The sequence below is a fragment of the Drosophila suzukii genome, assembly GCF_043229965.1.
Source record: "Drosophila suzukii chromosome 2 unlocalized genomic scaffold, CBGP_Dsuzu_IsoJpt1.0 scf_2c, whole genome shotgun sequence".
Classification (NCBI taxonomy): Eukaryota; Metazoa; Arthropoda; class Insecta; order Diptera; family Drosophilidae; genus Drosophila; species Drosophila suzukii.
Genome location: NW_027255896.1, coordinates 31687131 through 31831309, shown reverse-complemented (window position 1 = coordinate 31831309; position 144179 = coordinate 31687131). Strand labels below are relative to the sequence as shown.

The 144179-nt window shown below is 40.0% G+C and overlaps 5 protein-coding genes and 2 long non-coding RNA genes across 12 annotated transcripts; 3 read left to right on the top strand and 4 right to left on the bottom strand.

Annotated features, from left to right (window-relative positions):
- Positions 1–7877: 7877 nt before the first annotated feature.
- LOC139354412 (NADPH--cytochrome P450 reductase-like) lies at positions 7878–16635 on the bottom strand. Its single transcript, XM_070998641.1, has 4 exons — positions 16480–16635; positions 16207–16300; positions 8579–9227; positions 7878–8515 (listed from the first exon to the last, which is right to left on the bottom strand). Exons 1-3 carry the CDS (start codon positions 16633–16635, stop codon positions 8668–8670), a joined length of 810 nt encoding a protein of 269 aa, XP_070854742.1. The 3' UTR covers positions 7878–8515; positions 8579–8667.
- Positions 16636–21533: 4898 nt separating this feature from the next.
- Positions 21534–22743, bottom strand: LOC139354072 (NADPH--cytochrome P450 reductase-like). Its single transcript, XM_070998314.1, has 2 exons — positions 22086–22743; positions 21534–22022 (listed from the first exon to the last, which is right to left on the bottom strand). Exons 1-2 carry the CDS (start codon positions 22508–22510, stop codon positions 21878–21880), a joined length of 570 nt encoding a protein of 189 aa, XP_070854415.1. The 5' UTR covers positions 22511–22743; the 3' UTR covers positions 21534–21877.
- A 17064-nt stretch (positions 22744–39807) lies between these two features.
- Cpr (Cytochrome P450 reductase) lies at positions 39808–111358 on the bottom strand. Its single transcript, XM_070998293.1, has 6 exons — positions 111171–111358; positions 103574–103916; positions 58688–58812; positions 58028–58629; positions 40387–41035; positions 39808–40323 (listed from the first exon to the last, which is right to left on the bottom strand). Exons 1-6 carry the CDS (start codon positions 111341–111343, stop codon positions 40179–40181), a joined length of 2037 nt encoding a protein of 678 aa, XP_070854394.1. The 5' UTR covers positions 111344–111358; the 3' UTR covers positions 39808–40178.
- On the top strand, positions 96598–98760 carry LOC139354053 (uncharacterized). The gene is made up of 3 exons (XR_011605156.1): positions 96598–96801; positions 98342–98548; positions 98611–98760. It is a non-coding gene; the product is annotated as an uncharacterized lncRNA (long non-coding RNA).
- A 19054-nt stretch (positions 111359–130412) lies between the features above and the next one.
- On the top strand, positions 130413–139482 carry LOC118878762 (uncharacterized). 4 transcript variants are annotated; one of them, XM_070998290.1, is made up of 6 exons: positions 133370–133504; positions 133566–133623; positions 133686–134007; positions 134158–135792; positions 135840–137475; positions 137529–139482. In XM_070998290.1, the coding sequence occupies exons 1-3, from the start codon at positions 133432–133434 to the stop codon at positions 133915–133917; spliced, it is 363 nt and encodes a 120-aa protein (XP_070854391.1). In that variant the 5' UTR covers positions 133370–133431; the 3' UTR covers positions 133918–134007; positions 134158–135792; positions 135840–137475; positions 137529–139482. The 4 variants fall into 4 exon arrangements, with proteins under 4 accessions (XP_070854389.1, XP_070854388.1, XP_070854391.1 ...); XM_070998289.1 differs by having other exon boundaries at positions 133686–134011; XM_070998288.1 differs by lacking the exons at positions 134158–135792; positions 135840–137475; positions 137529–139482 and adding an exon at positions 130413–133222 and having other exon boundaries at positions 133277–133623; positions 133686–133777.
- An 834-nt stretch (positions 139483–140316) lies between these two features.
- Positions 140317–142149, top strand: LOC139354050 (uncharacterized). Of its 3 annotated transcripts, XR_011605154.1 has the most exons (5): positions 140319–140556; positions 140624–140867; positions 140929–140986; positions 141049–141370; positions 141521–142149. XR_011605154.1 is itself a non-coding variant. In XM_070998291.1 (4 exons), exons 1-4 carry the CDS (start codon positions 140446–140448, stop codon positions 141278–141280), a joined length of 645 nt encoding a protein of 214 aa, XP_070854392.1. In that variant the 5' UTR covers positions 140319–140445; the 3' UTR covers positions 141281–141473. The 3 variants fall into 3 exon arrangements, 2 of the variants coding, with proteins under 2 accessions (XP_070854393.1, XP_070854392.1); XM_070998291.1 differs by lacking the exon at positions 141521–142149 and having other exon boundaries at positions 141049–141473; XM_070998292.1 differs by lacking the exon at positions 141521–142149 and having other exon boundaries at positions 140317–140585; positions 140640–140986; positions 141049–141473.
- Positions 141006–141642, bottom strand: LOC139354051 (uncharacterized). Its single transcript, XR_011605155.1, has 2 exons — positions 141508–141642; positions 141006–141450 (listed from the first exon to the last, which is right to left on the bottom strand). It is a non-coding gene; the product is annotated as an uncharacterized lncRNA (long non-coding RNA).
- Positions 142150–144179: the final 2030 nt, after the last annotated feature.

Genomic DNA, 144179 nt, shown 5'->3' with positions numbered 1-144179 from the left:
GACTTACTTCTGGCACGACCAACAATTCAACAAAAAATCTTCAATATACTGCTTCGCTTTCGATTTTTTAAAGTTGCCCTTTGTGGAGATATATGCAAGATGTACCGTTGCGTGCGTGTTTCGTACCCGGATTATTTTTAGCAATGAATCGTTTGGAGAGAGAGCTCCACGGAAGAGTTGAGTGCTTTTAAATTGAACACGGTGACTTATGGGACCAAGCCAGCTGCCTTCTTGGTTATAAGGGCCATGCATCAACTCTCTTACGATGAGGAGGAATCATTTCCTATTGGAGCCAAAATTGTTCGTAGAGATTTCTATGTGGATGATTTAATATCTGGTGGGGACTCAGTTGAGGAGGTGAGAGAAATTCGTCGTCAGGTGAAGGAACTACTGTCGCGAGGCCATTTTCCAATCCGCAAATTGTGTTCTAATGAGTCAGCAGCCCTGGAAGGGGAGTCTGAATGCGACAAGGAGCAGCTAATCAAATTTAACGATGGATCGGATGTCGCCAAGGCATTGGGACTAGTCTGGGATCCATCTTCTGATCAACTCCTATTTAATTTTTCTCAACTACCAACCAATCAACGACCCACTAAGCGGGTTGCATTGTCAACGATTGCCAAATTTTATGATCCACTCGGTTTAATAACTCCAATTATCACAAAATCGAAGATTTTTCTGCAATCTCTATGGATTGGGATGACTTACAGTTATTGGGATGACTTACAGTTATCGGTCGTACAGAACTTAAAATTTCCACGATTCGTACTGCAACCAAAAGCTTCCGTTGAGTTGCATGGCTTCTGCGATGCTAGCATGTCAGCTTATGGAGCGTGTCTATACTTGCGATCGGAAACCAATGGAGAATCGAAAGTCCATCTGCTCTGTGCCAAGTCAAGGGTAGCTCCATTGAAGGCCTTAACAATTCCAAGATTAGAACTTTCCGCAGCGCTTTTATTGGCTGAGCTAATCGTAAACGCCAAGGAAGCCATAGATTTCGATTGCACCTTTCATTGCTGGCCGGATTCGTCTATTGTGTTGGCGTGGATTCGGCAAACTCCGAGGGAAATTAATGTTTTCGTATCAAACAGAATCGCGAAATTTCAAGAGATGACGAAAGACATGACTTGGCATCACGTTCCTACAAACTTGAATCCAGCAGACGTCGTATCGCGAGGATGTACCCCGAGAAAATTGTTGGAACATTCCCTTTGGGCTAACGGGCCTCCATTCCTTCTGCAAAGCTCGTCGAATTGGCCGTCCCTGCTAGACTCAGTAAAGGATCTTCCAGAGCGCCGTTCTGTGGCTCTAATTGGTTCCGTTTGCATAGACAGAGGATCGCAGGCGCTGCTTGCCGCATTACGGCAAAGGTACTGGCCGATTGGAGGCCGCAAGTTCGTCGCCAGCGTTATCAACAAATGCGTTCGATGTTTCCGAATGAAGCCTGTTACTTGGGAGCACGTCATGGATAGCCTGCCAGCAAATAGAGTGCAGCCCAATGCAGCTTTTCATACCACAGGAGTGGACTATTGTGGGCCATTCTATAATAAGGCAGAGCCCAGAAATAAGGCACCCAACAAGTGTTATATCGCCGTCCTTGTCTGCTTTTCCACGAAGGCTGCTCATTTGGAAGATTCATCAGCCTTAGAGGCAGTCCGCGTACCATTTGGAGCGACAATGCTTCAAACTTTGTCGGTGCAAAGAGCGAGCTTGCCGAGCTGAAAGAGCTCATTTTGAGCGAGCAGCACACAGCATCGATATCTTCCGTCTGTTTAGCTGATGGGATCGATTGGAAGTTCATCCCTCCGCGTGCCCCGCACTTCGGTGGTTTATGGGAGGCTGCTGTGTAGTCAGCTAAATTTCACTTCTACAGAGTCATCGGTGCATCCATCTTAGCCATCGATGAATTAAGAACTCTTGCATATGAGATTTCTACTATTCTTAACTCTCGTCCAATTCAGAAAATGCTGAAAGTCTTGAGGTGCTAGCACCGGCGCATTTCCTGAAGGGTTCCAGCTACACTAAGTTTCCTGAACCTGACATTACTCATCTTCGCGAAGGCCGTCTCAGCAGATGGCAGCGGGTGACCCAGATGCAAAAACATTTCTGGAAAAGGTGGAGCAGCGAGTATTTGTCCCTCCTTCAAGAGAGGAGCAAGTGGCGGGTCAAAACGTCTAACGTCAAGGTTGGAAGCATAGTTTTGCTGAAGGAGGACAACGTTCCACCCTTGAGATGGCAGCTTGGGTGCATCCAGGAAGTCATACCCGGCGGGGACGGAGTCATCCGAGTAGCTATGGTCCGTACAGCTAGTCTGATCAAGAGAGCCGTCGCCAAACTAGCCGTTCTGCCCATCGATTCCGAGATTGTTGGAACCTTACCTCTTCCAACGGGTTGAGTATGTTCGGAGCAGATCGCCAGCGCCTAGTCATGCGCGCATAGGTGTAAGACGGCACCTGCAGCGCTCTCTGCTTATCTTTGTCGCCTTCTTTCTTATACCACTAAAGCTGTCGCTTATCTATTCAGCAACTACTTTGTAAGCCTGCAAATGTCTATATGAAGTTCTTGGAGCCGAGCTTTTACACAGTCCGTCTGCCGCTCCGAATAAACGGTATACATTTTAATATAGCCTATTCGTGCGTTATTAATTATAACTATAAGGGTGGCATATTTGTTGTCTTCCCCATTAACAATAATCAAATAGTAATTTTTGTAATAATTTACTTACATTATTGTTGTTTTTAGGCTGAGTGCTTCCTTTGTCTAAACGCAATACTCCAACAAGATGCTAGTGGGAGTAAACATTGCCTTAATAGACACTTTGAGCTCCAGCCTAAGTTTATAGAAATCTCCCATAAAAAGTTGCTCACTCTGAAGCTTCTTTGTGGCAGCGTAGACCGGCTCCAATATATCAACAATATTTTTCATTGCTTTACAGTCCGATGAGTCCAGATTTATACGTATATTCTTTTTATGCTCACAAAATTGTTTAAAAAGCAAACGAGTGGCTATATTAACTTCTGGTTGGGGACACCCTTTGCGATAGTCATTAACCTATTAATATACGTGTAACAACAAAATGAGTGTACTTATTCATAAAAACATACCTATATTTAGGTGGGCTCAATCACTTTGTGACAGCCAAGCCGCTTTTAAGAGGACTTTGCTTCTCATAGAGAATCGCTGAAGTGAACAGCTAATCGGCATAAGCAAACCATATCCGAAAGGAAGACAAGCAAATTCAGTTGCACCGACAAAAAATACAAATCAACGAAAAACTAAATACAATTGGAACGCCAGCATGTGGAATGTTTTCAGCGCCAAACGATTGTTTTATTGCTATAAGCAAATTGATCAAGGATGAACAAGGACCATTGTGGGCCAACAGTGAAGCCAATAATGAACGTTTTGGTGCAACAGGTCTTGCCAAGAAGGGCATAAGCTGGAATATAATAATTTCTTTAAAAAAAAGGATAGCAATATTTATTTTCAAGATGAGTTCAGAGTAGAGCTGTAAAACCATTGACGATAACATCGTTAATATCAATTAATTCCGGTCAACATCGGGAATATACAATTTCTGGAGTCCATTTTACGACATTTTTTAGAGCGCCAGGCAATACGAAGCCCATTTAAAGCGAAAGCATGATTGGGCAGCAGCAAAAATGACCGCCACGGACGTTCAGCTCATTGGTATCGTTGAAAACGGGGGCTTTCTTATGAAATGTTTGAATCCAAAGTAAAAGTCGATATCAGATTCGGGACATTTATCTGCAGGTTGATTTTTTTTCTGTTTAATAACAACAGACGGATAAACATCGAAAGCGAACACAAGTTATTTGACCCTAACTTGTCACTTTAAAATTGATTTTGCACTAAAGTCCGTTCGATTGTCCACAATGCCACTGCTGGATAAGAAAAATCACAATGCACATTGTATTGTAGCAAATTTGGAAGTAAAGAGTAGAACATTTTGCAAAAAATAATTGCCATTGTGACAGACAACGCGGCTACAATGTTAAAGGTCGGCAAAAAACGCCATTTGGGATGATTCACACATACCATTAATCTTGTAGTTAAAGATGTTTTTTCGTTTTCGTTCGCTCAGTGCAGACGAAATATAAGTGCAAAGTGATATATGTATGCGAGTTGCTAAAAATGTTTGTCGATGTCACCCATCTAGTGTCTGGCGACAAAAAGGTAACCGTTTCCCTAATATACCAGTGGCCTGCGGATTATTTTCTGGACGAAATGCAACCAAAATACATAGTCCACATATGATTATTAATGAATGCCAATCCAAAATAAAGAGTAAAAAAAAGAGTAAAAGTGTACTGATCCTTGGATCCTTCGTAATAAAGTAATAAATAAAAAAAATATTCAAAAATACAAAATAAAATAATATTTGCAGACTCAACTATCGTATTTTTCGAATTTGCCCTAGCGTCGTCTACGGAATCGGAAAGAATGATTAGGAAGGCTGTCCAGATCCATTTTAAAAGGAGCTCTTTAAGCCAAAACATTTAAACACACTGCTGATGCTCAACAAAAAAGAGTGGCTTCTGGAGTATATCAATTATTTTGTTTCCTATGTATAACCAATTATTACCAACCAAAGAATGATAAACTCTTTTGTTGTTTCATTTTCTTTTGTTTTTAATAAACATTAATGTTATAAAACTACAAACATCTTAGCTGTTTTTTAATTATATAAATACTTTTTTAAATACTTTAAAACAAGCAATATTATTGTATCTTACGTTAAAAAAAAAATAAAAAAAAATGTTTGGCTCGATAGTATCGATGGTTTCAGATGGTTTTAACTACGCTTGCCTATATGGAAATCCTATCCTTGGTCAATTTGCTTATAGCAATGAAACATTCCACATGCTTAGCGTTCAAATTGTTTTTAGCTTTGCGTTGTTTAGCATTTCTAACGGAGCAACTGAATTTCCACGTCCTCTTCTCTCTCCTCTCAGCTGTTCGCTTCAACGGTTATTTATGTGAACAAGAATCCGCTTAAAATTTCAACAGCGATTTTAAGCGACTGTGTATAACAGAAGTGTAACTAGAAACATTGACTTAACCGATAGATACTTCTGGTGTTTTTTCTGGAATTTAAAAATCGCTAAATCAGTGAACCAAATTGTATCTACAAAGTCTAATTTTGATTATACAATAGATCTGTAGTAAAAATTCGATCGGGCATTCGCTTAATTTTGTCAGCTCCTTGCAGCCAATTTAGTGCTGTAAACAAACAAAAACAACAAAAGAATTATGAGTGTCTAAATTAGTCCTTTGCGAACAAAAAATAACGCTAATAAAGACAAAACTATATGATAGCATTAAAAAAAAACTCTAAGGCTTTATTAATACGTCACAACCGAAAACGACAAAATTAAAATCATTTACATGCTTGTTGAGCTTCAAAATATATTGTGTCTGACTTTACGGCAAAACACACTGTTTCTGACCGAAGTAGACACTTGTGGGTCACGCCGCGTGACAAAAGGGACCTTTGATGGCAGGACGATGATCGTGTCGCAGCAATGGTAATGATGGTTACTGCGATGCCAGACCACAGGCGATGCAAGAACTGCGCAAGGTTGAGCTAACGGAGGTTAGCTGCTAGTTGAGATAGTGTAGTATTAAGAAGTCTGTTCCCGAAGGTAGGAAGCAGAACCCCGGAGTTATAAGTTGCGTGGAAAACTGATTTATTCTTAAATATATACATGTTTATATACTACTTGGGACACGAAAGTTTAGCGTAATGAAAAAACACGAGTAGTTGGCTCGGCTGACACTAAAGAATGTGTTGACCGCTTGGGGGGTGAATGTAATGTCGTGTCACACAGTGAGTTTGTGAGAGGTTGAGTCACGCATTGACATTATGTTAGGTTGTCAAAAAAGTCCTGCGGTATTTTTATTGAATTTTCAATTGTTCATAAAATAGGTTAAAATAATGCGATTCAAGTCAAATATGCGCCGTTTTGTTTGATGATACGATCGCAACGAGGCGCCAACTTCATAATGACCCTCTTATAGAGGCTCGCTTCCCTATTGGCCAAAAACTCGGAGAGCCAATTTTCACAGGACTCTCTTGTGGCCAACTTCAGACTACCAAGCGCGTTCGCCATGGACAGAAACAGGTGGTAATCACTTGGTGCGAGATCCGGACTATACAATGGATGCAAAAGAACCTCCCATCCGAGCTCCCGGAGCTTCTGGCGCGTCACCAAAGATGTGTGTGACCTGGCGTTGTCCTGGTGGAAGACAATTCGGCCTCTGTTGATCTGCAGGAGTGATGCCCTTAAGCGGTCCAGTTGTTGACAGTACAGGTCCGAATTGAGCGTTTGGCCATAGGGGAGCAGCTTATAGTGGATGATTCCCTGCCAATCCTACCAAACACACAGAAGAACTTTCCTGGCCGTCAATCTAGGTTTAGTCACCGTCTGGGCCGCTTCACCGCTTTTCGACCACGACCGTTTGCGCCTTACGTTGTCGTAAGTATCTCACTTTTATTCGGCAGTCACCATACGCTTCAAAAACGGGACGATTTTGTTGCGATTCAGAAGTGATTCGCATGCGTCGATACGGTCAAAAATTTTTGTTTGCGTTAATTCGTGTGGCACCCATACATCGAGCTTCTTAGTGATTTCAAGCTTCTTCAAATGGTTTTTTTTACACCAGAACGAAAACGTTGAAACCAACGTTGTGCGGTGGAAATGGAAACGGCTTCAGATGCATTTTTGCCTTTATCGTAGTAGTACTGTAAAATATACCGTACTTTCACTTTATTTTGCTCCATGTTTTCGACGCTATAACTCACGAACGACTAAAAAGAAACAACAATCAATCAAATCGCGTAAAAAGAGATTTCCAAAAAGGTATAGCCCGATGCGACGAATAAAACAAGAACTACGCGATTGCAGCGACAGCTAGCGAAAATACCGCGCGGCTTTTTTGACGGCCCAATATATAACATGCTGATCAGTACTTCTCATCTGCAGTTGTGCAACTGGGTGCCTGGTGCCATTGCTATTGCTTGATTTGTTGGGTGCTGGCTGGTCTTGTTAAGTAACAATGCTATCAAACACACACTATCTATCGCCGCCTATGTTATACCTACTTAGAAGTTAATTTTAAAAGCTTCGAACACTAATATCAGTTCCTTAAAGTTTTTATACCCGTTACTCGTAGAGTAAAAGGGTATACTAGATTTGTCGGAAAGTATGTAACAGGCAGAAGGAAGCGTTTCCGACCCCAAAAAGTATATATATTCTTGATCAGGATCACCGTCTGTCCGTCTGTCTGTCCGGATGAACGCTGAGATCTCGGAAACTATGGGAGCTAGGCTATTGAGATTTGGCGTGCAGATTTCAGCAGAGTGCCACGCCCACAAACCGCCCAAAACTGTGGCTCCTACAGTTTTCATGCTAGAATAAAAATTTTAACTGAAAGGTATTGTTCTCATCAATACCTATCGATTGACCCAAAAAAAAGTTTGCCACGCCCACTTTAACGCCTACAAGCCGCCCAAACCTGTGACGCCCACAATTTTTATGCTAGATACAAAATTTTAGCTGAAACGTATTGGTCTCGTCAATACCTATCGATTGATGAAAATTTGCCACGCCCACTTTAACGCCCATTACGCTAAAATCTCTACCGCCGGTAGGTGGCGCATTTTAATCTCGCTTTGCTGCTTGCATATCTCCATTTCCCTTTGGTCCCTTTAGCTGAGTAACGGGTATCTGATAGTCGAGGTACTCGACTATAGCGTTCTTCCTTGTTTGAGTTATAAAGTTTAGTGTTAACGTTAAAATGCTAAAGAGGCCATGCCTTATTATCCAAACAAATCCCAGTAAATGTCAAATATATTTGTTTCTTTCAAAGCCTCAAAAGAATTCTTTAATGTATGACCCAAACAATGCAGTGTCTAGTCCAATATTATTTCGCCTATTGATTAACATTTTGTAGATAGTTATTGATCAAACTTCGCTTTGTGGGTTATCCAGCCATAAGAAACTTCAACGATATTTTTTATTTATAAAAGTGTCATTTTTAAAATTGCACATGTTGTTTTTGTGTTGCATTCACCAAAAGGATACAAACTAAAATGCTCTTAAGATGGACTCAATCTAATCTGCACTTGTACAAAGCTACTTAAATCGATAACTTGTTACTTTGCTCATTTCGTTTCTTAGATTCGGTCTTAGTTTGTCCCTCTAAACAGAGTCATTTAAAATATGTATATTTAATCATTCCTCATTAGTTTGTTGAACTGCAGAAAGAAGTTCCCAAACCAAAAATTACGCTTACATTTTATAATGAATTAGAAAACTACGAGTTTCGATTGGCCTTTGGATCAGATTAGCTCCAGACATCGGCCGAGTAGCGCTTCTGAGCCTCCATCTTCTTGATATACTGCACGGCGTCAACCTCGCTCATGTTTCCTTTAGTGGACAGAATCTTCATTAAAATGTTTCTTACGTCCACCGCCATGTTCTTCGCATCACTGTATAGGAAGATAAAATAATAATGTACTTTATGGATCCATCTCTGCCTTAAAATAACCTACCCGCATATGTAGAAGTGCCCTTTGCTCTCGCCAATTACGTTCCATATTAAATCTGCATCCTGTTCAAGCAGGTGCTGTACATAAACCTTCTATGACTGGTCACGTGAAAAGGCGGCCCTCAAGTTAAGTGTACCCTTCTTAACCCACTCCTCCAACTCGGCTTCGTAGATGTAGTCCTCGCTGCGCTTACGACAGCCAAAGTAAAGGATCGACTCGCCCACGCTCTTGCCCTCATCGCGCAGGTGCTGTCGTTCCTGAATGAAACCGCGAAAGGGGGCCAAACCCGTTCCCGGTCCCACCATTATGATAGGCGTCTCAGGCTTCGTAGGTAGACGGAACTGCGACTTGCGAATAAATATTGGCACCTTTACTTTCTCGCCGCTCTGGGGTTGCTTATTCCTCAAATAAGTAGTGGCCACTCCCATATTGGTACGTCCTGTTGGACTCTTATATTCTACTAGGACGGCTGTAATATGCACATCTGTGGGATGTACTTTAGCAGATGAGGAGATGGAATAGTAACGGGGCTGTAACCGGGGAAGCAGTTCGCAGACGTGGTCTATGGGAGGGCGGCAGGACTTGACATCTTCCAGAATGTGGATAACGTTGCGGCACGCGTCTTGGATCCAGCTTTGATACCTTTCTTTCCCTGCGGAATGTAAGTTTGTTTTACAGAAATAATAATATACAAGATAGGAAGCTAACTTCGGCAAGCCGAAGTTTCTCTATCCCTGCAGAACGCTATATAACGGTCCTTGTATTATTATTTTTACATTAATTATTAGACAGTTCCTATGGCAGCTATATGATAAAATCGTCAGATTTTTTAAAAATGGTATTCGAAGTTCTGAAGTATTAAAAGAATGATACTTCCAAGAGTTTAAGTTAATATGTCAAAAATACTTATTTTATATTATAATTTTTTTAAAATATTTTTTGGATCTTTCTTATGGGAGCTATAGGACATAGTTGTCCAATCCGAATTAAGACTTTTGTTGAGCGACTAGTTTGCGTAGAAACAGACAGACGGACGGGCAGACGGACAAGGCTAGATCGACTCGTCCAGTGTTGCTGATCAAGAATATATATGCTTTATGGGGTCGGAAACGTCCCCTTCACTGCGGTGCAAACATCTGACTGAAATCATTATAACCTCTGCAAGGGAATAACAAGAGGGAACGCTATAATCAATGCCATCGACTTAGGTAAGTTAGACTTGGGTGTGAGTTTTAAAAATGTTTCTATTATATTTACAATAAAACTCAGGCAATAATCATTAGTGAGGAGTAGAAACAAATATAATCCATCTATAACGATTACTTGTAAGTGTGAATTTATAGAACTGAAAATAGTACTCTAAAAGCCATTGCAGCCATTGTATTATGAGTGTGAATATTTTTGTTCTTGTTGGTTTGTCCATGTAGTTTTAAATTTATATAAAAAAATAATTTATTTTAACGCTAAGTCCTTTTTTTGTATTTAAATTTAAAAATGGAATTTTTTTTCAGGAATTTTGATCATATAACATTTGCGAAATATGCGAGAAATTTGTAGTCGTTTCCCAAACCAAGTTAAAGATGAATATCATCCTCTCTTAGCTCAAACTTGATAAATGCCAAAAAATGCAATACCACAACAGCAGACTCATCAGGCCAAACTACCGTGGCGGTATTATCACAAGACAAGAAACCAATAACCCTAATGTCAAAAAGCCATAGTATGGGCTTTATTTATATAAAATAGTTGGCTTAGTTATGCAAACGGACAATCAATCTTTATCAATCATAATTTCGAATAAAAATTCAAATGTAGAAATAAAAATATGGTATTCATTCATAGAAAGTTTTAAACAAAAAAAAATATATAAGCCCTGGACAAGAAATGTTTTAGCCGATGCATTATATCGAACAAAGATAACTAATATAACAAACAGTACTTTGGAAAAAACACAACAGTCAAACCTAGATCAAGGCACACAGCATTCCGCTTAAAGTAGTTTTGAAAATGCAAAACAGTGAGTTTAAACAACTGTTATTAACAAGCGGAAGGTGTACAATACATCAGTCACTGTAAGTTTTTTTTCAGGAAAATACATATAATCGAATATGACAGAACAGAACATTAAGTAGCTATATTAAGAGACTATCTTCCACCTTACGCAACGGTAGGAATTTTTGTACTGTTTGTGTCCAACCGAAGTATACACTGCTTAGTCACGCCGTGGGACAAGGGGACGCTTTGATGGCAGAACGATGATCGCGACACGTCGATGGTTACTGCGATGGCGGACCACAGGCGATGCGGGAAGCGCTGAGGTTGAGCTAACGGAGGTTAGTTGCGTTGAGAACTGATTTATTCTTGAATATATACCTGTTTACATACCACTTGGATAACACGGAAGTTTAGTGTAAGCAATAGTGAAATGAGTTGTATTGTAGAGTAGGTCAGTGAATTTCGATTATGCTAACAGTTTGCGCTGAGGCTCGGCTGACACTGCAGAACGAGCTGACCGACAGATACGGCATTGCCGTGGAGACTGAAATTGTCCCCTTTTAGAAAGTATTCATATGGCATGTTTATGGTATGTAGAATTTCTACAACAACGCTTAGATGTGTCTTGGTTAAATTTAAAAATGTCATCAAAACTTCAGAAATCCTGTAGTGGAGATAATCAGAATTTTTCTCGTTAATTATCTTGCAGTTTGTTTTTCAGCAAACTGCAAAGAACCATTACTTGTGGTTGATCTTCGTTCTGATGAATCAGTTTCTGTTTGTGCCTAACCGAAGTAGACACTTCTGGGTTACACCGCGGGACAAGGGGTAACGAGCACTTATCGCTGGCACGGGGACGCTTTGCTGGCAGGACGATCGCGTCGCGGCAATGGCGATGCCGGACCTCAGGCGATGCGGAACTGCGCTGAGGTTGAGCTAAAGTAGGTTAGCTGCTAGTGGAGATAGTGAACTACGAGCCCTATTCCCAAAGGTAGAAAGCTGAACCGCGGGGTTATGAGATGCGTTGATAACTGATTTATTCATCATTTGATAAATGCGTATATACTACTTGGAAGTACTACACGGGTGCTGGTCATGTTGAGTACCCTTGGGTACGAACATTTTCCCCCCATTGAGGGGTACCTTCAATTAAGGCGTGATGTCGGTCAGCCCTTGGCCGAATTGTATAGAAAGCACCTAACAAATCATTGAGTTTCATGTCCCGTGGGGACTGAAATTGTGCCCTCGTAGAACTTGATCATTTGGCACGTCTATGGTATGTGGACCTTCTGCAACAAAACTTAGATATTTCTTGGTTAAATTAAGAAATGTTGAACAAAAATCAGGCTTCTTGTAGGTTTTAAGTTTGTGAGAAGTCGGTTCTGTATTAATTGGTTTTTCTCTTGTAGTATAAAGTTCAGTCAGCTGCAATGAACTATTATCTTCAGGCTCCTTTATTTTGTTATCCATCAATGCTAAGTTCGTTAACTTAATCCTTTCTTCATCGAGTGAAATCTCATTTTGCCGTTTGCTATCTTCTATATGAAATTGATTTTTATTCAATAGATTTATATCTTTCGTTGGCTCATCAGCAGCGTTCGGTCCTGCAAGATCATCTGCGACTTCTACCAAAATAGGGTTGATTTCCGTATCAGATGAAATTTCTTTATTAAGAAACCCTGTGACTATATAACCAAGCCTTGTCCCTTGTGCCAAAGGTTTATTAGGTCTTATTTCAAGAAGTTCACCGGGTATTACACGAGAATATACCTCAACCCCTAACCGAACATATCCTCTGGGATTGTCGTAGACTGTGGTGGTTCCTATGCCGCACACTGGATTGCTTGATGTTCCTTTATTTAACATTAAATGATGCCGTTGATGGGAGACTCGACAAGTGGCCAGTAATCCACAGCTTTCAACATTATGAGCTGTAGACAAGCAATTTGTTCATTTGGGATCCATTTCCTGAAACCGGCTTCACGCCGATGACAGTTTTTTTCGTTGTGCACTTATTGATTTCGGACTGTTGTAGGTTTTGCGTCTATCGTCTCAAGCATGCAACGTCAGTACACCCCCTTCGATTTCCGTTGCTGAGTCCGCTGAATTTTCCAGTAGGGTCTGTTGGTCTACCTTTCTTCTAATAAAAAACAAAAGATTGGATCCCATGATTTTGTGTTGATATCGAGGTTGTTGAGGGTGCTTAAGCACCCTCGTCCGTACTGCAATTTGTAGCTGTTTTGGAGACACGATAACCGAGGATTTCTCCTATTGCGGCAAACACTAATAACTTGCCATTTTGGTACCTCGTTTTTAGTCGGTGCCAGGTGTCGTCGTATCAGCCTTGTGAGAAGTCTATCAAAATGTTCCTTGCAGAATACGCAGCTTCTGACTGGCTGAGAATGGTTATATACGCAGCTTCTGACTGGCTGAGAATGGTTTATTATTTACTAATACCACAAATTAGTTCAAACCGGGGCCAATCTATATAATCGCCATCAAATTGAGGAGTACTGATTGGAGAAATAGATTGAGGCTCATTGGAAGAAGCAAGAATATATTATATTCTTCCGATGAGGTCTGAAATCGACTTACTTCTTACTTCGGGAGCGTCTTCTCATCATGGGCCTGTCTCAATAGTTCCCATTGGACTTTCAGGTGTCATTGTGATGCTGGGGTAATAGTTGGCGCATTTGAAGCCAGAATTAGAGATGATTCTAATTCATTGCATCGTCTACGTAATTGTCGAATAACCATGTCGATCGATTATGCCGTCTCTTGACTTGCTTGACTAACGGGTCCTTTGAGTTGTTATGGATTCGACGAGGAACCTTTAAAGGGCCGCTTGCTGACGCTATGTTGTCTTGTCTTACTGATATTTTTCTACCAGCTGTTAGTCTTGAGGCATACTCATCTCCATTGGGTAATGCAGCTGACTGGACTTCTTCATCTATATCACAAAATTGCTTCCAGAGATCGTTCAACTGGCTTAGCTTACCGAATTAATAATAATAATTCTTGCCATAATTCTTTATGATTTGTACTTTTAGCTCTAATTGTCGATTGTTTAAATTGATTCTTGTGTGACTGGTTTCCTCTATGAATGACGTTGACATAATGTGTGAAATTTTAAATTCGTGTTTGGGAAATGAGCCTGTGAAGCCTGATAAAGACGATGCTTGGTATCCTGTAAAGTAGGATAAGCTCTGGTTCCCAACTTGGGTGATCGATCCTGTGAAGATTGAAAAAGCTGTGTATCTTGTGAAGCTAGATGACGCTGTGTGTTCTGATGAAGCTGGATAAGCCATGATTCCCAACTTGGGTTTTCGATCCTGTGAAGCTGGATTGAGCTGCGAATCGAATGAAGCTGGATGAGCTATGATTCCCATCTAGGGCGAGGCTAGATGAAGCTGTTTATCCTGTGAAGCTGGTGTGGCGGGCGAAGTACTTGATATATTATTTACTTTATTTTTATATGTATGATCAATGAACATTGTTTATACATATATATATACATACACATACATATTTAAATGTCTACATATATGTTTAAACTCAACATTTGGTTGACAACGGCCTGCATAGCGGCCAGTTTAAAATTATGACTATGCATTCCCACTAACAAATCGTGACAGCCGTCTCCGGGCATTTATATGTGTAAGTGAATATGCTAACGCTGCATTTACTTCGCCCACTGCTCAAATCTAACAGCTAAGAATATTTTGCGATTGAATAAAATCTCTCTCTAACTAACTAAATCTCTCTGGCGGCAAATTATGCTTTGTTTATTACAGGGCGACCGTGACAGTACACGTAAAATCAGCCTGCAGTTGTAATAAATATATAAATTCGCAAAGCAAAACTGAAAATGTTTATTATTAATTGAAGTACATTTTTATTTAATGTTTCTTTTTATTTATTTATTGAATCTTCTTTTTAATGACACTAACAACAAGTGGATAAAATCTTAAAAACAAATATAAACTAACTAATAGTCATGTATACTGACAGTGTAAACTGGGTCTTGCAACGAGCTAAAAGTTTTTATAACACTGGGCGTTAAGCACGGTGAAATCAGACCGAGCACTCAAGTATCGGGAAAAGGCAGCTTGTTAACCTGAAGCTCTAATCTTTTTGTAGAGTCTAGACTTTACATTTTTAAGTCGTGCCAGCTCTTTGTTAAACCACGGAGGTTGGTTTGAAATTTTAGGATATAAACTTCGTTTAATATGTTATAAAATATATTAACCGCTTCATTTATATTAGTACTTAAGTACAGATTGGACCAATCCGGGCAAGCTATGAGGCTATTAACGAGTGCAAAGTTCGCTCTACGAAAGCAGGGGACGCGTTTAGCTAACTTTTCAGATAGTTCATACACTTTTGTACCCGTGTCAATAGTCAGCTCTAGCGTTGGGTGATAAGGGTCTTCTGGTAAAGTAATTGCAGGGGTTCTAGCTATGCAGACACAATCTGGACTTTGTACTTTAAGCTCATTTTGGTTATCTAATTGTTGATTGTGAAAATAGGTTCTTATGTGACTGGTTTCCTCTATGAATGACGTTGACATAATGTGTGAAATTTTAAATTCGTGTTTGGGAAATGAGCCTGTGAAGCCTGATAAAGCTGTGAGTCCTGTAAGGCTGGACGATGCTTGGTATCCTGTGAAGTAGGATAAGCTCTGGTTCCCAACTTGGGTGATCGATCCTGTGAAGATGGAAAAAGCTGTGTATCCTGTGAAGCTAGATGACGCTGTGTATTCTGATGAAGCTGGATAAGCCATGATTTTCGATCCTGTGAAGCTGGATTAAGCTGCGAATCGTATGAAGCTGGATGAGTTTGGACGAGGCTAGATGAAGCTGTTTATCCTGTGAAGCTGGTGTGGCGGGCGAAGTACTTGATATATTATTTACTTTATTATTATATGTATGATCAATGAACATTGTTTATATAAATCTACATACACATACATATTTAAATGTCTATATATATGTTTAAACTCAACATTTGGTTGACAACGAGTTTAAAATTATGACTATGCAGTCCCACGGTGCTGGCTGGTTCTTTCCCACTAACACATCGAGCCAGCCGGCATTTATATGTGTAAGTGAATATGCTAACGCTGCATTTACTTCGCCCACTGCTCAATTCTAACAGCTAAGAATAATTTGCGATTGAACAAAATCTCTCTCTAACTAACTAAACTGGTGGCAAATTTTGACTTTGTTTATTACATGGCGACCGTGACAGTACAAGTAAAATTAGCCTGCAGTTGTAATAAATATATAAATTCACAAAGCAAAACTGAAAATGTTTATTATTAATTGGAATACATTTTTATTTATTGTTTCTTTTTCTTTATTTATTGTATCTTCTTTTTAATGAGAATAACAATAAGAGGATAAAATCTTAAAAACAAATATAAACTAACTAATAGTCACGTATACTGACATTAGACTAAATCGCCCTGATAATAATTTCCGGGGTGGTAGATCGTTTCAAAGTAGACGGCTTCTGTTCGAGACCCGTTCGGGTGCAGTGTAAGTTTCTTATGGTAAGCCGTTTTTTGCTTTGATATTTCTTGATTAATCGGCGGTATGCGAAAATTCCTTTTGATGTTTTTGTTCCGAATATACCATGGTGCCCCAGGGATTGTGACCATTGCTGCGTTCCCCAAAGCTGGGAGCCGTAAGTCCACTTGGGCTTAAGAGTGGAATTGAAGAGCAGAACCTTGAAGTCCAGACACAGGGGTGATCGAGAAATTATAATTCAGTGTAATATGCTTCGCATTGCAGTCTTCTCCTGATATAAAGCGATCTCCGAGTGAATTGTAGAAGTTCCAGAATTTCCCTTTCGTTATTGTAAAGTGCGGTGGGCATTGTTTCCTGATTATAATTATATAGATGTACCTCGCAAATAATTTGTTGTTGTTGTTCGATCCGGTTCCTCACTAAGATTTCGGTACCACCGTGCACTTTACCATCCGGATGATCTAAGCAATTCGAAGTGTATCCTCTTACTTGGAAGTTGTATTTACTTGTAAGATGCGTTTCTGCCAACAGCATTACGTCTGCGTGGTTTTTAATGAAAAATTAAGTTTTTTCAAGTTTTTTCCGTGAATTGCCGTTGGCATTCCACATTAATATTCGAAGGCAAGACAACGATTGTTTTGATTGTTGGGATGCGGGCATCTTTATAAGAATGTTTTGATTTTGCATAAAGTTTTGCATTGTTGTTTTCACGAAGAACATAAAGTCTATCATACTTTGTTGTAAGGTTAACTACACTGCTTCGATAATGTTTGGTATTTGTCTTATTGCTTGCTGAAAGGATATTATATTCGGTTCGCAATCGAGCTTACGGGATGAACTTCGGATTTATTAGTCGTGTTTTCAGGGCTCCGGCGTATGTCATTCCACATTTGTGTTAAGGGGGCCAAATGATGATCTGGCTGTTTTCCAAAAAGGAAAAAGGTCAGGTGTGGTTTGAGCTTGCACGTGTTCATTCTATCGGTTGTATTGTTTTTTTTAGTGCTCTGATCTCTGGCTCCGATTCGACCTAAACGAGTTGATACGGTTTTTATTTCTGTTGATTATATTTATAATATTTTTGGCGAAAAAGCCTTTTTCTTTCAAAGCCTGTTTCGTTTAATGCCTATACTATCTCAGTGGTGGGTACGTCAGGCCCAGGCCAGGGCGTATACAACGAGTCCGTCTCATAAAGGAGCAGGCCCGGATCATCGAGGGGCAGTTACAAGAACGGCTCAAAGAGCTAAATATGTTACTCCATCGGGAGAAGAGCGGAAAAAGAAGTTAGTTTACCACTGATTATGTTGTAGCACTTGCAACGCGTTTACGCGGTGTGCGCTAATTAAGATCATTATTCACATTCATACTAACCCACAACTTTTGGTGTAAAATAAATCCCAGTAAATCTATTGTAACTTGTCGTTTGCGATGATGTAGACTGAGAAATGTGCATTTTTTAATTAACCAGCCTCATCCACATATATACATATTATATAAGTCGTCTGCACATAATCCCATAATAATTGTACCCGTTACTCGTACAGTAAAGGGGTATACTAGATTCGTTGGAAGGGATGTAACAGGTAGAAGTAAGGGTTTCCGACACCATAAGGTATATACGAGCGCAGACCGATAAGTACTTAGCCTCACCGCCCGATGGCGTCACTATCGCAAGAGAAATTTACTATCGTGTAGTACATTCTCGTAGACGGCTACTGTCGAAGTTTCAGCCGAATCGGACTCGTAGTTTTGTTTTGACTTCGTGTAGAATCGGACGTGTCCGCGGATTTTAGAAAAATGGAGAAAGAGCAATATCGGTCTGTGATTCGATTCTTGTTTTTGGAAGGGAAATCGCGCAGCGAAATCAAAGAGCGCTTGGATGCTGTGTACGGTGACTCTTCTCCTTCGATGGCGACCGTCAAAAATTGATTTAACGAGTTTCAACGTGGTCGCACGTCGGTTTTTGATGATCCACTTTTCCAAAATCTTGCCACGCCCACTCTAACGTCCATAACGCTAAAATCTGTCTGCCGCCCACGTAACCAAATATAGAGATCGTGGAAAGGTAGCGCATTTCAATCTCGCTTTGCTGCTTGCATATCTCCATCTCCCTTTGGTCCCATTAGCTAAGTAACGGGTATCTGATAGTCGAGGTACTCGATTATAGCGTTCTTACTTGATTTTAATTATTATACCCGTTACTCGTAGAGTAAAAGGGTATACTAGATTCGTCGGAAAGTATGTAACAGGCAGAAGGAAGCGTTTCCGACCCCATAAAGTATATATATTCTTGATCAGGATCACTAGCCGAGTCGATCTAGCCATGTCCGTCTGTCCGTCTGACCGTCTGTCCGTCTCTCTGTCCGTCCGGATGAACGCTGAAATCTCGGAGACTATAAGAGCTAGGCTATTTAGATTTGGCGTGCAGATTCCTGAGCTTCTTACGCAGCGCAAGTTTGTTTCAACGAAGTGCCACGCCCACTCTAACGCCCACTAACCGCCCAAAACTGTGGCTCCTACATTTTTGATGCTAGAATAAAAATTTTAACTGAAATGTATTGTTCTCATCAATACCTATAGATTGACCCAAAAAAAAGTTTGCCACGCCCTCTTTAACGCCCACAAACCGCCCGAACCGCCCAAACCTGTGACGCCCACAATTGTCATGCTAGATAACAAATTTTAACTGAAATGTATTGGCCTCGTCAATACCTATCGATTGATCAAAAAAAAGTTTGCCACGCCCACTCTAACGCCCATATCGCTTAAATCTGTCTACCGCCGGTAGGTGGCGCATTTTAACCTCGCTTTGCTGCTTTCCCTTTCGTTCCTTTAGCTGAGTAACGGGTATCTGATAGTCGAGGTACTCGACTATAGCGTTCTTCCTTGTTTTTATTTATATTATATCGAAAAAAAAAAAATTAAAAATGGGTTGGTGGATCTCTGAAGAGGCCGAAATGAAGAAAGTACGGCCAACACACCCCTTTTGAACTCAATGCAATTGATCAATTATATTAGCAACAGTTCCTAGTGTGCAAGTCGTTTCCGTGATTGATAGCCAAGTAATAGGAAAAATTGTAAAATTAATTGAATAACAGATGATTCCAAAGACATGGGGATTCCAAGATGGGGACTATATTTTGCAATGCCGTCATGTACTGAGATTCTGTTCCAACAAAAATATTTAAGAAAAGTCCAATAACACCAGTTAATAAAAAAAAATTTATGAAATACGCCTTCAAGGAAACCTTTGTTTTTCGGTAAGGTACATCTTTCTGATTAAGAAAAGGCACTTAAAATTATTTCTATGGTACCAACTTTTTTTAAAGTGTTAAAAACGTTTTTCGCACTTTTTTATTTTCTAACTTGAGTTCTGATAAACTGAATTCGGTCATCAAAGACTCATTATACCCGTTACTCGTAGAGTAAAAGGGTATACTAGATTCGTCGGAAAGTATGTAACAGGCAGAAGGAAGCGTTTCCGACCCCACAAAGTATATATATTCTTGATCAGGATCACTAGCCGAGTCGATGTAGCCATGTCCGTCTGTCCGGATGAACGCTGAGATTTCTGAGCTTTTTACGCAGCGCAAGCTTGTTTCAGCAGAGTGCCTCGCCCACTCTAACGCCCACAAACCGCCCAAAACTGAGGCTCCTACAGATTTGATGCTAGAATGAAAATTTTAACTGAAATGTATTGTTCTTATCAATACCAATCGATTGACCTAAAAAAAGTTTGCCACGCCTACTGTGACGCCCACAATTTTTATCCAAGATAAAAAATTTTAACTGAAATGTATTGGTCTCGTCAATACCTATCGATTGATCAAAAAAAAAATTTGCCACGCCCACTCTAATAACGCTTAAATCTGTATACCGCCGGTAGGTGGCGCATTTTAATCTCGCTTTGCTGCTTACATATCTCTATTTAGCTGAGTAACGGGTATCTGATAGTCGAGGTACTCGACTATAGCGTTCTTCCTTGTTTTTAATTTTTAATCACGACAATCCGTTGGTAAATCGATTTTTAACAGACTTTTTAACGTATATATCCAAGTTCAGTAACCGGGAGCAGCGGCCGTTAAACATTATTTTAAATTTTGAGTGTTGGGGAACGTAAAAATTTGGTGTAAGTTGTTATGCATAACGTCAGTTAACTTTATATTTCCTTGCTAAAAATATATGAAAATGATTTTCTCGTAACTGCAGTCGCATACTTTTTAGCTTGCCCAGCACTAATTTCAAGGAATATGACGATATACATAACAACTTGCACAAAATGGTTACGTTTCCCAACACTGAAAATTTAAAATAATGTTTAACGGCCGCTGCTCCCGAATACTGAACTTGGGTATATACTCGTACGTTTAAAAATCTGTAAAATATCGACTTACCAACGGATTAATGGCGCATATTCTCCGTTAAGGTTAAGCCTTCAAGAAAACAACATAAAACTAATTTCGGTTTTTAGACGTGTATTTTTATAGAAGCCATTTATGCCTGAGTTCTTGCATATTTTCCAACTTTTTCAACTTTGACGAAGTGTAGCTTCGAAACTAATGAATGGAACTCAATGATGAGTATATGAAAGTTAAAGGGCATTCTATTGCCTGTAAAAAAGGCTTTGATTCGATTATTCGGTTTATCAGAACTCGAGTTAGAAAATAAAAAAGTTCAAACAACGTTTTTTACACTTTAAAAAAATGTTAAGTGCCCTTTTCTTAATCAGGGAGATGTACCTTACCGGAAAACAAAGATTTCCTTGAAGGCGTTTTTCACCAATTTTATTTTGTAAACTGGGGTAATATAAGCGACATAATTGAAAATGTCGCCAGACATCGGTTTTTTTGTATTCTTAGCTATACCGCGGAGCCTGTTGGTGATGAAACAGAAGTTTGTATATAGAAGTATTGCCACGCCCTCTTTAACGCCCACAAGCCGCCCAAACCTGTGACGCCCACAATTTTTATGCTAGATACAAAATTTTAGCTGAAACGTATTGGTCTCGTCAATACCTATCGATTGATGAAAATTTGCCACGCCCACTTTAACGCCCATTACGCTAAAATCTCTACCGCCGGTAGGTGGCGCATTTTAATCTCGCTTTGCTGCTTGCATATCTCCATTTCCCTTTGGTCCCTTTAGCTGAGTAACGGGTATCTGATAGTCGATGTACTCGACTATAGCGTTCTTCCTTGTTTGAGTTATAAAGTTTAGTGTTAACGTTCAAATGCTAAAGAGGCCATGCCTTCTTATCCAAACAAATCCCAGTAAATGTCAAATATATTTGTTTCTTTCAAAGCCTCAAAAGAATTCTTTAATGTATGACCCAAACAATGCAGTGTCTAGTCCAATATTATTTCGCCTATTGATTAACATTTTGTAGATAGTTATTGATCAAACTTCGCTTTGTGGGTTATCCAACCATAAGAAACTTCAATGATATTTTTTATTTATAAAAGTGTCATTTTTAAAATTGCACATGTTGTTTTTGTGTTGCATTCACCAAAAGGATACAAACTAAAATGCTCTTAAGATGGACTCAATCTAATCTGCACTTGTACAAAGCTACTTAAATCGATAACTTGTTACTTTGCTCATTTCGTTTCTTAGATTCGGTCTTAGTTTGTCCCTCTAAACAGAGTCATTTAAAATATGTATATTTAATCATTCCTCATTAGTTTGTTGAACTGCAGAAAGAAGTTCCCAAACCAAAAATTACGCTTACATTTTATAATGAATTAGAAAACTACGAGTTTCGATTGGCCTTTGGATCAGATTAGCTCCAGACATCGGCCGAGTAGCGCTTCTGAGCCTCCATCTTCTTGATATACTGCACGGCGTCAACCTCGCTTATGTTTCCTTTAGTGGACAGAATCTTCATTAAAATGTTTCTTACGTCCACCGCCATGTTCTTCGCATCACTGTATAGGAAGATAAAATAATAATGTACTTTATGGATCCATCTCTGCCTTAAAATAACCTACCCGCATATGTAGAAGTGCCCTTTGCTCTCGCCAATTACGTTCCATATTAAATCTGCATCCTGTTCAAGCAGGTGCTGTACATAAACCTTCTTTGACTGGTCACGTGAAAGGGCGGCCCTCAAGTTAAGTGTACCCTTCTTAACCCACACCTCCAACTCGGCTTCGTAGATGTAGTCCTCGCTGCGCTTACGACAGCCAAAGTAAAGGATCGACTCGCCCACGCTCTTGCCCTCATCGCGCAGGTGCTGTCGTTCCTGAATGAAACCGCGAAAGGGGGCCAAACCCGTTCCCGGTCCCACCATTATGATAGGCGTCTCAGGCTTCGTAGGTAGACGGAACTGCGACTTGCGAATAAATATTGGCACCTTTACTTTCTCGCCGCTCTGGGGTTGCTTATTCCTCAAATAAGTAGTGGCCACTCCCATATTGGTACGTCCTGTTGAAGTCTTATATTCTACTAGGACGGCTGTAACATGCACATCTGTGGGATGTACTTTAGCAGATGAGGAGATGGAATAGTAACGGGGCTGTAACCGGGGAAGCAGTTCGCAGACGTGGTCTATGGGAGGGCGGCAGGACTTGACATCTTCCAGAATGTGGATAACGTTGCGGCACGCGTCTTGGATCCAGCTTTGATACCTTTCTTTCCCTGCGGAATGTAAGTTTGTTTTACAGAAATAATAATATACAAGATAGGAAGCTAACTTCGGCAAGCCGAAGTTTCTCTATCCCTGCAGAACGCTATATAACGGTCCTTGTATTATTATTTTTACATTAATTATTAGACAGTTCCTATGGCAGCTATATGATAAAATCGTCAGATTTTTTAAAAATGGTATTCGAAGTTCTGAAGTATTAAAAGAATGATACTTCCAAGAGTTTAAGTTAATATGTCAAAAATACTTATTTTATATTATAATTTTTTTTAAATATTTTTTGGATCTTTCTTATGGGAGCTATAGGACATAGTTGTCCAATCCGAATTAAGACTTTTGTTGAGCGACTAGTTTGCGTAGAAACAGACAGACGGACGGGCAGACGGACAAGGCTAGATCGACTCGTCCAGTGATGCTGATCAAGAATATATATGCTTTATGGGGTCGGAAACGTCCCCTTCACTGCGGTGCAAACATCTGACTGAAATCATTATAACCTCTGCAAGGGAATAACAAGAGGGAACGCTATAATCAATGCCATCGACTTAGGTAAGTTAGACTTGGGTGTGAGTTTTAAAAATGTTTCTATTATATTTACAATAAAACTCAGGCAATAATCATTAGTGAGGAGTAGAAACAAATATAATCCATCTATAACGATTACTTGTAAGTGTGAATTTATAGAACTGAAAATAGTACTCTAAAAGCCATTGCAGCCATTGTATTATGAGTTTGAATATTTTTGTTCTTGTTGGTTTGTCCATGTAGTTTTAAATTTATATAAAAAAATAAATTATTTTAACGCGAAGTCCTTTTTTTGTATTTAAATTTAAAAATGGAATTTTTTTTCAGGAATTTTGATCATATAACATTTGCGAAATATGCGAGAAATTTGTAGTCGTTTCCCAAACCAAGTTAAAGATGAATATCATCCTCTCTTAGCTCAAACTTGATAAATGCCAAAAAGTGCAATACCACAACAGCAGACTCATCAGGCCAAACTACCGTGGCGGTATTATCACAAGACAAGAAACCAATAACCCTAATGTCAAAAAGCCATAGTACGGGCTTTATTTATATAAAATAGTTGGCTTAGTTATGCAAACGGACAATCAATCTTTATCAATCATAATTTCGAATAAAAATTCAAATGTAGAAATAAAAATATGGTATTCATTCATAGAAAGTTTTAAACAAAAAAAAATATATAAGCCCTGGACAAGAAATGTTTTAGCCGATGCATTATATCGAACAAAGATAACTAATATAACAAACAGTAATTTGGAAAAAACACAACAGTCAAACCTAGATCAAGGCACACAGCATTCCGCTTAAAGTAGTTTTGAAAATGCAAAACAGTGAGTTTAAACAACTGTTATTAACAAGCGGAAGGTGTACAATACATCAGTCACTGTAAGTTTTTTTTCAGGAAAATACATATAATCGAATATGACAGAACAGAACATTAAGTAGCTATATTAAGAGACTATCTTCCACCTTACGCAACGGTAGGAATTTTTGTACTGTTTGTGTCCAACCGAAGTATACACTGCTTAGTCACGCCGTGGGACAAGGGGACGCTTTGATGGCAGAACGATGATCGCGACACGTCGATGGTTACTGCGATGGCGGACCACAGGCGATGCGGGAAGCGCTGAGGTTGAGCTAACGGAGGTTAGTTGCGTTGAGAACTGATTTATTCTTGAATATATACCTGTTTACATACCACTTGGATAACACGGAAGTTTAGTGTAAGCAATAGTGAAATGAGTTGTATTGTAGAGTAGGTCAGTGAATTTCGATTATGCTAACAGTTTGCGCTGGGGCTCGGCTGACACTGCAGAACGAGGACAATTTCAGTCTCCACGGCAATGCCGTATCTGTCGGTCAGAGCTGACCGACAGATACGGCATTGCCGTGGAGACTGAAATTGTCCCCTATTAGAAAGTATTCATATGGCATGTAGAATTCCTGCAACAACGCTTAGATGTGTCTTGGTTAAATTTAAAAATGTCATCAAAACTTCACAAATCCTGTAGTGGAGATAATCAGAATTTTTCTCGTTAATTATCTTGCAGTTTGTTTTTCAGCAAACTGCAAAGAACCATTACTTGTGGTTGATCTTCGTTCTGATGAATCAGTTTCTGTTTGTGCCTAACCGAAGTAGACACTTCTGGGTTACACCGCGGGCAAGGGGTAATGAGCACTTATCGCTGGCACGGGGACGCTTTGCTGGCAGGACGATCGCGTCGCGGCAATGGCGATGCCGGACCTCAGGCGATGCGGAACTGCGCTGAGGTTGAGCTAAATTAGGTTAGCTGCTAGTGGAGATAGTGAACTACGAGCCCTATTCCCAAAGGTAGAAAGCTGAACCGCAGGGTTATGAGATGCGTTGATAACTGATTTATTCATCATTTGATAAATGCGTATATACTACTTGGAAGTACTACACGGGTGCTGGTCATGTTGAGCACCCTTGGGTACGAACATTCTCCCCCCATTGAGGGGTACCTTCAATTAAGGCGTGATGTCGGTCAGCCCTTGGCCGAATTGTATAGAAAGCACCTAACAAATCATTGAGTTTCATGTCCCGTGGGGACTGAAATTGTGCCCTCGTAGAACTTGATCATTTGGCACGTCTATGGTATGTGGACCTTCTGCAACAAATCTTAGATATTTCTTGGTTAAATTAAGAAATGTTGAACAAAAATCAGGCTTCTTGTAGGTTTTAAGTTTGTGAGAAGTCGGTTCTGTATTAATTGGTTTTACTCTTGTAGTATAAAGTTCAGTCAGCTGCAATGAACTATTATCTTCAGGCTCCTTTATTTTGTTATCCATCAATGCTAAGTTCGTTAACTTAATCCTTTCTTCATCGAGTGAAATCTCATTCTGCCGTTTGCTATTTTGATCATATAACATTTGCGAAATATGCGAGAAATTTGTAGTCGTTTCCCAAACCAAGTTAAAGATGAATATCATCCTCTCTTAGCTCAAACTTGATAAATGCCAAAAAGTGCAATACCACAACAGCAGACTCATCAGGCCAAACTACCGTGGCGGTATTATCACAAGACAAGAAACCAATAACCCTAATGTCAAAAAGCCATAGTATGGGCTTTATTTATATAAAATAGTTGGCTTAGTTATGCAAACGGACAATCAATCTTTATCAATCATAATTTCGAATAAAAATTCAAATGTAGAAATAAAAATATGGTATTCATTCATAGAAAGTTTTAAACAAAAAAAAATATATAAGCCCTGGACAAGAAATGTTTTAGCCGATGCATTATATCGAACAAAGATAACTAATATAACAAACAGTAATTTGGAAAAAACACAACAGTCAAACCTAGATCAAGGCACACAGCATTCCGCTTAAAGTAGTTTTGAAAATGCAAAACAGTGAGTTTAAACAACTGTTATTAACAAGCGGAAGGTGTACAATACATCAGTCACTGTAAGTTTTTTTTCAGGAAAATACATATAATCGAATATGACAGAACAGAACATTAAGTAGCTATATTAAGAGACTATCTTCCACCTTACGCAACGGTAGGAATTTTTGTACTGTTTGTGTCCAACCGAAGTATACACTGCTTAGTCACGCCGTGGGACAAGGGGACGCTTTGATGGCAGAACGATGATCGCGACACGTCGATGGTTACTGCGATGGCGGACCACAGGCGATGCGGGAAGCGCTGAGGTTGAGCTAACGGAGGTTAGTTGCGTTGAGAACTGATTTATTCTTGAATATATACCTGTTTACATACCACTTGGATAACACGGAAGTTTAGTGTAAGCAATAGTGAAATGAGTTGTATTGTAGAGTAGGTCAGTGAATTTCGATTATGCTAACAGTTTGCGCTGGGGCTCGGCTGACACTGCAGAACGAGGACAATTTCAGTCTCCACGGCAATGCCGTATCTGTCGGTCAGATACGGCATTGCCGTGGAGACTGAAATTGTCCCCTATTAGAAAGTATTCATATGGCATGTTTATGGTATGTAGAATTCCTGCAACAACGCTTAGATGTGTCTTGGTTAAATTTAAAAATGTCATCAAAACTTCACAAATCCTGTAGTGGAGATAATCAGAATTTTTCTCGTTAATTATCTTGCAGTTTGTTTTTCAGCAAACTGCAAAGAACCATTACTTGTGGTTGATCTTCGTTCTGATGAATCAGTTTCTGTTTGTGCCTAACCGAAGTAGACACTTCTGGGTTACACCGCGGGACAAGGGGTAATGAGCACTTATCGCTGGCACGGGGACGCTTTGCTGGCAGGACGATCGCGTCGCGGCAATGGCGATGCCGGACCTCAGGCGATGCGGAACTGCGCTGAGGTTGAGCTAAATTAGGTTAGCTGCTAGTGGAGATAGTGAACTACGAGCCCTATTCCCAAAGGTAGAAAGCTGAACCGCGGGGTTATGAGATGCGTTGATAACTGATTTATTCATCATTTGATAAATGCGTATATACTACTTGGAAGTACTACACGGGTGCTGGTCATGTTGAGCACCCTTGGGTACGAACATTCTCCCCCCATTGAGGGGTACCTTCAATTAAGGCGTGATGTCGGTCAGCCCTTGGCCGAATTGTATAGAAAGCACCTAACAAATCATTGAGTTTCATGTCCCGTGGGGACTGAAATTGTGCCCTCGTAGAACTTGATCATTTGGCACGTCAAGATATTTCTTGGTTAAATTAAGAAATGTTGAACAAAAATCAGGCTTCTTGTAGGTTTTAAGTTTGTGAGAAGTCGGTTCTGTATTAATTGGTTTTACTCTTGTAGTATAAAGTTCAGTCAGCTGCAATGAACTATTATCTTCAGGCTCCTTTATTTTGTTATCCATCAATGCTAAGTTCGTTAACTTAATCCTTTCTTCATCGAGTGAAATCTCATTCTGCCGTTTGCTATCTTCTATATGAAATTGATTTTTATTCAATAGATTTATATCTTTCGTTGGCTCATCAGCAGCGTTCGGTCCTGCAAGATCATCTGCGACTTCTACCAAAATAGGGTTGATTTCCGTATCAGATGAAATTTCTTTATTAAGAAACCCTGTGACTATATAACCAAGCCTTGTCCCTTGTGCCAAAGGTTTATTAGGTCTTATTTCAAGAAGTTCACCGGGTATTACACGAGAATATACCTCAACCCCTAACCGAACATATCCTCTGGGATTGTCGTAGACTGTGGTGGTTCCTATGCCGCACACTGGATTGCTTGATGGTCCTTTATTTAACATTAAATGATGCCGTTGATGGGAGACTCGACAAGTGGCCAGTAATCCACAGCTTTCAACATTATGAGCTGTAGACAAGCAATTTGTTCATTTGGGATCCATTTCCTGAAACCAGCTTCACGCCGATGACAGTTTTTTTCGTTGTGCACTTATTGATTTCGGACTGTTGTAGGTTTTGCGTCTATCGTCTCAAGCATGCAACGTCAGTACACCCCCTTCGATTTCCGTTGCTGAGTCCGTTGAATTTTCCAGTAGGGTCTGTTGGTCTACCTTTCTTCTAATAAAAAACAAAAGATTGGATCCCATGATTTTGTGTTGATATCGAGGTTGTTGAGGGTGCTTAAGCACCCTCGTCCGTACTGCAATTTGTAGCTGTTTTGGAGACACGATAACCGAGGATTTCTCCTATTGCGGCAAACACTAATAACTTGCCATTTTGGTACCTCGTTTTTAGTCGTTGCCAGGTGTCGTCGTATCAGCCTTGTGAGAAGTCTATCAAAATGTTCCTTGCAGAATACGCAGCTTCTGACTGGCTGAGAATGGTTATATACGCAGCTTCTGACTGGCTGAGAATGGTTTATTATTTACTAATTACACAAATTAGTTCAAACCGGGGCCAATCTATATAATCGCCATCAAATTGAGGAGTACTGATTGGAGAAATAGATTGAGGCTCATTGGAAGAAGCAAGAATATATTATATTCTTCCGATGAGGTCTGAAATCGACTTACTTCTTACTTCGGGAGCGTCCTCTCATCATGGGCCTGTCTCAATAGTTCCCATTGGACTTTCAGGTGTCGTTGTGATGCTGGGGTAATAGTTGGCGCATTTGAAGCCAGAATTAGAGATGATTCTAATTCATTGCATCGTCTACGTAATTGTCGAATAACCATGTCGATCGATTATGCCGTCTCTTGACTTGCTTGACTAACGGGTCCTTTGAGTTGTTATGGATTCGACGAGGAACCTTTAAAGGGCCGCTTGCTGACGCTATGTTGTCTTGTCTTACTGATATTTTTCTACCAGCTGTTAGTCTTGAGGCATACTCATCTCCATTGGGTAATGCAGCTGACTGGACTTCTTCATCTATATCACAAAATTGCTTCCAGAGATCGTTCAACTGGCTTATCTTACCGAATTAATAGACGTCTCGGTGGCGTCGATCGCCAGAATCCTTGCCATAATTCTTTATGATTTGTACTTTTAGCTCTAATTGTCGATTGTTTAAATTGATTCTTGTGTGACTGGTTTCCTCTATGAATGACGTTGACATAATGTGTGAAATTTTAAATTCGTGTTTGGGAAATGAGCCTGTGAAGCCTGATAAAGACGATGCTTGGTATCCTGTGAAGTAGGATAAGTTCTGGTTCCCAACTTGGGTGATCGATCCTGTGAAGATTGAAAAAGCTGTGTATCTTGTGAAGCTAGATGACGCTGTGTGTTCTGATGAAGCTGGATAAGCCATGATTCCCAACTTGGGTTTTCGATCCTGTGAAGCTGGATTGAGCTGCGAATCGTATGAAAACCTGAAACCGGCTTCACGCCGATGACAGTTTTTTTCGTTGTGCACTTATTGATTTCGGACTGTTGTAGGTTTTGCGTCTATCGTCTCAAGCATGCAACGTCAGTACACCCCCTTCGATTTCCGTTGCTGAGTCCGTTGAATTTTCCAGTAGGGTCTGTTGGTCTACCTTTCTTCTAATAAAAAACAAAAGATTGGATCCCATGATTTTGTGTTGATATCGAGGTTGTTGAGGGTGCTTAAGCACCCTCGTCCGTACTGCAATTTGTAGCTGTTTTGGAGACACGATAACCGAGGATTTCTCCTATTGCGGCAAACACTAATAACTTGCCATTTTGGTACCTCGTTTTTAGTCGTTGCCAGGTGTCGTCGTATCAGCCTTGTGAGAAGTCTATCAAAATGTTCCTTGCAGAATACGCAGCTTCTGACTGGCTGAGAATGGTTATATACGCAGCTTCTGACTGGCTGAGAATGGTTTATTATTTACTAATTACACAAATTAGTTCAAACCGGGGCCAATCTATATAATCGCCATCAAATTGAGGAGTACTGATTGGAGAAATAGATTGAGGCTCATTGGAAGAAGCAAGAATATATTATATTCTTCCGATGAGGTCTGAAATCGACTTACTTCTTACTTCGGGAGCGTCCTCTCATCATGGGCCTGTCTCAATAGTTCCCATTGGACTTTCAGGTGTCGTTGTGATGCTGGGGTAATAGTTGGCGCATTTGAAGCCAGAATTAGAGATGATTCTAATTCATTGCATCGTCTACGTAATTGTCGAATAACCATGTCGATCGATTATGCCGTCTCTTGACTTGCTTGACTAACGGGTCCTTTGAGTTGTTATGGATTCGACGAGGAACCTTTAAAGGGCCGCTTGCTGACGCTATGTTGTCTTGTCTTACTGATATTTTTCTACCAGCTGTTAGTCTTGAGGCATACTCATCTCCATTGGGTAATGCAGCTGACTGGACTTCTTCATCTATATCACAAAATTGCTTCCAGAGATCGTTCAACTGGCTTATCTTACCGAATTAATAGACGTCTCGGTGGCGTCGATCGCCAGAATCCTTGCCATAATTCTTTATGATTTGTACTTTTAGCTCTAATTGTCGATTGTTTAAATTGATTCTTGTGTGACTGGTTTCCTCTATGAATGACGTTGACATAATGTGTGAAATTTTAAATTCGTGTTTGGGAAATGAGCCTGTGAAGCCTGATAAAGACGATGCTTGGTATCCTGTGAAGTAGGATAAGCTCTGGTTCCCAACTTGGGTGATCGATCCTGTGAAGATTGAAAAAGCTGTGTATCTTGTGAAGCTAGATGACGCTGTGTGTTCTGATGAAGCTGGATAAGCCATGATTCCCAACTTGGGTTTTCGATCCTGTGAAGCTGGATTGAGCTGCGAATCGTATGAAAACCTGAAACCGGCTTCACGCCGATGACAGTTTTTTTCGTTGTGCACTTATTGATTTCGGACTGTTGTAGGTTTTGCGTCTATCGTCTCAAGCATGCAACGTCAGTACACCCCCTTCGATTTCCGTTGCTGAGTCCGTTGAATTTTCCAGTAGGGTCTGTTGGTCTACCTTTCTTCTAATAAAAAACAAAAGATTGGATCCCATGATTTTGTGTTGATATCGAGGTTGTTGAGGGTGCTTAAGCACCCTCGTCCGTACTGCAATTTGTAGCTGTTTTGGAGACACGATAACCGAGGATTTCTCCTATTGCGGCAAACACTAATAACTTGCCATTTTGGTACCTCGTTTTTAGTCGTTGCCAGGTGTCGTCGTATCAGCCTTGTGAGAAGTCTATCAAAATGTTCCTTGCAGAATACGCAGCTTCTGACTGGCTGAGAATGGTTATATACGCAGCTTCTGACTGGCTGAGAATGGTTTATTATTTACTAATTACACAAATTAGTTCAAACCGGGGCCAATCTATATAATCGCCATCAAATTGAGGAGTACTGATTGGAGAAATAGATTGAGGCTCATTGGAAGAAGCAAGAATATATTATATTCTTCCGATGAGGTCTGAAATCGACTTACTTCTTACTTCGGGAGCGTCCTCTCATCATGGGCCTGTCTCAATAGTTCCCATTGGACTTTCAGGTGTCGTTGTGATGCTGGGGTAATAGTTGGCGCATTTGAAGCCAGAATTAGAGATGATTCTAATTCATTGCATCGTCTACGTAATTGTCGAATAACCATGTCGATCGATTATGCCGTCTCTTGACTTGCTTGACTAACGGGTCCTTTGAGTTGTTATGGATTCGACGAGGAACCTTTAAAGGGCCGCTTGCTGACGCTATGTTGTCTTGTCTTACTGATATTTTTCTACCAGCTGTTAGTCTTGAGGCATACTCATCTCCATTGGGTAATGCAGCTGACTGGACTTCTTCATCTATATCACAAAATTGCTTCCAGAGATCGTTCAACTGGCTTATCTTACCGAATTAATAGACGTCTCGGTGGCGTCGATCGCCAGAATCCTTGCCATAATTCTTTATGATTTGTACTTTTAGCTCTAATTGTCGATTGTTTAAATTGATTCTTGTGTGACTGGTTTCCTCTATGAATGACGTTGACATAATGTGTGAAATTTTAAATTCGTGTTTGGGAAATGAGCCTGTGAAGCCTGATAAAGACGATGCTTGGTATCCTGTGAAGTAGGATAAGCTCTGGTTCCCAACTTGGGTGATCGATCCTGTGAAGATTGAAAAAGCTGTGTATCTTGTGAAGCTAGATGACGCTGTGTGTTCTGATGAAGCTGGATAAGCCATGATTCCCAACTTGGGTTTTCGATCCTGTGAAGCTGGATTGAGCTGCGAATCGTATGAAGCTGGATGAGCTATGATTCCCATCTAGGGCGAGGCTAGATGAAGCTGTTTATCCTGTGAAGCTGGTGTGGCGGGCGAAGTACTTGATATATTATTTACTTTATTTTTATATGTATGATCAATGAACATTGTTTATACATATATATATACATACACATACATATTTAAATGTCTACATATATGTTTAAACTCAACATTTGGTTGACAACGGCCTGCATAGCGGCCAGTTTAAAATTATGACTATGCATTCCCACTAACAAATCGTGACAGCCGTCTCCGGGCATTTATATGTGTAAGTGAATATGCTAACGCTGCATTTACTTCGCCCACTGCTCAAATCTAACAGCTAAGAATATTTTGCGATTGAATAAAATCTCTCTCTAACTAACTAAATCTCTCTGGCGGCAAATTATGCTTTGTTTATTACAGGGCGACCGTGACAGTACACGTAAAATCAGCCTGCAGTTGTAATAAATATATAAATTCGCAAAGCAAAACTGAAAATGTTTATTATTAATTGAAGTACATTTTTATTTAATGTTTCTTTTTATTTATTTATTGAATCTTCTTTTTAATGACACTAACAACAAGTGGATAAAATCTTAAAAACAAATATAAACTAACTAATAGTCATGTATACTGACAGTGTAAACTGGGTCTTGCAACGAGCTAAAAGTTTTTATAACACTGGTCGTTAAGCACGGTGAAATCAGACCGAGCACTCAAGTATCGGGAAAAGGCAGCTTGTTAACCTGAAGCTCTAATCTTTTTGTAGAGTCTAGACTTTACATTTTTAAGTCGTGCCAGCTCTTTGTTAAACCACGGAGGTTGGTTTGAAATTTTAGGATATAAACTTCGTTTAATATGTTATAAAATATATTAACCGCTTCATTTATATTAGTACTTAAGTACAGATTGGACCAATCCGGGCATGCTATGAGGCTATTAACGAGTGCAAAGTTCGCTCTACGAAAGCAGGGGATGCGTTTAGCTAACTTTTCAGATAGTTCATACACTTTTGTACCCGTGTCAATAGTCAGCTCTAGCGTTGGGTGATAAGGGTCTTCTGGTAAAGTAATTGCAGGGGTTCTAGCTATGCAGACACAATCTGGACTTTGTACTTTAAGCTCATTTTGGTTATCTAATTGTTGATTGTGAAAATAGGTTCTTGTGTGACTGGTTTCCTCTATGAATGACGTTGACATAATGTGTGAAATTTTAAATTCGTGTTTGGGAAATGAGCCTGTGAAGCCTGATAAAGCTGTGAGTCCTGTAAGGCTGGACGATGCTTGGTATCCTGTGAAGTAGGATAAGCTCTGGTTCCCAACTTGGGTGATCGATCCTGTGAAGATGGAAAAAGCTGTGTATCCTGTGAAGCTAGATGACGCTGTGTATTCTGATGAAGCTGGATAAGCCATGATTTTCGATCCTGTGAAGCTGGATTAAGCTGCGAATCGTATGAAGCTGGATGAGTTTGGACGAGGCTAGATGAAGCTGTTTATCCTGTGAAGCTGGTGTGGCGGGCGAAGTACTTGATATATTATTTACTTTATTATTATATGTATGATCAATGAACATTGTTTATATAAATCTACATACACATACATATTTAAATGTCTATATATATGTTTAAACTCAACATTTGGTTGACAACGAGTTTAAAATTATGACTATGCAGTCCCACGGTGCTGGCTGGTTCTCTCCCACTAACAAATCGAGCCAGCCGGCATTTATATGTGTAAGTGCATATGCTAACGCTGCATTTACTTCGCCCACTGCTCAATTCTAACAGCTAAGAATAATTTGCGATTGAACAAAATCTCTCTCTAACTAACTAAACTGGTGGTAAATTTTGACTTTGATTATTACATGGCGACCGTGACAGTACAAGTAAAATTAGCCTGCAGTTGTAATAAATATATAAATTCACAAAGCAAAACTGAAAATGTTTATTATTAATTGGAATACATTTTTATTTATTGTTTCTTTTTCTTTATTTATTGTATCTTCTTTTTAATGAGAATAACAATAAGTGGATAAAATCTTAAAAACAAATATAAACTAACTAATAGTCACGTATACTGACATTAGACTAAATCGCCCTGATAATAATTTCCGGGGTGGTAGATCGTTTCAAAGTAGACGGCTTCTGTTCGAGACCCGTTCGGGTGCAGTGTAAGTTTCTTATGGTAAGCCGTTTTTTGCTTTGATATTTCTTGATTAATCGGCGGTATGCGAAAATTCCTTTTGATGTTTTTGTTCCGAATATACCATGGTGCCCCAGGGATTGTGACCGTTGCTGCGTTCCCCAAAGCTGGGAGCCGTAAGTCCACTTGGGCTTAAGAGTGGAATTGAAGAGCAGAACCTTGAAGTCCAGACACAGGGATGATCTTCTCCTGATATAAAGCGATCTCCGAGTGAATTGTAGTAGTTCCAGAATTTCCCTTCCGTTATTGTAAAGTGCGGTGGGCATTGTTTCCTGATTATAATTATATAGATGTACCTTGCAAATAATTTGTTGTTGTTGTTCGATCCGGTTCCTCACTAAGATTTCGGTACCGCCGTGCACTTTACCATCCGGATGATCTGAGCAATTCGAAGTGTATCCTCTTACTTGGAAGTTGTATTTACTTGTAAGATGCGTTTCTGCCAGCAGCATTACGTCTGCGTGGTTTTTAATGAAAAATTGAGTTTTTTCAAGTTTTTTCCGTGAATTGCCGATGGCATTCCACATTAATATTCGAAGGCAAGACAACGATTGTTTTGATTGTTGGGATGCGGGCATCTTTATAAGAATGTTTTGATTTTGCATAAAGTTTTGCATTGTTGTTTTCACGAAGAACATAAAGTCTATCATACTTTGTTGTAAGGTTAACTACACTGCTTCGATAATGTTTGGTATTTGTCTTATTGCTTGCTGAAAGGATATTATATTCGGTTCGCAATCGAGCTTACGGGATGAACTTCGGATTTATTAGTCGTGTTTTCAGGGCTCCGGCGTATGTCATTCCCCATTTGTGTTAAGGGGGCCAAATGATGATCTGGCTGTTTTCCAAAAGAAAAAGGTCAGGTGTGGTTTGAGCTTGCACGTGTTCATTCTATCGGTTGTATTGTTTTTTTTAGTGCTCTGATCTCTGGCTCCGATTCGACCTAAACGAGTTGATACGGTTTTTATTTCTGTTGATTATATTTATAATATTTTTGGCGAAAAAGCCTTTTTCTTTCAAAGCCTGTTTCGTTTAATGCCTATACTATCTCAGTGGTGGGTACGTCAGGCCCAGGCCAGGGCGTATACAACGAGTCCGTCTCATAAAGGAGCAGGCCCGGATCATCGAGGGGCAATTACAAGAACGGCTCAAAGAGCTAAATACGTTACTCCATCGGGAGAAGAGCGGAAAAAGAAGTTAGTTTACCCCTGATTATGTTGTAGCACTTGCAACGCGTTTACGCGGTGTGCGCTAATTAAGATCATTATTCACATTCATACTAACCCACAACTTTTGGTGTAAAATAAATCCCAGTAAATCTATTGTAACTTGTCGTTTGCGATGATGTAGACTGAGAAATGTGCATTTTTTAATTAACCAGCCTCATCCACATATATACATATTATATAAGTCGTCTGCACATAATCCCATAATAATTGTACCCGTTACTCGTACAGTAAAGGGGTATACTAGATTCGTTGGAAGGGATGTAACAGGTAGAAGTAAGGGTTTCCGACACCATAAGGTATATACGAGCGCAGACCGATAAGTACTTAGCCTCACCGCCCGATGGCGTCACTATCGCAAGAAAAATTTACTATCGTGTAGTACATTCTCGTAGACGGCTACTGTCGAAGTTTCAGCCGAATCGGACTCGTAGTTTTGTTTTGACTTCGTGTAGAATCGGACGTGTCCGCGGATTTTAGAAAAATGGAGAAAGAGCAATATCGGTCTGTGATTCGATTCTTGTTTTTGGAAGGGAAATCGCGCAGCGAAATCAAAGAGCGCTTGGATGCTGTGTACGGTGACTCTTCTCCTTCGATGGCGACCGTCAAAAATCAATCAATTTTTGATGAGCCACTTTTCCAAAATCTTGCCACGCCCACTCTAACGTCCATAACGCTAAAATCTGTCTGCCGCCCACGTAACCAAATATAGAGATCGTGGAAAGGTAGCGCATTTCAATCTCGCTTTGCTGCTTGCATATCTCCATCTCCCTTTGGTCCCATTAGCTAAGTAACGGGTATCTGATAGTCGAGGTACTCGATTATAGCGTTCTTACTTGATTTTAATTATTATACCCGTTACTCGTAGAGTAAAAGGGTATACTAGATTCGTCGGAAAGTATGTAACAGGCAGAAGGAAGCGTTTCCGACCCCATAAAGTATATATATTCTTGATCAGGATCACTAGCCGAGTCGATCTAGCCATGTCCGTCTGTCCGTCTGACCGTCTGTCCGTCTCTCTGTCCGTCCGGATGAACGCTGAAATCTCGGAGACTATAAGAGCTAGGCTATTTAGATTTGGCGTGCAGATTCCTGAGCTTCTTACGCAGCGCAAGTTTGTTTCAACGAAGTGCCACGCCCACTCTAACGCCCACTAACCGCCCAAAACTGTGGCTCCTACATTTTTGATGCTAGAATAAAAATTTTAACTGAAATGTATTGTTCTCATCAATACCTATAGATTGACCCAAACCGCCCAAACCTGTGACGCCCACAATTGTCATGCTAAATAACAAATTTTAACTGAAATGTATTGGCCTCGTCAATACCTATCGATTGATCAAAAAAAAGTTTGCCACGCCCACTCTAACGCCCATATCGCTTAAATCTGTCTACCGCCGGTAGGTGGCGCATTTTAACCTCGCTTTGCTGCTTTCCCTTTCGTTCCTTTAGCTGAGTAACGGGTATCTGATAGTCGAGGTACTCGACTATAGCGTTCTTCCTTGTTTTTATTTATATTATATCGAAAAAAAAAAAAAATTAAAAATGGGTTGGTGGATCTCTGAAGAGGCCGAAATGAAGAAAGTACGGCCAACACACCCCTTTTGAACTCAATGCAATTGATGAATTATATTAGCAACAGTTCCTAGTGTGCAAGTCGTTTCCGTGATTGATAGCCAAGTAATAGGAAAAATTGTAACATTAATTGAATAACAGATGATTCCAAAGACATGGGGATTCCAAGATGGGGACTATATTTTGCAATGCCGTCATGTACTGAGATTCTGTTCCAACAAAAATATTTAGGAAAAGTCCAATAACACCAGTTAATAAAAAAAAATTTATGAAATACGCCTTCAAGGAAACCTTTGTTTTTCGGTAAGGTACATCTTTCTGATTAAGAAAAGGCACTTAAAATTATTTCTATGGTACCAACTTTTTTTAAAGTGTTAAAAACGTTTTTCGCACTTTTTTATTTTCTAACTTGAGTTCTGATAAACTGAATTCGGTCATCAAAGACTCATTATACCCGTTACTCGTAGAGTAAAAGGGTATACTAGATTCGTCGGAAAGTATGTAACAGGCAGAAGGAAGCGTTTCCGACCCCACAAAGTATATATATTCTTGATCAGGATCACTAGCCGAGTCGATGTAGCCATGTCCGTCTGTCCGGATGAACGCTGAGATTTCTGAGCTTTTTACGCAGCGCAAGCTTGTTTCAGCAGAGTGCCTCGCCCACTCTAACGCCCACAAACCGCCCAAAACTGAGGCTCCTACAGATTTGATGCTAGAATGAAAATCTTAACTGAAATGTATTGTTCTTATCAATACCAATCGATTGACTTAAAAAAAGTTTGCCACGCCTACTGTGACGCCCACAATTTTTATCCAAGATAAAAAATTTTAACTGAAATGTATTGGTCTCGTCAATACCTATCGATTGATCAAAAAAAAAATTTGCCACGCCCAAACGCTTAAATCTGTATACCGCCGGTAGGTGGCGCATTTTAATCTCGCTTTGCTGCTTACATATCTCTATTTAGCTGAGTAACGGGTATCTGATAGTCGAGGTACTCGACTATAGCGTTCTTCCTTGTTTTTAATTTTTAATCACGACAATCCGTTGGTAAATCGATTTTTAACAGACTTTTTAACGTATATATCCAAGTTCAGTAACCGGGAGCAGCGGCCGTTAAACATTATTTTAAATTTTGAGTGTTGGGGAACGTAAAAATTTGGTGTAAGTTGTTATGCATAACGTCAGTTAACTTTATATTTCCTTGCTAAAAATATATGAAAATGATTTTCACGTAACTGCAGTCGCATACTTTTTAGCTTGCCCAGCACTAATAGCAAGGAATATGACGATATACATAACAACTTGCACAAAATGGTTACGTTTCCCAACACTGAAAATTTAAAATAATGTTTAACGGCCGCTGCTCCCGAATACTGAACTTGGGTATATACTCGTACGTTTAAAAATCTGTAAAATATCGACTTACCAACGGATTAATGGCGCATATTCTCCGTTAAGGTTAAGCCTTCAAGAAAACAACATAAAACTAATTTCGGTTTTTAGACGTGTATTTTTATAGAAGCCATTTATGCCAGAGTTCTTGCATATTTTCCAACTTTTTCAACTTTGACGAAGTGTAGCTTCGAAACTAATGAATGGAACTCAATGATGAGTATATGAAAGTTAAAGGGCATTCTATTGCCTGTAAAAAAGGCTTTGATTCGATTATTCGGTTTATCAGAACTCGAGTTAGAAAATAAAAAAGTTCAAACAACGTTTTTTACACTTTAAAAAAATGTTAAGTGCCCTTTTCTTAATCAGGGAGATGTACCTTACCGGAAAACAAAGATTTCCTTGAAGGCGTTTTTCACCAATTTTTTTTTGTAAACTGGGGTAATATAAGCGACATAATTGAAAATGTCGCCAGACATCGGTTTTTTTGTATTCTTAGCTATACCGCGGAGCCTGTTGGTGATGAAACAGAAGTTTGTATATAGAAGTATTGCCACGCCCTCTTTAACGCCCACAAGCCGCCCAAACCTGTGACGCCCACAATTTTTATGCTAGATACAAAATTTTAGCTGAAACGTATTGGTCTCGTCAATACCTATCGATTGATGAAAATTTGCCACGCCCACTTTAACGCCCATTACGCTAAAATCTCTACCGCCGGTAGGTGGCGCATTTTAATCTCGCTTTGCTGCTTGCGTATCTCCATTTCCCTTTGGTCCGTTTAGCTGAGTAACGGGTATCTGATAGTCGAGGTACTCGACTATAGCGTTCTTCCTTGTTTGAGTTATAAAGTTTAGTGTTAACGTTCAAATGCTAAAGAGGCCATGCCTTCTTATCCAAACAAATCCCAGTAAATGTCAAATATATTTGTTTCTTTCAAAGCCTCAAAAGAATTCTTTAATGTATGACCCAAACAATGCAGTGCCTAGTCCAATATTATTTCGCCTATTGATTAACATTTTGTAGATAGTTATTGATCAAACTTCGCTTTGTGGGTTATCCAGCCATAAGAAACTTCAATGATATTTTTTATTTATAAAAGTGTCATTTTTAAAATTGCACATGTTGTTTTTGTGTTGCATTCACCAAAAGGATACAAACTAAAATGCTCTTAAGATGGACTCAATCTAATCTGCACTTGTACAAAGCTACTTAAATCGATAACTTGTTACTTTGCTCATTTCGTTTCTTAGATTCAATCTTAGTTTGTCCCTCTAAACAGAGTCATTTAAAATATGTATATTTAATCATTCCTCATTAGTTTGTTGAACTGCAGAAAGAAGTTCCCAAACCAAAAATTACGCTTTCATTTTATAATGAATTAGAAAACTACGAGTTTCGATTGGCTTTTGGATCAGATTAGCTCCAGACATCGGCCGAGTAGCGCTTCTGAGCCTCCATCTTCTTGATATACTGCACGGCGTCAACCTCGCTCATGTTTCCTTTAGTGGACAGAATCTTCATTAAAATGTTTCTTACGTCCACCGCCATGTTCTTCGCATCACTGTATAGGAAGATAAAATAATAATGTACTTTATGGATCCATCTCTGCCTTAAAATAACCTACCCGCATATGTAGAAGTGCCCTTTGCTCTCGCCAATTACGTTCCATATTAAATCTGCATCCTGTTCAAGCAGGTGCTGTACATAAACCTTCTTTGACTGGTCACGTGAAAAGGCGGCCCTCAAGTTAAGTGTACCCTTCTTAACCCACTCCTCCAACTCGGCTTCGTAGATGTAGTCCTCGCTGCGCTTACGACAGCCAAAGTAAAGGATCGACTCGCCCACGCTCTTGCCCTCATCGCGCAGGTGCTGTCGTTCCTGAATGAAACCGCGAAAGGGGGCCAAACCCGTTCCCGGTCCCACCATTATGATAGGCGTCTCAGGCTTCGTAGGTAGACGGAACTGCGACTTGCGAATAAATATTGGCACCTTTACTTTCTCGCCGCTCTGGGGTTGCTTATTCCTCAAATAAGTAGTGGCCACTCCCATATTGGTACGTCCTGTTGGAGTCTTATATTCTACTAGGACGGCTGTAACATGCACATCTGTGGGATGTACTTTAGCAGATGAGGAGATGGAATAGTAACGGGGCTGTAACCGGGGAAGCAGTTCGCAGACGTGGTCTATGGGAGGGCGGCAGGACTTGACATCTTCCAGAATGTGGATAACGTTGCGGCACGCGTCTTGGATCCAGCTTTGATACCTTTCTTTCCCTGCGGAATGTAAGTTTGTTTTACAGAAATAATAATATACAAGATAGGAAGCTAACTTCGGCAAGCCGAAGTTTCTCTATCCCTGCAGAACGCTATATAACGGTCCTTGTATTATTATTTTTACATTAATTATTAGACAGTTCCTATGGCAGCTATATGATAAAATCGTCAGATTTTTTAAAAATGGTATTCGAAGTTCTGAAGTATTAAAAGAATGATACTTCCAAGAGTTTAAGTTAATATGTCAAAAATACTTATTTTATATTATAATTTTTTTAAAATATTTTTTGGATCTTTCTTATGGGAGCTATAGGACATAGTTGTCCAATCCGAATTAAGACTTTTGTTGAGCGACTAGTTTGCGTAGAAACAGACAGACGGACGGGCAGACGGACAAGGCTAGATCGACTCGTCCAGTGTTGCTGATCAAGAATATATATGCTTTATGGGGTCGGAAACGTCCCCTTCACTGCGGTGCAAACATCTGACTGAAATCATTATAACCTCTGCAAGGGAATAACAAGAGGGAACGCTATAATCAATGCCATCGACTTAGGTAAGTTAGACTTGGGTGTGAGTTTTAAAAATGTTTCTATTATATTTACAATAAAACTCAGGCAATAATCATTAGTGAGGAGTAGAAACAAATATAATCCATCTATAACGATTACTTGTAAGTGTGAATTTATAGAACTGAAAATAGTACTCTAAAAGCCATTGCAGCCATTGTATTATGAGTGTGAATATTTTTGTTCTTGTTGGTTTGTCCATGTAGTTTTAAATTTATATAAAAAAATAATTTATTTTAACGCTAAGTCCTTTTTTTGTATTTAAATTTAAAAATGGAATTTTTTTTCAGGAATTTTGATCATATAACATTTGCGAAATATGCGAGAAATTTGTAGTCGTTTCCCAAACCAAGTTAAAGATGAATATCATCCTCTCTTAGCTCAAACTTGATAAATGCCAAAAAGTGCAATACCACAACAGCAGACTCATCAGGCCAAACTACCGTGGCGGTATTATCACAAGACAAGAAACCAATAACCCTAATGTCAAAAAGCCATAGTATGGGCTTTATTTATATAAAATAGTTGGCTTAGTTATGCAAACGGACAATCAATCTTTATCAATCATAATTTCGAATAAAAATTCAAATGTAGAAATAAAAATATGGTATTCATTCATAGAAAGTTTTAAACAAAAAAAATATATAAGCCCTGGACAAGAAATGTTTTAGCCGATGCATTATATCGAACAAAGATAACTAATATAACAAACAGTACTTTGGAAAAAACACAACAGTCAAACCTAGATCAAGGCACACAGCATTCCGCTTAAAGTAGTTTTGAAAATGCAAAACAGTGAGTTTAAACAACTGTTATTAACAAGCGGAAGGTGTACAATACATCAGTCACTGTAAGTTTTTTTTCAGGAAAATACATATAATCGAATACGACAGAACAGAACATTAAGTAGCTATATTAAGAGACTATCTTCCACCTTACGCAACGGTAGGAATTTTTGTACTGTTTGTGTCCAACCGAAGTAGACACTGCTTAGTCACGCCGTGGGACAAGGGGACGCTTTGATGGCAGAACGATGATCGCGACACGTCGATGGTTACTGCGATGGCGGACCACAGGCGATGCGGGAAGCGCTGAGGTTGAGCTAACGGAGGTTAGTTGCGTTGAGAACTGATTTATTCTTGAATATATACCTGTTTACATACCACTTGGATAACACGGAAGTTTAGTGTAAGCAATAGTGAAATGAGTTGTATTGTAGAGTAGGTCAGTGAATTTCGATTATGCTAACAGTTTGCGCTGGGGCTCGGCTGACACTGCAGAACGAGCTGACCGACAGATACGGCATTGCCGTGGAGACTGAAATTGTCCCCTATTAGAAAGTATTCATATGGCATGTTTATGGTATGTAGAATTCCTGCAACAACGCTTAGATGTGTCTTGGTTAAATTTAAAAATGTCATCAAAACTTCAGAAATCCTGTAGTGGAGATAATCAGAATTTTTCTCGTTAATTATCTTGCAGTTTGTTTTTCAGCAAACTGCAAAGAACCATTACTTGTGGTTGATCTTCGTTCTGATGAATCAGTTTCTGTTTGTGCCTAACCGAAGTAGACACTTCTGGGTTACACCGCGGGACAAGGGGTAACGAGCACTTATCGCTGGCACGGGGACGCTTTGCTGGCAGGACGATCGCGTCGCGGCAATGGCGATGCCGGACCTCAGGCGATGCGGAATTGCGCTGAGGTTGAGCTAAAGTTGGTTAGCTGCTAGTGGAGATAGTGAACTACGAGCCCTATTCCCAAAGGTAGAAAGCTGAACCGCGGGGTATGAGATGCGTTGATAACTGATTTATTCATCATTTGATAAATGCGTATATACTACTTGGAAGTACTACACGGGTGCTGGTCATGTTGAGCACCCTTGGGTACGAACATTCTCCCCCCATTGAGGGGTACCTTCAATTAAGGCGTGATGTCGGTCAGCCCTTGGCCGAATTGTATAGAAAGCACCTAACAAATCATTGAGTTTCATGTCCCGTGGGGACTGAAATTGTGCCCTCGTAGAACTTGATCATTTGGCACGTCTATGGTATGTGGACCTTCTGCAACAAAACTTAGATATTTCTTGGTTAAATTAAGAAATGTTGAACAAAAATCAGGCTTCTTGTAGGTTTTAAGTTTGTGAGAAGTCGGTTCTGTATTAATTGGTTTTTCTCTTGTAGTATAAAGTTCAGTCAGCTGCAATGAACTATTATCTTCAGGCTCCTTTATTTTGTTATCCATCAATGCTAAGTTCGTTAACTTAATCTTTTCTTCATCGAGTGAAATCTCATTCTGCCGTTTGCTATCTTCTATATGAAATTGATTTTTATTCAATAGATTTATATCTTTCGTTGGCTCATCAGCAGCGTTCGGTCCTGCAAGATCATCTGCGACTTCTACCAAAATAGGGTTGATTTCCGTATCAGATGAAATTTCTTTATTAAGAAACTCTGTGACTATATAACCAAGCCTTGTCCCTTGTGCCAAAGGTTTATTAGGTCTTATTTCAAGAAGTTCACCGGGTATTACACGAGAATATACCTCAACCCCTAACCGAACATATCCTCTGGGATTGTCGTAGACTGTGGTGGTTCCTATGCCGCACACTGGATTGCTTGATGGTCCTTTATTTAACATTAAATGATGCCGTTGATGGGAGACTCGACAAGTGGCCAGTAATCCACAGCTTTCAACATTATGAGCTGTAGACAAGCAATTTGTTCATTTGGGATCCATTTCCTGAAACCGGCTTCACGCCGATGACCGTTTTTTTCGTTGTGCACTAATTGATTTCGGACTGTTGTAGGTTTTGCGTCTATCGTCTCAAGCATGCAACGTCAGTACACCCCCTTCGATTTCCGTTGCTGAGTCAGCTGAATTTTCCAGTAGGGTCTGTTGGTCTACCTTTCTTCTAATAAAAAACAAAAGATTGGATCCCATGATTTTGTGTTGATATCGAGGTTGTTGAGGGTGCTTAAGCACCCTCGTCCGTACTGCAATTTGTAGCTGTTTTGGAGACACGATAACCGAGGATTTCTCCTATTGCGGCAAACACTAATCACTTGCCATTTTGGTACCTCGTTTTTAGTCGTTGCCAGGTGTCGTCGTATCAGCCTTGTGAGAAGTCTATCAAAATGTTCCTTGCAGAATACGCAGCTTCTGACTGGCTGAGAATGGTTATATACGCAGCTTCTGACTGGCTGAGAATGGTTTATTATTTACTAATTACACAAATTAGTTCAAACCGGGGCCAATCTATATAATCGCCATCAAATTGAGGAGTACTGATTGGAGAAATAGATTGAGGCTCATTGGAAGAAGCAAGAATATATTATATTCTTCCGATGAGGTCTGAAATCGACTTACTTCTTACTTCGGGAGCGTCCTCTCATCATGGGCCTGTCTCAATAGTTCCCATTGGACTTTCAGGTGTCGTTGTGATGCTGGGGTAATAGTTGGCGCATTTGAAGCCAGAATTAGAGATGATTCTAATTCATTGCATCGTCTACGTAATTGTCGAATAACCATGTCGATCGATTATGCCGTCTCTTGACTTGCTTGACTAACGGGTTCTTTGAGTTGTTATGGATTCGACGAGGAACCTTTAAAGGGCCGCTTGCTGACGCTAAGTTGTCTTGTCTTACTGATATTTTTCTACCAGCTGTTAGTCTTGAGGCATACTCATCTCCATTGGGTAATGCAGCTGACTGGACTTCTTCATCTATATCACAAAATTGCTTCCAGAGATCGTTCAACTGGCTTATCTTACCGAATTAATAGACGTCTCGGTGGCGTCGATCGCCAGAATCCTTGCCATAATTCTTTATGATTTGTACTTTTAGCTCTAATTGTCGATTGTTTAAATTGATTCTTGTGTGACTGGTTTCCTCTATGAATGACGTTGACATAATGTGTGAAATTTTAAATTCGTGTTTGGGAAATGAGCCTGTGAAGCCTGATAAAGACGATGCTTGGTATCCTGTGAAGTAGGATAAGCTCTGGTTCCCAACTTGGGTGATCGATCCTGTGAAGATTGAAAAAGCTGTGTATCTTGTGAAGCTAGATGACGCTGTGTGTTCTGATGAAGCTGGATAAGCCATGATTCCCAACTTGGGTTTTCGATCCTGTGAAGCTGGATTGAGCTGCGAATCGTATGAAGCTGGATGAGCTATGATTCCCATCTAGTGCGAGGCTAGATGAAGCTGTTTATCCTGTGAAGCTGGTGTGGCGGGCGAAGTACTTGATATATTATTTACTTTATTTTTATATGTATGATCAATGAACATTGTTTATACATATATATATACATACACGTACATATTTAAATGTCTACATATATGTTTAAACTCAACATTTGGTTGACAACGGCCTGCATAGCGGCCAGTTTAAAATTATGACTATGAATTCCCACTAACAAATCGTGACAGCCGTCTCCGGGCATTTATATGTGTAAGTGAATATGCTAACGCTGCATTTACTTCGCCCACTGCTCAAATCTAACAGCTAAGAATATTTTGCGATTGAATAAAATCTCTCTCTAACTAACCAAATCTCTCTGGCGGCAAATTATGCTTTGTTTATTACAGGGCGACCGTGAAAGTACACGTAAAATCAGCCTGCAGTTGTAATAAATATATAAATTCGCAAAGCAAAACTGAAAATGTTTATTATTAATTGAAGTACATTTTTATTTAATGTTTCTTTTTATTTATTTATTGAATCTTCTTTTTAATGACACTAACAACAAGTGGATAAAATCTTAAAAACAAATATAAACTAACTAATAGTCATGTATACTGACAGTGTAAACTGGGTCTTGCAACGAGCTAAAAGTTTTTATAACACTGGTCGTTAAGCACGGTGAAATCAGACCGAGCACTCAAGTATCGGGAAAAGGCAGCTTGTTAACCTGAAGCTCTAATCTTTTTGTAGAGTCTAGACTTTACATTTTTAAGTCGTGCCAGCTCTTTGTTAAACCACGGAGGTTGGTTTGAAATTTTAGGATATAAACTTCGTTTAATATGTTATAAAATATATTAACCGCTTCATTTATATTAGTACTTAAGTACAGATTGGACCAATCCGGGCATGCTATGAGGCTATTAACGAGTGCAAAGTTCGCTCTACGAAAGCAGGGGATGCGTTTAGCTAACTTTTCAGATAGTTCATACACTTTTGTACCCGTGTCAATAGTCAGCTCTAGCGTTGGGTGATAAGGGTCTTCTGGTAAAGTAATTGCAGGGGTTCTAGCTATGCAGACACAATCTGGACTTTGTACTTTAAGCTCATTTTGGTTATCTAATTGTTGATTGTGAAAATAGGTTCTTGTGTGACTGGTTTCCTCTATGAATGACGTTGACATAATGTGTGAAATTTTAAATTCGTGTTTGGGAAATGAGCCTGTGAAGCCTGATAAAGCTGTGAGTCCTGTAAGGCTGGACGATGCTTGGTATCCTGTGAAGTAGGATAAGCTCTGGTTCCCAACTTGGGTGATCGATCCTGTGAAGATGGAAAAAGCTGTGTATCCTGTGAAGCTAGATGACGCTGTGTATTCTGATGAAGCTGGATAAGCCATGATTTTCGATCCTGTGAAGCTGGATTAAGCTGCGAATCGTATGAAGCTGGATGAGTTTGGACGAGGCTAGATGAAGCTGTTTATCCTGTGAAGCTGGTGTGGCGGGCGAAGTACTTGATATATTATTTACTTTATTATTATATGTATGATCAATGAACATTGTTTATATAAATCTACATACACATACATATTTAAATGTCTATATATATGTTTAAACTCAACATTTGGTTGACAACGAGTTTAAAATTATGACTATGCAGTCCCACGGTGCTGGCTGGTTCTTTCCCACTAACACATCGAGCCAGCCGGCATTTATATGTGTAAGTGAATATGCTAACGCTGCATTTACTTCGCCCACTGCTCAATTCTAACAGCTAAGAATAATTTGCGATTGAACAAAATCTCTCTCTAACTAACTAAACTGGTGGCAAATATTGACTTTGTTTATTACATGGCGACCGTGACAGTACACGTAAAATTAGCCTGCAGTTGTAATAAATATATAAATTCACAAAGCAAAACTGAAAATGTTTATTATTAATTGGAATACATTTTTATTTATTGTTTCTTTTTCTTTATTTATTGTATCTTCTTTTTAATGAGAATAACAATAAGTGGATAAAATCTTAAAAACAAATATAAACTAACTAATAGTCACGTATACTGACATTAGACTAAATCGCCCTGATAATAATTTCCGGGGTGGTAGATCGTTTCAAAGTAGACGGCTTCTGTTCGAGACCCGTTCGGGTGCAGTGTAAGTTTCTTATGGTAAGCCGTTTTTTGCTTTGATATTTCTTGATTAATCGGCGGTATGCGAAAATTCCTTTTGATGTTTTTGTTCCGAATATACCATGGTGCCCCAGGGATTGTGACCGTTGCTGCGTTCCCCAAAGCTGGGAGCCGTAAGTCCACTTGGGCTTAAGAGTGGAATTGAAGAGCAGAACCTTGAAGTCCAGACACAGGGGTGATCGAGAAATTATAATTCAGTGTAATATGCTTCGCATTGCAGTCTTCTCCTGATATAAAGCGATCTCCGAGTGAATTGTAGAAGTTCCAGAATTTCCCTTCCGTTATTGTAAAGTGCGGTGGGCATTGTTTCCTGATTATAATTATATAGATGTACCTCGCAAATAATTTGTTGTTGTTGTTCGATCCGGTTCCTCACTAAGATTTCGGTACCACCGTGCACTTTACCATCCGGATGATCTAAGCAATTCGAAGTGTATCCTCTTACTTGGAAGTTGTATTTACTTGTAAGATGCGTTTCTGCCAACAGCATTACGTCTGCGTGGTTTTTAATGAAAAATTAAGTTTTTTCAAGTTTTTTCCGTGAATTGCCGTTGGCATTCCACATTAATATTCGAAGGCAAGACAACGATTGTTTTGATTGTTGGGATGCGGGCATCTTTATAAGAATGTTTTGATTTTGCATAAAGTTTTGCATTGTTGTTTTCACGAAGAACATAAAGTCTATCATACTTTGTTGTAAGGTTAACTACACTGCTTCGATAATGTTTGGTATTTGTCTTATTGCTTGCTGAAAGGATATTATATTCGGTTCGCAATCGAGCTTACGGGATGAACTTCGGATTTATTAGTCGTGTTTTCAGGGCTCCGGCGTATGTCATTCCACATTTGTGTTAAGGGGGCCAAATGATGATCTGGCTGTTTTCCAAAAAGGAAAAAGGTCAGGTGTGGTTTGAGCTTGCACGTGTTCATTCTATCGGTTGTATTGTTTTTTTTAGTGCTCTGATCTCTGGCTCCGATTCGACCTAAACGAGTTGATACGGTTTTTATTTCTGTTGATTATATTTATAATATTTTTGGCGAAAAAGCCTTTTTCTTTCAAAGCCTGTTTCGTTTAATGCCTATACTATCTCAGTGGTGGGTACGTCAGGCCCAGGCCAGGGCGTATACAACGAGTCCGTCTCATAAAGGAGCAGGCCCGGATCATCGAGGGGCAATTACAAGAACGGCTCAAAGAGCTAAATACGTTACTCCATCGGGAGAAGAGCGGAAAAAGAAGTTAGTTTACCCCTGATTATGTTGTAGCACTTGCAACGCGTTTACGCGGTGTGCGCTAATTAAGATCATTATTCACATTCATACTAACCCACAACTTTTGGTGTAAAATAAATCCCAGTAAATCTATTGTAACTTGTCGTTTGCGATGATGTAGACTGAGAAATGTGCATTTTTTAATTAACCAGCCTCATCCACATATATACATATTATATAAGTCGTCTGCACATAATCCCATAATAATTGTACCCGTTACTCGTACAGTAAAGGGGTATACTAGATTCGTTGGAAGGGATGTAACAGGTAGAAGTAAGGGTTTCCGACACCATAAGGTATATACGAGCGCAGACCGATAAGTACTTAGCCTCACCGCCCGATGGCGTCACTATCGCAAGAGAAATTTACTATCGTGTAGTACATTCTCGTAGACGGCTACTGTCGAAGTTTCAGCCGAATCGGACTCGTAGTTTTGTTTTGACTTCGTGTAGAATCGGACGTGTCCGCGGATTTTAGAAAAATGGAGAAAGAGCAATATCGGTCTGTGATTCGATTCTTGTTTTTGGAAGGGAAATCGCGCAGCGAAATCAAAGAGCGCTTGGATGCTGTGTACGGTGACTCTTCTCCTTCGATGGCGACCGTCAAAAATTGGTTTAACGAGTTTCAACGTGGTCGCACGTCGGTTTTTGATGAGCCACTTTTCCAAAATCTTGCCACGCCCACTCTAACGTCCATAACGCTAAAATATAGAGATCGTGGAAAGGTAGCGCATTTCAATCTCGCTTTGCTGCTTGCATATCTCCATCTCCCTTTGGTCCCATTAGCTAAGTAACGGGTATCTGATAGTCGAGGTACTCGATTATAGCGTTCTTACTTGATTTTAATTATTATACCCGTTACTCGTAGAGTAAAAGGGTATACTAGATTCGTCGGAAAGTATGTAACAGGCAGAAGGAAGCGTTTCCGACCCCATAAAGTATATACATTCTTGATCAGGATCACTAGCCGAGTCGATCTAGCCATGTCCGTCTGTCCGTCTGACCGTCTGTCCGTCTCTCTGTCCGTCCGGATGAACGCTGAAATCTCGGAGACTATAAGAGCTAGGCTATTTAGATTTGGCGTGCAGATTCCTGAGCTTCTTACGCAGCGCAAGTTTGTTTCAACGAAGTGCCACGCCCACTCTAACGCCCACTAACCGCCCAAAACTGTGGCTCCTACATTTTTGATGCTAGAATAAAAATTTTAACTGAAATGTAATGTTCTCATCAATACCTATAGATTGACCCAAAAAAAGTTTGCCACGCCCTCTTTAACGCCCACAAACCGCCCAAACCTGTGACGCCCACAATTGTCATGCTAGATAACAAATTTTAACTGGAATGGATTGGCCTCGCCAATACCTATCGATTGATCAAAAAAAAGTTTGCCACGCCCACTCTAACGCCCATATCGCTTAAATCTGTCTACCGCCGGTAGGTGGCGCATTTTAACCTCGCTTTGCTGCTTTCCCTTTCGTTCCTTTAGCTGAGTAACGGGTATCTGATAGTCGAGGTACTCGACTATAGCGTTCTTCCTTGTTTTTATTTATATTATATCGAAAAAAAAAAAAAAATTAAAAATGGGTTGGTGGATCTCTGAAGAGGCCGAAATGAAGAAAGTACGGCCAACACACCCCTTTTGAACTCAATGCAATTGATGAATTATATTAGCAACAGTTCCTAGTGTGCAAGTCGTTTCCGTGATTGATAGCCAAGTAATAGGAAAAATTGTAACATTAATTGAATAACAGATGATTCCAAAGACATGGGGATTCCAAGATGGGGACTATATTTTGCAATGCCGTCATGTACTGAGATTCTGTTTCAACAAAAATATTTAAGAAAAGTCCAATAACACCAGTTAATAAAAAAAAAATTTATGAAATACGCCTTCAAGGAAACCTTTGTTTTTCGGTAAGGTACATCTTTCTGATTAAGAAAAGGCACTTAAAATTTTTTCTATGGTACCAACTTTTTTTAAAGTGTTAAAAACGTTTTTCGCACTTTTTTATTTTCTAACTTGAGTTCTGATAAACTGAATTCGGTCATCAAAGACTCATTATACCCGTTACTCGTAGAGTAAAAGGGTATACTAGATTCGTCGGAAAGTATGTAACAGGCAGAAGGAAGCGTTTCCGACCCCACAAAGTATATATATTCTTGATCAGGATCACTAGCCGAGTCGATCTAGCCATGTCCGTCTCTCCGTCTGTCTGTCCGGATGAACGCTGAGATCTTGGAAACTATAAGAGCTATGCTATGCTGAGCTTCTTACGCAGCGCAAGTTTGTTTCAGCAGAATGCCACACCCACTAACCGCCCAAAACTGTGGCTCCTATAGTTTTGATGCTAGAATAAAAATGTTAACTGAAATGTATTGGCCTCATCAATACCTATCGATTGATCAAAAAAAAATTTGCCACGCCCACTCTAACGCCCATAACGCTTAAATCTGTCTACCGCCGGTAGGTGGCGCATTTTAATCTCGCTTCTCTGCTTGCATATCTCCATTTCCCTTTGGTCCCTTTAGCTGAGTAACGGGTATCTGATAGACGAGGTACTCGACTATAGCGTTCTTCCTTGTTTTTGTTATAGAATTGCAAGTTAATATTACATTAACGCTCATATTTTCCGCCACATATTTACACAGCGCCTCTGGCTGGGTGTTTACTGGTATTTTGCCCATGTGCAGAAATCGTTTGTTTGTTAAAGCTTCGAACTTGGTCCAAGGAACTTGTGAGATGGTTCCGAGGACGCCTAGCTGGAGGCAACCAAGCGGGTCGCAGGTTGCGGATAGCGAACGGCCTATAAGGCCAGCTGGGAATAGCAGTAGGCTAGGTCAAACGGATTCCGTCAGACCGAAACCTCTGTAATAAACAGCCCCGGACAGCCAGCGGGTATCTGTCGCTGTTTAGCGGCAGTACCGTCGATGCGAATTGTTCAGCCGCATTTAAATAGTTGCTCTACACAACCCTCTTTCCCCAAACGCACAACCTACCTCCTCCTATCCCACACAACATCTCACCCAGGGCCGGACTAAGGTGTAAATCGGACCGTGCCGAGAGTCAGCCTGGCTGAGGGCCCGGGTTAAAAACTAGCTCAGTCTCTAACGGTGGGCTCAGGGAGATGGAGGCCCCCTGCTCTATTTATCGCCTTACCCGGGCATCGCGGATCTCTGCCCGGGTGGACCTTCCCTTTCTCCGCAACTCGTGGGAATCAAATATGAATGCCAACAAAAATAAAAATAAAAACACAATGGAGCCGGGCACTCCTAAGAAACCCGTGACGGAGGAGAAGGTGGGTGCGACAGGTTCTGCGAGCGTTGGCTCCGCCTGTGCTGGCACCAGCTCGGGGGCTATCCCAAAAGGGCCCCACCCAAAACTAAGGGTGATAGGTGGAAGACAGTCGGCCGCCAGCACCTCTGCAAAGTGCGCGCCGGAGCCAAAAACTGCAGGAGGTATGACTAAGACGGTCGCTCCAACCACCGAGCAAAATAAATTCACCTATGCGGAGAAGCGGACTGCCGCGCAGACACTCCGCTCACATAACAGGAGCAAGATTGCCAACCCCTCAGCCGAATGGCTGAAGAAGGTGGAATGGGCGAAGACGGTGCTCCCCAACTACGGGCAAGAGAAGCATAATGCTGTAAGTGCACAGCCAACGAGACAATGATCTCTAGAGTTGCCTGGACCTGCGGCAAAGAGATCTAGGGTCCAACAGAACCTGTCATTTGCGGAGATAGCGCGGGACAAGGTACTGATTGGACTGGTTGACAAGGGAAACCCCGGAGGCCGGATTCCAAGAAACCAGTGGAAGGCGGTCGAGGAGCAGCTAGCGGTAATCTGCATGGCTTTGCTCCGGGGCTTCCCCCAACCGACGCCATGTTGCAAGGACGCAGGCTGGTTCCAGGGCAGCGTCAAGGTGGTGTCTTGCGACAGTCAGAGATCAGCTGACCTCTACAAGAAGGCGACGGAGAAGCTCGGAGAGGTGTATCCTGGGGCGGAAATCGTTGCACTAGATTGGTGCGACGTCCCCAGCAGACCACGAGCGAGGATATGGCTGCCGTCGTCTATCAAAGCACCGGAGGACATCCTCTTTATGTTGCAAAGATGGAACCCCAATTTGCCCACGCACGACTGGAAAGTCGTAAAGGTGGAACCTCACGAGGGGCCGATCAGCCACGCCATCGTGGTACTGAATAAGGAGTCAGTATCCCCAATAGAGGCCGCTCACGGGGAGCTGAACTTCGGATTCAGTGCCATCCGCATCAAAGTCTATAAGGGAGACTCTAACTCGAAGGAGGATCCGACCGGCAACCCAGCCGAGCAGGTCTTTTCCGAGGAGATAGAGGCTCCTGGAGATGATGAACCGGAAGATGGCTACTCAACCGACGCGTCGCTAAGCAGAGGGATGCAGGCGATGAATCCGGCGGCAGCGACGGTGGAGGGGAACTCGGCAAATGTCGCTAAGACTACTGCAAGTGAACCTCCATCACAGTAAAGCAGCGTCGGCTGCCCTCCTGCTCCGCCTGGCTGACGGCGGGGCAGAACTAGTAATCATACAGGAGCCTTGGGTGGTAGGAGGCAATGTTGCTGGACTGGGTACCAAAGATTTCAAGCTGCTGCTTGATCCAAAAGAAGGTAAAATTCGAACCTGCATTTTAGCCAAAAGGCACCTTAGCATATTTCTGCTTCATAATTACAGCAACGGAGACAACACCGTAGCAAGTCTGGAGCTTCCAGCGGCTACAATCAGGGTGGCTTCAGCTTACATGGCCTTCGAGAAGGAAGACCCCCCAAACGAGCTTGTCCGGACACTGGTCAAAGATAGCGAAGCCCTCAAAATAGGACTGGTAATCGGCTGCGACGCAAACGCTCACCACACTCAGTGGGGAAGCCCAACAAGCAACAACAGGGGTGAGTCTCTTTTTAACTTCGTCCTTGGCTCAAATCTATTTCTATGCAACAGGGGTAATACCCCCACCTTTATCACAAAAAATAGCCAAACAGTCATTGACCTTACCATGGTGTCAGGTAATCTGCTAGAAGCAGTCAGAAACTGGGAAGTCTCAAACGAACACTCCTTCTCTGACCATAGATTTATAGAAACCACTTTATCACTAGACCCTTCTACTCCAGCTGAATTCGTCAACCATAGACGTACCAACTGGCGCGCTTATAGGGAAGCCCTACTAAACATTCTTCCAATAGAACCCCCAAATGACAACAGTGATATTATCAGTCTTGATAACATAGTAGGGATGTTCACGAATGCCTGCAACTCGGCTTTCGAAGCAGCCCACCCTAAACGCAAACCGAGAGGAACCAAAAAGCCTTCTTGGTGGACACAGAAACTTTCAGAACTCAGATCCAGTTGCAGAACCCTTTTTAACAGGGCAAAAGCAGGAAATGAGGATCTAAAATGGCAACAGTACAAGTTAGAACTAGCCTCCTACAAGAAGGCCATAAGGAAAGAAAAAAGATCAGCTTGGCAGACCTTCTGCTCAAACATAGAGGAAACAGCCGATGCAGCTCGGCTAAGGAAGATCCTCTCCGAAACAACCCACTCCTTGGGGTACCTTCAAAAACCAGATGGCTCGTGGACAGACTCTAGTGAGGAGTCCCTAAGCCTACTACTAGACACCCACTTTCCGGGTAGTCTCCCGGTAGAACGTCTCCCAGAAAATCATGCAGGTCTAAGCATTGACTTGGAAACGCTTCTTTCCGAACGCAACATAAGTTGGGCCATAAACAGCTTCAAACCCTTCAAATAACCAGGACCCGATCATATCTCACCTGCGCACATCCAACACGCAGGTCAACTTGCCATTAACTGGCTAAAGACAATTTTCCGTACCATTTTTAGGATAGGAACGTTGCCATCAACATGGAGGGAAACAAAGGTAGTCTTTATACCCAAAGCGGGCAAAGCCTCGCACACGATGACGAAAGATTTTAGGCCCATATGTCTGACATCCTTTCTCCTTAAGAGAAAGCGACTGATTGGACTGCACATCAGGTCAGTCAAGGACTCGAAACAGTTATCAGCAGCGCAGCATGCATATTCAAAAGGCAAGTCCACCGAATCAGCTCTACACGCGGTAGTCAGCCAAATCGAAAAGTCACTCAATCACAAGGAATACGCACTTGCTGCATTTCTGGACATAGAGGGCGCTTTCAACAATGTTCTCCCTTACGAATCCCTTACCGACCTGGGTGTTGAGATCCAAGTCGTGGAGTTAATCCATAAATTGCTACTGAATGGTAACCTCCACCCTAGGAATCTCGACACAAACAAGGTTCGTGAACAGGGGAACCCCTTAGGGTGGTGTACTCTCCCCCCTGCTATGGAACATCGCAGTAAATAAGCTGTTGTGCTACATGGAAGGGGGTGGATGCAAGGTTGTGGCATATGCGGACGATGTAGCCATTATTTTCTCAGGAAAATTTCCTCAGACACTATGCGATCTAATGACCGCCAAACTTAAAATACTCTCTGACTGGACAAGAGAAAGAGGTCTAGGGGTAAACCCCTCGAAAACGGAACTGGTGCTGTTTACAAACAGATACAAGATTCCTCAACTAAACCCACCAATATTAAATAACTGCTCTCTCTCCTTCAGTGACAACGCCAGGTATTTGGGGTTAGTACTAGATAAGCGTCTGACATGGAGACTAAACAGCCAAGAGAGAACGAGGAAGGCAACAATTGCCCTCTACTCCTGCAAAAAGGCCATCGGAACGAAATGGGACATGTCCCCAAAAATCGTCAACTGGATACACACAGCGATAGTTAAGCTTAGTGTCAATATGGTGGCCCGCAACCACAACAAACCTAAACAAGGTACAACGAATGGCATCCTTATGCATAAGCGGAGCCCTTCGCACCACCCCCAACGAGGCGCTAAATGCTATTCTGAAACTTCCAAGTCTGGACTTAGCCGGCATGGAACGAGCTAAGATAGCTGCGGTTCGGATGAGGGACTTAGGGCAGTGGAAACCCCAAATATACGGTCATGCCAGGATACTCCAGCAAGACACAATGATCCCACCCAGTACAGATCTATGCAAACCTATTGAATACATCCACACCCCCTTTGAAGCATTGCTCCCAACCAGAGAAGACTGGGAGCAAGGCCAGCCGGGCCCTACAGAGGCAGTCAATTTCTACACTGACGGCTCAAAATTAAATAATCAAGTCGGAGGAGGTATATCCTCCGAACAACTTAATATCAGGAAATCCTTCAGATTTCCGGATCACTGTAGCGTCTTCCAGGCGGAAGTATTTGCCATAATTGAAGCTTTGATGCCTACTGTCAGAATAAACTGATTAACATCTATAGTGATAGTCAGGCGGCTATCAGGTCGATTATCTCGACCAATACAAACTCCCACACCATATCAAACAGCCGCAAATCTCTGCATGAGATGGCTCGGCAGTTTAAAATTTACCTGATATGGGTCCCGGGTCACCGGAACATTACAGGCAATTGTATTGCAGATGAGCTGGCCAGGCATGGCACTACCGTTCCTCTCCTTCCGGACAAGGAGAACATTGGTATGCCGATGGCCACCTGCAAGCTTAACATTAAAAACCAATATAAGAAACTTGCGAGCCTAGCATGGACACATGTTAAGCACTGTCGCATCTCTCGCCAGACATGGCCAATCATTGACGCGAAGAGAACTTCGGAACTATTAAGACTAAACCGTACCGAGTGCGGAATGGTAATACGAGTGTTAACAGGCCACTGGTTGGTTGGCACAAACGCAAGCAGATTGGGCGCGCCCCGAAACGATTTCTGCAGAAGCTGCAGGGACGAGGAGGAAGAGGAAACGGTGGAACACCTGTTCTGTTCCTGCCCGGCCCTGAGCAGATCTAGACTGCACCACTTAGGGAATCCCTTCATGAGCAGTCTATCTGAACTGGCGAACATAAGCCTAAAACGAATAATAAAATTCATTAAAGCAACCGGATGGGAATTATGCTAAGCCAGCTGCAATAAAGGCAGCAGATTTTTAGGAAAGGGGATACAGATCCACGCGGTACCACAATGGACCTTTTAAGGACTAAGTGTGTCAATGATTTGGCAGCCGCTCTAACCTAACCTAACCTAACCCTAGAGCTTCGAATAGAAAACAAGTGGGAGCCAAACCAATAATGTGTCTCATCCTCTTGTTGCTGTTCTTGCTATTATTGTTGCGCTTCTTTTCAGTCACTTTCGTTTACGTAACGGTATCATGGTCGAAAAAAGGGTTAGCTTGATCGGAAGTTGATTCACGTGGAACTGGATTAAGAGGTTTATCCACCCTTTTTCCGCTGTTTGGTGCTCACATTGGGCATAGCATCAGAAGATTCCAGGAAGGCTTTTGAAAATTTAGCAGTTCTATTTAAATAAATACTTTTAAGTTCAGAGTTCGTTCATAATCTTATCTGTCTTAGAGTGTAAGTCATTGCTCACGACGCAACTGTCACACTGCCAAATATGATTATTTATAGTTGTTAACAGTTTAATTGATCAACACAAGCGGTGTAAAACTTGCGGCGACAAAGTGAAGCACAACGAAGCGCCTTAAAGCCGCGAAGCTGTGCAGCTGAGACTTAAGCTTTGCTTTTCGCGCTCGAACTAGAAGACATAGTCACAGTTTGTGTGGAAAATATTTGAGAAGTTCGACTGTCCCAATGTGCAGACTGTCCCGACTTATAGAGCTCTTCACCATAAATATACAAAATTTCTTAACATATCGTACTGGTTAAGCTCCAACAAGATTTATAAATATTTTCTTACCTTCCGGACTAATGGAGGCCATGTTGCGCAGCAGCTCCTTCTCCTTCTCGTCTGTACAATACTCAGCAAGCTCCTTGAGAATGTGGGTTCTTGGTATGGCAGTAATTTCCAAATAATGTGTCAGAGCTGTGCGATAGGTAGTAGGACAAGGGAATGGGTGTTTCTTGCTGCTGTCCGTATCGGTGTTTATCAACGAGAACACAGTGTCCAGATTGGCGCTGCATAGCTGACCGAGCGTCTCCACCAAACTTTTGTCGTTAACAGGGTACATAGCCACGTGATCGCCAGCGTCGTACCGCATTTTGGAACCATCGATGCTCATTTCTATGTGCATGCAGGAGCGTACGCCGCCCTTGTGAAGCTCTCGGTTTACCTTGATGGGTGCCAGGAAGGGATTCTTGGCGTCGAAGGGTGGACGCTGGTTCTGCATAGAGTGCAGTCGGGCGATCTCTCCCTTGTATATTCGGTCAGGCTGAACATCCGGTTTTTCAAGCAGACGGTACTGACGGATGAGCACTTCTTCGCCTCCGCCCTCGATGCCGAAATGGTCGCACACTGCGGGCCAAAAACGGTCCTTCCACGTGATAAAGTCATCCTCAATGCTGTCGAGAATATAAAGCGTGAGCAAGTCTTTTATATATCCACCACTTTTGTACTTACTTGGCATCATCATCTCCCAGTCCTAGTTCAAAGACTTTATTGGCGCCCAGTTCCTCCAGCCGCTTATCCACATAGATCGCCACCTTGTTATAGTGCTCGTATGTCTTGTTTCCCAAGCCAAAGACCTTTAATTGGACGAATACTACATAGTCAGAAAAGCTAGGATATTTTTATATTCCCGCTCAAAGTTTAGACCTTTTGGGGTATATTATGTTTAACCAGTAATCGATTGTGAAGTATTAAATTGTTTATAGGATCATAAAAATGTCTTTATATAACCAATTAAATAAATTTTAAATGCCAACTAGGAAATAACAATAAAAATATAAACCCAAAATAATTGAGTTCTCTATTTTACTACTTTTTTTAGTGCAAGCGTCAAGGCAAGAATTACTCAATATTTTATAGAAACCCATTATCAACTACAGTTGAACTTCCATAACTGATAGAGGATCCAAGTCGTCATCTAGCTTTCTTTGCGTTCAGACGTGTTTAAAATTCTCGCTATGTTACTTCCCCGCTGTCCCGAGTGCAAAACCGATGTTACATTGGCCCAGCTTCGCGCTTCGGATGCTGTTCGCTGTTCTTCTTTGTGCCGTCGCGCCTATCATACTTCTTGCGTAGCCCTACCGGAAGATGTGCTCAAACTCTTATTAAATCCAAACATACTGTGGCAATGTGATAGCTGTGTGGTTTCGAATGATTCGCATTCTAAAATTGATGAATTCGATGACAAATTGAAAGCCCTGGAGCGCTTATATCAAGGCCTTCATAATAAATTCTTGGAGGTGTTCCCCCCTAAAGATAATTCATTGAATCAGAATGTAAATCCTAAACCTCGTCTACCGAGGCCTACCAACGTAGCTGCAGCTCCCCAGTCATATGCGGCTGCTGCTGCTACGGCTTCCGCGGTCGTTGACCCTTCTAATCACGCTCTGGATATTGAGAGAGGAAATTTCATACAAGTTCGAGAAGGACCAACAAGCCCAATAAACATGTTGTTGGAGTGGCTCCTAATGCCGAAGATCTTCATTTTTTGCCGACCAAGAAATCCTTGCATGTCGGAAAGTTTGCAACAGACACTAATCCGAATGCTGTTTTAAAATATGTGTTCACCAAGCTTAAGGTGGATGCTAATTCTTTCACTTGTGTAAAACTTGTAAAAAAAAAAGATGTTGACGTTACAACTTTAAAGTTTGTAAATTTCAAGCTTGGTATCCCCGATCAGCTTTACGATTCAGTCTTCAAAAACGATTTCTGGCCGAACTCAGTTAAGGTCAAAAGATTTATTCATAGAGAACGCGCCATAGTGGTAGGGGATGGAATCATATTCAATTTGCCGGAGCCTGGACAAACTTCATAATCAATTCATCCATCAAAAAACCCCTAGTGTTCGATACTTTTGCGGGACATCTTCTGCAAGCCTTTCCTCATTTGTCGGAGTCGCTTTCGCAACAACATCGGCAGCTGCTTACCTTTCTCACTGCCCTCACTTCATCTTCTGACTCTCTCCTAACGCACCATCGACAACATCAGCCGGAGCTTTTGTTGTCCACTTTGTGCGACATTCGCCGTCCGCCTGGCTCGGATTTCGGCGCGCTCCTCGGAGTTGCGCTCACATAATTTTCCGTTGCTCTCCTGATGCTTCATCAACAACATCTGCCGGAGCTTTTGTTGTTTGCTTTGCGCGACATTCGCTGTCCGCCTGGTTCTAATATCGGCGCGCTTCTCGGAGTTGCGCTCTCATCATCTTGCGCCTCTCTCCCGTTGCACTATCAACAACATAAGCTGGAGCTTTTTTTGTCCGCTGTGCGCGACTTTCGCCGTCCGCCTGGCTCTATTATCGGCGCGCTCCTCGGAGTTGCGCTCTCATCATCTTGCGCCTCTCTCCCGAAGTACCTAGAAAGTCGGCTGGATTCTTACTCTTCATCGCCTAATAGTTATGCGCTCTCCGTCCCTACCTTTCTGACGTTCGACTTTCTACAACAACTTTTATCGACACATTTGGCTGGATGGCGAGCCTCTCAGAGTGCTCTCTCTGAAGGTGCTCTCTGGAGATGCTTTCGCCATCAACAACAACAATGGACTGCGGCTGCTGTAGTACGTTCTCGCTCATTATTACCAGGAGTGGATTCACTTGCGTGCAGTTATATTTTAAATGCTAATATTGACTGCCCACCTAATATTTGGAGCGCCGATCACCAGCCTATTCGTATCCGTACCACTACTTTACTGAAGGTTCTTACAAATAATTTTATTAATTATGATAAAATCCCAGCGAGGCCTCTTACGGATTCGGGCCATGATGCTGGACCAGTTATTGATAGCATGACCATGGATGACCGGATATGCGCTAACAATACAAATTTCAAAATTTATTTTCAAAATATCGGTGGTATGCGTACGAAAGCTTAATCCCTTTTCCAGGCAACGTATCATGGTGATCATGACGTCATCATTTTTGTTGAAACATGGCTCAACATGGATTTCTTCGATAATGAATTCCTTGATACAAATCTTTATCATGTGTTCCGTAAGGATCGAGGTTCCGTTTAAACACGATGCTCCAGAGGTGGCGGAGTTTTAATTGCTGTGCGGCGTGAGCTGCGTTGCAGTGCTATTCGTCTCCAGAACGAGGATTCTCTGCTCGACCAACTGTGTGTATCTCTCGCTGGTCCTACTGAAACAATTTTCCTGACAGTATCATACATACCCCCAAGCAGCAGTTTTGATTTATATAAAGCGCATGTTGACAACATTGCCCACCTATACCAGGAGCTGGAAGATGGCCAAGATATATGTGTTTTGGGCGACTTCAACCTATCTTCGCTCGTGTGGGCTCATGATCTTGAGTCTTTAGCAATGGTTCCCAGTAATTTGCATCTTCCCCACGAAATCTTAGTCATCAATGAGCTTCTTAGTATGGGATTACTCCAGATTAACCATGTATTTAATAACTTAAATAAGCTTCTAGATCTAATTTTTGTACACCCTGATTTTACCCTGATTTTTTCTGACCAAATAATTCTCGCTTGCCTCTTACCTATATTAATTCTAATATCAGATGGGCGGAAGTCCTCTCGCATGCGGATGTGAATACAACCTATGAAGTTTTTATATCTTTTCTCTGTGCTATTATAGGCAGATACGCTAAAACTAGAGTTCAAAGTTCTTATAGACTACCATGCTATAAGCGCTACATAGAAAGCGGTGATGCTGCTGACATTGGTCGTTACAAGCAACATAAGCGTTAGTTTGAGTTCCTTAATAAATTCTTATACAGCCAATGTACTGCTAATATAGAGCGTAAATTAATTACCAATCCTAAATCATTCTGGCACTTTGTCAATTCTAAACGAACAACCTCTTACTTTCCTTCCCATATGTCATTTAAAAGTCTTTCAGCTTCCTCGGATATTTGGGTCGCTAATCTATTTGCTAAGTACTTTGCATCTAACTTTCAACCGAGCTCACTGTGGAATGACGATGATTCACTCAGTGCCATTGCCACGATGCTAAATATTGGGTGCTTAGATGTCACTGATTCTGACTGCTATATGGCGCCTGAGAGTTTTAAGGATTCAGGAAAATTAGAATGCGATGGCCTTTCTCCATTTATATTGAAAAACTGTATAGGTGTTCTTTGTGAGCCCCTAAAAATGATCTTCAACAAGTCTCTTTCCACTGGCGTATTTGCGCATAGATGGAAACTTGCCACAGTGTCTCCTATATTCAGGTCTGGTTAGAAAAATATTGTTTCAAATTATAGGCCAATTGCAAAGCTAAGTAATGTCTCAAAAATGTTTGAACGAATTGTAGCTAAGCAGCTAACTTTTCTTGCTGGTCGGATCATCAGTCCTAACCAACATGGTTTTATGCCTGGAAGGTCAACTACCACTAACTTAGCTACGTATAATCTTTTTTGCATCCACTCGTTTATCAGTCATCATCAAGTTGATGTAGTCTACACCGACTTCGCCAAAGCATTTGACAAAGTCTCCCATAATGCTTTATTGGCAAAATTGCAGAAATTGGGATTTCATTCATCAATATTAAATTGGTTTAAATCTTATTTAGTGCAATGGTTTTTTCTCAAACACGTATGTGGCTACTTCTGGCCTTCCTCAGGGAAGTGCATTGGGTCCTATCCTATGCATTCCTATCTTTTGCCCTTCTTTCTCTAAACTTTAATGACCCCGTTCCCTCTTACTCTGCGATATGTAGTCTTGTGCACCTTTCTTCCCTACAAGATCGTAGAACAACTAGCGCACTAGTTTTTATTTGTGACCTGCTGTCCTCCAAAATAGACTGCCCTGCATTTTTGAGTAGCATAGGCTTTTCCGTACCTGGCAGGTCTTTAAGATCATTTGAACCTTTTTTTATTCCGGCCTATAGAGCTTACTATGCTTTTAATGAGCCTCTGTGTAGAGCCTTGTTCTACTGGAACAAACTTCCATCTCACATGCGGCTGGACCCATGCTCCCCCAGAGAATTAATTAAAAAACCCTTTACAATTACCTTTCGTCCCTTAGTATTTAGTTTAGTAATAGACAAGTAGCCAGTTAAGGTACCAACTGTTGGCGAAATAAATAAATAAATAAAATTCCAAATTTTACAATCTCTCAGCGCAATTAGGGGAAAATTTGTGTTTATGGCTATGTACATCTCCCCTGAAATCCACCCGAATAAATTTCTGTGACGCCGCAGTAAAACTCAAAACTCTTTATTAAGTTAATCGTACGGTTAGGACAAAACTAATAGATTCCTGTCAAAATCGTCATGAAGAAGTACGCTGCCGGATATAGAAAAAGGGCACATTGGTAACGTTGTCCAAACCGTGTTCCGTGTTCACGCGATCAGACCAGTTAACATACAGCTGCAGACGTCAGAGGAACAGCTTGAGCTGTTCAGCGGGGAAGAATTAGACTCATTGCCTTGAGCAGTGTAAAAACTAAAAAAAACACTAGCGCCATCGCAGAGTAGACCTCACATACTCCGGAAAATGTTTCACAAGTGCACGCAGAATAAAATTTTCCCCGAGCAGTGTAAAGTTTAGAGGCTTGTCCTGATAAGCAAAGGAAAGGGAGACCCCACAACTCCATCAGTTTTTCACGTAGCTTTCCTGTTTCGAGAAGGCAATACGACTTCCGCCTAGGATGGTCCACAATCGGGGCAATTCAAGGCCAACCATTTTTCGAGACCCATTGTGTTTTTGGCGACATTAGGTGTTAACAAGGAAGAACGCTATAGTCGAGTACCTCGACTATCAGATACCCGTTACTCAGCTAAATAGAGATATGCAAGTAGCAAAGCGAGATTAAAATGCGCCACCTACCGGCGGTATACAGATTTAAGCGTTATGGGCGTTAGAGTGGGCGTGGCATATTCGCGTGACAAACTTGCGCTGCGTATAAGGCTACGGAATCTAAATCTGAAATCCCAATTCTCTATCTTTGATAGTTTCCGAGATATCCACGTTCATATTTACGATTTTTTGAAGATTGTGGGCGGTTTATGGGCGTTAGGGTTGGCGTGGCAAACTTTTTTTGGGTCAATCGATAGGTACTGATGAGAACATTACATTTCAGTTAAAATGTTTATTCTAGTATCAAAACTGTAGGAGCCACAGGTTTGGGCGGCTTGTCGGCGTTAGAGTGGGCGTGGCACTCTGCTGAAACAAACTTGCGCTGCGCAGGAATCTCAGGAATCCGCATGCCTAATCCCATTATTGTAGCTTGTATAGTTTCCGAGATCTCAGCGTTCATACGGACAGATGGACGGACGGACAGACGGACATGGCTAGATCGACTCGCCTAGTGATCCTGATCAAGAATATATATACTTTATGGGGTCGGAAACGCTTCCTTCTGACTGTTACATACTTTCCGACGAATCTAGTATACCCTTTTACTCTACGAGTAACGGTTATAAAAATTCGTTTAATAGCGTCAGATGGGTGGACATGATCGAAGAGCTAAATAGGCGCCTCCATATCCCCCAATACCAAACGCGTCTAATAAATAGTTACTTATAGAATCGAAAATTAATTTATCGGTCAAAACCATGGGAAAAATGTATGGACAACACCTCGGGAGCAGCTCAAGGATACATACTAGAACCGGAACTGTGGAATATCAGTGATGACGGTATCCTTAGCACAAAAATGCCTGACGACGCATTTTTCATAGGATATGCGGATGACTAGTCGCAGTGATTCCAGCACGCAATACTGAGTACTCCCAATAGGCACTAAACCAAGTCACGATTCGAGTAAACGAATGGATGGACTCTCGTAGTTTACAGGTGGCCTATAAAAAAACTGAGCTATTGCTAGTCACCAGAAAGCAGATGCCACTGAACATGGAAATAAGGCTCTCCGAGACAACTATTTGGACACAGAAGTCAATAAAGTACCTTGGGGTCAGGCTGGTCCCAAAACTGACCTTTGGATCACTAATTAATAACGCTAGAGCCAAGCCTGCAGAAACAACAAGGTCCCTTAGTATACTAATGCCAACATCGGTGGACCAATACCATCTAGACGAAAGTTGTTTATGAATACAAATAACTCCATTCTTCTGTATGGATGGGAAGTGTGGGCTGATTCGCCGAAAACAAATTGCAGACTGAAGACTTGGTTGGCTATACAAAGAATAATAAGCGCATATCGCACAGTGTACGTATTGTACAAAATTCGCCCAGCAACGACAAGTAATGATACGTGCGAAAGCAAAGAGAACTGGAGTGCAGTAGTCGCTTTTATCGGGGACATTCTGGGCTCGAAGAAAATAGCCCTTAATGAAAGGGTTTAAAAAGGGGCTCTGGAGATCGCCTCTCCTTGTGTTTCAATGAATATCTACTGTGGTATATATTTGCATTCAAGTAGAGACGAGCCTTAGAGCTATGTATGAGTAGATGATGAATGCGAGCCAGAGGCCCCACTTTTAAGTAAGGCGAAAGCTTTGCCGAAATGGATAAAGGTCTGATGAAAGGGATTTTTTATTATTATTATTATTTTTATTATTACGAGGGCTTCTATTAAAGTTAAAGCCTAGGTCATTTCTTGTTAGGACCAATTAGCATTTTCCCAAAAAAGTTTGTACTTTTGTCAATTAAATTTTGTCGATTTTCAGTTATAACCTCGATCGATATCGATTAGCGATTAATCAAAAACTTACCTCGTCAGAAGAATTGAATTTAAACGGGGCCAACGCTCGTTCGAAGACGATGGACGCCCAAAAACATCTCTCTGCGTACAGTGCAAATAATGTTTATTTTGTCACTTTGACAGTAAAAATCTTGGGATAGAACTAATATAAAAAAAAATGATTTTTTGTGTGGATAGTCGCAGTAAACGCCTTCATATTCTATAATTTAAAACAATTATATCCTCTTTGGTACTCTTATAATACGTGTTTCCCCAAAACCTTTTAAAATGTGTTTAACATGTTTAATAGAAGGCTACAAAAAAACCTTACATTCCAAAGATAAATCGAAAAAAAAGAGTTCTATTTGCAAAGGACCATATTACCAAGCCTCCAGACAGACAGATTTAAGCGTTATGAGCGTTAGAGTGGGCGTGGCAAACTTTTTTTTGGGTCAATCGATAGGTATTGACGAGACCAATACATTTCAGTTAAACATTTTTTCTTGCATAAAAACTTTACGCACCACCGTTTGGTGGGCGCTAGAGTGGGCGTGGCACCCTGATGAAAAAACTTGGGCTGCGCAAAAAGCTCAGGAAACTACATACCAAATCCCTTTCTAGCTTTTGTAGGCGGACATGGCTAGATCGACTCGGCTAGTGATCCTGATCAAGAATATATATACTTTATGGGGTCGGATACGCTTCCTTATACTTGTTTCATACTTTTCGACTACTTTAGTATATCCTTTTATTTTACGAGTAACGGGTATAACAACAATGTGAAACATGTTAAATCCGACTTAAATTGTTTACATTAACAAAAATATATATTTTTTTAAGTTTGGTGTACGCGCCCAAAACTACAGACCAATCCCCTGTACATACAAATTATCGCCATTCCGTAATTGTCCTTACCAGAGCAGTTTTATTACGTAAACTATTCAAAATTCAGCTTTTGGCAGCTTTCGGAGACGGCATGTGCCGAGAAAGAAAGGTTTGACTATCCTATTCTGCATGTTCAAAGTGACTTCCGCTGGATTAAGGTATAAAGTAATTATGGCTATAGTAAACAATATGAGCGTATCAAGTACATTGTTTTTAAAAAACTAACTTAAAAATGCCAGCTGCATCAACACACAGAACGTGATTTTGAGAAATATATTGAGGCCTTCTTTTCTAAGAAAATTAACATTCCAGAGTTCATTGAAATTAGTTCTGTCGACTAATCTTAAAGTTTGTTATATTTTATTATGACACTAAGGTCGTTTACAGCTTCGCCTGTGGAAATCAAGATTGAAAATAAAATAGATAGGCTATAGATGGTCTTGTCTTTATCTATGCTACTTAAATTAAACTTAAATCATTCCTCATTTCATCATCGTTCCTCATTTTTTTGGAGCGTTCTTTTTTTTTTGGTTTCACCAAGAGGTATATTCCACAGCAAATATATATTTAATTGAACTCTGTGCTTTTATTTTAAAAGGTTTACAATTTCTGTAAGACTTCCCTACAAATTATTCTTTTGGATTTTTCCTCTGGTACAAGAATAATTGAAGAGTAAGTTATCCTCCTAGAGTAGACTTTTTCAGCACATTTTCTATGTTTCATCATGACATGATGCAAGAAATTGCGAATCGATAACAAAAATCCAAAAACCAATAAAAAGTGATCGAGAATTTAAAATAAACTTAAGTTTTTTAGGATGTCATTAATCTTGAAACTGAAAAAAAGGAAACATTTTAAGGCCAACTTTTACTTAAAACCGTTACCGAAGAACTCCAACATTCTTTACACTGACATGCAGTAGTCAACATACTATACGACTGTGAGCATGTCAGATCGAGACAGAAAGATATGGAGACCTTACTCAACGGCAAAGCCGAACGCACGAATCACTAGGGATTCTCTGTTTAAAAAGCGATGAATGATACTGCAGGGTAACGTCACAATGGACAGAGCCGAATAGGAAAAAATGTGAGGAGAAATGTAAGAGACAGGTGTAAGGGAATGCAATTTAATTAAATTAAATTACATTTTAATTTTGCATAAGCTTTTTACATCTGTTAAAGAAAACTGTTTCGTTAAATATGTGTTTTAAAAAAAAGCAAACATTATCAGTATTTTAAAATGGTTATATAAAGAAATGGTGCGTGTGGTACTGTGTTACCAAAAAAATATGTTTTTCGTTTCTTTAAGAAATCGCTGTCCATCAAGGTTACACGATGTCTCCAGATTTAAAGAAAAGCAAGTTACAGAAAAGAATACTTTTATAATAGTAAGCCCCGCAACTTTGAAATTTCAGCCAAGAAAATTGTTAAGAAATCGCAGTCTATCGGGGATAATTTTTACTTGATTTTTTGATTATACGTCGCGTATCTAGACGATTACCCTTTAAGAGTTCATAAACGACAGTAGTTAAAATAAAATAAGTAAATAGAAACAATCGCATTTTCTTTGAATTTAAATCTAAATTATGAATCTTTATTTTTGCTTTTTTAGACGCTGGTAAGTCTTCTTCTGTCATTCGCTGTAAACACTATAATAAGTAAACATTATCAAAAACATAGTGGCAACGCTTAGAAGGTGAACACAAGAAATAACTTAAAATTTAGCTGGGAAAATTACACATCAAGCGTTTATTCCTTAAAAATAAGAAAACTTATTTTTATTGTCGCTGAGTGGAGAAACAACATGTTAAGGGCAAGGTGGTCTTGTTAAGTTCCTAAAATTCCAACGGTGTTAAATACTACAGCTCTTGGCGTACACCAATATTTTTTTTTCAGTTTTAAAACTTGTATTTCTACTTCAGTTTCGGGCTTAAATTGAACAAATTAAGTATTTCTCAATTTTTAATTTACAAAAGTCAACAAAAATACTTATTTTATTAGTTATCCGCTGTATAAATAAAAAAGAAGACATGTTGTCAACAAAAAGTGAAAAAAAATTCAATCTTCATACCCTAAAAAATGTTTGTCACGATAGCCTACAATGTACTGTTGGAAATATGGTGGTGCCACTTTCATAAGGCGCAAAAGAAAAAACACAAAGTACCAAAAACTGTTGGTAAAGATCTTATTAGTTTTTGTATATATTTATCTGACTTTGTTTTCCACGAATCTCTGCTCTGGCACTGCTGAAACATTTATAAATTGAAAAGGTATTTTGTTTTTGCTCCACCTTTTTAGTGAAAATTATCTCACGAACTAATTGTGCGAATTCTTAAAAATATTATTTAAAAACCAACTATAAGTGAAATCAACTACAATTATTAGGAATTTTTGACATGACGTCACGTGTGAGATTTGACGGGTTTGTCACCTTACGCTACACTCCACTACGCGTAAGTCACAGCTTTTCCTCAGACCTGTCTTCATCCATAATTATATAATTTAAATCGATTTAATAACGACGGATTCCTAACAAGAACAATTTTGGAATTTATATTTTCTTAAGAAAAACTTAAAACAACGTTTTTCTATTTAACATAATTTGTCCCTTGAAAAAAAATCTTAAAATTATCCCTCTTTCATTACGTAACAAGCCTGTGAGTGAAATTTTTGGACAACCATATTTAAAAAAGTTATACATATAAATCCTGATCGGAAATAAGTGTTATACATGAAAACTTATCGGATCGACATAATTTTGTTTGTATTTTACTCAAAGGAAACCCTTAATTTTAATGCAAAATAAATAGTATGCGTGACCGCTCGGCAGACCAGTTTCAGCGATTTAATAGGACTTTGCGATGTTGTGTTCTATATACATACATCCGCAACTGATGAAGAGTTTCGCTATTCAGGCTTTGGAAAGCGCACTTTTTTGCAGACAAGGTTAAACAGGTGCAGCCTAAAATGTTTTTTATATGCTTGGTGATTGCAATGTCCATGCTCTGGTCACTACTACCGATGTCCTAGATCTGCAAAATTTTGTTAAAATTTTGCTTATCTTGCTTCCCTTGTTCTTCATTCTGTACATCCGTTAGTCTTTCTTAAAAATAGCAAACATAAAAATTACTGTAAAGTAGAGCTCCTTTTTATTGACGCCCGAAATAATGTACTTTCAAGTTTAAAGTAAACGGCCATCGGTTTTCATTTCATCTTCCCTGGTATCTTTCTTCTATGCTTCTGTCCTAGTAAAATCGTTCTTTTTGCTTATCGCTGTAAGCTCCAAGGTTATGAAGAAATTTATCCAAATGGTAATAATACATAACGACGTTAAAGAAAATATGATTTCAGTCAGAAGTTTGCAACGCAGTGAAGGAGACGTTTCCGACCCCATAAGTAATATATTCTTGATCACTAGACAAGTCGATCTAGCCATGTCCGTCTGTCCGTTTCTACGAAAACTAGTCTCCGAAAATCTTATTCCTAATACAGGTAATATAAAAGTCGGAACTACCCGGATCGGACAACTATATCCTATAGCTGCCAAATATGTATTTTAAAAAACGTAAAGAAAGTATAATTTACATATTAATTTCTACTCTTGGGAATATCATTCTTTTAATATTTCAAAATTTTGAATAAAACTTAAATCAAATCGGCCGACTTCATCGAATAATTCATGTCAAAATAGTATATAGACCGTTATATTTCGATTTCGGTAAACAAACATTATCTTTAAATGTGTGTAATTAGTTTTTAGTTTTCTTAAAATCGGAAAGCTCTGTACATACAATGCTCCTACGGAAACGACCTGCAAGGGTATAGAAAGTTCGGCGTGCCGAAGTTAGCTTCATTTCTTGTTTTTAATAAAAACGCGCTTGGAAAAATGCTCCAACTGCAGCATTGGGCATAGCAATCGAGATCATGTAAAAATCAAAAAGGCCTGAAGTTGTTTATAACTTAACTTATTTCATGGTTTTTTAACATTAACTCTGTTAATACCTATCGATGTATCACTAATCGATACACGTCAGCAGCAATGTATTATGTTTACAAAAAAGTACCTTACTATTTAATTTTATAACTTTGTCAATGCTAAGCGAAAGTCTTCAGCATTGCCATCATCCGTACGATTAAACTCTATTGAGGCATCTACGGATCCCGAAATTGCAGATTTATTTGCTGAATTCTTCCAATCTACTTATAGTTCTGTTTCTTGGTCTAATTCTAAATACCCTAATCACTTAAACAGGGCAAATTGTATTTTTTCTCCTGTAATCACCGAGAGTTCTCTCTTAAGTGATTTAGAAACTATAACGCCAACCTATTCTCCGGGGCCAGATGGACTCCCTGGGTGTGTTCTTAAGTTTTGTGCCCAAACTATTTGAAAACCCATTCTTAAACTTTTTAATTTGTCTATCTCATCATCTGTTTTTCCTACTATCTGGAAAGATTCTTTTATTATTCCACTCCACAAAAAGGGTGCGAAGGTTAATGTTCAGAACTATAGAGGAATCTCCAAATTGTCTGCAATTCCTAAAACATTTGAACGCATTATTACCCTCAGTTGCAACATTTGTGCTCCTCTTTAATATCGCCGTGTCAACATGGTTTTGTTAAGCGTAGATCGACCACCACTAACCTGCTCGAATTGACATATTTTGTACTAGATGGATTTAACAAAAAATTGCAGACGGACGTTAATATACAGATTTTAGTAAAGCCTTTGACTCTGTTAACCACTCTCTTCTTTTATTCAAATTAGATCAGCTCGGGTTTCCGAATAATCTGTTAACTTGGATTTCAAGTTATTTGAATGGTAGATCTCAGAGGGTTTTATTCAAAAACGCTGTTTCCAAGATGATCAACGTGACATCTGGAGTGCCCCAGGGCAGTCATTTAGGCCCTTTGCTGTTTACTCTGTTTATAAATGATCTTGCTTCTATCGTAAATCACTCTCGTGTACTAATGTATGCTGATGATGTTAACCTTTGTTTTTCATATAAATATTGAATCTGGTTTCTGCTTGCAGTCAGACATAAATAGATTCCAGGAATGGTGTCAGTACAACCTTTTGAATTTAAACTATCTTAAATGCAACGTTATAACTTTTTATAGGGGTACGCCAACGTTCATGAGTTACTCTCTTCAGAACATGTCCTTAGACCGAATATACTCAGTAAACGATTTAGGTGTTCTCCTAGATCCTAAACTTAAATTTGACTCCCACATAACCTCTACTGTAAATAAAGCTATGAGTGTTCTTGGGTTTATAAAGCGTTGGTCTAAAGAATTTGATGATCCATACACTACCAAATTATTATTTACCTCCCTTGTCCGTCCTAATTAGAATACTGTTCTTCCGTTTGGAGTCCTCAGTATCAAGTGCACATTGACCGTATAGAGTCCGTACAGAAACAATTTCTTCTTTTTGCCTTACGTGGTTTGAACTGGGATCAAAACGTCAGGTTGCCTTCTTACTCGAGTAGATTGCTATTAATTAATTTTCCCACTCTAGTAAGCCGTAGAATTATGCTTGGTACTATTTTTATGAATAATCTTATCAGAGGCGATATTGATTCTGTAGATTTGGTAAGCCGCCAAAGTTTCAATGTTCCTGTTAGACTAATGCGAAACTACCATCCTATCAACTTGCCACGATGTTCATCAAATTATAGTCAGCATGAGCCCATTCGCGTTCCTTCTAATAATTATAACAACCTATATCATTTAATTGGTTCCTCAAATTCTATCCCTGTACTAAAAACTAAAATCTTAGCTCATTTGCTTTAATCTTGTTGATCTATGCTTTTTTCCTGTCTTTATTTGTTCTGTGTACCTTCCTCGCGAACCGTACTTGCCCGAAATAAAAATGGGCCCGCGCGTAACAAGCACGTGCTTGGTGTCGTTTGGGCCACTTGTTTGTACGGCTCTTAGTGCATCAACGTTCAACAATAGTATTATTACTGTCCCTTGTTACTAACCATGATGCAAGAACTTTTGCAATATGATTAGTAGTCATGTGCGTTCACCAGAACTATAGTAGGAAAGCGACCATCTTACCTTTATACTCATGTGAAGATTGTTTTCAACTAATTCACAATAATTTTTAGTTATATTTTTTTTTTAAGAAAATTTAAAACTATACTTTTTAAAGAATTCTAAGCATGAAATTTCAGTCTTTGACGTGTTTTACCAGAGTTCTAAATTATGAACCGTCGAAAATTCCAGCCTTTTATTTTTTTAATTTTTTTTTTATTATTATTATTATTATTTATTGTTTAGACTCCCTAACGCTACAAGTTCTAAAACTTTTAAATTTCTGCGCTAGTCGCAACTGGTAAACATATTTAAATTTGGACAAAATTGGTTCTTAAATCTAATGACATACATTGTTACATTAATTGTTGAACATTTAGAATAACAAATAAACTTAAATCGAAGTTAAAAAACTCAGGAAAAGGTTTTGGGGATAAGTCGCAATGTTAAGATAGAATATGATACCTTATAGCAGACTAGAACTCCTATTTTTTAGGTGTGAAAGATGTTTTGTCTTAAATAGTGTTGCGCTCCTAGTTTTTTTTATATAGTTGGGAAGCTCGTTCCACGTTCTAATCGTATTTATAAAAAATTGTCTATTTGAAAGCAGAAATAATAATGTAGATAATATTCTATGTTCTTGTAGATCTAGAGAATTGTAATTTTTCAAATAAGTATGATGGCTCTCTGGTGTATATAACTTTGTGTAAAAAGATTATTGTTCTACTTTTTATATAATCTGCCAAGTTTATATCAAATATCTTGTAAGCAAATTGAGTTACATGGTTAGATCTATGCAAATTAAATATAAAACGCGCAATACTGTGTATGCTATTTTCAGCTTATGTTGACTTGCTACATCACAATTTGCATAGATCTCTAAACCATAGAAGAGTGTGGGTATTATACAAGACTTCGCAATTAGAAGACGCACACTAACAGGTAAGGAACATTTAACTAGTGACAAGGATCTTATTAGTCCGTATGTTTTACCTACAGCTTTGTTTACGTGGTCATTCCAGTTCAAGGTTCTATTAAATGTGATAACCAAATTATTTGTGTTTCGTTAATCATCAGGGGGATAGTTCAATATTGCATAATTTCTTCTTAAAAATGATAAAGCACTTTGATTTTAACGGATTGATGGCAAGACCATTGTTTTTTGCCCATTCATTTACTTTTGCAAGCTCCATTTTACAAATATCTAAACACTCACTAATTCTGTTTAAGGGACGACTAACATACATTTGAACATCATCAGCATATAAATGGACATTACATGTAGACAGCACAGACGGAAGATCATTTATATATATTGTGAATAATAGTGGTCCAAGAACCGAACCTTGGGGTACACCACGCTTCAGATAGGCAAACGAAGAACAAATATTAGACGATACAACATATTGGCGACGATTTTTAAGATACGAACACAAAAGTTTGACGGCAGTATTGGAGAAGAAATACAAATTTTTGAGTTTTGAGCACAGGATTTCATGATTTACTGTGTCGAACGCTTTGTTGTAGTCCAGCAATATTAAGAAGGTGACATATGAGTTGTCCGTCTGTTGACGAATATCTTCAGTTATTCTTAAGATGGCTGAAGTGCAGCTACGGTTTTCTCTAAATCCAGATTGATGGTCATTTAAGTTGCTATTGGCAGATATAAAATTATTTATTTGTGATGCGACAATATTTTCAAACACCTTCGAGAGGTACGGAAGAACAGATATCGGCCGGTATTCTTTGTTTGATTTAGGTATTGGGATAATTTTTTCGGTTTTCTAGCAATCCGGGAACGTAGACGTGGTAAGAGCCGTGTTAAATGTGTGTGTAAGGTAAGGGATAAGTTTGGGAAGTAGAATTTTTATAAATTTAGGATGAATATCGTCAGGTCCAATTGCGTTAGACTTAATTTTAAGAATATTATCTAAAACATCACATTGGTCAACACACATAAATCTAAACCTAGTATCACAGATGTTTTCAGGTACTGAAATCAGGTACGTGTTGGTTGTGACCTCAGGAACTTGGCATTCTGCTAATTTAAGGTTGAGTTCATCTATGTCAACATCTAGTTCCTGTAATGTCTTTTGTTTACCTATCCCTAGAGCTTTAATCTGTTTCCATGTTTGACTCGAAGAGGTTGAGTTTTTAAATTTTTGGCTAAAAAAGTTTTATTTTGCAGAGTCGATTAGTTTGGTAACCGTTTTCCTCAGAGATACAAACATGCTGTGGTGTTGCGGTGTTTTGTATATTTTCCACTTCTTGTATTATTGGTAAACCATGGTTTTTCGGACGGTCGAATTGTTTTACTTTTAACTGGAACAAAACTATCGTATAAGTGGCTAATATTAAGTTGTAGAAAGTTAAGTTGACGATCAACTGTTGGAAGACTGTAAATATTGTTCCATACACACTGGTCGAATGCTTCGTTCAACAGTATATAGTTAATGTTCTTAAAATCACGATAAGATATTATATGGTCCGTGTAGTTAAGGTCAAAGTTATAGGTCAGATATATAAGGTCATGTTTTGAAAAGGACGGAGCGATTAGCTGATCATACAAACATATTTTGTTAACATCACTCACAAAAAACAAATCTAATAATGCGTTACGTGTTCTGCTGAAGTGGGTTGGAAATGAAAGATTTACTGGTTTCAGACCTAGCGATTCCATGTTGCTGGTAAGGTGAGATTCCCTCAGAATATCACTATTAAAATCGCCTGCAAGGATTACATCGGTGAAGTTTACTGTAATGTCTGTCAGAATATTGATTAGATCATCATAATTGGCTGCATTTATCGTCCGCATTGCAACACAAATTAACAGATTTTTCTCCATAATTGGGTTTTGTATTTCAAGAAAAATATATTATATTGCACTGTTTATTGTGTGTTGGCAAATAATTTTGGCTTTTAATTTTTTGTTAACATATATTGCAACTCTTCCCCCATGACTAACACGATCAGAACGGTACACATTATATACATCACACGATATTAGCACATCACATAGACTCTGGACAAACCATGTTTCAGACACGCATATAACATCAATTTCCGAATGTACAAACATGTACCTAAACTCTTCAATTTTCTTTGGCAGGCTTTGGGCATTTATGTGACAAATCTTGAGACCAGGTCTCTGCTTTGCCAGGATGCAAGGAAGGGCATGACTATTTGCTGTTGAATTATTCAGGTTTTCTTCCATTGTGAATAGTTTTAAATATTAAAGTAAAAAAACAAGGACTGCACACCAGACAATAAATTTGGCAAACTACTAAATTAACAATGCGACTGATCCTAAACATATGACTAACAGGAGTTAAAGATATTAAACTAATTTGAAATCCTAATATAGAGATATAAAAAATTTTAATTACGAAATGAATTATTCGCTAAAGCGGCATTTCTGCTCGAGTTGATTTCGCTCACATCACTACCCAGATCAGAAAGCTCATTAGAGCTTTGCACGTAGTAAGCCTCTTCTCCGTCTATAGGCTTAATAAACACGTCTCCACGGCGAGTAAAGACGGCAGCTACGCGCTTTTGTTTTTTGAGTCGCATGGCATGTTTAAAAATTTCGTAATTTGTTTTAGTTAATTGTTCGTTTAAGTATATAAATGCCTGCGAGTCAAAACCGATCAGCTGTAAGCTCAGCTGCGATTTGGTAGTTTGTCGGTGCACTCCAATCGCCCGCAGCAGCGCAGCTTTTTCGCGCACGTGATCCATTTTTATTATTATTACTGGGTCCACAAGTGAGTTTCTTTGGCGTGGTCGGACTCGAAAATGTAGTGAGTGTAGATGTAGTGGGAAGCATAGTCGATTGAAAAGGGTGTTTAAATTTTCGCCCTCGACTTGCGGTACACCACGCCAGCGCAGGTTGCATGCAGCATCCGCGACCTCCTGTGCATTGCACTTTGCTGACAGTTGAGCATCCAGTTCACACACTTGTTGTTTCAGTGTATTCACCTCTTTTGCCTCGGTTTCCAGCTCTCGCACTCGTTTCGTAAGGTTGAATTTTGCCTGTAGAGTGTTGAGAAATCGGGCATCGCTCTCTCGATACTCTCTACCCAGTGACTCCCTTTGCTCCGCAAATTTATCGTCGATCAGCTGCAACAGTTCCATGTTGATTACCTTTCGTTGACTCGTGAATTTTGCATCAATTTGTTGCAGCAATTGTGTGTCTGATGTGCGAGCTACCTTGATTTCGGCATTCGACTTTTCACGCCTTAGTCGCTTTGATGCACTCATTATGTTGTTGTTTTGATATATTTTGAGTTTGAGTGATTTGTGTAAATGTGCACTGCAGTATATGTGTGTGTATGTTTCCATTCTTTTATCTTTCCACTTTCGACCAAATGAAATGTGTTTTAAGTGTTTTTATACAGAAATATAGAGATTACACGCACGATTTGACCGCTAAATGATCGCAGACACGGGCGGCTTTTAGTCCGATAGAAATTGTTTATGTTTCTGGACTTAATGGACTTTTTGAGCAACTGTTTCGGGAGCTCTGCAAAAACGCGACTTTCCTTTTGCATTCACAATTTTACTTTACTAAATTTGGGAAATTTGTTTGCAGCATAGACAAGCCTTTGTTGTCATAGAAGTTGTGCTCACACTAATAGAACTGTGTCGTTAACTTATTTTAGTCTGGGTTTTTGGTGAGTCGCATCAAAAACTTTATCGACATCGCAGGTTTTTATTATCAATATGGGTATTCTTAGGGATATTATTAAGTTGGTTATGCAAAAAAGAGTAAGGTACGTCATGACGGAGTCATGGTCTACATTGCTGGATTCACACTGGGATTATTTTGCTCGACCCAAATCATAGGTAGCTCAAATCTCATATGCTTTGTTATGTACCCATTTTTATTTTCCTTTATTTTAAATTAAAATTATTGTTGAACGTTGATGCATAAAAGTACGAAACGCGAAAGAGCTCGTGTAGACTAAAATTAGTTAATTAATTGCACGTTAGTCTCACAGGAATATAAAAGGTTAGGAGCTTTAAGAAATGTACGGAATCAAAACATCTCTGATAAGGTTATACAAAACCAGAAAGGAAGTTAACTTCGGCAAACCGAAGTTTGTATACCCTTGCAGTTATAAGAAATAATCAATGTTAGCAACACCATGTTAAATTTTTAAGGATTGGTGCTAGCTTCAGTGATATTTGTGTAAAATTAAATTCGTAAAATTTTCTATATCCCAGATTAAAAGAAAATACAACAAAAATAACACAATTTTTTTTTTTAATAATTATTCTTTTATTCCACGACTTACTAGATTAGAAAAATTAAGCAATAGCAATATACTCGGGCAAGAAGATAACCTGCCGTTTTAATCGCATTTTAAACTACGTAAGAGGAAATAGAATGAAATTTTTTTTATACCGACTCAATACGGTCAATGTGCACTTGACATTTTGGACTCCAAATTGAAGAATATTCCAAAATAGGACGGAGAAGGAATGTAGTAATTTTGTTGTATATGGGTCATCGAATTCTTTTGACCAACGCTTCATAAGTAGACGTTTTGTGTTAGTTAACTTAAGTTTTGGGCCGAGAAGAACACAAATCGACTATATTCTGAGAGAATAGGTATTAAACGTAGACTTCTATTTTATTTCATTTATTTATATAAATAGAGCACTAGCGACTAAGGGCTTCAGCTCGTATGCGGTGACAACGATGTTTACCTACAGCTAATTGAGGTTGAGTTTTTAAATTGTACAGATAAATTGAGTATTTTGAAGGAAAGAGATGATTTTTGCTAAAATTATCGTTGGTTGGTTTTGTGGGGGTTTTAATTGGATAATAAATGTGAATTAGCGAGTTTTTGCAAAATCGGAATGTATTGAGGAGGGAACTATATATGTATGTAGTGGTAGTGATTTGGTATGTTCTAATCTGAATCGGTGTACTAATGTACTTGTGTTTTCCTATTGTGTTTTGGGGATTTGTGGCAAATGTTTTGCGGAGTGCCGTTGGCGTTATTGTCTGGGGAAAAGGTGGGTGAGTATTTATGGGGTTCTTCAGCTGTTTTATCAGCATTTTTGTTTTTCCTGATGCTGATGTGACCGGGGATTTAAATAAGTGTGATTTTTGTGTAGTGGTTTGTAGTAAGGTTTCTGTTGTTGGAGTTTAGAGTCTAAGTAAATAGAATGCTTGGATGGGGTTTTAAATGCAATTTGGCCTTCTTAAAAAATGGCAAATAGGTCACTAGAGAGAACTGATTAGTATTAGGGGGAGAGTCTTAAATTGATTGCGTTGGTTTCGCAGGATTCGCTAAAAGTCCTGCTGTTCAAAAAAAAACCCAAAAACGTACTCCATGCGGAGCTGTCACCGGAAAACCCTAAAACTTCGATTGGGTTTGTCTTGCTCCTTGCTCAACCGATGAGAGATTCCATCGGTCCACGTAAATACTCGGCAAAAGGTCTTTTGATCTTGCATGTGTTTCTCGTATAGCTCGTTAAAACATTTTTTGGAGCAGCCCTAAAGAAACGCAGGGGTCATCCCTTTTTCCAAATTTCTGAATGGAATTCAGACTGCGCAGTCAAAATTTTCGTTTTGGTTTATGGTCGGTTACTATTAACGGCCAACATAAAGTATTTTTACGGCGACCTCAAATTTTGCCATCCCATTTCACTAAGGTACCATTAGTGGTGCTACCCTGCAGTGTTATTCATGGCTTTTTATCATCATCAGCAATTGGAATGCTAAAATTTAATAACTATAAAATATAAGGCATTTAAACTGAACTGGCAAATGGTATTTAACAGACAGTCAGGAGAACGACAGATGCTGATCAAAAATATATTACTTAATCTATGTCGTCGGAAACGTCTTCTTCAGTACTTTGCAAAATTCTGCCTGAATAAATACCCTCGCAAGGGTATAACTTTCATTTCTTTTCTCGCTCTCTGTCTCTTTCTCTATTTCTTTCTCCCCCTTTAATGATTTGCCTGTCATAAAATACCTGAGGCAACAACATAAGGGATCACAAAATCAAAAATAGCAGGAAAGGAAGTTAGCTTCGGCAAGCCGAAGTTTGTACACCCTTGCAGTTATAATTATTAAATTTAGTTCGAAGTTCTTAAAAATACAAAATATGATATTCCCAATAGTATAAGATATGGCAAAAAGCACCGATTTTACACCAATTTTCCGATCGTTCCTATGTCAGCTATATGATATAGTCGTCCGATTATACATGTTAAAAAACACCAAAGATACACCTTTTAAAAAAATAATTTACCTATTATTCCTATAAGGTTTATATATAAGATATATAAGAGCTATAAGATATAGTTGTCCGATCCGGCTGGTTTATATACTACCTGTAAAAGAAAGAAGACTTTTGGGAAAGTTACAGACCGATAGCTTTAAAACTGAGAGACTTGTTTGTGTAGAAACGGACGGACAGGCGGACATGGCTAAATCGACTTGTCTAGTGATGATCAAGAATATATATATGTCGGGTTATGGATTTGATTTTCCATATTTTGCGCAGATTGTATACGGCGAATATCCTTGAGCACACCACAGTCGATTTGAGATTGCGCGCCAGCCTTCTTGCATACCGAAAAAGTCCTCCCGAAAATGCTGCAACGAGCATACTTGTGTCTCTGTCTCTCGCAGTGGCTCAAGGATAAACGCACAACAATCGTAGTGCGCATCTCTCTCTCAAACCTCTAACCTCTCACAACTTTCTTTCTCATGTTCGCATCGAACTTACTGACCACCTGGCGAATAGACGGAACAAAGCGTACTAACAAACAACCGTTAGAGTGCAGAGACGAGATTTGCCACTTGGTACACGCATTTGATTTAATGCTTTTACACTGACTACCATAATTTAAGATCCGACACGGCCATTCTGACAATTACACGTCCTCGTGTACTGTAATCTTAATATTTTAGATATGACTTGTAAATCCGTGATTATAGCTTGTGTTTTCTTTTACTCATCAATTTCGAACATCATTTATTTATTCGATATATTATCTTACACTTAACATTTTTCTCTTATTTAATAATCTTTCATTATTTTACATTCTACACAACGTTATAAACAAATTTAAATTCTTATTCTCATTGTATAATCAAATTCATTTTAACATTTAATTCATTTCATTTACTTCTCAGCATTTCCAAATTCGACTCTAGTTATCGTCACTATGATTTCCTTTTGATTAAGAGCTTAGTCCCGTCAAGAACGCCACACGCCATGTTCCAACTTTCGTCTTTCATTTGTGCTTGCTCTATGACGCAGATAGCTTAAATCTCAAAACCATACCTTTAACTCATACATTTCAATCAAATATTGTCATATATCAACCATACATAAACTTTGCATCCGCCAGGTTATTTCCATTCGAATTCTCAAACACATCCGCCATTCACAAACATGTTCTTGTCGAAGTCTATTGCAACTTCATTTCAACCATTCCATACTCTATATGAACATTTTGTTTTCACATAACATTTCCTCTCACACGGATATATTATAACCATTTCAACAGGTTTCGGGCGGGCACTCCAATTCACTCGGAACATAACCATCTGGCATCTTTCTCAAATCTTCATGACAATATTTATAAGTTCTCTTATTATGCAATGACTTCAAGATATATCTATCTCCTTCTAGAACTTCACTAACCAAAAATGGTCCTTTAAACTTTACATCCAATTTAGTTTGATGCCGTTCTTCATTTTTCAGTAAAACAAAATCTCCAATTTTATGTCGTTCAACTGCTGCTTTATTTTTATCGAATCTTATTTTGTCGTAACTAGCTTGATTGTTCATATTTTCAATTGCCCTATCTCTAGCATTAACTTTATCTACCTCCATCTCCGTATCATACGGTGGAATCAAACCTAAAGGACGAGACTCCTTGCCGACAAGTAACTCTAGGGGACTTGCTTTGGTGGTACTACTAACTGTGCAATTCAAGGCAAAAAGCATCTTGCCAAGATCGGTGACTTGATTCAACCGCTGACAGTAGATTCTTAAGGGTACTCATCACACGTTCAACTTGGCCGTTTGCACGGCTTCCTCCTGTAGCTATAAAATGAAGCTTAATCTTCTGTGATGTACAAAATTCTGAAAATTTCCCACTAGTAAAACGTCTACCATGATCAGCTATTATACGCTGCGGTATTCCAAACAAAGAGATAGATGATTTCATTGCCTGAATACAACTGTCAGAATCTAATCTTAAAGTATGAAACAAATAAACAAATTTTGTTAAGGCATCAATTTGTACTATCACGTATTCCTTAAGATCATTCTTCCCACTTAATTTTCCAGTGATGTCGATATGCACCGTGTGCCATGGCGCATTCACTTTTGGAATTGGATGTAACTCGGCTTGTATCTTCCCAGATGAACCCTTATCAGTTTTACATGTAATGCAGCTATCGACAAACTTCCTAACATATTTATTCATCTTAGCAAACCAATAATATTGGTAAGTTTTGTCAAGAGTCTTTTTTCATCCCAATTGCATGATGGACTCGTGCACTTGATTTGTTACTGACCATCGAAATGCATGGGGCACTACTGGCAAACAACGGGTTCTTCCATTTCTCTGGACTTTACGAAACAAGACATAAGTCTGTGCAACATCATCTGTCAACTCTTTAGAGTTAAGTTTGTTAATGATATCAGTAATTTTAGAATCCTGGCGCTGTTCAGCAGCAAGCCAGTCACTTGAGATTTCTGCCAAGTTTACACGCTTTTCAGGAACTAAAGACTTTTTAACTTTTGTGGCTTCCTGAATGTGATTTCTCGATAAAAAATCCACATGCGCCATGCGCTTTCCTTCTCTATATTCGATTTTGAAATCAAACGACTGCAGATACGCCCACCAACGATGCACTCTTGGTGTCAGATCAATCTTTGTCCGCGATGATTTAAGAGAATTACAGTCAGTATACACTACAAACGTACGACCAACTAAATAACGACGGAACTGTTTAACGGATTCTACCACTGCCAAGGTTTCTAATTCGTATGAATGGTATCTAGACTCTGCAGGGGAAGTAGTTTTACTAAAATACTCTGTTACATGAGGACTACCATTGAGTCGATGCATTAACATTGCACCATAACCGTAAGAGCTTGCATCTGTGTGTAACTCTATTGGATGTTGTGGATCAAAAATAACAAGTACAGGCTCATTTATAAGGATAGCAATAATATTTTTTCTAATATCTTCCAACTCGTTATTCCAATTAAACACACTTTTACTCGAAGTTAAAGAATATATCGGTTTCATAATCTGTGAGAACCGAGGCACGAATTTTCGAAAATAAGACGCTAATCCTATAAACTGTCTTACGCTACGAACTGTTTGCGGTGGTGGCAAGGAATTTAACGCAAGAATTTTTCGCGGATTAGGCCTTAACTCTCCAGCTCGTACCTCATACCCCAAGTATTGTACAGTAGTTTTTAAGAATCCACATTTTGCTATGTTAAAAGAGAATCCCGCTGCAGTCAATACATCCAACACAATCCTCAATCTTTCCATACCTAATTCTATGGTAGATGACACCACCATTGTGTCGTCCATATAGACTATTACATAAGAATATGCAAGATTTCCCAATGCGTTTATAATGGCTCGCTGGAAAACAGACGGGGGGTTCTTGAGGCCAAATGGCATTGTCAGATACTCCTAGTGCCCATCAGGTTTAACAAACGCGGTATAATCAACAGAATCGGGATGAATGGGTATCTGATGGTATCCACTAGCCATATCCAGACAAGTAAAATATTTTGCACTCGCCAGTCTAGCAATCTGGTCATTGATAAGTGGTAAGGGATATCTGTCAGAAACAGTATTGCTGTTCAGTTCACGATAGTCAACGTAAAGTCGATCGGATCCGTTCTTCATTTTAACCAAGAGTATAGGGCTAGCATAGGGAGAGCAACTAGGTCGAATAATGTTACAGTTTAAGAATTCTGTTATCCTTTCACGTACAATTTCTTTTTCATTTGGACTCAGACGATATGGACGCCGCTGCACAGTTTTGTTTGAACCAATTAATCTAATAGTCATTTCACCAGTATTAACCTTTGTGCAAGGGATTCCATCAATAAATGCAGCTGAATAGTCTTTGAGTAATTTAATTAAGTTTTCCTTGTCATTACCAATCATTTCAGCATCAACATTAAGTAACAAAGCAGATGGCTCAGATACTTTACAGACGTTTACAGATTTAGACTTAACAAATTCAAATTTATCAGGTGTCAAGATGATTTCGTATCCTTGACTAAGGATTTCCCTACCAATTACAATATCATTTGTGAGATGCTTATCTGTATGACATGAAACAGTATTTCTACAATATTTCCATTAATAATGCATTTAGATAGTTTTTGTAGCTTACTGGAAATGCCAGCGTCGCCAATACCTCGTATTATGACAATATTATTAATAAGTTTGCCATCAAATTTATCGGCAACACTACTTCGCATAAGCGAGCATTCTGCTCCAGAGTCAAAGCGAATAGGAAAGATCTCACCCTGGTGTGTCATAACTCCTTTTGGCTCAGCCACAAAACATTGGTTACATTTCTTCTCAGTAACTGCTCCATATTTAGCTGCATTGTTCGTGCACCGATTCGCAAGATGCCCAAGTTGTCCACACCGGTAACAGGTCACATTCTGCAAGTCACGATGCTGCTTATTCTCCGATCCAGACCGCTTCAATTTACACTCCGCCATTTTAAGTCCTGGTTTCTTGCATAAGTGGCATACGATTTTGGCTCGCTTGCAGTAGCCGCTATTACCATCAGTACTTCCAGCACTCCGCTTTTTGTCAAATGTAAATGCTCTCAGTTCCATCTGGAGTTGACTTCTAGTTTGTACATTTGACGAAAACACCATACGCTGCAAACGGTTGTCAAAATTGGCCATATGCGCAAGTACCGTGGATACAGCTATTTCCTCGGCGTTCATATTGCGCCATTTTGTGGTCAATGACGTCACCATACGGCTTGCGTACACTGCAGGGCACTCGTTGTGGGCTGGACGGCTGTTCAGCAGATTCAGGAACATAGCTGCCGGCGTTTCCTTAACCTCGAAACGCTGTATAAATAGTTCTTTAAACAGCTCCCAATTAATGCCGGGATAGCAGATCTGTGCAAGCCACGCTGAAGCACTGCCCTGCATGCAACTACTCAACATCATGATAAGTGCGCTGCCATCAATCTGCTGTTCGTCAATAATAATGCTTGCCGTTGCACACCATTGAGTCGCATCGGCTTCAGTTAAATCTGGGTTAAATTTTGGCAAAACCAATTGATTTTGTGGACGCACAGACGCTTGCATAGCTTTACACATTTCAGTTCCATAATAGTACGCCACTGATCTTCAGAAAATGCAGGAGTTGGCACCGATCCCACTTCTGATGTCGGGTTATGGATTTGATTTTCCATATTTTGCGCAGATTATATACGGCGAATATCCTTGAGCACACCACAGTCGATTTGAGAATGCGCGCCAGCCTTTTTGCATACCGAAAAAGTCCTCCCGAAAATGCTGCAACGAGCATACTTGTGTCTCTGTCTCTCGCAGTGGCTCAAGGATACACGCACAACAATCGTAGTGCGCATCTCTCTCTCAAACCTCTAACCTCTCACAACTTTCTTTCTCATGTTCGCATCGAACTATACTGACCACCTGGCGAATAGACGGAACAAAGCGTACTAACAAACAACCGTTAGAGTGCAGAGACGAGATTTGCCACTTGGTACACGCATTTGATTTAATGCTTTTACACTGACTACCATAATTTAAGATCCGACATATACTTTATGAAGTCGGAAACGTCTCCTTCACTGCGTTGCAAACTTCTGACTGAAATCATAATACCCTCTGCAAGGGTATAAAAACATTTAGGAAATGGCATTACAAATGTACATTTAAAAGGATTGTAAGTCCTTTCAATAAATAGACAAAAGATAAACTGTTCAGTGTAATACACCTGAATTCCTTGGTCTTCCCAGATATCATATCGTTTCACCAAGCAGGTGAGCTGAGTTCCGCGTATGAATAAGCGTAAGAGTATTTAAAAGTCTCCCATCAAAAAATGTTGTTTTGGTACTTAAGTGCCTGGCTGATGTAGTTGTAAAAAGTCAACCAAGATTGCCAATCCAGCGTGTTGTATACATACATCCCGCGGTTGCAAAATGCAGCAGGTGGATCTTCGTAATATGGGGCAGAGTCCTATAAAGTGCACGATGTTTACCTGCTTCCTCATATTGCAGATCGGACACACAGTGTCGCTGTCTGTCACGTTTGGGATAAAGATCAGTGGGATAATTTTTTATCCTGCCATGAAAACGGTGCGGATCTTCTCCAGTGAAAGCGTCAATAAAGTAGTTTCGTTTTGAACTGAGTCCTATACGTTTCTTCCATCTTTAATATAATATTTTTCGCCCATTGCTACCTTTGTGACCTGTCGCCAGACCGTAGGTCTCTGCAAGCGTATCCATTCTATGACCCATTGCTCTTGTTCCTGCATCAAATAATTGGCTAGAATTCGCTGCAGCCTATATTCGGACATGCTTAAAACTTTATGGATATACCTGAAATTCATTACAGCTGGAAAAATATGCAGCGCGGACAGTCCTGTTTCGAGATATAACATCTTACTCAGGGTAAGTGCCTTAATCGCCCATCCGACTATTTGAATAAATAAATAAAGACCTGATCTGGCTCTCTTACTGACGTTGAATACATGAATGACAACAAAAGGTTTAGTTGGAACCGAGCGGACAGAAAGGGTCCGATTCGTATGTTACGGTCTACTGAAAACCAGAGACTGAGAGCACGAACGAAAAAAAAGGGGTTGTTACTCAGACTCTGAGTGATTGATTTGCAATTTGTATGGTCTTTGTTAACAGACCGTAACCATTATAAGTTTTTTTTACAAAAAACTCAAGCTATAATTAATATATATGTTTTTAATTTTTTTTTGCTTAAAAATATCATTTTTATTAGTTTTATTAATCATAATAATCAAAAAAATTATAAGCAAAACGATTTTTGCATTTACTATTAATTTTGTTTGTAAAAATTTTTGGAATCAAAAAATTTTAGGTTCAAGACAAGAAAAAATGTTTAAAAAATTGATTTTTACAAAAATTTGTCATTTTTATTAAGTACTGAATGGGTTAAGAAAGCCCAATAAGCTTCTGCTTTTGGGAGGCTCACAACTTCAGTCTATTGTTTATAACATGACAGGAGCGATGGCTCATTATATTCAAGAGGAGCGTAACGATGTCTCCACCCCATTGGTGGATAAATTAAATGCATATTTTTCGCCGATACGCAATTCGGTATTTGAGCGACATTTGTACCGTGGCATGATTCCTCGGGATGGAGAATGTTTCACCGAGTTTCTTATAAGATTGCGTCAGCAGGTAAGGAAGTGTAATTTTGGTACTTCCAAAACAGAAATAGAAGAGATCTGTCTCAAGGATAAACTAATTGATTCTTGGGCACCGGCTGAGTTGAAGAAAAAGTTGCTGCCAACTGAATAGTCCTTGGATGGAGTCATATCTGTTTGTCTAATTGAGGAACAGGTGAGCAAGCACACGTAATCAATGTCATCAACGTCATCGAATGGATGCTCAGGCTCTATGGTCAATAAAATTGCATCGCGCACGGCTAAGTGGAACAACCCCAACGTGGAGTGCCGAAATTATCATTATTCAAATAGTTTGCTTTGTCCAGCGAAAAATAAGAATTGTATCATATGTTTCAAAGTCAGGCACTTTGCTACGGGATGTCGGACTACTGTAAAGAGATCAGGCGGAAATCATCGAGGAGACACAAAGCGGCGCTATGAAGATGAGGCACCGGTCCGAGCAGTGAGTGGCGGTCAACAATTTCACAATCCCTGTTTCCGAGTTGCGAATTAATGTGACATGGGCGAAGTTATTTCTTGCCGAGCTGGTGGTTTTCCAATTACCGTAGTCATCGATTCCGGATCCAAGTATAACTTATTGAGTCAGGATGATTCGAACTATCTACAAGAAAAAGGCGCATCCATATTAAATCTGCGAACTGAGTCGACAAATTAATTTCGGGCATATGCTGCGGATCAGTTGTTACAGATTTCATGTGTGTTTGAAGCACCAATTGCAGTTATTGCAACCTTTTATGTAATAAAAAAAGGGTAGGTAATCGCTGCTTGGTCGGGAAACAGCCATAAAACTCAACGTGTTGAGTCTGGGCATAGCTATAGAGTCGAAAAGTTGGAAACTTTTCCAAAGTGGAATACTGTATCTATTAGTCTGTCAATTGGTCCACATGCTAGACCCGTGAAGCAACCAATGCGACGCATCCCAGTCGCCATTGAGGACAAGGTAAAAGAAGATCTAGAATTGGCTTTATCTCAAGATATCATAGAGCCAGTACATAAACCGAGTGATCGGATTTCTCCAATAGTTATCGCATTCAAAGGTGATGGGAATATAAGGCAGTGTATTGATATGCGCCAAGCAAATAAAGCAATCCAACGGGAAAATTACTGTAGTATGTTCACATATCGAATGCACACTAATATAAGTACAAACACATTGTAGCTTTTGACCACAGCGCGACCGCTATGTCTCCAAGTGAACATAGTACCTCTCTCTCCCGCGGCGACCCTCCGTCAGCCTTCCATATATATACTCAATTATACATAAGCATAGCTGAGCGATCGTTAGCTATATGCGCCAATGTAATATAATTAAAGAGCATTCAATAAAAGAATTTGAGCGAGCGATTAAGTCTGATCCTTGCTACCAGAACTACAAATGGATGACTTAGAGATTACCTTTTATATAGCGACCGTGGCATTGAGCTTGGAAGATCTATAAAGAACTACACAAAAAAAAAAAATCTGGACACAGTTACAACAAAAAAAGATCTGAGTGAGTTGAGTGATGTGACGGGAAAGAAACGCGGCGTGCAAAAACAAAAAGTTAAAGCAAGGAATAGCGCATCCGAAATGGTTACTCTATGCAAAAATTCAAGCACACGCATGGTCGACGGTTCAAAAGATACAAGCTGGGCTCAATTTTTTTGATAGAAGTCAAAAAAATTCCTAACACGTCTACTCACTCAAAAGAAACTAAGACCACATTGGAACAAACAATTAATAAACCACCTACCCAAAAAAAACCTTCCCTAAATGAAAAAGAGGTAACCCAGCGACTTCAGAGGACCCCTGGAATCATAATTTTGTTAATGCACCTGTGCCAGCATTGGTGCCCTAATAGTGAAGTCACTAGACTAGTAGCAGCCTGTGCAGCCAGCACCAGTGCCCTAACAGTGAAGTCAATGGAGAAGTAGCATGCAGCCAGCACCGGCCCCGTTCAGCGAGCCAAGCCGGACTACGGAACAGTGATCCGACAGCGCTTCCAAGAGCGCACAGCTATAATTCTTTTTTATATATATATCTTTGCATAGAGATATCACCTGCATGCAATTTATAATTAATACAAATTGTACAGACCAGGCAGTTTCTAGCTGCGGGTCTAAATATTTTTTTACCCAGGTAGGGATACATGTAAAACTTTTTACATATATATCTCCAGAAAATTAAAAATAAAATTAACTATAAATGGCTATTGCAACAAAAACTAATAAGAAAAAAAAAGAGAGGAGGTCAGAAAAACTTCCTAAATCTAAAGATAGAGGAATTATATAGGCAGCTATATGCTGAAAAAACCACCCCAGTACACTGGGAGGAAAACGTAAAAATTAAGAAAGTACTAGAGAATACGTATAGAGAGTTAGATGAGTAAAAAAAAAGAAAGAAAGAATTTAATATGAATATAAACAAACAGTAACGCAATATCAAAAACAGAATTTAAATACATTACAGAAATAATACCCAAAATGGGTTTAATTGACACTAAAACAGTGGACTGCACTGCTAACGTAATTAATAAAATCGAATCAAAAACTATTGATACCGAAATAACAACATATTATTGTCAATAATTGTTTTCATTATGAGTGCATACATTTTGTATAAAGCCTATATGTACCACAATAGGTGTGTAACAAAAAGGGTCATAAACAGAAGTCAGGATAACGATCTGGATAAGATCTAAATTAATAAAGCACAAACAATTGTTATAAAAATATGTTTTGAAATAAAAATAAAATACAATATATGTATATGTACACAGTGACATATCAAAAAGAGAAAATTAAATGTTGTCTAAGAAAATGTCCCTTTTGAAAAATAAATAAAAATTATTAAAAACTAAAAATGAATATACAAGACTGCGTTAGAAATACTATTGACAATGAACCAAATTTTAAGAATAGAGTATTAGCCATAGTTAAAAACAGAGCAGAGCCTTTATTAATTTCAGATTTTGAACATGAATACATGAATAGGTACAACCTAGATTTTTCTCGCTTATACATTGCAACTGCACGCCAAAAGCAATAATACTGTTCACCGTAAGAAACAGTAAAGTATTCTCGGAAATATGCCAAAAATCATGCACAATTAATACACAAAAGAAAAAAATTTTAGTATGGAATGGGAGCAATTAACTCTCCATATACGAGAATTAAAGAACACCTTTGATAAGTCTTACAAATGTATAGACCAAAAAAGGCCAATACATAAAGACACCATTATGAAACATGCAAAGACTCTTGTAGATTCTTTCAATACGGCAAGAACCCTAGTACATGAAAACAGGGAAGCAATAAAATTATCAAAGTTATTGATCAAGTTACGTACAAACCTAATAACTGTCAAAGATAGGTATAATTTTAATTTATCGATACCGCCAATTTTAAATACCCCTTTGACAATAGAAAAAGAAATATAACCTAACGCAAACTGAAGATTCCGATTCGAGCGAAATAAAAGAAAAAGATCTGCATGATCAATTCTTGCAGTTATAACAGTAACAGAAGCAGAAGAAGAAGAAGATATAGAATCAGATACAAGCGTGCCAGACATAAAAGACAACATAATGGCAGATCCAGCAGTCCAATGGGCATATATAAAAGATATCTCGAATGCCATCCCGGAATTTAATGGGCAAAAGATACACCTTCAAAGATTTATAACAGCTTTGAAGTTGGTTATCTTGACTAAAGGCACATTCGAAGATTTGGCTGTAGAAATCATTAAATCAAAAATTATATGATCTACACTATTCAAAGTACAGATTGAATTAACAATAAATTCAATAATAAAAAAATAGCAAGACACTATAGTCGGCAAAACATCCGACGTAGTCAAAGCCAAAATGACGAAAAGAAGCCAGAAAGGCTAGACAGCCGAGAAATTTACAACAGAAATAGACAACTTACAAAAGCTCCTTGAAGCTTCGTACATTGACGAAGGCCTACTAGCCGAACACGCTGACAAATTCAGCACAAAGGAAGTTATCACCACAATGGTTGAACATTGTGAGCATGGCCGCCTAAAAGCAATTTTAGAGGCAAGCAACTTCTCAACTTCGGCCAAAGAGTTAGTGGGACAGCTCGGAGGGCGCCAAGCTGAAGGCTACCGAACGGGTCGCAGGTTGCGAATAGCGAGTGCCCTGGTTCTCCAGGGCAGCTACGAATAAGCGTGGAAGTAGAACACGGCCCGGCTACCGCCAAGTCCCCAACATTAAGCGTAAATAAGTATCCCCGGACAGTCAGCGGGTATCTGCGCCGTAGCAGTACCGACGTCGCGCTTGTGCTGCCGCCTCCGACAAATAGCTCATACTCACCCCCTACTCACACGTTCCCTACCCACACAAAACACTCATCTCACCCCGGGCTGGACTAAGGTGACACTCGTACCGTGCCGAGAGTCAATCTGGCTGGGAGCCCGAGTTATCGGGCTCAAACGGTGAGCTCAGGCAAGTGGCGACCGCCTGTTCTAAGTCAGCCTTACCCGGCTAGAGCGAATCTCTGCCCGGGTGAACCTGTCTCTTCTCTGCAGCTCGTGGGATTTAAGTAAGGAGAAATTTAACAACAAAAAAAGCAACAACAACACCAAACAAGAGACCGACACTCTTAAAAAGTCGGAAGTCGCAAGCAGCGACGATAAGACGAGAAAGAACACTGCTCCGAAAGCCCAAGTCCACGTGACTTCAACCCCCGCCAAGGCCAGCGAACAACGCAGCCGTGTAAGCCCAATACACCAAAAAGACCAGCCCAAGTCTCCCACCAGCGTAGGAGTGGCTAACCAGCTACTCCAACCTGAGGGGAGCGCCAAAGCCGGTCTTGTGGCGAGCACCAGGGCAAAGGAGTTCAAGAGGGCACCACCTAACCAGGCTGGCCACCAACCCCATAAGTAAGGATCGAACGTCGATATTGGATTACCAAAAAATCCAAGAAGACATAGCCTGGGCAAAGGCGGTAATCCCAGCCTTCGACATCGCTATGACCACCAGCCCAGCAACCAGCGAGAGGTCGATGGAAACCGCGCAAGAAGGCCAAGATACCAACTGCGGCACATGGTCGAGATCCTTTGCGGAAGTAGTAAAGAATTGGAAGATCATTGGCGTCATCGACCAGAGCGATGAAGGCGGAAGAATCCCTAGGAACCAATGGGGTCTGGTTAGACAGGCCCTTGCGTTAGTGGCCTTAAAAGTGCTAGACGAGAACCCAGGTCCGCACAGATGAATGGTGGTACCACAGCAAGGTAAAGTTGATCGCCTGTGAAGACGAGAGATCGGCAGCACTTTACAAGGCTGCCATCACTAAGGTCGGCGAGGTCTACCCCGGGTCCAAGCTGGCAGATTGCGAGGCTGCAGACATCCCGTCTCGACCGAGAGCGAGGGTGTTTCTGCCGTCGGAACCCTCGGAGCCAGGGGCTATCCTCAGCCTGCTGACCAGTTTCAACCCGAAGCTTCCGACAGATGGTTGAAAGGTGGTTAAGGTGGAGAAAACCGAGCGCGTCACCATGAACGTGGTAATCCTCCTGAACCAGTCCTGCTTGGAACCCATCGCAGCGGAACAGAACCGGCTGAATTACGGGCTCGACAAGGTGCAACTTCGCATCTACGACACGGACAAGCTAGCGGCAGACAACCGGCTCCCTGTGCAGCATCCGCTGCCCTCCTTATCCGCCTGGCAACAGGCAATATAGACGTAGTCCTCATTTGACAGCCATGGATTGTTGGTAACAACATCTGTGGCTTATCAACCCCCCTATACAAGCTGTTCTACACCAAGGGCAAGGGTAAAACCAGAACCTACATTCTTACAAAGACACACATTAACGCTTATCCTATTCCACAGTTTAGCGAAGGCGACCTCACCACGGTCAGACTGGAGCTAAACGAACACACTCATCACACCATAGCATCATTCTATCTGGCTCACGACTTTGTCGGGCCACTACCAAACACCACAACACAACAACTCAGAATTAGAAAACCTAGTTAATACTTTCACTGACATCTGCGGTAAGGCTCAAAAAAAGGGGCTTGCAGAACAGTCAAAGCAAATCACAAACCGCCATGGTGAAATACAACCCTGGTGAACCTTAAAAGAGAGTATAGAACTTACTTCAATAGAGCTAAATACAACAATAGCGAAACTTCCTGGAACTTAAACCATACGAAGCTAAGCCTATACAAAAAGGAAATAAGAATATTAAAGCGAAGAGCAGGGGCTAATTTCTGTAGGAGCATAGAATTTACTGCGGAAGCATCCATTCAGAAGAATTTTTGCAAAATCTCCAGCAATATTGGCTACCTAAAAACCAATGCTGACAGCAGGCCGGAAAACAGTCAGGAAACCCTTGAACTCCTGTAAGACAGACGCCCACTTCCCTAAAAACACCCAAGTAGTGCAAGATAGAGCTGTAAAAACATCGATAGTAATATCGATAGTGGCTGGGCTGCGCGATACCTCGATTTTTTTCCACCATCGATGTATCGCGTTTATTTAACATCACTAGTTGCAGAAGCGTGGTTCCAGAAAAAACGAAAAATTTATGAAAAGTGAAAAATGGGCAAGTTTTTGGCAACAAGAACAGGTATATCAATATAATTCATTAGTGTACGTATATGTGTTTTGTTTAATAGATGACAACAACAACGACGTCAGTACAACGACTAAGCCAAAGAAACCATTGGTGTTCTGTTAAATACTCCGAAGTCGGAGCAGATGTTAAATGCAGATAAAATAGACCTGCTGACGTCAGTCAGCTTTTAAAAATTTTTGACGATGCTACGCATTATGTCTCTGGCGATACAAAGGTGACAATTTCTTTATTAATACTGGTGGCGTGCGGATTGTACTTAAACCTAGAAAAAATTACAACCAAATTGCAAACCACAGAAGGACTTGAAGTCTGTGAATTATTAAAGAAAGGAGTTGAAGCTCGATTGTTTCAGTTCGAGAAAAGGACGGTAACTACGATTGCCACTATGTTGGATCCGAGATTTAAGAAGGAGGCCTTTAGAAGTCCTTTCAACGCCGCGGAGGCCATGAAGGCGTTAGAGGATGAGCTAACAATTACAAATAGAGGTCGACGGATTGTCCCTAATTGGGTACGTTCAAGAAAAATGTCAAACTAAAATCAAAAACAAGAGGGTGGACTCAATCTTGGCACTTAGGCAGTACACAGAGAAGCCTAACTCTATGCAGTCTCTGGATCCTCTTACGTATTGGAAGGTAATTAATAAAAACAATATTTTTCAAATTATATAAAATGTTTAAAAATTATATATGTATGTATCCGTTTTCTTATCTACAGACTCATTTCTTGGAATACCCAAGCTTGGCTGAAGTCGTCAAGCGGTACCTCTGCATCCCGGCTTCATCTACCGAATCGGAGAGTAGAGCCGGTCAAATTATATCGGATAGACGAACTTATTTGAAGCCAAAGCATTTAAACACGCTCCTTATGCTTAACAAAAATCAGTGGCTGCTGAATTAAATTTTTTGTGGATTATCTAAACTTGGTTTTTTATTTTTTATCAAACGATTTCTTTGTTTAATTCGTAATCAACAACAATTCCCGAGGAACGGATGATCTCTCTTTTGTTAATCTCATTATATTCATTACAATCTCAAGTAGTTCTTAACTTTATTTAATTTATAATCAACTATATCAATATCATGTAATTCCCGAGGAACGGTTGATCTCTCTTTTGTTAATTTCATTATAATCATTATTATCTTAACTGGTTCTTAACTTTAATTTATAATCATGTTTTCGCTTATAATTATAATCAATAAAAAAAACATGTTTATGAAATGTGCTTGGTTTTTCATTAATAGTTTTAATGTTCTCGATTTTAGCATCAGAAGGCAAACGATAATGGCTTATAACGACTTTTTAAAGCATACGAGAATTTTTAAGTTTTCTAACTTATGAATAAAAAAAAATGTAAGTAATTATTAGAATCAAAATCTTTTAAATTTTTAACCTATTTGTTTTTATGTGTGTTTAATACCTCGCAATTAAAAAATTGAAAGCAAATAGGCTTAAAATACAAAATAAAAAATTAAATAATAGTTCGATTGATCCTATCGAAAATATCGATGGTTTGGACTATCACTATCGAAAACATCGAGTAGAGGCACTATCGATGTTTTTACAGCTCTAGTGCAGGACCTCTACATAGAGAAGAACCTTGACGACCAGAGCATAGACAACATCTCGAACCCTGACCGCATTAAGTGATCTATTAACTCCTTTAAGCCCGCCGGCCCGGACGGGTTCTTCCCGGCCCAGCTACAACGGACACTAGATATTTCCCTACCCTGGCTGACAGCCATCTTCCACGGCTGCCTTGCTATAAACCACATTCCAACAAGGTTTAATACCCAAAAACCGGCAAACCCTCCCACACCAACCCAAACGACTTCCGCCCGATAAGTCTCTCATCCTTCTTGTTGAAGACCATTGAAAGGATAATTGACACCCATATCAGGCTAACCATCAACCCAAGCGGACTCTCCGACGCACAGCACGCGTACCGTAAAGGCAGATCAACAAATACCGCCCTCCACTCTCTACTTTCTAGCAGCGTTTCTAGACATAGAAGGCGCCTTCAACAAAGTCACCCCAACGGCTATTACTGGCGCTATGACTGAACTGGGCACTGAGTGGCCCATAGTGGGACTCATACACACCATGCTTACCAGCAGAGTAGTGTACTCCACTGTGGGATCAGCCCACTCGATCAGGAATGTCAGCAGAGGAATTTCAGAAGGAAGGGTACTCTCACCTCTTTTATGGGTTATAGTGGTCAAAAAACTACTGTCACTTCTAGACGAAGCGGGCACTAACGTGGTAGCCAACGCGGATGACGTGGTTATCATACTGCAGGGTAAATTTCCTCAAACTCTTTGCAACCTGATGGAGATAGCCCTATACACCCTCTCTAGGTGGACAGCGGAATGTGGATTGGAAGTTAACCCAAAAAAGACAGAATTATATTTCTCCCGAACTGGACTTACAAATCTCATTCCGTCTACCAGACCAATGTAGTGTTTTCCAAGCGGAAGTCATGGCAATTCAGGAAGCCATGTCCCACCTGGACACATCAGAACATCACGACATAGACACTTTCATCTTTTCGGATAGTCAAGCAGCGCTCAGGGCCCTCGACTCCTACACAACAAACTCAAAAGCTATCTCTGAATGCCGAAAATCTCTTAATGAGATGGCCACTCATCTGAGAATCAAACTCATCTGGGTGCCTGGACACCGTAATATTGAGGGCAACTGCATAGCAGACGAGCTAGCAAGACAAGGGTTGGTATGCCCATGGCTACCTGCAACCCCATCTCAGGCAGAGACTGTACACCCTCTCCATCAACCGTTGAAACTAAATCTCAACATGCCACAATTCTAGACTCACGTGGCCAAATTACAACTCGAAAATAACTAAAACTCTCCTACAATGTAGTAGGGATGACATCTCAACTCTCCTAAATGCCCTCACGGGCCATTGACTTCTTGCGACTCATGCGCACAGGCTGGGACTCAATAACCACGACTTCTGCCGCAGCTGAAAACAAATAGACGAAGAGGTGAGCATCGAACACCTCCTATGCTTCTGCCCAGCGCATAACATAAAGCGCTTTCAAACCCTAGGAAGCTGCACACTTCCGAACCATGCGGCCATTCAAGGCGTAAACATTAAAAAACTTATGTTTCCTAAGAAGAACAAACTACTTCGCGAAAACAAATACTCCATGAGCTAGGGAAAAGGATCTGCACAGAGATCACGTGGTATCACATGGGGCCCAGTGTGGCCTAAGTGTGGGGATTAGTATCTAATCTCTAACCACTCCTACCTAACCTAACCTAACTTCTAAACTATGAATAAAGCCGTCTCTAAGTAGATACAATGCAGTACTGAAATGACGGACAATGCGAACTCAATATTGTACACACAAAGAGGAAACAACTATCGCGGTAACAGTTTCAGAAATACTTACAGCGGTAGAGGTAATAACCGAGGTAATTATCAGTATAACGGATATTACCAAAATAATGGCTATAACCAAAATAACGGTTATAACCGAAACTATAATAATCAGACCAACAACAATTATAGAGGTCGTGGTAATATAGAGGAAACAACCGTGGTAAAAACACCAATATCAACAGATACAATAACAATACAAGCACAAACAGACAAAACAATAATAATGTCCGACAGGTACAAACCACGTCGGAAAACCAATAAAAACCCTTAAGATAAAAAACACAGTAAAAATACGGTTCACACTACAACCTAAACTTCAAGCTTTTTGTTTCACTTAAAAATGAACACACAAATAAATAATACACATTATTAGTTGATACAGGTGCAGACATCTCTTTAATAAAAGAAATTTCAGACTCATTTAACAATGTTGACTATAAAAATATTACCCAAATATCAGGTGTTGGTGAGGGAACAACCAACTCAAAAGGATTAGTATCAATAGAACTTCTTTCAAGCAACTATGCTATACCGCATAATTTTCATATAGTAGCATCAAATTTTCCTATTCCATGTGATGGAATTATTGGCATAGATTTTCTGAAAAATTACAATTGTCAAATAGGTTTAAAACCAGAAAATGATTGGCTCATACTGACACCAGATAACCTCTATAATCCCATTAATATTCCAATTAACCATACACTCAAAAATAATTTGACAACTCTACCAGCAAGATCCGAAGTCGTCCGAAAAATCGCTATAAATTCAGCAACCAGGTATATATTAATACCAAACCAAGAAATCCAAAATGGAGTATTCATTGGTGTTGGGGCGGGGTGACTTGACCGTTGAAAATAGCTGAAGTCCCAAGAACGAATGGTACGCAAAAAACACGGGGGTACTTTGGGGTTTTTACGCGACGTGCATAGATGTTTATTGGTTCACTTGGAAAAGAGAACTCCTTAAGCCTAACTTAACTAAAGCGTTCCAGAGCGAAGCGGAGACTTAGGGGAGAGATGGAGAGAGAGAGCGGACGGCAGTGCAAGCGCGCGAGATGTAGACATCTGGATAAAACTGCCGCTCGACACTGCCTCCTGAAATTAGACGCCCTTTTGACGTAAACATTCATTTGGCAGACTCGGCATTGGTAGGATTTAATACCTCGAGTACGACTGCCATTCAAGGCAGGGTATGGAACCCAATATTGGAGTATTCTTAGGAGGGACTTTTTGTACGGAAACTTGCGCTGAATAGGACGAAATGATGTGTGGAACTGAGGCGGATACTGGCCTCGGTGCTTTTGTTTGTCACCTGCACAACTAAATTGCAAACGATTTGCTAAAGTAAGTTGGTGGATATTGTAACTTTCTTTTTAATTTTAGAATTAATTTAGCCGTATTTGTAGGTCGAGCAACGTAGTTGGAGTGGACTGTATTAGAAAGAGTAGTTAGAGTGGACTGTATTCGAATATTTATGTAAATATACACAAGCAGCTGGAACACAGTAAAAAAAAATAAATGTTATGATCGGGACTTTTTTACCGTGGCTGAGTTATATTTTACACACAATTGGAATTGAAAATATATTTGAGAAATACTTTACTTGAATAGTAGCACTGAAATATCTACTGGAATTGTTTCAAGTGTACAATTGTGGGCAAAGGAAACTGGAATATTGTCGGGCACAAGTAACGGAATTCAAATATGTATATTCAATGTCGTTGCGTCGAATTACTTTGTATTTAGACTATATATCATACAGAAAAAGTTGGTCGAAATAGGGTTCGAAAAATTGGCTGTATGACCGGCAATTTTTAGTAAGTGGCACTTATCTGGAGCGGTTCAAGCCTGCTAGGAAAAATCAAAGGAAACTCCAGGAGAGGAAAATCCAAAGATTTAGAAATCCGGCTCGAAGAACCAAAATGTGTTGAAAATAGCTGAAGTCACAATAACGAATGGTACGCAAAAAACACGGGGGTGCTTTGGGGTTTTTACGCGACGTGCATAGATGTTTATTGGTTCACTTGGAAAAGAGAAGTCCTTAAGCCTAACTTAACTTAAGCGCTCCAGAGCAGGGCGGAGACTTAGGGAAGAGATGGAGAGGGAGAGCGGACGGCAGTGCGAGCGCGACAGATGTAGACATCTGGATAAAACTGCCGCTCGACGCGGCCTCCTGAAATTAATCGCCCTTTTGACGTAAACAATTGGAAATTCCATAGCAGATTCTAAAAACATTTTTGTCCGAATTTTGAATACAACAAAAAAAACTGCAATCATTCAACTAAATACACTTAAAGTTGAACCATTGGATGATTACAACATAGTTAAATCTAATAAAAATGTAAACCAAGAAGAAATCTTAGACAAACTGAACCAAAATGTTCCACCTCAGCTCAAAGAAATACTTAAAGAATTATGCACAAAATACACAGATATATTCGGAACAGAATCCGAATCGATATCAACTAACAAATTTTACAAACAAAAAATAAGAATGAAAGATGGTGAACCGGTATACATAAAGAATTATAGAATTCCCCACAGTCAAAAAGAAGAAGAAAAAGCAAGTAGAAAAATTAACTAAAGACAAAATAGTAGAGCCTTCATTTTCTGAATACAACAGTCCATTATTAATCGTCCCGAAAAAATCATTATCAGATTGCGATACAGAAAGATGGCGTTTAGTAATTGATTACCGCCAAATTAACCAAAAAAATTTGATCAGACAAATTTTCACTACCAAGAATAGACGATGTTCTTGACCAATTAGGTAAAGCTAATTACTTTTCATGTCTAGACCTGATGTCAGGATTTCAACAAATAGAACTCGAAGAAACTTCTAGAAATATAACGCCCTTTTCCACGAGCAATGACTCCTATCGCTTCACTCGATTACCTGATGGTTTAAAAATAGCGCCAAGATCTTTCCAAATAATGATGGCAATCGCGTTTTCAGGTATCGAACCTTCCCAGGCATTATTGTATACGGATGACCTAATTGTCATCGGTTGTTCAGAAAAGCACATGATTACACATCTTACGAACGTTTTCGATTTATGTAGGAGACACAACCTTAAACTGCATCCAGAAAAGTGCACATTTTTCAGACACGAAGTGACCTTCATTGGACACAAGTGTACTGACAAAGGTATTTTGCCTGACTGTAAGAAATACGATGTAATAGAAAAATACCCAGTCCCGACGGACGCAGACAGCGCTAGAAGATTCGTTGCATTTACAAAAGGAAAAAGCAACAAAAATACATATGAACAGGAGTTAGCAGCTATCCACTGGGCGATAAATTATTTTCGACCATATATTTATGGAAGACATTTCACAGTCAAAACAGACATAGACCATTAACTTACTTATTTTCAATGACAAACCCGTTCTCAAATCTAACACGAATGAGATTAGACTTAGCAGAATATGATTTTACTGTGGAATATCTTAAGGGAAAAGACAACCATATAGCCGACGCGCTTTCAAGAATAACTATAATGGACTTAAAAAATATTCAAACGAATAATACAATTTTGAGAGTCGCTACCAGAAACCTAAGTAAACAGAAAAATTCCTGCGGAGGAAAAGAACAAATAGATTTGCCTAGGCAAAATCTAAATAAAGCTTCTTAGCCCAAGTATACGAAGTCGTTGTAAATGACGAGGTACGAAAAGTAGTCCCTTGCGAATAACAGATTCACTATGCTTACTAAAGCATGTAAAAAAAGTTATAGCAAGAATTTATGTTAGCGATATGTACGCTAATGAAATTTTCGACTTAGGTCCGTTCTTTCAAAGGCTTGAAAAAGAAGCCGGTATACTAATTATCAGCCAACACAAAGTGACACTGAGCGAAAAGATCTTTGACACAATCTCAATGGAATCTTTTAAAATAATGGACAATAAAAAATTACAGTTCTTAAGAGTAGCGCTTTTCAAGCCGGTGACCCTATTATCAAATAATGATAAAGAGAAAGAATCATTACTCTTTACATTCCATTACCAACATTCAAGTCGTTTTTAACGAACCTTAAGTACGCTAAGTATTTTTCTCAACTGGATTTGAAAAGTGCTTATCAATAACTCGAGTTGCATCCAAATAGCCGAGAAATTACTGAATTTATAACACCACAAGGACTGTATTGATACAAGCGTCTACTCTGCGGTGTTTACTCAGCACCTGAGATATTTCAAAAACTGCTGGAGAAACGATTAGCGAAATGCCCGAGTACATTAAATTATATTGATGATGTAATTGTCTTTGGTAGGTCATTGGAGGAACACAACAAAATGGTGGAGATGGTAAGAAAGGAAAACAAAATATTTCGCCTAAACACGTACGTGGGAAGGTTCTTGCCAGATTTGGCAGATACAACGGAACCGTTGAGAAAGTTGCTCGAAGCGGATGAGAAATTTCTGTGGAACCAAATAGAACCGCAAGCATTTGACAAATTAAAAATTGGAGTTTCACGAGTTCCGGAGCTTTTTATTTTAATATTAATATTATTTTAAGTTAAAAACTTGCTTAATAGCTGATGACAGTCCAGTAGCGCTGGGAACGGTCTTAATACAGTTTCATGTCGAATACAATCCATTTATCATATCGTTTGCAAGTAAGAGTCTTTCTGATGTTGAGAAACGATATTCGCAAACGGAAAAGGAAAGTCTGGCATTGGTATGGAGCGTGGAAAAATTACATTACTATGTTGCTGATTTGGAATTCGAGTTGGTAACTGACCATAAGCCATTAAAAACGATTTTTAAACCAACTTTTAAGCCTCCTGCTAGAATTGAGAGGTGGTTATTACTTCTACAGGCATACCGTTTTTAGGTGATTTATAAATCTGGGAAGAAAAATATTGCTGACTCGATCTCACGCTTACGTGACATTTCAAGTACTAAATCATTTGATTGGGGTGGAGAAGAAAACATATTCCACATGATTTCAATTTCTACACCCACATCTTTAAATATATCCTAGATTTCCGAAATAAGTACAAGTGACGAGGAAGTACTAGATAGCCCATATTATCCGTTTCGCCGGGAGCTGTCGATTATTGGTAGTATTCTATTAAGAGGAAGCCTTTTGATCATCCCCCAACAACTATGACAGAGAGTTTTAACACTAGCTCATAAGGGAGATCGTGGAGAAGCAGCAATAAAAAGGCAAATAAGATCAAAAGTATGGTGGCCAAAAATTGACAGGGATGCAGAAAAATTTCTCAAGGATTGTCGTGACTGTATAATGGTATCTTTACCAGATAATCCAGTCCCAATGGGTAGTCACTGATTAGTTAGGACCGTTGCCAAATAATGAGCACTTGCTAGGTCTCATCGATTACTATTCTAGATACATAGCAATAAAATTTGTAAGTGGGAGAATCTGAAGAGAGACAGGGATTTTATTTTGTTTTACTAAGGAAAAAGGAAAGGAGGTGGCAGGCAAAACTAGGAGAGCCACGGAATCGAAAATAAAACTAGGGGAAATAAAGCAGTACTAAAGAACGTAATTTTTCCTAACAAGTTAACTCCTTATTTTGATACAATAGTCTTGGTAAATCAGATAGATGGAAGCGTAGTGAAGATATCGGGAGGAGGTAAATCGTATTTGAGAAATATAAGTCAAGTTATAAAGATCTCAGGGGGTTCTGGTTTAGATATCGATTATTCTCAACAATCGGATGGCAGCCTTACTTAGTACAAATCCACCACAGTTACCGCAAGCCGAATCGATTCCGGATATCTCCGTGGAGCAGCCTTCAGATGCGCAGCAGGACTTGAAGCGGAAGCTGAAAAATATTGCAGGGATGTGGCAGCCTGTCACTGCGAGCGTTGCTGAGAGCGGAGAGCATTCTGGCTCTCATTACGTCAGTCATTTATATACTCTTGCAGAGTGCGGATAGCACTGAAGAAATAATAAATATTGTTTGTATATCTGAGTAATTTCGTACTGTTTGTTTATAATTATTGGGCTGTTTACAAGTCATAACACAAAGAGACTACCCTGAGTCACTCCAAATATCACTTAGAGCATGCTGCAACATTTTTTAGACAACAGAGATGCCGAGGCTGGCACAAAATATCCTTGCCGTACTAAAGAGTTTTATAGTTCTTTGATCAGTATTGAAGAAGCAAATAAGCGAAATAAATTTGTGATTTTATTAAATTCGTGGCAACTTATGCTTATAAAAGCCTAACTAATCTAAATAAAATACTCTGGACAACCAAATGAACTAAATTATTGCGGCCTTTAAACACAACAAACAAAAACAAAACCCGATACTCTGTTTAAAATATACAGCCAAGAGCAAATTGCTCTTACGTTTGATTAGATAACGCTGATCGGATTGATATCGCTGGAACTCACTGCGTAATTTAGCCCCGTCAGGTCGACATCGCCGTTTGTTATCCACTCGTAGAACTCCATGGCGTTATCCGTGGGATCTCCCTCGCCGTAGGTAGCTAGGCAGAAAACTGCCAAGGAATTAGAAATGTCTTTTAGCTGCAGCAGCTCCTCCATATCGCATTCCTCAGGATCGGCAACCATGCCTTTCAGTCGATAACGAATACCCTCCTTAGCCAGGCGGCCGGCGAACTCTTCACCAGTTCCAGTCTGCGAGCCATAAAAAACGACTAGGCTGCGTTGTGAGGCTTTGAGTTTCTTGATGAATGAGTTGTCAGCTGCACTGGTGGTGCACACTGTTGTTGGTCTAAAAAAAAGCATAAAAATACATTAAAAAGTGCTCTAACAAACACACTTAACTTGTCTATTCTCCAATAAGCAGTCCAAAGATATGCAATTTAAAAATATTCAGGTTTGAGGAGTACCTACATACAGCTGTGTTCATTAAAATAGCAGTGCGACAGAAGCGAAACTATATAACGGTTTATTAGCACAGTCCTTTTCATTAGTTGATCGCTAGTACATCTTTTTTGTAGAATGGATCATAGAGATACAAAACAAGCAAAAACCTCATTAGATTTGGTCTGTTTTTGGGTTTCTTTCATATTTTTGCACACGGACACAACATTTCGGCTGTTCACTAAAATAGCAGTTTTTAATTTTCTTTCAGGAAAAGTCCCAAAAATGTTTGTAATTTGGTAAAAATAGGTTTTTAATGAAGACCATTATTATAAATTGAACCATAATACACTATAACTACAGAAAAAAATTAACTTTAGTGGGTAGAGGACCTCATTGCTTCAAGGGAGAAAGGAAAAATTGATTGAGCTTAGAAAGGAGGGCAAAACGTATCAATATATTCAAAATCCCTTAAAATGTACAGGCAATATGAGTTACAATGCCGTAAACTATGAACCGAAGTCCGAAAAACGTTATACGATACGGAAAACCACAATTATAGAGGACTTTCGCAAAGTGCGCTTCAGCAAAACTTATCCTTTTGCATCCTGTAGGACTATAAAAGCGGATGTGAGCTTGGGAATCAGGGATGGCACTATTCTCCGAAGTCTGTTCGATGAAAATTTGAATGCTAGAAGTCCACCAAAGGAGCCATTACTTGGTAAAAGACACCTCAAAGACAAGTTGAAGTTTGCCAAAAGCCACTTGAACTAGCCACTTTCAAAAGGTCGATATATCCTTTGGACAGATGAGTCTTAGCTGGTGTTTTTTGGTGGAACAGGTTCAAAATAGTATGTCCGTCGACCACCAAACACCGGGTACCACCCAAAACAAAATCTCAAGACCGTTAAGCAGATGGCCTTAAAATCATGGTATGGGCAAATTTCTCATATAGCGGTGTGGGCCCCATACGTTTGATCGATGAGATCATGGACCAACATGTTTACGTAAATATACTGAGAAACGTCATTCTGTCGTATACTGATGATCAAATGTCCTTAATGTGGACATTTCAGCAGGACAATGATCCTAAACACACCAACAAATTGGCCACACCAACATTTAGCTAAAAACAAATTGACGTAATGCCGTGTCCAGCACAGTCCCCGGATTTAAATCCGACTGAAAACTTATCGAGGGACATAAGCGTTTTGTTGTCAAGAAATCCCCGACTTGTTAGCCGCAGCTTTGGCAAGTTGTGCAGGAGGGATGGGGTCAGAGTTCCCGCAAACGTTGCAAGGACTTAGTGGACTCCATGCCACGTAGGTGTTAGCCTGTAATAGCCAATAAAGGCCATACAACAAAATATTTGGTCGTAATCAAATCGATATTTAGTAGGATTAAGTTATTAATGAGCCATATTGAATTTTATCATATTTTTCTTTTAAGACTGCTATTTCAATGAACACCATAATTCAGTCTTTATTTTTTGTTATTTTCCATATTTGCTAAAATATTGAATTATCCAACAGGAAAAAACAGCTAAATTATTTAAAAATAAATAATTAAAACTGTTGTATTTAAGTTTTGTTTCAATGATGTGTTTATAATATTGTTTTTCGATTTTATACGTGCAGGTCGTATGCACTGCTACTTCAATGAACACAGCTGTACTTGTACCGGTATATCATATCAATTACAAATGTTTATGAGTCCGTATCATATTGATATGAATTCGTATAGTATCATCGAAAAGTCTTCGAAAAAAGAATGACTGTGCCTTCGTATTTCGGTTTTTATGGTATTTAGTATGGTATTACAGGTACTTTTTGACTGAATTGCCGCGGCCACTCTAATATTCGTCTAAATTTTTTATATAAAAGTGGAACATTTTGCGCTGTGGAACATTTTGCGCTGTTTATTTGATTGTATTTAATTGTTTTTCGTCTAATTCGAATTAATTTACTACTTGGACACCGCAACGTGCTTTTTGGTAGCTGGACTGCACTACAACAAAGTCAAATGGTAGGGTAGGATGCCTTGCGCTGTTCTAAACCTACATACATGAGTGCTAAGTTTAATGTACCAGAAATAAATTGAAAATAAATAAATTAAGCAAATTTAAAGGGGTTTTTATTCATTTTTATACAAGAAGCTTAAAAGTTAAACCAAAGCAGGTTAATGTAAATCGTACAAACATATCAATTTGATATGAAAAACGATATAGTCGATGGCCCAGATTATTAGATACCCTTTACTCAGCTAAAGGGGGTGCGAGAGGGATGGAGATATGCTAAAAGCAGCTCTGCTTTTTTCACTAACACACCTACCCTTCGGTGAACCTTCGGTACCTTGTGAGTACCGAGGGACATGTTAGCTTGAAGAGTGAAGAACAAGTGACACCCCATAAAGACAATTCACAAGTGAAAATTAAAATGGTAATTTTTTAAAGTCACTCGGGATTTCACATCTTCCTTATACTCATTTTTCGTATGGCCTGCCACCTGCAAGTGACACGTCCCACGTGAAATCACTTTTGAATTTCAGAATATTTATTTTTTCCAAAATGCGTTTTTCTTGTTTATTTGTATATTTACCTTTAAAGCAGTATAGACCCCTTTGCGGGATTTTTATTGGCACAAAACATTTCATCACCCACCTTTAAAATTTACGTACAATGCATTACATCTTAAACCTAATGTAACACTTACCTGTCTTTATTATCCTCAAAAAATACCACTTTTAATAAAAAAAAAAAATAAACCTGCAAGCTCCATCTCGGGCAGAGACTGTACAGTATACACACTTTCCAACAACCGTTGGGACTCAAACTCAACATGCCACAATTCTAGACTCACATGGCCAAATTACAGCTCGAAAAGAACAAAAACTCTCCTACAATGTAGTAGGGAAGTCATCTCCACTCTCCTAAATGCCCTCACGGGCCACTGTCTTATAGGGACTCATGCGCACAGGCTGGGACTCAGTAACCACGACTTCTGCCGCAGCTGCAAACAGATAGACGAAGAGGAGAGCATAAACACCTCCCAATGCTTCTGCCCAGCGCATACCCTAAAGCGCTTTCAAACCCTAGGTAGGTAAAATCTTCCGAGCCTTGCGGCCATTAAAGGCGTAAGCATTCAAAAACTCGTATGTTTCCTAAGAGAACAAAATACTTGGCGAAAGCAAATAACCCATGAGCTAGGGAAAAGGATCTGCTTAGATATCACGTGGTATCACAAGGGGCCCAATGTGGACTAAGTGTGGGGACTAGTATCTAATCTTCAACCTAACCTAACCTAATAACAATATAAATGTGTTTCGCTGCGCAAAATTCAAATAGCCTGCTCTTCTTTCTTCTCTTTTAACTCAAACAGAATTCACCAAGTCTTCTTTTCACCTTGATTTCTTTTGTTTTCTCTTCGCTGTTGGCGCGTGCCTTGATTAAAAAAAAAATGAATTTTTTTTAAATGTTAATTTTATGTTTTAAATATTCAAATTAAATTTATCGGAGTTTCTTTTTAAAAAAACTAAAAAATAACGGATCGGCCGAAATTTGTCTCTGAGAGCGCCGAGTGCAGGCAGATTATAAGACAAAGAAAGGGAGGGAGCCACCGAATATCGTAGGCCGTCTTCCACGCTGCACCGACTTCTCTGCTAACGTCAACAGCGGCACAGCGTTCTAGGCACACAAAAAAAAACGAAAAAGCTTTTTGCCTTCTGACATATCCCTACTGCAGAACTGAAGGGTATCTGTATAAATAAAAACAACTTATGCACATGGTGTGCAATCGCAATTGAATTGCAAAATATTGGTAATTGTTTGGTTATAACTTTTTAATAAATGGTCCGATTTGAATAATATTTGGCATGCTGATAGGTACTGATAATAAGAACACACTCTTTTAAATTTTTTAAAAATACAGATATAGTCGTTTTTGGGCGTTAGAGTGGGCGTGGCACCCTGCTGAAACAAACTTGCGCTGCGCAGGAAGCTCAATAATCTTTGATAGTTTCCGAGAACAGACGGACATGGCTAGATCGACTCGGCTAGTGATCCTGATCAAAAATATATGTGGTTTATGGGGTCGAAAACGTTTCCTTTCACCTTTCACATACTTTCCGACGAATCTAGTGCACGCACTTACTTTGCGAGTAACGGGTATAACTACAAATTTAAGTTTGGCATTAAAAAATTTTTTTCTGGTATTAAAAATGACAACGTTTTGTTACAGAATTGATATGTGCGTAAATCAATCTGTCATGAAAAAAACCATATTAATATGTTCGAATATATATATTAGATATGTTCAAAAATATTAATATGATATGGAAACATAAGGGACGAAATCGATAGGAAAAAACACCCGATTGATGACCAGTTTCACTATTTTATTTTCTCCTTAAACGTACGGATTTTTATATCGGCCCTGTTCCAGTTTTCAGTTCCGAAAGATTTACACGGATTCAAATTTCCCACACGTTTTCCGAGACTCACTATCTTAAGAACTGCACGTACTCGAATTTACCTCATTTAACTTTCAAAACAATTCTCACGTAAATTTTCAGACAAGAATTTGGATGCCGGACGCCAACACGAAACATAGTTCTGAAAAAAAATGTGCGATAACGAAACTTTATGTTTAATATTAATTATCACGTCATCTGAAAGATACCTGATCCTAGTCACCTAAAAAAAATTTTGTATCTAAAAATATTTATTTCCGAAATTTGCAAATTTGCAGCACTATTGTGAAAATTTTTTAATACTGCCACAAATCAAATATATTTTGAATGTTCCCTAAACTATGGAATTTTGTTCAGCTCATTATAAGCTGCTCCAAACAAACTTCAGCAACTCAAAAACCTCAAAACTGTTGATTTGCTGAGAACCCAGGTTGTCAACTTGTTTCATTAAAAATCCATGGCAACTCTGTAACATTTTAGTAAAACCAGAAAGAATAGTTTTTTCTAAATTCACTGTGAACGGCAGTCCAAGTAGTGACAAAGGACATATGTATATACATATATATGGTCCGATCGTAGTCATGATGCACTGATCGAAAGGTATTACAAAAACTAAAAGGTTGCATACCACGGCTTTAAGAAAATCAATTGGTTTAGGAGAAAAGCGGTGAAAGTGTAAAGTTGAAAATATAGAAAATTTGATCTGTTGGGGATAAATGCTGAAGGTTATTAGTCTAGTTGTACTCAAACTCAAAACACGCGTTGAGTAACACCTCATTTGCTTAAATCCGATGCACCTTTCAGATTTTGGGGGACTTCTTAAAATGAAAATGATTTTTTTTTGTCACATTGCCAGTTTGTTTCAGAACGTTGTTTTAGATTCCTTAAAATGTATGATGATGTTACCCAGCTTAATATAAGAAACTTTAGTTCTAGCACTTTTGGAAAAACTCGCTCGTTTGCCGGGAGAACAGCTATAAATAGCTACATTTCGTACACCCGTAACTTGTGAACTACTAACGCTGCAGGCGTGTGCTATATGTATTTAAAAAGGTTTTTAAAATGCTTTCCACGCTGTCCTCACTTGATTTGTCTAAATAGTTTAAACGCATTGTAGCAATTTTGTTTACGATTTGTATAGGTTTTTTTTTTGTTAATTTCTCAGAAACGGCACTAACAATTTCTGGTTTAACTAAAAACAGTATAGCCCTTAATTTTCCTCAGCTTTCGATATAAAACATTGTTGTAAAGTGTCATGCTTAAAAACTTTTAATCATCAAAAATGGCCACTTTTACCAGTTGAACAACTAACGATGCCTGAGCATTGAATTTTGTATATGCGGATCCAAACTATATTTTAGGTTCATGGAACCATTTAAGTTGCTTTAACAGTTACATATATGAAACTTTAGTTCCACTACTTTTGGAAAAGGAAGTCAATTGTATGGATGATGCTTAAAACAAAAACATCTGATATCAAACAAAAACACCTCTTAACGAGATAAAGGGTCGTGACAATCACACCTTCAAGATACAAAACTACTGATATCAAATGTTGTGACGAAAAATTATTATACATTTGACAATAAATCCTTAAATTTTCGCATTCGCTACGCTGCGATAGGAAATGCTTGTGACGGCAAAAAAAACTCCAATACGTTTGGTATCCCTTTTTATTTCTGCGATACCTTTTGATTGATGTATCAAATGTTATTATCGGACCATCGCAGCAGATTTTTATTTCGCCTCTCCCATGTTGTTCGAAAAAAATTAATGGGTGACATTATATTTGTAAACTAAAACATATGTTACCTGAAATGCAAAATTTGTTTTACGTCAATCGGTATGTATTGATATTACTGTTAAATTTGTATGATAGAATCACAGTTTTGGTCGGGTTGTGGGCGTTCGAGTAAGCGTGGCTTTTTGCTGAATCAAACTGTGCAAAAATCTCTAGAATCTAAATGATTAATCCCAATTTTATAGAATATATGCGAGTAACGGGTATAATATATAATCCAGCTTCATTTGGGGGCTAAATTTAAAATAGGTTTTTTTAATTTTAAAAACTTATACCGCTGCTCCGATCAAGATTATTTTTTGCATGTTATTGTCAAATTTCAGCCTTTTATTAAATATTCGGTCGACGGAGAACCAATCATAGCAAGGGGCAGATTATCTAAGGAAATACCATACAAAACAACCGACCTCGTGATTGAATTTTGATGAACGTTCGTTAGCCGCCTCGCAAGGAATAACAAACTTAGTCTTTCACTGTGTGTCGAAACAACAATAAAACAACATAGACGCTGTGTCGGAAAAGCTAGAATGGATGCAAATTCTTGGGCTTCCTGCACAGCGCAAGTTTAATTCATCATTTAACGTCCAAAACCGCCGAAAAAGCTAAAGCCTGTCTAGCACCCATGAAGAATGTGAGTCGTTTGAAGAGCCTTTTAATTTGAATTGTAACTTGGTCAACATATTAACAAAAAAAAACCACAATGGGAAACAAGTTTAATCCAACTTAAATTGCTGACATTAACAAAAATATATTTTTTTTAAGTTTGGAGTACGCGCCCAAAATTACATGCCTCTCCCCTGAACATATGTACAAATTATGGCCACTCCGTATCTGTTCTTACCACATCAGTTTTATTACGTAAACTATTGAAAATGGAAATGACTTTATACTTACTGAATGGAATAGCTCCGAGACGGCTCCTCTTCCTTCTTGCGGCTGCGCAGGAAGTAAAATGCGGCTGCACCGATAAATACCGCGAGTAGGGCCACGTCCAGTAGTCCCAGGAAAGGTTCGTCACCGCCGCCGCCGATTGCGGTTGCTTCGTCAATCGATTGCTCGCTGACCATGTTGGAAAGTGTATACTGTAAAAAGAGCACATGATTCACGCTTTAGTTTTCGCGTTGCATAACATTTGTTTAGCTCGATTTGCATGCCCGCACTTTGGACACGCACTCTAATGTATTCCACGTAACCCAGAACCTACACAGCCTCGTTTCTAACGGTAATCAGCTTCCGCACTTGTCTTAACACGATAACACCGAATGACATTAAAAACGCGTTTTTACTCGAGAATACCTTGGGCGTCGTGGTTGTAGTTGCTGTTTTACTCCTAATTAATATCGCATATCAATCGCACATGGAGTTGTGAAATTACAAATAAAACCATGAATTAGATTCGCTGATATAGCGACGCAACGTCAACTTGGCTTCACAGAGCACTGCCTACTGACAGTTGCAAGCAACAGGTTTTATACATGGCGCTTTACAGATACAGTGTCCCACTGAAATCATGATACACCAAACGATTTCAACCTTATTTGCGAAATACTCCTTTTATAAAGAATTAACAGTATCACAAAAAAAATCAACACTTTCATCCAGATAACTTAACAAATAACATATTTGGTTTAATGGCCAACGCTCTCTTGTCTAATCTTTTTTGATATTTGTTACGGGACTTTTTATACCCGTTAATCGTTGAGTATAAGGGTATAATAATATAATATAATACTAGGGTATGTAACACGAAGAAAGAAGCTTTTCTAACCTTAAGTTTTTTAAATTCTAAAATCTTTATCAGGATCACTAGTCGAGTCGATCTAGCCATGTCCGTATGTCTGTCCGACCGTAAAAACGCTGAGATCTCGGAAACGGTAAAAGCTAGAAAGTTGGCACTTGGCATACGGATTCTTGAGGATATTGAGCCACGCATTCACACAAGCCCTCATAACGCTTAAAACTTTCTAGCGCCCACATTTACAAATAAAGAAGACAAGTAAAGAAATCGACACTATATAGCGCTGTTGTAAGATACGCAATCTTGGGAACAGTTACTTTGCTGCTTGCATATATCCATCTCCCTTGCACTCCCCTGAGCTGAGTAGCGGTGTCTGATGTTGTTTCTTTTTCTTTGCTATGATTTCTTTTGCATTGCTGCCGCTGTATATTGTAAAAAAAAGGGGAAACGAACATACATCATACTCAGTTTGTCCTTAATTAAAGGAGTAATTTGCATACCTATATGGTAGAAGCGAGTAAATCCGGCGGGCTCCGGTTTTATCTTTACTTTTAAGTTTTCAGAAAAACTTTTCGTTTTTGTTTTGTTTTTTTTTTTGGTTTTTGTTTTTACGTGCTCTGGATTTAAGAAGTTTTTTAAGTTTTAAAAATTAAAACGAAAACCGGAGTCCGGCTGATAATGATTAATTATTTGTCAGGTTTTTAAATAACAAAACAAGCCTAAATTCAAATAACTTTATATACATCTTCTTTGCATAATGGAAGGAAAAAGTAGAAATAGTTATAGGTTTTAACTTTTATTGGTCTGTATTTACTTATTGCGCTTTATGGAATATGCAGTCCCAGGAGATTTTAATTGTTTGGATATTTTCATGAGATCTGGGTATCAAAAGTATACAAATTTTAGCTTCAACTTGAATTTGACCTAACGATTTAATGTTGCTAATGCGTTTCTACGTGTGTGTACTTTGTATAGACTCGCGGTATAGTTAATGTTGCTGTGGTCATCAAATGGCAGAAAATAAATATTAAACACAAGCCTAGCCAGGCTAGCGAACGTGCGAAGTATATGCAAATCGACCGTGGTTCGAATGAGGAAGGTGTTCGCGTGTGTGCTCTTTTAGTGACGTCACTGCAATGGACGAATGCGCAATAGCTTTTAAGGTTATTAGGCTTAATTGCCGTAGACTTGATTTTGTTCTTTGACAGTTAGCTAAAAAGCACTGTTCCAGCTATGAATTCGTTCATTAACCCTCCGTTGTACACCCGGGTCTGGCCAGACCTTTTTTGACTTTGAACTTAAATTTAACACATTTCTATTATAGGTAGCGACTTGGCCTTCCAGGTAGCTTCTTAAAATTTAATTCTCTATCGATTTATGCATATGAGGATTTAAAAAAGATCCTAGAACAGGACGAAAAAAAGTATTTAAAAAGTTACACCTTCGGTTGTACACCCGGGTCTGGCTGGACCCTATGTATTTACCTGCATTTGTATGGGAATATATGGCATATGCGAGGTCAATTAGAAGCATCGAATGTATATTTTTTGAATTTCTTACCTCCCTCATTGGTTTTGGCATGTATTGAGCTACCTACAGAAGCAAAAATAATATTATAAGAAAAAATGTTTGGGTTTGTGAAGAAATACAATTTTTGTTTTGTCCTTTTTTGTTCTTTATTTTGACTCATTTCAAAGAAGGTTGATGAAAGAAAAAGCGATGATTCTGTGGGCAAACGAGTGGCGAACTGAGAAATGAGGCTTGGTTTATTCATACGATTTTCGATGTTTGCAAGGACCAATGTTTTCGATAAAGTCGTCAGAAAATCGCGTAAGATTCCACCAGAAATAAAGAAGGACACTTCTCGCCCTGGGCTTTCGTCGTTGTTTGGTTTTCATAAGGCCTTCGCCGAGATAGCCGTCAACGTCCAACTTCACAACTCTCTTAATTTTACCAAGGAAGTCATATACTCTAATGACATTAGAGGAATCGGCGAAAGCATAATAAAAAGAGAACTAGCTAATCAGCTAGTATGCGACGTCAAGAAAATACTTAAGAGACAAAACGGTACTCTTACAGAAACCGGCCTTGTAACTCTCACCTTCAACACTCTTACTCTCCCGGAATATATTATGATCGGTTACCAGAAAGTTAACGTTAGGGAATACATTCCCTTGCCCCTTAGATGCAATAAATGCTTTATGTTTAACCACATCAGTAATGCATGCAGAAACAACAAACTTTGCAACAACTGGGGACAAGAATACCACTTAGACCCAAACACTAACGACAAATGCACAAGACCCGCACATTGCGTAGACTGCAAGGAAAATCAAACCGCCGACCGTCACAACTCTGTAAACAGAAGTTTTACAACCACAAAAAAATGCGACAACAAAACTGCTCTCTCAATCTTACGATCTCGTTACACAGTCACCACCCCACACTCATACGCATCACTAACTAAAACTTCCTACCACACACATCCAAACCCTACACCACAACAAAACACAGGACCTCAACATCTCAAAGGACCCAACCATACCCAACAAGGACCAACTACCTCCAGGTCTACCCCAACATCATACGCAGGCCCCACGAACACAGATAATAACTTAGATAAACAAAATCTAACCCAACCCCCCAAACCAAGCACCAACACTGTCCAAATCCTACCGCTTACCACGTCCAAACGCATGATCACAGACCTCAAGGCCGCAGCCAAAACCACCACAAAAAAACCAAAAAAAACTCAACTACGCCTGAGAATGCTTCTAGTGACTCATGCGATATGGAAATTAATTGAAATACCAATCACTCTTACTAACCTAGATTAATGCTTAAAATAATACACTGGAACATAAAAGTCTACAAGAATAATTACCAAGAACTCCAAATACTCCTCAAACAATATAACCACATATAATTGCCCTACAAGAAACCCATATATCTCACACTGAATCTCTACCTACCCCTGTAAACTTTACACTTTTCTGCAACCACAATACTAATGCATTCGGAGGCACAGCGCTACTGGCGCATAATTCTATCTCCCATACGCAACACCAACTGATCCCAGAGTTTGAATCTATTGCCATTCTGATTAATTCCAAAACAAAATGTACACTAATATCCACATACATCTCTCCCAACAAACAATTTCACACAAACAACCTCCAAAACAACTTTTTCCCCAAAAAACCTACCCAGTATAGTCCTAGGTGATTTCAACAACTGGCACCCATATTGGGGTTCCCCCAGAGCCAACTCTAGGGGCAACATTGTTGCCAGACTACATACTCCTTAACGACAAGTCTCCAACACACTATTCCACTCGCAACACATTTACACACATAGACCTTTTTCTTGCCACTGCAGACATAGCACCCGAAATAACATGGAGAGTGATTGATGACCTTCCGGAAGCGATCATTTCCCTATCCTTATTTTTATGTTCCAAACACTTCCTCTAATTCCTTTCTCCCCAAACCATCCTTTAATCTGAACAAAGCAGACTGGAAACTATTTTCAAACACCATTACACAACTCAGCTTCTTTACACAACCTTGTAACAGCAACGTTAATAAAGAAGCTGCACAAATTAAAAAAACACTTATACAATCTGCTCGTACAGCATTCCACAAAACACAACCTTTTCCCTTAAACACGCTGTCCCCTGGTGGAATCAAGAACTTACATTGCTAGAAAAAACACGAAAAACCATAAATTTAAACTCCTAAAACGAAACATAAACACAATAAACATTTTAGAATTTAAAAAAGCAAACGCTAAATGTAGAAGAGCTATTAAAGAAGCAAAAAAAAACAACATTATACAATTTTACTTCTGACATCAACCCTAACTCCGACCCATCGAGAATGTGGGCCAACATAAAAGGGTTATGCGGCCTTCACCTAACAAAACATACACATGCTATATACAACCCTCTTACACAAGACACTTACACTTGCCCCTCACAAATAGCCATCTCCTTCGGGGACCTCTGGTCACATAAAGCCAAGGACACAAACTTCTCTGATTCCTTTAGAACTAACAAACTCCTCAATAAATCACATTCCGTGTCAAGCTGCCAACCAAATTGAAAACGACATATCCTATATAGAAATGTTATCTGCCCTTAACTCCCTCAAAGGCTCCACCCCTAGTATGGACCGCATCTCCTATTCCATGATCAAAAACTCTCCTCCCTCCTTCAAAATCAGAATCCTCAATCATTATAATAATATTCTAAATACACACATACCGCAAGCATACAAAGTTAGTCTCGTCCTTCCTATCCTTAAACCTCAAAAACCGCAAATTGAACCTAAATCCTACAGACCTATATCCTTAAACCCATGCATAGCCAAAATATTGGACAAAATTATCGCGAAAAGGTTGTGGTGGTTTGTACTAACGAACAAACTCATTCACAACAACCAGTTCGGATTTAAAAGAGGTAAATCAGTTCTAGACAGTCTACTATATGTAGACCACCTAGCAACTAGATCCCTATCCTTAAAGCGCCACCTCTCTATCATCTCACTCAATAATTCAACAACTCCAAGAATGGCAGCTAGGACCCCGAATCATAAACTACGTCTCGAACTTCATGAAAAATAGGAAAATTATTATCAAAAACGGCAGAAATCTATCTAACAGTTTTCCTCTCGACAATGGCATCCCACAAGGTTCACCCATTTCAGTGATCCTCTTCCTAATTTCCTACAATTCCCTAACAAAATTAATTGCTCTACCAAGACAAATCAAATTCTCTGCTTACGCCGACGATTTCCACATAGTTATTGAACACAACAGAAGAAAAAACCCCATTTTCAACCTCTCTTCCCTCTTCCAGGAAATAGGACATTGGTGTTCCGACTCTGGAGCCTCCCTATCAATCGAAAAATGCCAAAGCCTACAAATATGCCGTAAATTGTAAATTTGAAATCCGTACCGGCACTGTTAATATCCCAGAAACTAACAACACAACAATCCTAGGTCTCACGCTAAACAATAGATACAACTGGTCCACCCACATAAACAAATTAAAAACCAAACTATGCAAGCCCCTGAACATCATTAAACACCTTTCCTCTCTAAAATACAATACCAACACTTCCTCGCTAATCCATATTGTAAAATCCATCCTCATATCAAAAATAGATTATTGTCTGCCCATTTACGGAAACGCTCCCAAACACCTAATTAACCGTATTAAAACTTTCCCAAACTCAGCAATCAGATCAGCGTTAGGACAACACCAACTAAAAACTTACTTATAGAAGCCAATATAAGCACAATAGAACACAGAACAAAACTTTTAACAGGCAAACTTTCAAAAAAACTTATACACTCTTTTGACGCACCCCTTAAAAAAACTTACTAAAGCCTCCAAAAAGAAATTCAAATATCCCAGTACAATAGACAGAATAATTAACACTTGTAAGCAATTTCACTTTCCCTTTGCACCAATCAAAAACAACTACAATAAAAAATAAGACATGGAAATTATTAACAAAGCTACTAACACAACACTATCCAACTACAACAAAACCAGCACATCTCCCACAATATTTAAACAACTCTTTCAATCTCTAAAGAACACTCTGCCCAACCACCAATTTCTTTACACCTACGGCTCTATGGCCAACGTTATAATCAGCTATAGTGTAACCAGCGAAACCAATACAATCAAAACAGGACTCCTTCCCCACTACTCATCTGTTCTCTCTAGCGAGCTTATAGCCATACACGAAGCTGTCAAAATTGCACTAAAAAAAAACCAGGCAAACATGCTATCAGACTCTCTCTCTGCACTAAAGTCCGTCACCAACCACAATAACCATTCCTACTATCCCTCAATCATCAGAAACCTGGTTTCTAATCAGTTCCCTAAAATTATACTAATTTGGATCCCCAGCCACATCGGCATAACAGGGAACGAAAACGCCGATAAAGCAGCCAAAGAGGCCCACGAATACCCCCTTACCTACTCCACAAACAACAACTCTAACGACATTCCACACTTCTTGAAAAAGCACATACAATCAAAACAAGCTGACATCTACAACAATGTATCGCCTTGGTACAAAAAAATGATACAGACCTCACCGCAATCCATCTGTCAGATACCCCCAAACACCAATAGGAAAACACAAATACTCATACACTGGATACGACTAGGACATACCAAACTGACTAATGCCAATTACATGGATAGAACACTTCCCAACACATGCCCATTCTGCCACCACTCCCCAATAGACATCCAACATATCATTATACACTGCCCTTCCTTATCCCAACCCAGATCAGAATCCTTCCAATTACTTAACCCCATCAACACCATCTCAAACCCAACCCCCGACAACACCATAAAAATCATCACATTTCTTGAAAAAGCCCAAATTAAGTTTAAAATTTAACTGTATATAAAAATGTTGTTAATTCCACACCTCAGATGAGTTAAAGGCCTTAGCTGCTAGAGCTCTTAATTTAGTAAGCCTATAGTTTTAACTTTAAGCTAGCTTTATATAAATAAACAAATAAAATAAATGATGATGACTGCGCTCGCGAACGATCGCAAAATGGAAGTCGACTTTGGCTTAATCTTGTAAAATGCAAAAGTCTCCGAACTGGGACGGGTTCCACTGTATTATGAAAGTATGGCCATTTATTAATGAAAATACGCAAAAAATACGATGATTATGAAAATTTTATAATTTCGGTCATGGTTGACCATTTGGCGGAGCCCATATGTTTACATAGTTTTCATCAATTACCGATAAATATTAATGGTCAATTTTAACGACGTTAACTAAAAAAAACAAACCAAAAACCAAAGTTTCACCACACTGCCCAAGGCAATAACGTGAACCTGGGAGCACACAGGGAGTGAAAGCGATATTGGGATATACAATTAGCAAAGCGTCTGTTCCCAAGATTGCACAATTTATTTGCTTATACTAACTGTTCAATTGATGACCCGAATTGTACCAATTTTGGCATGTAGTCGGACATTGATAATCAAAACAAAATCTCATTTGAATTTGTCGAAAATGTTAATAAATGTGGGTGCTAGGTGGTTTTAGCGTTATGGACGTGGCACTCTGCCAAAATCTCATTTGAATTTGTCGAAAATGTTAATAAATGTGGGTGCTAGGTGGTTTTAGCGTTATGGACGTGGCACCCTGCCGAAACAAAATTGCGCTGTTCAAGAAGCTCATGAATCTACAACATTGATCATATAAATAGCACAGTATTGCAGTCAACATATTATTTAGTAGACAAATTTGTTTCCAATTGTAATCGATAAACATTTGTTCTTTCTAAAAATAACATATAATATCAAAATTTGTAGGCCCATATTTGTAAAATTACTTGTGCACCTAAATAGCACACATTAGATTTAAACTAGGGAATGTTACTTTGAAAATTTTGTTTGTAAAAAAAAATGTTCAGATTCTTATTTATGAAAAGTCTGGGCAAATGTGACTTGCCACAAAGTTCGAAGCCATGTCTTCGCGTAGTTCAAAGTCACCATCCAAGTTAAACCCAGTTTTAAAGCTTTAAATGTACAGTAACAGCTATTTTGGGTTTAAGATCCTTCAAAATGTCTCTGAAAAATGTTGATAAATATAGTTTTTTTATGAGATATCAAGTCGTTACCGCGGTAAAAAAAAGAAGAAAAGTCGGGAAACATAATAAAACAAACTAAATTTACCTGAGACATTTGGTGTTAAAAGATAATAAAAAAATATGTTTTTCTTCTTTGTTCGATGGTATTAAAAACGATCAACAAAATGCAGCCAACAACTTGCCAGAATAGGCTAGCGACATTTTAATTTTTACATAAAAGTAGTCTGTATAAGTTCTGATTTTATTTTCATCACTATGCGTATCTTGGTAAGTTGTTAGCCGATCTTTATGAAATCGGACAGCTCTGTACATAAATGCTTCCGCGGAAAAGACCTGCAAGGGAATAGAAAGTTCGACTTGCCGAATCTAGCTTCCTTTCTTGTTAGTTATGCAGTTGCCCTACGGCTCGGATTTAAACTAATACAAATTCAATTCTGCGGGCAAAAAGGAAACAATTATTAACATAAGTAAATTAAGCTAAATTATACTCAGATGGGTGGGAATAAGCGAGATATGTATATATCACACACAGCTTTGTGGCTGCCAGAGATAGGGACTGAGAAAGTTTAGCAACAGGTACTGAACTTTAAACTCGCTCATAAGCGTACATGTGTGGATGTGCAAGAGTTTTAAGTGGTGTTTGTGGGACTCAGATTGCTCTATCTGTCCTTGTCGCCGCAACCTTTATCGCCAATACAACGCTTGTAGCATTTAGATTATCTAAACATCAGTTAATTATGGATAACTGTGTTAGATTTCGTGGTCTTGTGGCTTGGCTTCCCAACAAAAGTACTTATCGAAAACTTACAGACACTTGTTTTTACGAAGCGCCTCTTGTGCTCTTCTTTTTTTTAGCCCCTCTACCCGTTTTGTGATTCTCACAGTTTAACTGCAGAGCGAAACCGCGGTTTTAACTTACATTAATTTTGTTCAGTTAAAGCGGTGGTGAGATGTGGGAAGGGAAGTCACGATTACTAAAGGTGGAGAAACATCGATGTTTTAAAATTTTTTAGACACATCGATGTTTTTTGCCGACAATCGATGTTTTTGTCACATCACCAATTTTAGAGAAACGGTGCGGAAGGTATGTAAGCGAAAAATGTGTTTATAAATTAAGTTACTTATTGTATTAACATGGTTTTCGATTTTCCATGAAAATTTATTTTCGTAAGTAAGCTATAAATATTACTATAATATGAATATGATCTCTTAAAATACTGATGATCTTTATACCCGTTACTCGCAGACTAAAAGAGTATACTAGATTCGTCAGAACGTATGTAACTGGTAGAAGGAAGAGTTTCCGACCCTTTAAAGTATACATATATTACTAGCCGAGTCGATCTAGCCATGTCCGTCTGTCCGAATGAACGCTGAGATCTAGGAAACTATAAGAGCTACAGTACTGGGATTAGGCATGCAGATTGTTGAGATTCCTGTGCAGCTCAAGTTTATTTCAGCAAGGTGCCACGCCCACGCTAACGCCCACAAACCGCACAAGGCGGTGGCTCCTACAGTTTTGATGCTAGAAAAAAAATTTTAACTGAAATGTATTTTTCTCATATATACCTATCGATTGACCTAAAAAAAAGTTTGCCACGTCGACTTTAATGCCACAAACTTCAAGAAATCGTAAATATGAACGCGAATATCTCGGAAACTATCAAAGACGGAGAATAAGGATTTCAGATTTATGTTCCACAGCCTTGTACGCAGCGCAAGTTTGTTAAGCGAATATATCACGCTTACTCTAACGCCCGCTGTGCCTAAAACGCTGTGCCGGTGTTGACGTCAGCAGAGAAGTCGGCGCAGCGTAGAAGATTGCCTACGAAAACGATCGTGCAACAAAGAGGCAGACATTCGGAAGTTTCCTGTCTTTCTCTGTCTTATAATCTGCCTGCCCTCGGCGCTCTCAGAGACAAATTTCGGCAGGTACGGTATTTTTTTCGGCTAGCGTCTAATGTTTCGGGGGAAAAATTTTCGTGGCGCAGCGACATGTGAATGCCCTAATATTTTAGGAGCATTATTGTATATAAAAAAACAACTAATATTTTTTTATAAAAGTAATTTATTTGATTAAACTAAAATTAAGTAAATTGAATTTACTTTTAATGTTATGCTTACGTATTATACATTAATATTACAATATTATTTTTTAGTTAAGTTATGGAAATTTAGTCCGTTAAAATATATTTAAATATTCAAAACATTTTAATAGTACCATTTTTAAAAAATTCATTTCGTATTTTTTACTCAAATAGTAAAAATTATGCAGTCGGATATTTTTCGCTTTAGAAAGGGTATAGGTGCAGTGGCACTGCGATGAGAAAAAAAAAGAAATCAAGTAAAGGGGTGAGAGGAAGACTTGTTTCATTCTGTTTGACTTATTGAAAGGGAAGCAAGCCATTTAAATTGTGCGCAGCAGATTTACTTCTTTCGTTTTTTAAAGTGAAAATAATAAAGTCAGGTAAGTGTTTCATTAAGTTGAAGATGTTGTGCATTGATCTTAGTTTAAAGTATTAACGTATTCAATGGGTTCTGTAAGCCGAAAGTGGATTATGAAATGTTTTGCGCCAATAAAAATCCTGCAAAGGGTGAAACACAGCTCTAAAAGGTAAATATGCAAATAAACAAATAAAACGAATTTTTTTAACATATGCTCATGAATTTTTTCAGGAGCGTTGGCCAAGGATTCTGAGGACCCGGACAAAGGTTTAAGGAAGGCGATGACCAATGTGAAAAGCAAATTAACGTAACATTAAACTAGGCTTACTAAAAATAATTGTCCTTTAACAGAAAACCTAAATAACACTATTTAATTAAAATGAATTTAAAAGTAAATAAAAATGTTTGTGTTTTAAATTCTATATTTTCAAAAGTGAAAGCTCATAAGAAAAAGTCTGATTTTCACAAGTGATTTCACTTGGGACGTGTCCCTTGCAAGTGATTTCATAAGTGAAAATTCAATGGAAATATTCTGATTTTCACAAGTGATTTTACGTGGGACGTGTCACCGGCACGTGACAGGCCATACGAAAAATGAGTATGAGGAACAAGTGAAATCCCGTGGGACTTCGAAAAATTTTCATTTGAATTTTCACTTGTGAAAATGCGGACATCCCATACAAATTTCTATATGGAGCGTAACTTGTTTTTCACTTGTGCAAGAGGACATGTCCCACGGGATTCACAAGGTGATTCACAAGTGAAACTTTTTTTTTTGTAACTGAACCCTTCAGTTCCAAAAAAAAAAAGTTTCACTTGTGAATCACCTTTGGAATCACCTGGGACATGTCCTCGTGCACAAGTGAAGAACAAGTGACGCTCCATATAGAAATTTGTATGGGATGTCCGCATTTTCACAAGTGAAAATTCAAATGAAATTCAACTACATATTGTAATAAAAATGTATAATAAGTAAATATAACATTATAAGTAAATTCAATATACTAAATTTTACTATAATCAAATAGTTTACTTTTATAAAACAATATTAGTTGTTTTTTTCGATACACAATAATGCTCCTAAAATATTAGGGCATTCACATGTCGCTGCTCCACGAAAATTTTTCCGCCGAAATATTAGTCGCTAGCCGAACATAACGGAGAGGCGCAAAAAAAATAACGGACCAACCGAAATTTGTCTCTGCGAGCGCGGAGTGCAGGCAATTATAAGACAAGAAAGAGAGGGAAATATCCGAATATCTGCCTCTCTTTGTTGCACGATCGTTTTCGTGGGCAGTCTTCTACGCTGCGCCGACTGCTCTGCTGACGTTAACAGCGGCACAGCGTTTTAGGCACAAAAAAAAATCAAAAAAAGCTTTTTGCCTTGAGCCATGTCACCGCGTCCCTACTGCAGAACTGCCCTGCCAGCATTTTATATCGCGGAAGGCTCTATTAAGTGACTTCAAGAAGATGAAAACGATCGTCCGCGATATCGCATTCGGATCGCGGAAGTGACTCCCGTCGGGAAGAAATGTGCCACTTCGGCGACACTTCTCGAAGTCACTTCTGCGTTACTTCTGGAAGTGTCGCCGAAGTGACTCCGAGAAGTGCCGCCGAAGTGGCACATTTCTTCCCGACGGGAGTCACTTCCGCGATCCGAATGCGATATCGCCGAAGTAACTTCTGGAAGTGTCGCCGAAGTAACTCATAGAAGTGCCGCCGAAGTGGCACATTTCTTCCCGACGGGAGTCACTTCCGCGATCCGATTGCGATATCGCCGACGTAACTTCTAAAAGTGTCACCGTAGTCACTTCTGGAAGTTACTCCGAGGTGACTTTACATTTGCTTGTAGAAGACATCTAGAAGAGTCTTTCCCAATTGGAAAAACTTGAAAAAAAACATATTTTTTTATACTTTCAATATTTTGCATTTATTATTTGTATAAGGGCTTTGTCCGCTTGTATACACGGAACAATGTTATTTAGGTCCAGCTCCGTCGACATAAGAAATTTATTAATAACCATTTCTAAAGGAAACAGAAACAAAAATTTTTTTTGTTCCGTCAAAGTAAAAATAAACTAGAAGACATTACCTTTTACAATGAAATATGTTGAGAATCGTTGGATCCGCAGTTACACGCCAAGTAATGTCCACAGCTAGCTTGTCCGTAAATAGCTTTAAATAATCGTACAGCTCACGATAAGCACTTAATTTCGCACCCTTTGTTGAGGGGGATATTTAAATATGTTAAGCAATTAATAACATTGAAAAAAAAACAAAGCACCTTTTTTTTGTAAAATGTTTTCTATCGCCGTTTTATCGCGCAAAAGTGTCTCCGAAGTTACTTCTTCGCGATCCCGACCCTTTTTGTTTTTGTAAAATGTGTTCTATCGCCTTTCTATCGTCCAGAAGTGACTTAGAAGTGACTTCTACGCGACACATGTATATTTTGTTTTTGTAAAATGTGTACTATCGTCTTTCTATCGCGTAGAAGTTACTAAGAAGTGACTCCTGGACGACAGGCGATAGAAATATCGCCCTTTTGCTTGCTGGGTGAAAAGAAGGGGTTCTTCTCCATGGGAGAAGCGATTGATAAAAACGTAAGTATATCGATATATTTCAGAAAAATAAATATTTATATGGTTATATTTTTTGTCAAATCTCGTGATAGTCGATATTTATATCTTACGAATTAGTCGCTGCACACAGCCGCATAAAAATCGTTGTTGCAACTTTAAGCGGATTCCTCTTCACATAAATAATCTCTTAAGCGAACAGATGATCTACATAAGCAGACTGTATCCGAAGGGGGAACACGTGCAAATTCTGTTGTTCCGAATTTCAACACAACGCATAACTAAACGCATAACTAAACGATTAAAATAACTCTGCTGCGCACAATTTAAATGGATGCTTCCCTTTCAATCAATCAAACAGAATGCACCAAGTCTTCCTGTCACCCCTTTACTTCATTTCTTTTGTTTTCTCTTCGCTATTGGCGCGTGCCACTGCACCTATATCCTTTCTAAAGCGAAAAATATCTGAATGTATAATTTTACTTAAGTAAAAAATACAATACGAATTTTTTAAAAATGGTAATATTAAAATGTTTTAAATATTTAAATCAATTTTAACGAACTTAATTTCTATAACTAATCTAAGAAATTATGCTGTAATAAAAATGTATAACAAGTAAACATAACATTATAAGTCAATTAAATTTACTTAGATTTACTATAATCAAATAATTTACTTTTGTTAAACAATATTAGTTTTTGTTTTCGATATACAATAATGCTCCTAAAGTATTAGGGCATTCACATGCCGCTGCTCCACGAACATTTTTCCGCCGAAATGTTAGTCGCTAGCCGAACATAACAGAGAGACGCAAAAGAAATAACGGATCGGCCGAAATTTGTCTCTGAGAGCGCCGAGTACAGGCAGATTATAAGACAATGAAAGAGAGAGATCCTCCGAATATCTGCCTCTCTTTGTTGCACGACCGTCTTCTCTGCTAGCGTCAACAGTGGCACAGCGTTTTAGACACAAAACAAAAAAGCTTTTTGCCTTCTGACATATCCCTACTGCAGAACTGAAGGGTATCTGTATAAATGAAAACAACTTATGCATATGGTGTGCAATTGCAATTGAATAGCAAAATATTGGTAATTATTTGGTTATAACTTTATAACTAATGGTCCGATTCAAATAATTTTTGGCATGCTGAAAGGTATTGATAATAAGAACACACTCTTTTAATTTTTTTTTAAATAATATATAATTGTTTTCATGCATTTGACAACACACGAAAGTTGAATATGAATTCAACACCAAAGCGTGAAATTGTGACAATTAAACTTAATAACTCTATATAATTATCGTAGTTGTCAGATCGATAGAAATACATAAGTACGCCTTACTTCTAATATGTGGTTTTGTTTTATTCAGTGGAAATAAGCTTTCGTGCTTTATTTTACCGATAGAAAAAATGTTATACTGGCTTGCACACATGTTTACTTTAAAACTAGCAAGTTAATTACATCGAAAGCCTAGTAATCAGGTCGGCTAAGAGTTTCACTAGTCGGAAGTATTCTTTATAGTGTGACCAAAATTTTCAAAGTTCACCCTCAATGCGTCTGGCATGGTCTTACTGTTAAGCAGATGGGTTTGTTTTTTTGAGAAACAAATATAAAACAAAAAATAAAAAAAGTTTCCTGGTGCACAAAAAAGTAAAAATAAATTAAATGTTCAAAGGATGTTTTTAGTTGGTAGCTTTAAGCTTCCTTCCCGTCAAATGGATGCGTTGCCATCTGCAGTCCAGATCCGAATCCCAATATGCCAGCATGGGCAGCTTATGCTGCAGGAAGTCGCCCAGCATCCTGGCAATGGCGTAATGGCTCCTGTCCCTTAGTGGGCGCCCATATTTGCTCCTTTCCATAGAAATCAGCGCGTCCTCCATCTCCGCTTTCCTGTGGTTCCCCAATGGAGAGCTCGGCGGAGATCGTTCTGGTGGTTCTGCTAAAAAGATACTTCTATTAGTACAATGTAACCAAATTCTTTTGGCCAGAACTTACTTTCTTTGCGGGGATACGCCCGGCAGAATGTTCATGTGGGGAACGAAGTCCCACTCGTCATTGTCCTTCCCACTGAAATTCTCTAATGGATCTCCTCCAGCTCTTTAACTATTTTGCGGATGTTCCTTGTTGTGGAATGGCTTCCTGTCGGTGAAGTCCCACAATAATTTACAACAGCTTGAAATAGTCAACCTTTTTCACGGTTTTTTTGAGAATTTTCTTCCATTCTTAAATTTCAGTTTCCACATCGCATTTGCACAAACTCTCCATGGATTAAATTTCTTTATTCTTTGAGCCGTGGGTAAAGCGTTAGCCGCGTGTTTGCCTCTTGCTCACTCCTATGGTTAGCTCGCGGCTTTCGTCGATCTGAGTACAAGGCGGTAAGGAAGAAAATAATCGGTCACACCTATTTTCAATCGGTCCAGCATCTCTGTCAGGTGAGATTGAATAAATGCACAAATTTTATTCGCGTGCTGACTGTTGCATGCTTTGTACTTTTTCTGTTTTTTTCAAAACAAAAATATAACGAAATATATACGTTTAAATACTTTTTATAAATATTTGTTTATTGTTATTGGTTAAAGAAATAATCAATTACGGGTAAAGTTGCTCCAAGAAAAATGGCCTCCTCCGAGGGCAAGGGTAAAAACACTTACTCGGAATTGAGCAACGTTAAAAGGCCGATATTATCGCCCTTAAATAAAAAGAAAAAAACCTACGGCTAAGAATTTAGTGGAATCGGAAAGCGAAGAAGTTGAGATGAATGAAGTCAATGACCCTGTAAGTTATCCGAGTCCAACCAGCCAAGTAAGTGGTAGAGCTATAAGAAAGTGGAGTTTTGGAAAACAACGGATACTCGTACAGCAGCGCTCACAAGGGACCCTTTGTGGTCTACATAGACAAAATTGGTGAAACCAATGGCGAAAATCGACCTAGAAGAGTTCCTATAAATCCACTTGAACTAAATGCTGTCTTGCTAAAATTAAAAATTAAAGATATAATTTCAGTAAATAAGATTGGTTATGGGCGCTGCAAGGCTGAGTGCAAGTCAGCAACGGCAGCTAATAGCATCCTGTCCTCAAATCTTAAAAGTAATGGTTACGAACCTAAAATTCTTAAGCATTTCATTTTTAAAATGGGTATTATTTTTAATATCTCTCTGAACTTAAGGAGTACATTTCTTCTCCAGTACCTATACAAGAAATAATTCGTGTGAAGACTAAGGACCGAGACAATAAAGATATTTTTATCAACACTCCTAGGGTTAAGATTTGGTTTAAAGGCACTCAAATTCCCAACGAGATTGTTTTTCTGTACACTAAAATTAAAGTTAGTCCATTTGTTCCTTTTAGTCAATGTTTTCGTTGTTTTAGATTTAATCATTTTGCTCGACATTGTCAACAAACTGTGCAAAGATGTAGTAAATGTTCTCTTTCGCATTCAAGAGAGCATCAATGTAGTCAACTCGTTTGTACCAACTGCAAACAAAATCACTCAGCCACCTCTCTTGAGTGCCTTGCTCGTAAGAGAGCGTACGCTATCCAGAAATGTATGACTCTTGAAAATTTATCACGAAATGAAACGAAGATTAGGTACCCCTCTCTCTTCCAAATTTTAGATGAAGTCGACATCAACGACTTAACCCATTTCCCCCAGCCAACATGGCAAAGAAAATCTGCCATTCCAGTTTTACAAAATAATACCAAAATAGCACCCAACAAATATTTGCACAATACCATTTTAATAAAGTTGTTAAGAACTCTCTTAACAAGAAAAACGAAGAGAAAAATTCACGCTACACCATGATCAGCTGGAAAGCTGCTCTTCATGAACATGAGTACACTCTAAACGAAAAGTTTTGTCACATTCATTCTAAGTCACCTATTTCCCCACCCTCTAGTCAACCTTTATCAGACAATCCAGCTCTTGAAGCTGCGGAGAATAGTTTAAATCAATTAGCTTCTGAAATTTCCTCATTTCAAGTCAACGAAACAACCAATTTAGTACCAGAATCAAGAAACTTTTTAGAGAATTTAAGAAACAGAATAGCTCAAACTCAAAAATTGATTTGTTCAAAATTAATCAACCTGTTTAATTTTGAATAATAACCTTTTTATTTATTTATTTATCTATTTACTTATTATTATCTGTTACTTTTCTTTTTTATTTGTCTATCTGTTTACATTTGAAAATAAAACATAAAATTATATTATTTAAATGACAATAAAAGTCCTACAGTATAATATTCAGAGCTTAACTGCTAATAATAACAAACAATTATTAGAATTATTCTTAGTAAACAACATAGACATAGCAATTTTATCAGAGACATGGGTCTCCAATAACTCCATGTGTAGCTTGGCAAATTACAATTTTGTATGTAAGCCGCGTAACGATGGTTATGGAGGCGTTGGAATTTACTTAAAAAAACATATACACTTTAGACAAATCAACTGTGATACTAGATTAGAAGTCATTGGTATCCGTACAATTAACCTAAGAAATAATATTAATAATTTCAGTGTCTATGCTGCTCCCACCACAGACATTAGTTCTTTTCAACAAGGTTGCGATGATCTATTTACTATTGCTGCTCAATCGAGCGGTCTAACTGTCATAGGTGGTGACTTTAATGCCAAATCCAGCATTTGGGGTAATAATACTCAAGATGCCAGAGGCGGCATTTTAGAAAATTCCCTCTTACACTCCGGTTTCTTTTGCCTTAACAACGGCTCTCCAACTTACTCTCATAACCCATCCTATAGTTCAACACTCGATCTCACTTTCATTAATAGTAGCAATCTTTGTCCTAAATGGTCCTCAATAAATTCTAAAATATCAAATAGCAATCATTTTCCAATCTTTATTGAAATAGACCAAATTTCTGCTTCGATTAATATTATTAAATTTAACCATAAAAAAATAATTAAAGACTTTTCCAAAATTCAAATTACAACGTTAGATATCATCTCCAACTCATCCCAAACAATACACTCTAATAATTCAATTAAAATAAATACAAACAACAGATATGTTCCAAAAAAGTATTGGGACGAGGTCTGTGAAAAATTGTTTAGATTAAGAAACGCGTGCAGACAAAAATATTTTAAATCCAAACTACAATTGCCTATATTAACAGTAATAAAAAACTTAACAACTATTTTTATAAAATGAGAAAAGAAAACCTCAATAAGGTGGCAGAAGGCATTTCCAACCCATCTTCTCTGAAAGATATGTGGAACAAAATCAAAAATCTTAAACTTTATAAACAAATTAACCCGTCCAACAGTGCAATATCTGACTCAGAACATAGACACTTTCTCAATCAAATAGCCACAGCACCCAACACTGCGATGTGTCCTGACGTATCTTTTTCTCCTGATCTGCTTTATAGATATGCCAACTCTAATTTCTCAGCGCGTGAACTTCTTGACTTCCTAAACTCTCATAACCCAGACTCGGCTAAGGGTCTTGAAAAACTGGTATCCCTGCTAAACATTACTTTAGACAATGGTGTTATTCCAGAACAGTGGCGGAAAATAAGGGTTATACCTGTTCCCAAAAAAAATCTTGACTCTTCAATTATTACCAACAACAGACCTATCTGCCTTCTAAGTGTGACTTTTAAGTGCTTAGAAGGTTTGATTAAACTGCGTATGGAAGAGCACATTAATAAAAATAAAATTCTGCCACCAAGATCCTATGCGTTCAGAAAAAACCATTCTACCATTCAACCTAGCCAACCTAAAAGCTCGTGGTTTCCACGTTACCGCAGATGTTTTAGACGTAAGTAAAGCCTTTGATGTCGTCAATATCCCTGGGTAGCAAATTAGTTAGTTTGGGCTTCGACCACAATCATATTTATTTCAATACAAACTTCGTTAGTAAAAGAGTTCTCACTATGGGTACTGCAGAGGTTACTGTAAACAAAGGAGTTATTACCAACAACAGACCTATCTGCCTTCTAAGTGTGACTTTTAAGTGCTTAGAAGGTTTGATTAAACTGCGTATGGAAGAACACATTAATAAAAATAAAATTCAAATTCCACCAAGATCCTATGCGTTCAGAAAAAACCATTCTACTGCCCAATGCATCAACGATGTACTAAATAACATAGCCAACCTAAAAGCTCGTGGTTTTCACGTTACCGCAGATGTTTTAGACTTAAGTAAAGCCTTTGATGTCGTCAATATCCCTGGGTAGCAAATTAGTTAGTTTGGGCTTCGACCACAATCATATTTATTTCAATACAAACTTCGTTAGTAAAAGAGTTCTCACTATGGGTACTGCAGAGGTTACTGTAAACAAAGGAGTTAGTCAAGGTAGTTGTCTGAGTCCAATCCTCTTTAATTTATATACAGCTGAGCTTCACAGCTTAAGTAATGACCATGATAGTATTCTGTTCCAGTACGCTACCGACTTCTTTCTAGTCTGTTATGACAAAGTCTTTTCGATGGCTGAAGAGAAATTAGAACAAAAAGTAAATAGATTTATGGAACTGTGCAATATTAATAATCTTACTTTTAATCCAGACAAATCAGCCACCATTCATTTTAATTTAAGAAAAAAACCTTTAAGTGTCTTGTGCAATAATATTATTTTAAAAAATGTAAATAGCGTAAATTATTTAGGTAGAGTCATAAGTTCAAACAACTCGTCTGTTCAGCATGTAAATAAAACGATCTCTAAATCTAATCAAACGAATATGTTTATTCAAATGCTCAGTGGCTGCCGCTTCGGAGTACATCCAAGCAAGTCACTACTATTTTATAAAGCTTTTATTAGAACTAGATATGAATATGCCTGCTCCTCTTTTTCAAACATATCAAAATCAGTACAAAACAGCATAAGTAAGCATGCTAATTTCCACCTTAGAAAGGCCTTAGGACTTATAAAATCGACTCCAATTAATATTATTTATAATCTTGCAGCTGAACTTCCTCCAGCTTATAGGATTAAATTCGCTACAGCGAAGGATTTGGCCAAAACGTTCGCTCATGGACTACCATCTGCGTCGCTTCTGTCAAACTCCTTTGTAGCCAAAAATACTAGTTACAGTAGAATTTATGCTGAATTTAAAAATATCCTGGATAGTATTGCTCCTATTTGTCCTTATTGTCTGTCCACACGAAAGATTTCAGTTGACACAAATTTCTTTAAAGGTACTTGTTAGAATAAAAAAATGGCAAACGAGACTATAATTCTCTCTTTATTTAAAGAAAAAATAAGAGGTTTAACCTCAAAAAATATGGAAATCATCTTCACGGATGGTTCTGTGTCGGAAAATTTTACAGTTAGTGCTTTTGTTCACTTAAATTCCAATTCAATAAAAAGTTTCTACACCGACAAAAAACTGTCGTCGCTGACTGCTGAACTCACAGTCCTAGAAAAAGCCATTGACTTCGGTACTTCAAAGAAGTTCTCCAAAATAGCAATTTTAACTGACAGCCTTGGTGCCATCCAGACAATAAAGAACGCGAACTCCAAAAACTGCATATCTCAATGCATCCTGAAAAAAGTCATAAAAAATCCAACCCTGCTATCCATAGAGTTTCACCACATTCCTAGCCATTCCAATATTTGGGAAAACGATCTCGCAGATTCAGCGGCTAAAAATTCTGGTATTAACGGCTCTTTCGCACCCGTCAGATGGACCCTCAAAGACGCTATCAATCATATGTTCGCGCAAATAAAACAAGACTGGGAGCGTGAGTACAGTCTGTTTTCATTAGAGCGTAACAAGGGTTACTCTCTCCTCTCACCAAATACCACTTCCAAGCCTTGGTTTAAAAACAAAGAAGACCTATTCAACCGTATAGAAACGAAGACTCTGAACAGAATCTTAAGCGGACATGCTTTTGATAAATACACACTTTCCAAAAGGAAAGTCTACGATAACGCCCTATGCGATTCGTGCAACGTTAATGAAGACATTTCGCATATTTTGATAAATTGCTCAAAATATACACCAACAAGACAGAATTACCCAACACTACTTAAATATAACGATATTTATCGTTTACTTGGAAATGAACCAATTGAAAATTGGACATTGATTACCGGTTTCATTCGAGCTGCTCATATTAATATCTATTATAACACACTCCACACTGCTCATTTAATACACTATAGCACCATTCACGCTTATACCAACTCACAAAATTGTTACGAACTGCTTTTTTGTCGGTGGCAGTGCCGCTAGCTCAGTCGTCTTCAGGGCAGAGTACCCCTAATGCCACAGCTCGCAACATAAGTATCGATAACTTCGCGGTCTCACTTTACTAATCTATCGGTCATCACTAAGGGCAAAAACGTAAACAAAGCAAAAATCTACAATTATTGTCGGGAAAATGGATTACATTTGGTGGCTATCGATGTCCTAGCCAAGCGCTCCCGCCCATCCATGGATGCCCTCAAGGTGCTGCAGGGCACCACCCATTCGTAGTCGGCAGGAGCACCCTCCTCGCGACTACGGCTACGGTTCCATCTCCCCCACTGGGAAAGCTTATTCACACATAGTGGGTATTACAAAGGTTTAATAAATATGGTAAGTACAATCATTTATACACATGCTTCTCTTGACAGATTTATCCTTCCTCAGCCTCTAAGACCGAAACCTGGCCCCCGTCTCGGATATTTACGCGGTCAAAGCAGAGGATATGTTTTGCTGGGAAAGGGTACAGGCGCCGCGGAAAACTATGCTCCACCAGCCATGTATTGGTAGAGCTCGCATGGAAACGCGGGCCTCAAGGGAACATGCGCGATGCGCGTGCGTATGGTCACCTAATCCTGAGGAGCTCCAAGGGAAAAGAAGGGACAGGCCAAAAAGGTACGTAACTGCACTGTAAACTATACCATTTAACTAATGCTCGCGACCTTTTTAATTTTAGGCAAACAACGAGGACAAATAAGGCTCTCGGGTCTAACTCCGGATAAACTCACAAACAGGTAAGTAGATATCACTATATATAATCGAGGTACACGTGTATTTAATTTCTCTTAATTTTCAGCCACTGTCGGGCCGGCCTGGAGGCGATGATTGCCCGGGCTGATGACTTCCCGTCGGAGGCCAGCAGCGATACGGGAAAACGACGCTCTCCGGTGAGTGGTGCACGGGCAGTCCGAGATTCGGCTGCCAGACAAAATGGTGATACTTCTCAGCGCCGCAATGTGACCGCTGGAAGTTCCCGAGAGGAGGAGGAGGACGCGGTACGCCGGAAGGGACTCACCGGGAAGTGTTGACGTCGTCGGCGTCGATTGTAGAAGGCTTTCCTGGTTGGTCGCTGGCACGGGTCGAACGGACACCGGTTGCTGGTCAGCCAAGTCGGGCTGGTAGGTATGTCGAAGTATGGCGATGTCAGTAGAGTCCAAATAAATTCTTCCGGTGCCCTTTGTATTGGGACCCCGGCTGCCTTTATAAATGATAAATACTAAATACCGAACTACTCTAGAACTTTCACATAACTCACTATTTAATTTAAGGCACAAAGAAAATTTATACTAGAACTCCTAGCTGCATCTGCCTTGATTGCTGGACAGTATGGCCGCGACTATCACGATATCTGCTGATCATCGCCCCCCGCCATATTACATGGCCTCTCTCGACATTGGGTCATTGGATACATGGGCCATTTGAAGTAATCCCAGAGCGAACCGGGATTAATCTTCAAATGGCCAGATCGCCCGCCAGACTCATCTCGCTGCTGCAGCTATCGCCCTATCGACCTAAACTATCGATAACGTCGCTCCCACTCGACTCCAATTGCAACATCAACCAAAGATTTCGAGGGGCGCTGCCCGGAGTTTCAGCAGAACGATGAAATAATTGGTAGCTTTGGAGATACGATGGGATTCAACACGGCACTGATACCATCCTGCAGTTCGATCGGGGCCTAACGCGGGGCCCACGCATGACGGGAAGTATTGCAGATGTGATCGCGATGCTAGTATACTTTGTTTTGTCCTTCTTTCAGGTCACAACCGGATGTCTTTGGCGTGATACACTCCCAGACTGCGGCCTTGGAGATCCTCCAGCAGGTATGCATTGCTTCCGACGGATTTGACCACCCTGGCTTTAAGGAACTTGCGAGCAAACTTGGCGTTAAAAGATTTGCTGAAATCACTCAGCACGAAGTTGCGGCGGAAGACTTCTTGGCCTGGCTTGGCGAGCAGCGTACGGGCTCGCTTATCGTAGCGCTGCCGGCTCGTCTGGTATGCACCCTCCAGTTGCTTCTGCACCTTGGCGTGGATAACCCGAAGCTTGTCCTTGGTCTGCATTCCGGCCATTTCATGGTCGACCAGAGACCTGAGTCGTCTGGCTAGTTTGTAGTATGTGATGGCCGAATACAGTGAAGAACGGCGCTTCCCCTGTGGCTGAGTGGACAGTGTTTCGGATGGCCACCTCAATCTCCGGCAAATGTGCATCCCATTCCCGGTGATCTTCGTCCAAGAAGCTGCGAATTGCGGCCAGGACGTTTCGGTTTACCCTCTCCGCGGCATTGCTCTGTGGTGAGTATACGGGAGTCCTCATGTGCTGTACACCGAAGCCATCGATTATCTCCTCAAACGCCTTGGATACGAATTGTTTGCCGTTGTCCGAATGTATCGTCTCAGGCACCCCGAACTTGTAAAATACCTCGTTTACCAGGAAATTTACAACGTTCGACGCCGTCGCCTCCTTCATCGCCTTTAAGAAGGTGTACTTCGAGAAGTGGTCCACCACGATAAATATCCAGGCGTGTCCACTCTTGGACCTCGGATACTTGCCCAGGAAGTCGATGTACAGTTTCTGGAATGGCCTCTCCGTCTCTACCCTTCTTCCGATTCCGACCTGCATCCGGAAGTTTGGCGCTTTGGATTCTTTGCACACATCGCAACTCCGGACGTATTCCCGTACCTGGATGGTCATCCCTGGCCAATAGAACTGGCGTCGCAGGATCTCCAAGGTCTTCGTCATCCCACCATGGCCAGCCTTGGGGTCCGAATGAGCACGCTCTACCAAGCTGTGCGTCAGGCTTTGCGGGATCCACAGCTTCCATTCGGATCCTTCCAATTCCTCGTCCATTTTGGGGTTACTCATGCGCTTGAAGATGAGTCCGCCATCCACCTTGAGGTCCGGTAAGTGCTCCCTGTTGGACTCCACGTCTTGCACTAATTCCTTATAGTCCTCCGCAGCAAATTCGGTCGTCTCGAATCCCAGTAACTCCGTTGGATCTATCCGGACTTCCTCGATGATGCGGGATAGGGTGTCGGCGACTACGTTCTCGCTGCCTTTGCGATGTTCGATGCTGAAATCGTAGCCCTGCAGCTGGAGAGACCACCTTGCGAGTCGTCCGGAAAGATCCTTCATTGTCATCAACCACTTAAGGCTGGCGTGATCGGTAATGCATGTGAAGGGCATCCCTTCCACATACGGTCTGAACTTCCGAATAGCTAGGATGACCGCCAGACATTCCTTTTCCGTGACCGAGTAGTTAACCTGGTGTTTGTTCATCTTGGCCGAGAAGAACGCGATGGGCTGCTCGTCTCCGTCCTGGTTCCGCTGAAACAATACCGCGCCGACGCCAACGTGGGATGCGTCGCACTGGATGAAGAAATGCTTCTTGAAATCCGCATGAACCAGGACCGGCGCGCTCGTCAAGGCCAACTTCAGGTCATCCACTGCCTGGGTGGCGCTGGGACTTAGGGAAAACTTTGTGTTTCCAGCCTTCTTCAAGGACTCGGAGAGTGGTGCGGCTAGCGTAGCGAAGTTCTTGACGAACCGTCGATACCATCCCGCTGTGCCGAGGAAGGCACGTACTTCCTTCATGGATTTCGGGTAAGGCATCTTCTGGATTGCCGTAACACTTCCAGGATCCATCCGCAGCAGTCCACCTCCGACTATAAACCCTAGGTAAGTCAAAGATTTGAAGCAAAACTTCGACTTCTTTAACTCTATGGTCAATCCGGCTGATTTGAGACTGTGGGCTACCCGACGCAAGTATTTTAGGTGCGTCTGAAAGTCTGGAGCCAGGATTAGCAGGTCGTCCAAGTAGACGAAGACGTTGGATCTGAGCTCCGCTGGTATCACCCGATCCATGAGTCGCACCAAGCGTTGTGCCGCGTTGCACAGTCCGAACGGCATCATTCGGAATTGGTACAACGGCCTGCCTGGAACCGTGAACGCAGTGTACTCCTTGCTCTTCTCATCCAGTTCGATCTGCCAAAATGCAAACTTCAGGTCAACGCTGGAGATGTAATGCGTCTGATCTATTATGGAGAGGATTCCTTCTATACTGGGCAGAGGGTATGCGTCTTTGATAGTCAAGGCGTTCAACTTCCGGGCATCCAGGCAGAACCGGTCTTTCCCTGGCTTCGACACCACTGTTGTGCGATTGCTCCACGGGCTTTTGCTCTCCTCGATGACACCCAGCTCCAACATCTTGTCGATCTCGTCTTCGACCACCTTCTGCTTCGCCGGAGACATCGGATACGGACGATCCTTAAATACCCGAGCTCCTTCCATCAGTTCAATGGAATGCCTCTCCATGCTGGTGACTCCGAGGCCGTCCCTTTCAAAGGTAAGGAACTCCTCCTTGACCTTGCCTAACGCCAGCTTTTCCTCCGCAGAAAGGCTCCAGGATTCCGGTTCCTCCCTTACCTCGTCCTCATCTTCCTGGTCGGCATAGTGCTCCATCTGGCTGGCATGAATTGGATTTCCTCCGCTGCCTTGACGCCTCTCGTCGCCGGCTTCCCCACGACGGCTGGAGCTAGTCCGAAGGCTCGCCAGAAGTCGACTCCGAAGTACGCCGTTTGTTCCAGGTATGGGCACAGGTAGAACGTGACCGGCTTACTTACGCCTTTGTACCTCACAGGCAGCTCCAAGCGTCCGATGATGGATCGATCTTCGCCAGAAGCCGTACGGACTACCGAAAAATACGGTTGGACGGTAACTCCCAGCGCTTCCACGAGCTCTCGACAGCCTTTGCCCAGCACACTTACGCTGGCGCCTGTATCTAACAAGCCGGTGAGCTGCTTGCCCAAGGTCTCCACGTCGGCGAAGGGTCGAGGATCAGCGGAATCAATGCGCTTAACGGCCGCCACCACCTCTCGTCGTCTGGATCTCCTCATCCTGAAGCGCTCCCTTGCCTTCTGGACTCTCCGTGAGACTAGACGCATGCCGCTCAGCTGATGCTCCGCAAAGATCCGGTTCCGTGCCTCCATATAACGGCGAAGCCTCTCATCCTCCGGTAGGTATCTTCACAAATACTTATTACTATTAGATGGACTGTGTACTTTCTTTTCTTCTTCTTCTTTCTTCGGAACTACTTCGCGGGATTCCAACCTGGGCGAGTCCCTCCCGCTTTCGGACTGCCCAGCCGACCGTTTTCCGCGCAATCGGGACATTTCGGAGAAATGACGCCCGGCTTGCCGCACCGGAAACAAAATCTCCTCCACTCCGTGGCCTCGCAATCTTGGAATCCGTGCTCCGCCGCCCCGCAATTACAGCAACCTGGCCTAAATGTATTTCGGACTCGCCCGCGTAGCTCGTCCACCTCCAGGTGTCGGTGCTCGTCGACTTCGTCCTGTACGTGCGCCTCGCTGACCCGTACCTTGTTCTGCTGCAGGTAAGCCGCACGCCCTCGACGACCGAAACTCCTCTCCACTTCGACGCACTCTTCGCGAAGTTCGTCCACCGTGAGTACGTCCATCGCATAAACATGTCTAGCGATGCCATCCCTCAAGCCCTTTTTCACCACCTTAACCAACTGCCGCTCTGGCATTGGTTTTTTTAGGCGTGAGGCGAGTTGCTGCATCGAATGGATGTAGTCATCCGCGCTTTCTCCTGGCTGTTGCTCACGTTGTAGGAGCTCGTGCATCCTTTAGTGTTCCGTCTGGTGACCACGGAACCGATCCATCAGAGCCCTGCGCAGCTGGGCCCAAGTGTCCACTCTGGACTGGCGTACATGTACCCAGTACCACTCCTTCGCTCTGCCCGATAAGAGTACGTGGAAGTTGCGCAGAACTTCACTCCACGGACATTGATGCTGCCGCTGCAGGAACTCCAGACGGAACACGAAGTCGTCCACGGAATGGCCATCGTCCTCGCCGCCGAATGAGAGGTTCCAGCGGTCCACTCGGATGTAGGGATTTCCGTTGCCGGCTCCCGCGTTGGCGTATAACCGCGGCTCGTCCCGAAAATCCGCCGTCCTTCGGTCCTCGATGCGCCATGGCCGTGCGTGGCGATCGCTCCTGCTTGCCGGATGATACTCCGGTTCCTGGCTCAGGCTGCTGTCGATCCCTGGAGAGTAATTTAGCGGCAGTCGAGGTCGCTGCCTGGGCGGCCATTCCGACGGCCTTCGGTAGCATCCTCCTGTATCCTGCCGCTGCTGAATCCCCGCTGGGCCATTTGCGCCACCTTCTGGACACGACGGGGTGGGCCCCATCGACACTTGGCGACTCGAGCCCTCCTGAAGCGGCTGCGGTTTGCTCTCGGCTGGCCTCAGGACGTCGTTCAACAACTTCATCATGTCGATGAATCCGTTCTTTATTTCTTCCCGCAACGCCTGGCTCACTCCTAACTCCTGTGATGCGCGATAGGTTTGGGCAGCCTGTGCCAGAGCTGCGTTCATCGCCGACTCCGCCGCCGTATCCCGTTCCGTGTTCAGCTTTTGTGGTGCCGTCTGCTCCGGAACCAGTAGTCGATAAGACAACAAAAAAATACAATAATAAATAATATAATAAATAAGAAAATAAATACGAAAATAACTAATAGCAAAAATAAATAACAATAAACAAATCTTCCTCACTTTCCAACTCCTTTTCAAATCTCCTATTTTCTTGTATTATTTTTTTTCTTTCTACTACTCTGGACTTGGGGAGATGGAACCGACCCTCGCCGGTGGGCTTCCGACCTACTTGTCTTGCGCTTTCTCCAAAAATCCGATTTTCCCGTCTCCGCCTAGCCGTTCGTCAACTGGACTAGCTATCACCCGTGGTGATAGCCGCCAGTTAAGGACATCGGCTCGGTTTGGCTCCTGTTGGCTTTTCTTTCCCGCCCTCTTTTTCTATTTTAAATCGAGGTAACCGTGCAGCGCGTAGGGTTGCTACGGGTCACGATTACGCAATTAAGTTCACAACCGACCTAAAACTAGAAGTCCAGGACGGGGAGAAAAACCCAGGAACACCACATCCTAAGAAAAAAAAACATTTCAAATAAATAAATAACAAAATACAAGCCTTAAAACTACTCTATCACAGAAATTATCACAGATTCTCGTCAAATCGTGATGCAAATCTCGGTTTGCCCCAAGATGCCATCACCGGTTCACTGGTAAACCTGTGACCAGGAGCAAATCGTCGGCAATGTCGACGTGCCTCCCGTTCTACTTCCAACTTCCCTACTCAGCTGACTTCCCCGTCACCACTCCCTAGCAATTGCAATCTATGTTGCAAGCCATAGGTCGTGATGGCGGGGGCGTCAGGGTCATAAATGGGCGAGACGTCGTCGCCTCGACAATTTATTTTGTTTAAATTGGGCGCCAATATGTTACGAACTGCTTTTTTGTCGGTGGCAGTGCCGCTAGCTCAGTCGTCTTCAGGGCAGAGTACCCCTACTGCCACAGCTCGCAACATAAGTATCGATAACTTCGCGGTCTCACTTTACTAATCTATCGGTCATCACTAAGGGCAAAAACGTAAAGAAAGCAAAAATCTACAATTATTGTCGGGAAAATGGATTACTTTTGGTGGCTATCGATGTCCTAGCCAAGCGCTCCCGCCCATCCATGGATGCCCTCAAGGTGCTGCAGGGCACCACCCATTCGTAGTCGGCAGGAGCCCCCTCCTCGCGACTACGGCTACGGTTCCATCTCCCCCACTGGGAAAGCTTATTCACACATAGTGGGTATTACAAAGGTTTAATAAATATGGTAAGTACAATCATTTATACACATGCTTCTCTTGACAGATTTATCCTTCCTCAGCCTCTAAGACCGAAACCTGGCCGCCGTCTCGGATATTTACGCGGTCAAAGCAGAGGATTTGTTTTGCTGGGAAAGGGTACAGGCGCCGCGGAAAACTATGCTCCACCAGCCATGTATTGGTAGAGCTCGCATGGAAACGCGGGCCTCAAGGGAACATGCGCGATGCGCGTGCGTATGGTCACCTAATCCTGAGGAGCTCCAAGGGAAAAGAAGGGACAGGCCAAAAAGGTACGTAACTGCACTGTAAACTATACCATTTAACTAATGCTCGCGACCTTTTTAATTTTAGGCAAACAACGAGGACAAATAAGGCTCTCGGGTCTAACTCCGGATAAACTCACAAACAGGTAAGTAGATATCACTATATATAATCGAGGTACACGTGTATTTAATTTCTCTTAATTTTCAGCCACTGTCGGGCCGGCCTGGAGGCGATGATTGCCCGGGCTGATGACTTCCCGTCGGAGGCCAGCAGCGATACGGGAAAACGGCGCTCTCCGGTGAGTGGTGCACGGGCAGTCCGAGATTCGGCTGCCAGACAAAATGGTGATACTTCTCAGCGCCGCAATGCGACCGCTGGAAGTTCCCGAGAGGAGGAGGAGGACGCGGTACGCCGGAAGGGACTCACCGGGAAGTGTTGACGTCGTCGGCGTCGATTGTAGAAGGCTTTCCTGGTTGGTCGCTGGCACGGGTCGAACGGACACCGGTTGCTGGTCAGCCAAGTCGGGCTGGTAGGTAGGTCGAAGTATGGCAATGTCAGTAGAGTCCAAATAAATTCTTCCGGTGCCCTTTGTATTGGGACCCCGGCTGCCTTTATAAATGATAAATATTAAATACCGAACTACTCTAGAACTTTCACATAACTCACTATTTAATTTAAGGCACAAAGAAAATTTATACTAGAACTCCTAGCTGCATCTGCCTTGATTGCTGGACAGTATGGCCGCGACTATCACGATATCTGCTGATCATCGCCCCCCGCCATATTACATGGCCTCTCTCGACATTGGGTCATTGGATACATGGGCCATTTGAAGTAATCCCAGAGCGAACCGGGATTAATCTTCAAATGGCCAGATCGCCCGCCAGACTCATCCCGCTGCTGCAGCTATCGCCCTATCGACCTAAACTATCGATAACGTCGCTCCCACAAATTTCTCACACACATTTATAACATTTTCATCGCTTATCGTTCATCGTCATCACTCATCGTTCATCGTCATCATAACATCACCAGAAACTACTGCACGCTATTTACTTAGCTGTCCATTTAATTTTGTTTTTCTTGAACCCGTTCCAACGGGGCGGCCAAATTATTCTTCCCTCTTCACGGAAGTAACTTAATATATAAAACAAGGAAGAACGCTATAGTCGAGTACCTTGACTATCAGATACCCGTTACTCAGCTAAATGGAGATATGCAAACAGCAACGCGAGATTAAAATGAGCCACCTACCGGCGGTATACAGATTTAAGCGTTATGGGCGTTAGAGTGGGCGTGGCAAATTTTTTTTTGGATCAATCGATAGGTATCGACGAGACCAATACATTTCAGTTAAAATTTTTTATCTAACATGAAAATTGTGGGCGTCACAGGTTTTTGCAGTTTGTGGGCGTTAAAGTGGGCGTGGCAAACTTTTTTTTAGGTCAATCGATAGGTATTGATGAGAACATTACATTTCAGTTAAAATTTTCTATCTAGCATCAAAACTGTAGGAGCCACAGTTTTGGGCGGTTTGTGGGCGTTAGAGTGGGCGTGGCAGTCTACTGAAACAAACTTGCGCTGCGTAAGAAGCTCAGGAATCTGCACGCCAAATCTCAATAGCCTAGCTCTCATAGTTTCCGAGATCTCAGCGTTCATCCGGACAGACGGACAGACGGACAGACGGACATGGCTAGATCGACTCGGCTAGTGATCCTGATCAAGAATATATATACTTTATGGGGTCGGAAACGCTTCCTTCTGCCTGTTACATACTTTCCGACGAATCTAGTATACCCTTTTACTCTACGAGTAACGGGTATAAAAATAAAAAAAATAAATGCACAAATTCGACTGTAGAGGCAGGGGCCAAATTTATTTCACGCTTTTAAAACCCATAGCATAAAAATAGTAATTAACACATACCCGCATACTGTTCCTTTACTATATCCATTTTTAAGCAACAATTTTGGTAGGATGATGTGCCTTTAAATGGATTGTTCTTTAGACAAATAATGTACGTTTTTATGCAAAAGGTGCTAGGTCTCGACGAGAACGACATAAGATGGATGTTGGTCATTTAAAAATGAACAAAACAATACTTATTTTCAAGACGAGATGAATTGCTGGTGTCCGAGCCTTTGGAAGTCTTCACCGGTCGGCACCAACAAAAATTTCGATATAAGGGCGCCATTGCAGTTCAAACGCATTTCTTCCCAAAAAATCCGGAAAGGCAAGTACAAAAATGACCTAAGATCATAAAAAAATACTGAATAAAACACTAGAATACTGAAACGACTAGCGTGTCCGGTACCATTTTCCGCTGCAGCGAGTTAGGCTAGTTTCACTAGTCGAAAAATCTTATTCTTTGGAGTATGACCGAAATTTTCAAAGTTCACCCGCAATGCATGTGGTAGGGTCTTACTGTCATGCAGCTGGGCTTATTCCCAAACAGAAAACAAATCAAATCTAGCAATTTAAAAAAGAAGTGTCTACTGGTGCACAAAGAAATAAAAATAAAAATACATGAAACGAATGCTTTTATTTATGGAAATTATAAGTTAAAGGGTTCTTTCTCGTCCCACGGATGCTTCGCAATCTTTCCCGCGTCATCTGTAGTCCCGCTCCGAATCCCAATAGGCATGTTGAACCTTTAGGATGTGGGAGCCGTATTGGGAACGGGGTTGTTCCGCCTGATTGTGCTTGAAGTCGCCCAGCATCCTAGTAATGGCTGGTGATGGCTCCTCCAGCTGCCCCTTAGCGGACGACCATATTTTCTCCACCCTATAGAAGCCGGCGCGTCGTTCATCACCGCTTTAGCTGCTAAGTAGCTGGTGGAGGTGGAGTCCGGTGGTTCCTCAATGGAGAGCTCGTCGGAGATCGAGCGATGTCCCATGTTCCTTCCCACTGGGATTATCTATTGGATCTCCTCCAGCACTTTAACTGTTGTGCGGATTTGCCCCGCTGTGGTATTGCTCCATGTCGGTCAAGTCCCACAATAACGGGCAACAGCTTGGATTAGGTGTCCTTTTTCATCTGCACTGACCTCCTTAGGAATTTTTTTCCATTTTTAATTTTTAAATATCCCACGAACACCGCCAAAGATTAAATTTCTTATTTTTTGGGCCGCGGCTAACGGCGTTCATCGAAATTCACTCGCGAAATCTGGTATTTTTCTGGTATTTCCTTAGCTTATTTGAGTACCGCGCTGAAAAACAGACCCGACGAAAAACGTTAGCTGCGTATTTGCCTCTCGCTCACTCCTATGGTTAGCTCGCGGTTTTCGTCGATGTGAGTACTAGGCTATACATAGGACAGACAGACAGACGGAAATGGCT

What these genes read in the sequence shown, in the direction of transcription:
- LOC139354072 (XM_070998314.1), bottom strand. Translation starts at nt 22,510, where the DNA reads ATGGGAGTGGCCACTACTTATTTGAGGAATAAGCAACCCCAGAGCGGC. An exon ending in GGGCACTTCTACATATGCGG is followed by an intron (nt 22,023 to 22,085) that starts GTAGGTTATTTT and finishes CTTCCTATACAG; the next exon opens with TGATGCGAAGAACATGGCGG.
- Cpr (XM_070998293.1), bottom strand. Translation starts at nt 111,343, where the DNA reads ATGGTCAGCGAGCAATCGATTGACGAAGCAACCGCAATCGGCGGCGGC. An exon ending in CTGGGAGATGATGATGCCAA is followed by an intron (nt 58,630 to 58,687) that starts GTAAGTACAAAA and finishes TATTCTCGACAG; the next exon opens with CATTGAGGATGACTTTATCA. An exon ending in GGGCACTTCTACATATGCGG is followed by an intron (nt 40,324 to 40,386) that starts GTAGGTTATTTT and finishes CTTCCTATACAG; the next exon opens with TGATGCGAAGAACATGGCGG.
- LOC118878762 (XM_070998288.1), top strand. Translation starts at nt 131,858, where the DNA reads ATGGCAAACGAGACTATAATTCTCTCTTTATTTAAAGAAAAAATAAGA.
- LOC139354412 (XM_070998641.1), bottom strand. Translation starts at nt 16,635, where the DNA reads ATGCTGTTGGCAGAAACGCATCTTACAAGTAAATACAACTTCCAAGTA. An exon ending in AACAACAAATTATTTGCGAG is followed by an intron (nt 16,301 to 16,479) that starts GTACATCTATAT and finishes CTGGACTTCAAG; the next exon opens with GTTCTGCTCTTCAATTCCAC. An exon ending in ACAATCCCTGGGGCACCATG is followed by an intron (nt 9,228 to 16,206) that starts GTATATTCGGAA and finishes TACATTCCGCAG; the next exon opens with GGAAAGAAAGGTATCAAAGC.
- LOC139354050 (XM_070998291.1), top strand. Translation starts at nt 140,446, where the DNA reads ATGCCCTCAAGGTGCTGCAGGGCACCACCCATTCGTAGTCGGCAGGAG. An exon ending in AGAAGGGACAGGCCAAAAAG is followed by an intron (nt 140,868 to 140,928) that starts GTACGTAACTGC and finishes TTTTAATTTTAG; the next exon opens with GCAAACAACGAGGACAAATA. An exon ending in CCGGATAAACTCACAAACAG is followed by an intron (nt 140,987 to 141,048) that starts GTAAGTAGATAT and finishes CTTAATTTTCAG; the next exon opens with CCACTGTCGGGCCGGCCTGG.